General features: G+C 40.5%; 17 protein-coding genes, 1 long non-coding RNA gene and 1 other non-coding gene across 35 annotated transcripts; 10 read left to right on the forward strand and 9 right to left on the reverse strand.

The window, feature by feature from the left end:
- Window positions 1-9,327: 9,327 nt before the first annotated feature.
- LOC121761195 lies at window positions 9,328-11,051 on the forward strand. Its single transcript, XM_042156803.1, has 2 exons — window positions 9,328-9,880; window positions 10,689-11,051. The coding sequence occupies exons 1-2, from the start codon at window positions 9,377-9,379 to the stop codon at window positions 10,749-10,751; spliced, it is 567 nt and encodes a 188-aa protein (XP_042012737.1). The 5' UTR covers window positions 9,328-9,376; the 3' UTR covers window positions 10,752-11,051.
- Window positions 11,052-11,814: 763 nt separating this feature from the next.
- Window positions 11,815-16,153, forward strand: LOC121759967 (probable membrane-associated 30 kDa protein, chloroplastic). Its single transcript, XM_042155553.1, has 11 exons — window positions 11,815-12,144; window positions 13,176-13,300; window positions 13,383-13,493; window positions 14,389-14,453; window positions 14,523-14,604; window positions 14,711-14,785; window positions 14,963-15,033; window positions 15,124-15,206; window positions 15,520-15,584; window positions 15,658-15,732; window positions 15,815-16,153. Exons 1-11 carry the CDS (start codon window positions 12,018-12,020, stop codon window positions 15,920-15,922), a joined length of 987 nt encoding a protein of 328 aa, XP_042011487.1. The 5' UTR covers window positions 11,815-12,017; the 3' UTR covers window positions 15,923-16,153.
- A 6,937-nt stretch (window positions 16,154-23,090) lies between these two features.
- LOC121761077 (thioredoxin F, chloroplastic-like) lies at window positions 23,091-24,468 on the forward strand. Its single transcript, XM_042156670.1, has 3 exons — window positions 23,091-23,402; window positions 23,995-24,094; window positions 24,181-24,468. The coding sequence occupies exons 1-3, from the start codon at window positions 23,164-23,166 to the stop codon at window positions 24,313-24,315; spliced, it is 474 nt and encodes a 157-aa protein (XP_042012604.1). The 5' UTR covers window positions 23,091-23,163; the 3' UTR covers window positions 24,316-24,468.
- Window positions 24,469-27,719: 3,251 nt separating this feature from the next.
- On the forward strand, window positions 27,720-31,448 carry LOC121762584 (probable protein phosphatase 2C 33). Of its 5 annotated transcripts, none has more exons than XM_042158507.1 (7): window positions 27,720-27,917; window positions 28,005-28,314; window positions 28,784-29,085; window positions 29,798-30,094; window positions 30,182-30,299; window positions 30,629-30,852; window positions 30,947-31,448. In XM_042158507.1, exons 3-7 carry the CDS (start codon window positions 28,861-28,863, stop codon window positions 31,244-31,246), a joined length of 1,164 nt encoding a protein of 387 aa, XP_042014441.1. In that variant the 5' UTR covers window positions 27,720-27,917; window positions 28,005-28,314; window positions 28,784-28,860; the 3' UTR covers window positions 31,247-31,448. The 5 variants fall into 5 exon arrangements, with proteins under 5 accessions (XP_042014441.1, XP_042014443.1, XP_042014444.1 ...); XM_042158509.1 differs by having other exon boundaries at window positions 28,005-28,130; XM_042158510.1 differs by having other exon boundaries at window positions 28,005-28,083.
- A 982-nt stretch (window positions 31,449-32,430) lies between these two features.
- LOC121760059 (isopentenyl-diphosphate Delta-isomerase I-like) lies at window positions 32,431-35,402 on the reverse strand. Its single transcript, XM_042155663.1, has 6 exons — window positions 35,029-35,402; window positions 34,542-34,597; window positions 34,064-34,155; window positions 33,266-33,368; window positions 33,044-33,181; window positions 32,431-32,960 (listed from the first exon to the last, which is right to left on the reverse strand). The coding sequence occupies exons 1-6, from the start codon at window positions 35,241-35,243 to the stop codon at window positions 32,701-32,703; spliced, it is 864 nt and encodes a 287-aa protein (XP_042011597.1). The 5' UTR covers window positions 35,244-35,402; the 3' UTR covers window positions 32,431-32,700.
- A 3,034-nt stretch (window positions 35,403-38,436) lies between these two features.
- LOC121761906 (pentatricopeptide repeat-containing protein At5g40400-like) lies at window positions 38,437-41,752 on the forward strand. The gene is made up of 2 exons (XM_042157615.1): window positions 38,437-40,502; window positions 41,629-41,752. Exon 1 carries the CDS (start codon window positions 38,592-38,594, stop codon window positions 40,401-40,403), a length of 1,812 nt encoding a protein of 603 aa, XP_042013549.1. The 5' UTR covers window positions 38,437-38,591; the 3' UTR covers window positions 40,404-40,502; window positions 41,629-41,752.
- LOC121761908 (CRIB domain-containing protein RIC4-like) lies at window positions 41,311-42,385 on the reverse strand. 2 transcript variants are annotated; one of them, XM_042157622.1, is made up of 3 exons: window positions 42,252-42,385; window positions 42,024-42,167; window positions 41,311-41,829 (listed from the first exon to the last, which is right to left on the reverse strand). In XM_042157622.1, the coding sequence occupies exons 1-3, from the start codon at window positions 42,376-42,378 to the stop codon at window positions 41,588-41,590; spliced, it is 513 nt and encodes a 170-aa protein (XP_042013556.1). In that variant the 5' UTR covers window positions 42,379-42,385; the 3' UTR covers window positions 41,311-41,587. The 2 variants fall into 2 exon arrangements, with proteins under 2 accessions (XP_042013556.1, XP_042013555.1); XM_042157621.1 differs by having other exon boundaries at window positions 42,024-42,384.
- A 1,072-nt stretch (window positions 42,386-43,457) lies between these two features.
- LOC121761907 (zinc finger CCCH domain-containing protein ZFN-like) lies at window positions 43,458-50,368 on the forward strand. 4 transcript variants are annotated; one of them, XM_042157616.1, is made up of 9 exons: window positions 43,458-43,693; window positions 43,788-43,828; window positions 43,914-44,038; window positions 46,393-46,550; window positions 46,849-46,911; window positions 47,644-47,763; window positions 48,401-48,673; window positions 48,982-49,290; window positions 49,844-50,368. In XM_042157616.1, exons 1-9 carry the CDS (start codon window positions 43,466-43,468, stop codon window positions 50,123-50,125), a joined length of 1,599 nt encoding a protein of 532 aa, XP_042013550.1. In that variant the 5' UTR covers window positions 43,458-43,465; the 3' UTR covers window positions 50,126-50,368. The 4 variants fall into 4 exon arrangements, with proteins under 4 accessions (XP_042013550.1, XP_042013554.1, XP_042013552.1 ...); XM_042157620.1 differs by lacking the exon at window positions 48,401-48,673; XM_042157618.1 differs by lacking the exon at window positions 47,644-47,763.
- Window positions 50,369-51,893: 1,525 nt separating this feature from the next.
- On the reverse strand, window positions 51,894-52,854 carry LOC121761909. Its single transcript, XR_006042124.1, has 2 exons — window positions 52,309-52,854; window positions 51,894-52,133 (listed from the first exon to the last, which is right to left on the reverse strand). It is a non-coding gene; the product is annotated as an uncharacterized LOC121761909 (long non-coding RNA).
- Window positions 52,855-54,717: 1,863 nt separating this feature from the next.
- Window positions 54,718-55,805, forward strand: LOC121760269. Its single transcript, XM_042155917.1, has 2 exons — window positions 54,718-55,088; window positions 55,251-55,805. The coding sequence occupies exons 1-2, from the start codon at window positions 55,002-55,004 to the stop codon at window positions 55,494-55,496; spliced, it is 333 nt and encodes a 110-aa protein (XP_042011851.1). The 5' UTR covers window positions 54,718-55,001; the 3' UTR covers window positions 55,497-55,805.
- A 1,112-nt stretch (window positions 55,806-56,917) lies between these two features.
- Window positions 56,918-59,046, reverse strand: LOC121761295 (CBS domain-containing protein CBSX6-like). The gene is made up of 3 exons (XM_042156948.1): window positions 58,467-59,046; window positions 58,311-58,320; window positions 56,918-58,037 (listed from the first exon to the last, which is right to left on the reverse strand). Exons 1-3 carry the CDS (start codon window positions 58,811-58,813, stop codon window positions 57,120-57,122), a joined length of 1,275 nt encoding a protein of 424 aa, XP_042012882.1. The 5' UTR covers window positions 58,814-59,046; the 3' UTR covers window positions 56,918-57,119.
- Window positions 59,047-59,277: 231 nt separating this feature from the next.
- On the forward strand, window positions 59,278-61,611 carry LOC121761290 (receptor-like protein CLAVATA2). The gene has a single exon (XM_042156935.1). It carries the CDS (start codon window positions 59,421-59,423, stop codon window positions 61,563-61,565), a length of 2,145 nt encoding a protein of 714 aa, XP_042012869.1. The 5' UTR covers window positions 59,278-59,420; the 3' UTR covers window positions 61,566-61,611.
- Window positions 61,575-65,389, reverse strand: LOC121761293 (protein TRIGALACTOSYLDIACYLGLYCEROL 3, chloroplastic-like). Of its 2 annotated transcripts, none has more exons than XM_042156939.1 (10): window positions 64,932-65,389; window positions 64,421-64,549; window positions 63,966-64,061; window positions 63,758-63,835; window positions 63,616-63,677; window positions 63,445-63,520; window positions 62,998-63,105; window positions 62,560-62,735; window positions 62,402-62,486; window positions 61,575-61,911 (listed from the first exon to the last, which is right to left on the reverse strand). In XM_042156939.1, exons 1-10 carry the CDS (start codon window positions 65,139-65,141, stop codon window positions 61,837-61,839), a joined length of 1,095 nt encoding a protein of 364 aa, XP_042012873.1. In that variant the 5' UTR covers window positions 65,142-65,389; the 3' UTR covers window positions 61,575-61,836. The 2 variants fall into 2 exon arrangements, with proteins under 2 accessions (XP_042012873.1, XP_042012874.1); XM_042156940.1 differs by lacking the exon at window positions 61,575-61,911 and adding an exon at window positions 62,050-62,245 and having other exon boundaries at window positions 64,932-65,387.
- Window positions 65,390-65,456: 67 nt separating this feature from the next.
- On the forward strand, window positions 65,457-69,952 carry LOC121761294. 6 transcript variants are annotated; one of them, XM_042156942.1, is made up of 7 exons: window positions 65,457-65,629; window positions 66,533-66,633; window positions 67,074-67,151; window positions 67,267-67,338; window positions 67,975-68,069; window positions 69,005-69,567; window positions 69,652-69,952. In XM_042156942.1, exons 1-6 carry the CDS (start codon window positions 65,606-65,608, stop codon window positions 69,559-69,561), a joined length of 927 nt encoding a protein of 308 aa, XP_042012876.1. In that variant the 5' UTR covers window positions 65,457-65,605; the 3' UTR covers window positions 69,562-69,567; window positions 69,652-69,952. The 6 variants fall into 6 exon arrangements, with proteins under 6 accessions (XP_042012876.1, XP_042012875.1, XP_042012880.1 ...); XM_042156941.1 differs by having other exon boundaries at window positions 65,460-65,629; window positions 69,649-69,952; XM_042156946.1 differs by having other exon boundaries at window positions 65,528-65,629; window positions 66,523-66,633; window positions 69,649-69,952.
- LOC121761291 lies at window positions 69,940-74,179 on the reverse strand. Of its 3 annotated transcripts, none has more exons than XM_042156937.1 (8): window positions 73,536-74,179; window positions 72,757-73,457; window positions 72,368-72,438; window positions 72,107-72,196; window positions 71,488-71,658; window positions 71,291-71,401; window positions 70,686-70,728; window positions 69,940-70,226 (listed from the first exon to the last, which is right to left on the reverse strand). In XM_042156937.1, exons 1-8 carry the CDS (start codon window positions 74,000-74,002, stop codon window positions 70,105-70,107), a joined length of 1,776 nt encoding a protein of 591 aa, XP_042012871.1. In that variant the 5' UTR covers window positions 74,003-74,179; the 3' UTR covers window positions 69,940-70,104. The 3 variants fall into 3 exon arrangements, with proteins under 3 accessions (XP_042012871.1, XP_042012872.1, XP_042012870.1); XM_042156938.1 differs by having other exon boundaries at window positions 71,291-71,386; window positions 73,536-74,178; XM_042156936.1 differs by having other exon boundaries at window positions 71,291-71,386; window positions 71,467-71,658; window positions 73,536-74,178.
- Window positions 74,180-88,638: 14,459 nt separating this feature from the next.
- LOC121760977 lies at window positions 88,639-89,737 on the reverse strand. The gene is made up of 3 exons (XM_042156558.1): window positions 89,511-89,737; window positions 88,913-89,315; window positions 88,639-88,836 (listed from the first exon to the last, which is right to left on the reverse strand). Exons 1-3 carry the CDS (start codon window positions 89,735-89,737, stop codon window positions 88,639-88,641), a joined length of 828 nt encoding a protein of 275 aa, XP_042012492.1.
- Window positions 89,738-91,503: 1,766 nt separating this feature from the next.
- Window positions 91,504-92,549, forward strand: LOC121761009 (protein LURP-one-related 8-like). The gene is made up of 2 exons (XM_042156592.1): window positions 91,504-91,946; window positions 92,026-92,549. Exons 1-2 carry the CDS (start codon window positions 91,713-91,715, stop codon window positions 92,380-92,382), a joined length of 591 nt encoding a protein of 196 aa, XP_042012526.1. The 5' UTR covers window positions 91,504-91,712; the 3' UTR covers window positions 92,383-92,549.
- Window positions 92,550-102,184: 9,635 nt separating this feature from the next.
- LOC121759939 (cytochrome c1-2, heme protein, mitochondrial-like) lies at window positions 102,185-103,481 on the reverse strand. The gene has a single exon (XM_042155519.1). The coding sequence runs from the start codon at window positions 103,444-103,446 to the stop codon at window positions 102,514-102,516; it is 933 nt and encodes a 310-aa protein (XP_042011453.1). The 5' UTR covers window positions 103,447-103,481; the 3' UTR covers window positions 102,185-102,513.
- A 401-nt stretch (window positions 103,482-103,882) lies between these two features.
- Window positions 103,883-103,984, reverse strand: LOC121763132. Its single transcript, XR_006042377.1, has one exon. It is a non-coding gene; the product is annotated as a U6 spliceosomal RNA (small nuclear RNA).
- Window positions 103,985-110,063: the final 6,079 nt, after the last annotated feature.

Raw genomic sequence — 110,063 nt, forward strand, 5'->3', positions numbered from 1 at the left:
CTCCTGGGAACCCCCGGCGACCCCCCTCACCTCCCGTTGAGCCCGTCTGTGCCCAACCGGGCGAGTTCGGCGAGCGAACGAACGAGGGGTCGGGACCTCCTGGGCCGTCTCGGGGAGGTCGTGGGAACCACCGTTGCTGCCGCTGAAATCACCGGTATAGTTCAGTCGTTGCTTCTTCGGCCAGCCAGCGTCGACACCTACTCGGAACTTCTCGGAGTCGTTCAGCACAAGATAGCAGTTCCAGTAGGTGAAGTCCTTATACACCCCCCTTCAGGGGGAAGGCTTTCTCCGCTATCCTCCTGCAGTCTTCCTCCGTTTGGCCACTGCTCATCATGCGGAGGGCGTTGGTGTACAAGCCCGAAAATCGGGAGACCGCAGCCCTGATTCGGTCCCACCCCTTCCGGCAATCCTCCCCGGTGCATCGCCTCCCCTCCGGGCAAAACCTCTGGTAGGCTGCTGCTATCTTGCCCCACAAGTTGACGATCCTCTGGTTGTTCGAAACGAGAGGATCGTCGCAAACACTCACCCACGCCTTGGCCAGCGCGACGTTCTCCACGTCCGTCCACCTCCTCCGTACCGAGCTGTCGTCCTCACCCGGCTGCGAGGACTCGCCGACCCTCTTCCCCTTGTTTTTCTTCTTTGGGGCGCCACGACCCCGCCCTGCGCCCCCCGTTTGAACGGGAGCATCCGGAACACCGAGAAGATCTAACCCCAATTCATCGAAGGAGAAAGTGTCAAATTGGGGCAACGGCTGCGCCTCCGTTGGGGTCGATGTGTGCGACGAACCAGTCGAAAAATCAAAACTGGGGCGATAGACATCCCCCGGCGTCCCCTGTGTCGTCGGGGATCCCCCCGTCGCCGGTACCCCCCCGGCGTCCCTTGCGTCGCCTGTACCCCCCGGGCATCATCTGCATCCCGGGTGCCCACCCCGGCATCATCTGGGCACTGGGTGCCCACCCCGGCATCACCGGAAACCCCACCGGCGGACTCCCCCCAGCTGGCATCCCGGGCATCACCTGCTGCCACGGGTACATGTTGTAGTATGGTGGCATCTGACTCCATCCACTTCCCACGGGGACCGGGGGAGTTTGACCTTGAGACCCGCTACTCCCTGAAGTAGGCTCGTTGTTGAGATCCATTTACCGTTGTTGATCTTGTACAGAAATTTAGATAGAGAGTACTCGTTAAAACAAGTGGTGCGAATGAAAATGACGTGCAAGGTGCGTATATATAGTGTTTCGAAAAAAAAAATTCGCCCTAGGCGGTGCGCTAGGCGATCCGGACGCTGCAATAGCGCCGAGCGGATCGCCCAGCGCACCGCCTAGCGCCACGGAACCGCCGAGCGCTAGGCGGTTGCAATAGATCGCCTAGCGCACCGCCTAGCGTCGGCGCTCAGCTAAGCGGTGCGCTAGGCGCTATTGTGGATGCTCTAATTGGGCCATTAGTTGAGAAAATTGGAGTATTTTAAGTAGGAATACTCTATTTGTTCAATGTCATTTGACAATTAATGATGATGGTATATTTTAGTGCTTTGGTAGGCATATTAAATTAGTATAAGATATTAATTAAGATGGGTTTTAAGATAAGGATATAATTTGTTTCAGATCTCAATGGCCTGAGATGGACTTTGATGGCCTAACATGGACCTTATTTTATCTATCAAACAACCAAATAATTCATATATCTAGGCTACCAAACAAGCATTAGCCTTTATGTGCTGTTCAGTTGTTATATTTATCTTCTATTAAAGGATTATGTATATACTTCTTCCATCTTAAAAAAAATAGACAAAGTTGTGAATAACACGGGTTTTAATGCATAATTGGTAAAGTAAAAGAGATGGAGAAAAATGTGGTGGAAATAGTGTTAGACTGTTACCAGATTGTGAAATTCATATTTAGAATTATGTGTATAGTTAGTAATGGTTTAAAACTTTTCATTTTTTGAATTAGTCTAACTTTGGTGGACAACCCAAAATGAATAAACTTGTCTATATTTTGTGGACATATGGAATATTCATTTCTTTCTTCAACTACTTTATATTGAAAAAAGAAACTCATCCCGTGATGATGTATCTTAACTCACCCCCATACCATCAAATTACATTATAGTATTTCATGACTATTTATCTCATATCCACTCATAAGACTAAATTAATTCAAAATGATAAAATAGGTTTTGAAGAAGTATTTGGGGAATTGAATCATTCAATCTTATTCTCGGTGGAGCAAATGTACATGCCTTTTTATAGGCTTTCAAGAATGATACAATTAAGGTAAGATTCATTACCCTAAACCTAATTCATATACATGGTAAAAATCAATTGCTAATCTTCCCTATTAATTGTGATTGTAGGAAAATCCGCTTCTTGATTCTTCACGATCCTTTTCTTCCAACACTCCCCCTCAAGTTAAGTGATGGGATCACCAACGCCTAACTTGTTCAATACACCTCGAAAGGAGTTCGAGTTTACTGCCTTTGTCAAGATGTCCGCCAATTGATCCTCTGACTTGACATAGGGCAACTCCACTATCTTTGCATCAATTGTATCCTCTATGAAGTGTCGGTCCACCTCCACATGCTTAGTCCGGTCATGTTGGACTGGATTTTCTGAGATACTAATGGTGGCCTTGTTATCACACAACAATCGACACGGCTGCGTGGATTTGAGTTCAAGGTCAGTCATTAATTTTCTGAACCATAGTACTTCTGTCAATCCACTCTTAATTCCTCAGAATTCTGCCTCGACACTCAACAATGCTACCACCTTTTGCTTTTTACTTCTCCATGTCACCAAGTTACCTCCTACAAAGGTGAAGTATCTTGTTGTGGACTTTCTGTCATTAGGATTTCCTGCCCAACCTGCATCAGTATAGCCGTGTATTTCCAAATGCCCATGTTTCTTGAACAATACTCCATGACCCGGGGTACCCTTCAAGTATCGTACTATTCTCAATATTGTCTCCCAATGTTCTTCTTGTGGGGCATGCATAAACTGGCTCACTACTCCAACAGCATATGCAAGATCTGGCCTGGTGTGGGATAAATGGATGAGTTTCCCAACCAACCGTTGATACCTCCCTCGATCAGCTAGTTTGGCTCCTTCCCGAATTTGTAGTCCATGATTCTGGACCATTGGAGTGTCCACTGGTTTGCAATCAATCATTCCGGTCTCTGCCAAGATATCAAGTACATATTTCTTCTGGTTGATAAAGATCTCTTGCTTTGATCTAAGCACTTCTATTCCCAAAATGGCCAAGGTCTTTCATCTCAAATTCCTTGGACAGGTTCTTCCTTAGTTGCTCTATTTCTTCCTCATCATCACCAGTGATAATCATATCATCAACGTAAATAATGAGACATGTGATCTTACCATTTTTCTTCTTGAGGAACAAGGTGTGATCTGAGTTGCTTTGGCAGTACTCATACTTCTTCATTACTTCAGTGAACCTCCCGAACCATGCTATTGGAGATTGCTTAAGGCCATATAATGTCTTCTTGAGCTTGCAAACGTCCCCTTTTTGGAAGTCTCCCGTAAATCCAGCTGGGGGAACCATATAAACTAGTTTGGTCAATTCTCCATGTAAAAAGGCATTTTTCACATCGAACTGGTGTAAAGGCCAATCTCGGTTAGCTGCTATCGAAAACAACACCCTCACTGTATTGATCTTGGCAACTGGCGAGAAAGTTTCTACATAGTCGACACCATAGGTCTATGTGTACCCCTTTGCCACTAGTCTCGCTTTATATCGGTCAATAGATCCGCCGGGTCTCCTTTTGATTGTAAATACCCATCTACATCCCACTGTAGTAGCCCCTTTGGGTAGTTCACTACTTCCCAAGTCTTGTTCTTTAGCAAAGCATCCATCTCTACAAACATGGCATCTCTCCAATGTTTAACTTTCCATGCTTCCTCGGCTGTATAGGGGATTTCCTCTTCTTCGTAGAGTGCAGCTTCAAATGCCCTAGCCATTTTGGCCAAGCTCCCTTTCACAAAGTTAGCCACAGCATACTGGCCTTTTCTACCCGTTTTCTTCGGTGGAATTCCACGATTGCTTTGTGGTGGGAGGATGTATCGACCTGTACTCTCGTCGAGGGTCATGCTTTCATCAACAGATTCTGTGATAACGGGTCAGTAGTAGTGCTATTTTCTTGAGGTGGATCAGAAATTACCTCAGATACCTCGGATATCGATTGAGGCAAGATACTGGAACGCGGTTGAGAGTACTCTGTAGCGATCGAGACATGCTCGGCGACAGTGCTAACCGGTTCTGTTGAGTCCTCGTTGGAGTGATTTGACTCGGGCACAAACCAACTTAGGTAGTCTACTCTGTTGTATGACTCACTCTCCCCCTGACTACCAAGGTGAGTGTGATAATAGAACTCGGTTTCCAGGAAGTTGCAATTCATTGTGGTGACTACTCTTTTTGTAGTTGGGTCATAGCATCTATACCCCTTTTGATTAATCCCGTAGCCCACAAAAACACATTTGGTAGCACAAGGTGATAATTTTGTTCTCTCATGTATTGGAATATGGACATAAACGGTACATCCAAAAACTTTTGGTTGAAGGTTAAGGTGTAACATATCACATGTCTGGGGTTCAATTTGTAACTCATAAGAAGTTCGGGGTCTTGCATGTAAAGGATGGGGTTCTTGGCATAATTTCGGAAAGTATAGGGGGGATTTATGCGAATTGAAGGAACTTGGGGGTATATAACATAATTTAGGGTTAGGGTTATCAACCCCTAACCCATCACCTCCGAGAACGGCGTCGCCGTCCCCCTGTTTGCTTCGTGTTTTGCCGACGAAATTGCCGGCGCCGATCACTCCTCCGCCGTTCCCGCCTCCGCTGGGGGCTTCTGGTTCCTCCCTTTGTTTCCCCCATCCGATGTGAGAAAATTGTGTTCCTCCTTCTGGTTCCTCCCTCTGTTTCGGAAAATCCGCTTCTTGATTCTTCACGATCTTTTTCTTCCAACACAAAACAAACCTCATTTTATTCTATTGTTTCAACGTGAAGTTGGATCTATTGGTGCTCGTGGCTTTAAGCAAATAGTCATACAAAACATTCTCATCGAATGGGGCTCTTGGTTTGTCCCTTGCCTTTAGTCTTCACCGCATGCGTCCCGGTCGGATGAATGTCACCCCCTCATTTTGAGCGGGCATTGCAGAGTTGGCACTTCCCGTAGTCGGGTGGTTTAGAAGGCTGATATAAAATTGCTTCCAAAAATTGTGTTTCTCCGCTGGACGCTTTCGCAAATTTGCGAATGGAAAATTATTGAGAAAATTAAGTGAATATAGTCTTTTTTGTGTAAAAAAGTTATTGGATGAAGTGGTATTTATAGATTATTATTAATGAGTTGGAGGATGAAAAAAATAAAAAATTACTAAAACAGTGTAGAACAATGGTAGTAATATAATTGTTGTGTTTTTAATAACTTTTAAAGTTTGTGGCAATTAGAATAAAAATGGCATGTATGCCAATCATATATGACAATTGACCTGCCATGAGGCATAACACACTGATTGTAAAGTTTGTGATATTATAAACAACTTTTATAGTATGTGAAAAATACCATAATTGAATAAAAGTTTGTGGTTTTTACGTTAAGGATGGGGTTGGTATGGTTTACCGTACCGAGAACCTTATATCGTATATCATACCGAAAACTGCGGTGACAAAATATCATACAAATACCATACTAACTTATCGGTACACCGAATTCCAGTATACCAAAAATTCGATATGATAATTTTTTTCTTACTCGTTATCGTACCATAATTGCGGTATTCCGTACCATATTTCAGTATATTATACAAGTATACCGAAATACGGTACAATATATCATAATACCTTTATACATGGGTTATACCGAAAAAACTATTTTTTAGCCAAAATATTTAAAATAACAATTCAACCTTTTAGATAATGTCCAAAATAAAACTTCATCACAATGAAATGTTTTTCATAACATTCAAATCAATAAAAGTTCAATAGTCAAATACAAAACAATTTATATATCATGGTCAATATTGTCTTCATTTTCTTGAAATCACACTGTCGAGATGATGAGAGCGTTTGACTTTTTTTCTTTTCTTTTATGAAATTAGGGGTTTGAAGGTTTTTTTTCTTTTTATTATATTTTGTTTATAAATATATTTTTCAGTGTGTGCAGTATACCAATTTTCGTATATATTATATATACAATATACCACGGTAGGGGAGTGATCAATTGCTAACACATCATTTAATTGCTAGCTACAACTAATTTAAAATTATAGGATATTAGAAAAATTGTGGTCTACAATTTGCCACGTGTAATTTTCATTTTTATTAATTAAATTGAAAAAGATTAAAAAAAACTACCAAATTAGGGTTTTGGATGAAAATGTCAATATAATATTTCAAAAATATCAACACAATGCTTTGAGAATGTCAACACAATACTTTGAGAATGTTAACACATTGCTTATATTGACATTCTACATGTATTATATTGACATATTTTATATATCATGTTGACACTTGTTGATGTAAGAAAAAATTGAAAATCTTCGATTTTTTTTTCAAATTTTGACATCGGGACATATGCAAGTGAGATCTCGTTAGAATCTTTATGAAATTATCTTTAATTTGATATATGTTGTGCGAAAAAATAATTTAAATTGAGAAAGTTATATGCGTTTTAAAATTATGAGATATTTTTCAAAAGTTAGTTACAACTATTTTGCTGTAAATTGACCTTAATACCCTTATTGACTTTTTTTGTTGATCGTATTGACATTTCGGGACTGATGATCTAGGCCATTAATTTGAATATCTAATGGCTATTATTTAGTTGTAGTTAGCAATTAAGTATTGAGTTAGCAATATAACAATCCTATATATATATATATATATAGGTATGTAGAGTTGTGATCATATGATAACCCCTAAATCACGTAATAACCTTATAACCAAATCTGAACAACACATATTTTCTAATCTTGTGATTGAGATTCAAACTTAGATTTACTTCATAAAAAAGCGCGGGGGTAAATATGTCATTTCCCTCATTTAATTTCTGAATTTCGCCAAATATCACGTAAAAAGATAAAATGATATATGTTAGGTTTATTACATAGAATGATAGTTTTGCCGAATAGAATGATACTCTGAGTTGATAAAATGATAATATGTCATTTCCCTCATTTAATTTCTGAATTTCGCCAAATATCACGTAAAATGATAAAATGATATATGTTAGGTTTATTGCATAGAATGATAGTTTTGCCGGATAAAATGATACTCTGAGTTGATAAAATGATACTTTTTGACTGACTGATAAAATGATAAAATGATATATGTTAGGTTTATTGCATAGAATGATAGTTTTGCCGGATAGAATGATACTCTGAGTTGATAAAATGATACTTTTGCCTGATAAAATGATAAAATGATATATGTTAGGTTTATTGCATAGAATAATAGTTTTGCCGGATAGAATGATGCTCTGAGTTGATAAAATGATACTTTTGACTGACTGATAAAATGATAAAATGATATATGTTAGGTTTATTGCATAGAATGATAGTTTTGCCGGATAGAATGATACTCTGAGTTGATAAAATGATACTTTTGACTTATAAAATGATAAAATGATATATGTTAGGTTTATTGCATAGAATGGTAGTTTTGCCGGATAGAATGATACTCTGAGTTGATAAAAATGATACTTTTGACTAATAAAATGATAAAATGATACTTAAATAAAATTTTACGTATTTAAATGAGCGAAATTTGTATATCATGGGAAATAAGATTTTACGTATAACTGAACCTCATACATACGTGTAACTGAATCTCATACATCTGTATATCATGGGAAATAAGATTTTACGTATTTAAATGAGCGAAATTTGGATACGTAAATTTTATCATGAGCAAAATTCAGAAATTAAATAAGCAAAATGACATATTTACCCTCTGCGCATTTTTTATGAAGGAAAGCTAAGTTTGAATCTAGACCACGTGATTTTAAAAATGTGTGGTCCAGATTTAGTTATAGGGTTATTACGGAAATTGAGGTTGTCATTATAATGCACCCCTAGGGATGTATTTATTTCCTTTTTGTATCTTTTGTTCTATTGTTCTTTTTAATCTCAGCCCCACGATTTTGTCATCCGACGGTCAGATTGATGCCACGTGTCATTTAATAATGTAGAATTTTAGTTGAATAATGCACACCGACTAATAATGCACCATTATAGTGTAATAATGCAGATTTTCAGTTGAATAATGCACACCGACTAATAATGCACCATTATAGTGTAATAATGCAGATCATCACAACCATCCAATTCAAGGATCCAATGGTTGTGATTAAAAAGAAGCTTAGACTAAAAAACTGCGAATGATCTTAACACACCCCTATATATATATATATATATATATATGAATATATTGTATAAAAATTTATATATACTAAAAATAGATATTTTAAATATTTTTTTAATACAATAATGTATTTTGATATTTCAATATTTTTCTAATTTTCTTGTTTTAGAGACCAATTATCTTATTTAATTTTTGCAATGATGACAAAAGAGGATCAAACCTATTTAGAGCATCCACAATAGCGCCTAGCGCACCGCCTAGCCGAGCGCCGGCGCTAGGCGATCTATTGCAGCCGCCTAGCGGATTTCGCGAAAAAAAAACCGCCTAGCGCTCGGCGGTTCCGTGGCGCTAGGCGATCCGCTAGGCGCTATTGCAGCGTCCGGATCGCCTAGCGCGAATTTTTAATTTTTTTTTCCGAAACACTATATATACGCGACTTGCCCGTCATTTTCATTCGCACCTAACGTACGGAGTGGGGTACCCCACGATGAAGACGGCCGCCTCCAAGCACATGCCGACATGCGCCAAACAGAGGTTCATATTCGACTCCAAAAGGATTTAATTGAAGAGTTATGAGCGCGGAGGACTGCACGGCGTTAGTTTTTTTTTTATTATGTAATTTTTTTAAATTAATGTACTTTTTAAATTTTATTAATATTAGTGAATTTTCTCGTTTTTGTGTCGTAAATTTAATTCCGTATATTGTGTGATTGTTAATTAATTCATTTTGTACATATTTGTTAATAGTGATGTAGATAGTATGTAGCTAGGCTATGGCTGGGCTATTGCGGGGCTATTTGTTTGTTTTGATGATGTGGCAGGAGGATTGTTAGTGCTGATGATGTGGCAGTGGCTAGGCTATGGCTGGGCTATTGCTGGACTATTCCTATTGTGGATGGCCTTATAAGGATAGAGGGAGGGAAGATAGAGACGGGCTGACAATTGCATTTTCTAAACCCCAATTCCCAATCTCAGTTTCTATCTCATTTTCCTGCAACAATGGTGTTGCGCAATCCAACGACAATGGCGATGCTCCTCATCGCCGCAATGACCCTAGCAATGGCGGAAGACAATCCGCACCCTATATCAACGCGGGTGGTGACGTTCTATGACATCCTCAGCTCCCGCGGCCTCCCTATCGGCATATTCCCAAAAGGCATCTCCGAATTCTCCGTCGACCCCACATCTGGCGGCTTCCGCCTCCGCTTGCCGTCTCCTTCGCCGTGCGACACCGTGTTCGAGACGCGCCTACGGTACGAATGCGACATCACCGGCCGCATCAGCTACGGGAGGATTTCTAATTTGACAGGTGTTACGGCTCAGGAGTTGTTTCTATGGCTCCCGGTGAGGGGAATTCAGGTCGACATTCCTAGCTCTGGGTTGATTTACTTCGACGTGGAGGTGGTTTCGAAGCAGTTCTCCCTCTCGCTCTTCGAGACGCTCAAGGATTGTACATCTCCGGAGGAGATCGATGGTTACGCTGATATGCTCAAAATTCCTCAGGTTAATAACCGCTCATTTCGATATCTGAATTCGTGAAGGAAAAGAATCCTTTATCATCATATGATCTCAATTTTGCATGAAATGGGTCGTCCATGAATTATAGGTATACTTTTACTGTTTAGGAACATTAAGGTTTCGATTGGTGATGGATATTCGAATATATATTGGCTGATATTTGAATATCAGCATTATCAAAGTATACCATCAAATGCATAAATCTTGTTTGAGAAAAGCGAGACGAATGTGGTTGAGTTGAGCTGGATATTATCTCACGTGTCTTTAGCTAGGAGATCGAGTTATGGTGCAATGCGTGAGTAAGCAAATCCATGATGTTGCTTTGAGACAAATGATACGGATGTGCTTGAGAAGAGCTTGATATTGTTTATTAATGAATAATGTGTCTCTGCATTGAGAAGTGGTGGTTTGTGTTTGTGGCTTTTGAATGATGATTGATGGAGTATTTGAAGTGTCGCCTCAATTTCTCACACATACTAATCAAATGTAAAATGTTAAACTTTTGAGAAACATAAGATGAATGTGGTTGCTTAGAGCTGGAAAATAGACACGCCTTAGACTCTTAGATGTCGTTCCGTTGCTATAACTCATTATCATATGATTATCCATCTAGAATTTTGTTGTGAGATTCAATCTCATGAACCAAACAAATACATGGGATATATAATCTCTCAAACCGAACGGACCCTTAGGTTATTAGCTGTGCTTTGATGCATAATTAGGTTCGGTCATCTTTTAACTGAGGTGAGTTCCAATCTTGTGGTCCTAAATTCTCAGCATCACCTGATTGCAGAAGCCATCTGAAAACATCATGATGGCGCATTCCACGGAACAGGAAAACAGAGCTGTCTCATAAATGCACATTCAAGAGCCGCGGATGTTGGTGGTGCGTTAAGCTTGGTTGCTCGCCTTTAGGTTACAGGCTTGTTCCTCCAAACTATAGAGCAAGGCTGTATAGTTTGTAAAGGGCAGGGGCGAGAACATGTATATATTCCACTTTGTGTGTGTGAAAAGTGTAATAGTTTCTTGATAAGCAGTTCTTCCCCCTGTGAAAAAAGGTGTTTGTGTTGTTTGGAGTTGTGTAAATTAAGGAAATGTGTATTTTGTTAGTAATACTTTTTAAAGATGTGGAAGATTACCATATCTTGTGTTTTCATTCTCAGTGAAAATTAGGAATGCTCTCTAAAATAAGAAAAAATTTAAAAATAACCAAAATGAATTAGATCTAAAACACTATCATTCCTCAAAATAAAAAATTATTCTGAGATCACATCACATCTTTTGGTAAGATCTACAATAATGATATACTACTACAACTATTACTATAAAATTAAACTTGTACGAGCTGGTCTCAATGTGCTAAGGATGAACTGGCCAAACACAACTGACCCAACAATAATGCTCTTGAATATCGACTAAATTAAGATTCGTTTAACAAAACACATTATAGAATCCAAGCCTCCTAGCTCAACCGGTTGAGAAGGGAGGCAAGGATACCGCCCATCCAGGAGGTCATGAGTTCGAATCCTGGATTGCCCTTTGGGCTTGGCAAGCTTGCAGACCCCGACCCGCTTGATGGCGAGAATTTACGGTCCCGACCCCGGCTGCCCCGGACCCGTCGAACGGGGGCTAGAGAACGAGCCTGAGGAGGGGCTTGCTCACAGGCTGGTGCGCACAGGGCTAGTCTTCGAGCCATGAGGGGATGTGTGTCAGGGTTAGCTCGCTTGCCGAATGTATCGCGAACTCCGATGTGTGTACAAAAAAAAAGAACAAAACACGAAAAAATTTTGTTTTTCTCTATAAAAAACCTTTTGTATTAATCACTTTTGTTTTTGTTATTTCTTGAACCAAAAATAAAATAAAATAAAATAAAACACTAAAATAAAACCTAATCCTTTCAGCCTTTCTCGCTTTACAAACCACAAACAAAAAGCATAATTAAATCGGGGAAAAAAGAAAAACAAAAGCCACTGTGTTCCTGCAGAACTATTTGGTTCAATCTTCTTTCAATATTTGATTGATTCAGCTCTCCATAGGAGCTGCCTATTCATAATAGGAGATTGGGGATTCGTTTTGCAGAGAAAAATAAAATAAAATAAAATAAAGAAGACAACAATTATTGATGGCGATGGCCGTAAGAGCGCCGATAGCAGGGATAAGCATGACTTCCTCTACGGTTAGCTCCGCCTCTCCGTCGTGCAATCGAGGGGTCATTGTCCCGTTCAGGCAATCCTTTTTCGGCCGAGGAGGTAATTTCTCAGATTTCTTGTTGTTCGTGGTCTGTTGATTGAGCTGTCGGTGCAAACTCTTTTCGTTTTTGGCATCGCGTGATAATGGGTTTGTGTAAATTTGGATTTTGGTTATTGAGGAATTTGTAAATGATAATGTCAGAGGCAGGTGCAAGTTGGTGAGCATTGGGTACTGCTAGATTGTTTGCTCAATTTACTCTGCATATATCTCTTGGTGTGGGGGGTTTTGGGAGATTTATTCTGTTTGTATCTATAAACTGCTTCAGCGGAATGCAGTGGATGGTGACGCTTTTTGTATATTTTTGTTCAATTGATGCAAAATTAAGTATTTGTATAGAAATTAGGGCTAAAGGTTTTCATTTGTATGCTCCTTCACTTCCTGAATAATTGTTCAAAACCATCATAACTCGTATAGTATATACTTTATAGCAAGTAATTGGGCAATATTACTATTATTATTATTATTATTATTATTATTATTATTATTATTATTATTATTATTATTATTATTATTATTATTATTATTATTCATAGTTATTGCATTGGAAACTAACAAGGCAAATAAATTTCATTAAGGACAAGGATAAAATGGGAAGCTTGGATGAACGGGGACACCAATTTGGGGCTGGGTGGAGTATTTACTTGGAGATTTTATACTGAATCATGGAAAATCTGGAGAAAGTTATTTTAGTTATGTTCACTTCTGTGATCCTTTTTGCCTTGAGAGACAGATTTGAGGAGTTCTTGTTGGTTTATGATTTGTTCGTAGGTCTTGATTGTCACTTTTGCTTTTTGACTGATGCCAATTTTGCATGTTGTGTTTGAGGCTTATTTGGATGCATCTCGTCCTATCATGTTTGCATATTAAGTGCTGTCTGTTGCTGAAGTAGTTAAAAACTAACTCTGCATTGATGTCATCTTTTTTTCTCTTGTAATTTAATACTCCTATTTTGCTCTCTAAAAACAGATGAAATGTATTTTTCCCGGTATTTATGGTAGATCCCAATTTTTTCCTTCCTTTTTATGGGCAGTGGGTACTCCGATATATACAACTGTACGGGTTTCTTACTCCAGTAGATCCCGATGTAACAGCCTTGGAGGGGGTGGACTTGGTACTCAGATGAATCTTTTTGATCGTTTTGCTAGAGTTGTTAAGGTTGTATACATTCTTGCGATTCTTTTGAGTCTTACCGGCAACCAAATGTCACTGACTGTATTTGAACTCTTTTTAAGTGTAGTCATATGCAAATGCTGTAATAAGCTCCTTTGAGGACCCTGAGAAAATACTAGAACAAACCGTTATAGAGATGAATGACGATTTGATCAAGTTGCGTCAAGCTACAGCACAAGTATGCCATGTTTTCATTGCTTTTTTTTTACTCTGCATTTTCTTTCTTAAAGGCTATTATTCCTTTTGGAACTCATACATAGTACTCTTTTTTTAGAATTTTCTTCTTGGTGAGTGGTTGGGGGATATAATTTAGGATTTAGATTAAATCATAGCTATCAATCTTTTACAGCACAATAGATTGTTGTCTTGAAATCAAGTTCAATCAACTAAGAGCTTGATTAGAAATATATATTCGAAACTGAGTGCGAGTGGCTAAACTTTTACATAGTTTATAAGCATAGCAGCAGCATCACTAACGACACTATTAGTTTACAATGGAACTCAACAACGAAACATCTATCATTGAGGACATATTGTGCTATAATTAGATACAAGAAAGTTGAGGCATGATTCCTGTACAAAGACCATATACCTAGGCTAGGGTGAGTGGTTTCCGAATATTCTCAATTTTCACTGTTGTATAACACCCACACACATTGTTAGACACAGTTTTCTTCCTTTTTATTTTGATTTGGTGCGTCTGTATATATGCTATGGGGATGGATTTAGATGATGGTGTTTTCCATTGTTAATGTGGTTTTAGTTACATCTGGTATTAAGTTGGTTCTAGTGAATTTCGTTCTGCATATAGTATCTCGGAAGGAATCAAATTCATGGAGGTTTACTAGAAAAAGTTGGGGATGTAAGGGGGTTTGAACTTCGAGGTGGCTTTTTTTGTTCTTGGGTCGGGGGTTGCTTTGGAAGGCCAGAATAGCCCTACAAATGTTTGTTTCTTGACGCGTTACCTTCATTGCGAAATTGCAATATCATATAGTCAGTCAGTTAAAAGTTCACGAAGAAGAATATATTGTGTGAAGACAAGCTATGATCACCCTGTTTTATCTCTTGCTTAGGTCCTGGCTTCTCAGAAACAGATGGAAAATAGATATAAAGCTGCACAACAAGCTTCTCAAGATTGGTAAGATCCTCGAATCTGTCATATTTTTTTTTCCTTTCCTGCAGCACTCACGTTAGAGTCTAATCACAGGTACGGCAGAGCGCAACTTGCTCTAAGTAAGGGTGATGAGGACCTTGCTCGTGAGGCTCTCAAGCGTAGAAAATCTTACGCTGTAAGTACTTTCCTCTACTTGGTTTCACTGTTTCGTTGTACTGAAGTGATGCAAGTACATTGCAGTTTATTGTTCAGCTTGTTACATCACCATTTGTTATTTCCAGGATAATGCAAATTCTTTAAAGGCTCAGCTTGATCAGCAGAAAAGTGTAGTTGAGAACCTCGTCTCCAATACAAGGGTGGGTCTCTTCAGTTTTTATTTCGTGTTTCTTGATGCACTTGCTAGCATGTAATTGTCATGAAGCTACATAAATATAACTTGCACTCTCTTTAACCCTTTAAATAGATTAAAATTAATAGCTATCTATACACTTAATATGTATTTCATATTATTAGTTGACTATCTTGTCCTGCAGCTGCTGGAAAGCAAGATACAAGAGGCCAAGTCAAAAAAAGAAACTCTCAAAGCACGAGCTCAATCGGCCAAGTTTGTTCTCGCCTTGTGTTATTTTTTAGTATTTGCCATCTTCTTTCTTAGTTTACTTCAATTTGCAGCAATTCTCCATTTTATTTTCAGAACTGCAACGAAAGTGAGTGAGATGTTGGGGAATGTAAATACGAGTAATGCTCTTTCTGCATTTGAGAAGATGGAAGAAAAAGGTAAGCCAATCTAATCGATTACGTTTTATTTGCAAAGTGAGCTTATGCCTGACTATGCCAGTGACCATTCAATATTTATCAACACACAAGAATTCACCTTAATCACCTCGTTTAGTAGTTGAGACAGTAGAACATACTAGACGATTATGTAGGGATATTCGATCGTCAAATTTATTAGCCATGTTTAAATGTAATGCACCTGAGTTTCCTGGAACCTAGTACTCAGTGACGAACCAATGCATCTAGTGTGTGCTTCCTATTAACAATACAACCACGATCACTGATCAGTTGATTATGTTTTTTTCTTCGGCAGTTATGGCAATGGAGTCTCAAGCAGAAGCTCTTAATCAACTAACCAGCGACGAGCTTGAAGGAAAGGTAGTTATAACCGTTACATAGAGTTGTGCAGAATCTTTACATAGAGTTGTGACTGCATTTTCTCACTTTGCAGTTTGCTTTGCTTGAAACCTCATCAGTCGATGATGACCTTGCGGACTTGAAGAAAGAGCTCTCAGGAAGCACCAAGGTAACTAGCCCGATCCTCAGAAACACTTGTATCCAGTGTGTCAGCATCACGTCTATCGAGTTTCCCTATTTCTGTCTAACAGAAGGGAGAGCTTCCACCGGGGAGACCGGTTGCAGCAGCGTTGAAGTTTCAAGACCCTGATATCGAGAAGGAGTTGAATGAATTGAGGCAACAGACCAAGGAATACTAGTTGGAGGTATGAGGCCTTGGATTGTTGTGCTTTGCTGAAACTTGAATTCTTGAGCTGCAGACTAGCAAAAATAGGAATATCTGTACATTATGTCTTTGAAACATTTTTTCAGCTGTTCAAGTTATCTCAACTATTAAGTTATTTTAGGCTTCTTTTACTGCTGTAATTTCTTGTGATAATGGAACAATTACGTAATAATTTACGAATTTTGGGCTGAATATTTTGTTGCAATTTCAGTTGTTGATCTTAGTGATTTTGTTCATTTGATTCGTTTCTTTTTTATTTTTGTGTGGATACTATGGAACTGGTTAAGCCATATATTTACTTATAAAATCATGGGAAAATACGACGATTTATAATTCGATGATCTTTCTTCATTTATTTTTTGTATTGGCATAAAATTAGAGTCGATTAAAAATGAATAATAATGAATAAAGAGTAAAGGTCAAAATTGGTCATGAACATAGATTCATTTTATGATTTTGGTCTTAAATTTTATCTTTTGAATTTTTGCATCCTGAATATTTCAAATCGAATCACAATTGGTCATGGACTAACTGTTACATTAGTTTTTTAACGGTCAACGAATTTAATCCCGATTTTGACCAAATTAGATTGTTAATTATGATTTTAAATGGATATTTATTAAATGGATATTCTCCTCTTTTCCCTACGCCTCATCTCGCAGCCATAGCCACCCGACCCAACCCCTCTGCCATCAACCAGGCCGGCGGCCGCTCAAGTAACGGCTTTGGCATACCTGGCTACGGCAACTACGGTGGCGGCCCCAGCGGAGGCGGTTCCACGCATGGCATCGTACGCCCCACTGTTGTCTGCTCTGAAAAGGGACCCTGCTACAAGAAGAAGCTCACATGTCCGGCCAAGTGTTTCAGCTCCTACGGCAGCTCCTGGAAGGCCAAAAGGGACCAACACCCCCGAGCCCACCCCTCAAGGCTTCTCCTGGACCTTCTCCAAAGACATTAATTACCCGCTACTCTGCCCTCCTCCGCCTCTGCAACCTCACCCTCTCCGTCATGCTCGAGAGCATCGTCGACGACTTCTACATCAGTATCTTCCACATCAACATCCCTTCCTCTTCATCAATATCATAAAATCCCCAATCAAATTGAGCCCTAGAAAACACATACACAACAACCCAACTGTCATTCGCGCAAACGGCGTCACTCGAATTGGACGAAATCCTTGCCGATTTGATCATCCTGGTGTCCATCGCATGAGATGAAGGGTTCTAGTTCACAATCCAGAGCATTAACGACGCCGTTTACAGGGAGACTCAAATCCCTAGCAACATGTATAGAGCCGAGATCGAGGTCTATGTCTCCGCTCACGGTGATAGACGAATTCTGGTACTCAAACTTGCCCGAGCTCAGTGCCGGCGAGCCAAACAGCAGAGATGCAATCAGTCATATTGCAGGCCGTTGGAGGCGAGAATAGGAGCACGACATTGGACCAGCCGCAGTTGAGGAGGGAAGAGTAGTTAGCGGTGGTGGGGGGAGGTTGTAGGTGTTGCCAAAGCTGTGGTTGAAGAGGGAGAGGCTGCAAGTGGGGGTCAGGGAGTCGTAAGGGTATCCACAATAGGGCCGGCGCGCCGGCCACCCCCAATCCGCCGTTACCGCGCTGCGCTATAGTGTAGGAAGCGTCCGCCCCGAGGCGGACACATTTTTTTAGGGCGGATGGCCATTCGGCGAGAAGGGGGCGAGGACACGTCGGGCGTGCCTCGCCGCGCCTATAGGCGCGCCGGCAGCATCCGACCATTTTTAATTTTTTTTTTCAAAATTTTTATTATAAATACCACTCCTCCACCACCCATTTCACACTTTCTCCATTAATTCACTCTCTACTTTTTCACTCTTTAAAAATGCACGGTGGAGACGACGAATCACCCGAAACTGACGAATCGGGATATGGCGGCTATCTTTCCCAGCCTTAGGGTTCGAGTCCAACTCCTCCTCCATCTCAGCCGTGGAGGTCGAGTCCCGCGCTCCCTCCAGGCCACACGTGGTCGCCGACCTCCCCGCCGTGGCAACAGACCCAATTTCGAGGTTAGGCCTCTTTTCAGAGGAATTTGGGTCATTCGGCGTTTGGTGATTACAGACCCAACTTGGACGCGCTTAGCCATCCGTAGCCGGAGACCCCTTTCCAATCCAGCCAATCTCCTTTCACCGAAGTGGATCGGGACGCACTGGAGACGATGATGAGTCTGCTCAGTCCGGGTGTACCGGATACGCCCGTTCCGACGAGAGTCGGCGAGCTTGGTGGGGCGCGTGGAAGCAGAGGCGGCGGCGGTGGCGGAGGAGGTGGCAGCGAGGCAACGGGGGCCGGCGGTAAATGGGCCACGCACTACACCAAAGCGGAGTCCATTGTTGTGGCGAGGGCGTGGGATGCCGTCACATCGGACCCCATAGTGGACACCGATCAGACCGAGCCGAGCTTTTGGAAGCGCTTCCTGTTGGCATACAACGAGTTCAAGCCGAGAGAGGCCAAATCGCGTGACGGGGAACAGCTCCGCAAAAAGTGGTCTAGGATTCTGAGGGCCACCAAGAGGTTTGCTGGCATATACGAGAACAACCTGCTCACTACGGAGAGTGGCCGAAGAGAAGGCCGACGTCAAGGCGCTGTCGATGACCCAATTCAACACGGAAGGCTGGCCGAAGTTCACCATGTGGGAGGAGTATCTCGAGCACTGTCCAAAATTCAGGTCCATCTGTGCGCAAGAGTGGGGAAGAGCTCCTGGGGCGAAGCGTACTAGACACAACATAGCCGGGGACTACAGCAGCGGCAGCGGCTCGCAATCAATCGACGCCCAACGACGCCCAGCGGCAACGACATCAAGCGTACTACACACTCTAGGCGCCCACGCCTTCCGGGCCAAGCCTCTATCCGAAGCGCTAGAGGGGCTGCAGGTGCCTCCCGCCTCTCGTCGGCTGAGTCTGGATCGCGCATCTCACAGCCCGCCCCTATACCGCCATCCATGGCCACTGGTTCCCACGAGGTCTTGATGTGCAGTTGATGAAACAACTGCAAGACAACTGCCGTTTCTACGAGACCGCAACCGACCCGATCACCAAGGGTATATACTACAAGCTCATGTGTCGGATCCAGAATCAGCTGGGGTTGCCTGAGGATGCGGTGGGGGGGCGAGCGGCAGCGGGGGAGGCGTCGGAGAAGAGGATGAGGAATCCGATTCCGCCGTCGATTAGACGGTGGCAGTGTTTTTATTTGTATTTTTTTAATATGTTCGTTGTATAATTTTTTTCAGTTCCATAATACAACGAATATTTGGTCCCAATACTTTTTTTACATTTCAGTATTACCTCGGTTTCTAATTATTTACATTCCGATAATTTAAATTACAATTGATTTAAAATAAACGAAAAATGAAATAAAATGAAAAGTGGCTAAAACCGTGGCGGGGCTATTGGAAGTGTCCGGCTTATAGCTGCAGACACTTTTTTTTGTGGGCGCGGATAAATAAACTGGGGTTGTGGACAAAAAAAGTGGCGGGGCTATTGGAATTGTCTGCCTTATAGTGGACACCCTAAGGGAGGGCTGACTTCAATCAGTTTTTGGAGTTGGTACTCGGGAATGGCAATGCTGTAAAAGCATCCACTATAAGGCGGACACTTCCAATACATATACATAATACATCTACAAGACTACAACTACAAGTATACAAGTATACAACATACAACAATGTAATATAATTTACATTGAAAAAAACATGAAATGGGGGAAAAAAATTGAAAAGGGCTTGAGCTCAACTTAAACTTTCAAAGTTAAACTTTTCAAATTTAAGTTGAGTTGCCTACGTATCCACAATTTTATTGAGGAATCAAAATCCACGTAGTTCTCGGGATGATGACATATTGCTATGTAGAAATGTAGAAATATGGAATAATATATATTTTTTTGTTTTAGCAATTGAGAAAGAAAGACAACTTATAGAACTACGGGAACAAGTATAAGTGTATAACAATGCGTAATAAGAGTAGCACTTGCGTAATTAAATGGAAGCACGATAGCACAAATGAGAAATTGGAGACAAAGAGAGAGAATTGGGAGATTGAAGAGAGAAACTCTTATGGAAGAATTCGAATTTGAAAAAAAAAATTGAATATTCGGAAAACCGGCGGTTTTGGCGGAAAACCGCCGGTTTTCACGGTTAACCGCCGGTTAACCGCCAAAAAACCGCCGAAACCGGCCGGTTTTGCAGCTGAAAAGCTGTCACCGTCGGCCCCATCCCCGATGCCTTGATATACGTGCCCGAACCGGCGGTTCCGCCGGTTAACCGCTGGTTCCGAACCGTCCCGAACCGCCGGTTCGGTGACGGTTCCGGTTCAGAATATCTTGAACCTGAACCGGACCGCGACCCGAATTGCGACGGTTCCGGTTCGGGAAAATTGCGACGGTTCCGGTTCGGAACCGGAACCGGAACCGGTGGGCATCTCTACTTCCAATAGCCCCACCATTTTTTTTGTCCACAACCACTTCTTATTTGTCTGCGCCCACAAAAAAAAGTGTCCGCAGCTATAGAAGACACTTTTTTAGCCACTTTTCATTTTATTTTATTTTTTGTTTATTTTAGTTCAATTATAATTAAAATTACTGGAGTGTAAATAATTAGAAAAAACGGCTATAATTAAATAAATTAAAGTTGAATACTAAATTTTCGTCATATTAAAGTAATGGAAAAATTATTCAACGAAAATTTAATCTACAGAAAATCACACCACTTCTTCACGCTGCGCCCCCTCCCCTACGTGCCCATACCTCGTCAATCAAATCGGCCTGGAGTGTGGTATGTGCTGTGCTCCTGCGCATATCAGTGAAGCGTTGGAGCAAATATTCATTACTACGTGGTACACCCATCTGTATCGGCACGGAGGCAACACCGTGACTTGAACTTGCACCATCTTCCGGTGCCCAGCGCTCCGCAGCAAAGCCTTCATCTTCTATTATCATATTGTGCAATATGATACATGTTAACATAATATTCGCGACATCATCTTCGTGCCAAACTCGTGCCGGGCACCGTATAATGGCCCATCGCGCTTGGAGCACACCAAAAGCTCGCTCAACATCCTTCAGAGTAGCCTCTTGTTTTCGCGCAAAATATTGTTTCTTCGGTCCAACCGGTTGGCGAACTGTCTTGACGAATATGGGTCAACGAGGGTATATCCCATCTGCCAAATAGTACCCCATGTTGTACTGCGTTCCGTTGGCTACGAAGCTGATTTCTGGACCCTCCCCCCGGCACTCATCATTGAAGAGAGGCGATGACTGCAGAACGTTGATGTCGTTGTTTGAACCTGCAACACCGAAATACGCATGCCATATCCGCAAGCGGTAGTCAACAACGGCTTCCATAATCATCGATGGACCTTTGCTTTTGAAACCAGTAATGAACTGGCCTTTCCACGCTACCGGGCAGTTTTTCCACTCCCAATGCATGCAATCGATGCTCCCTAACATCCTTGGGAAACCGTGCACCGAACTGTGCATATCTAGCAGTCTCTGGCACTCATCAAAGGTTGGCTTTCGTAGGAACTCCGGACCAAAGATTTCCTGGATCCCCTTATAAAACTGCCTGAGCACCGTTAGGCTAGTCGTCTCACCCATCTGTAAGTATTCGTCGAACATATCAGCCGGTCCGGCATAGGCAAGCTGTCTAATTGCAGCGGTGCATTTATGAAAAGTAGACAGCCCGATCCGGCCAGTGCAATCACTCCGGAGGGTGAAGCACCTGTACCGCTCCGCCAAATTCATCGCTATATGGGTGAAGAGCCATTGTGACATTCTGAAACACCGATGGAAAATCTCGGGTGGATAACGGGGGTTATCCACAAAGTAGTCCACCATTAGCCGCTGGTGCGCTCCGCTATGGTCTCGTTGGATGGTCCGACGAACAATAATCTCACGAGTGATCGCGGCCTCCGCCAATTCCGCCGCGCGCCGCGTCCTCCTCGTCGGCTTGGTTTTGCGCCTCTTGAATCAGAGAATTCCACGCGTCATTCCACAAATCGTTCATTTTTAATACATATGGAATCCACAAATTTTAGTAAGAGAAAGTATGAGTGAAGAGTTGGAATGGTGTGAAAATAATGAGGGGAATGAGGTGTATTTATAGGTAAATTAAATTGAATTAAAAAAAAAAAACAAAAAAAATCGTCCGCCCCTAACCGGCGCGCCGCTCACCTCTGCACTATAGGCCGGCTCGCCGGCCGGCACGGCGCACCGCGGTAGGCGCGTCCTCGGCGCCTAGTCGCCGATCGCCCCGAAAATTTTGTCCGCTACGGGGCGGACACCCTTCCCACTATAGATAGCTGCGTCCTCGGCGGTCGGGGCGGCCGACGCGCCGCCCCTATATTGGATGCTCTAACGGCGGCGGAGGGGAGGCTCCCTAATGAATTAATCTTATATTCATTCCATTTTTTAAATAAATTTTTATTTTATTTAGAATAAATAATTTTATTTTTTAAATAATTAAGAATTATCTTTAAAATGATTAATTGGGTCAAAATCCGATTAAAAAATATTGACTGTTAAATGGGCTTAATTAAGAAATTTAAGAAATAATTAGGGAGTAAAAATTATAATTAATAGTCTAATTTGGTCAAAATCGGGATTAAACTCATTGACCGTTTAAAAACTAACGGAACAGTTAGTCCATGGCCAATTGTGATCCGATTTGAAATGTTCAGGGTGCAAAACCTCAAAAGATAAAGTTTATGACCAAAATCGTAAAATGAGCATATGTTCAAGACCAATTTTGACCTTACTCATGAATAAATATAAACAAGGAAAAAAATGAGCATATGTTCAAGATCAATTTTGACCAAACCCGCACGGGCTTAACTCAGTTGGTTCCTGGGTGGTAGATTGTCCCTAAGCAGACAGGATCGAATGCTGGCAGCCGCAGTGTGGGAGTTTCACCACTGTGGTGGCTCCTTGTGTGCTGGTTACCAGTGTAAGTTCCTCCCACCTAATGGGCCGCTGAGGTACCGTGTTTGAACCCCTCCATAGCGATGTCGGGCCGGGTTATGGGGGCGCCTGGGGTGAGCGAATCACCTTTTGTCCCTAAGGAAAAAAATTGAGGGTAATATCGTCATCTCTGGCCTCCATAAATCAACGGTCCAGTTTGCTCAGCAGCTTCATACATCTTTCTCTATACTCGAAAATACGGAGTACAATCTGAATCAATCACATAGCGATTAGCGACGATGGCTCTGCAGGTGTACAGTTTAGCTCCAAGGACCTCGATACCGTACAATTCTGTGTCTCCGGCGATTATCGCCGCTGCAAAGAGGGAGAGACGGCTGAGGACGAAGGCCAGTTCCGAACCAGAGGCGGCTCCGGCTGCGGCGGCGGGACAAGTTAAGGAGGTAAACAAGGATACATTCTGGCCGATTGTGAAAACCGCCGGCGATAAGATTGTCGTCCTTGATATGTACACTCAGTGGTGAGTTTCCCCATCGCTAATTTATTTAGATCAAAGGATCACATCGCTCGACCTTTCGATTGGATCTCGGAATTGTGTAGATTTGAGAGAAATGTGATCATCATCTTCGATTATGGAGTACTCAATCATTAAATATGGATTTTAATGCTTGCAAGTTGATTATGGAGTAGTATATTGACAAATTTAAACTAGTAATTTCAATTTCCGTTCAGCAGACATAGATCGAATAAGTTAAACGCTACAAATTTATACCATTTCATCAATGGAACGAAATATGATTAATCCGACGCTGTATTCTAAAATTCATTTAAGTTAAACTTCTGGACTTAGCCACAGTTATCGTTCTATTTGATTATCAATCACAGGGTAACTCAATTTAATTAGGTGACGAGTATTTGATTATCAATCACAGGAGTATGATTGAATATTTGAAGGATTAGGTGATGATATATGTTCCAAATTAAATGGCTCAAGCTCCACTCGTTTGATAAAGTCAAACATAAACCTTGATTTGTAAAATTCCAAACAAGTTTGTGCACGAGTGCCTGTTCAGTTCAGCTCGACTCATTTACAACCTTGATTGTACGTGCAGGTGCGGCCCGTGCAAGGTGATGGCTCCAAAGTTTGAAGAGTTGTCTGAAAAGCATGAGGACATTGTGTTCCTAAAATTAGACTGTAACCAAGAAAACAAGGTGCATTGCATATATAGATCAAAATCTTATGTGTTTGTATATGTTTTAACGTTTGTTTTGAATTTTGGTTTTAATTTGTGATGCAGCCATTGGCAAAGGAGCTTGGGATAAAGGTGGTTCCCACATTCAAAATATTGAAGGATGAAAAGGTGATTAAAGAAGTCACAGGAGCTAAATTTGATGATTTAGTTCATGCAATTGAAGTGGCTAGATCTACCTAAGTAGTAATTAATAGTAGTAAATTTCTACTTTTTCTATAGATTTAGGAGAGAGATATTGATGCAATGAAGTTGAATATTTTAAACCATTTAGCTTGTTGATATGAAAGTTTTATGTGTGATGATCTCTCCATTAAAAGATTAAAATGTACTCAATCAAATCATTTTTTTCTTATCTTAATAATTGTATTTATATTTAGAATGGTATATACGGTTTGATTTCTTAGCTAAACATACGCACTTTAATAAGTATTTCAACAATCGAAAAATACTACTCCTTGTACTAGTACTTTTAAAATAATAGTATATAGAATATTCATTATGGAATATGATTTTGAAATAAATATATTATTCGACTATTTAGGATCCAAATTCCTCCTCACAATATATTTAAATTATAAAGAAAATAGATTAAGGCAGAAACTAACGATAATAGCGTATCCTAAACTACGTCAATAACGCCGTCCAAATTTGAAGTTGTTGGCAATTGAAACATAAAAATGAATATAATAATATCTCACATCGGTGTACAGAAAGAACTTAATCCACTATATAAGTCTCATGTGCCTCTCCTCTTAATACCAATTGGTTTTAAGATGGAACCCATGGATTTCTATCATGGTATCAACCCGGGATCGGGTTTGAGGGAGGGTGTTGGCAATTGAAACATAAAAATGAATATAATAATATAAGTCTCATGGGTCTCTCCTCTTATCATCAGAGCTTCTTATCACTATACAAGTCTCAAGGGCGTCTCCTCTTAATCCACTATATAAGTCTCATGGACGGTATCACCAGAGCTTAATCCATTATATAAGTCTCATGAGTCTCTCCTCTTATCACCAAAGCTTAATCCACTATATAAGTTTCATGGGTCTCTCCTCTTATCATTATATAAGTCTCATGGGCCTCTTCTCTTATCATCAGAGCTTAATCCACTATATAAGTCTCATGTGCCTCTCCTCTTATCACCAGATCTTAATCCACTATATATCCACTATATAAGTCTCATCATTATATAAGTCTCACGGGCCTCTCCTCTTATCATCAGAGCTTAATCCACTATATAAGTCTCGTGGGCCTCTCCTCTTATCACTATATAAGTCTCATGGGCCATATCACCATAGCTAAATCCACTATATAAGTCTCATGGGCCTCTCCTCTTATCACCAGAGCTTAATCCACTATATAAGTCTCATGGGCCTCTCCTCTCATGGGCCTCTCCTCTTATCACCAGAGCTTAATCCACTATATAAGTCTCATCGGCCTTATCACCAGAGCTTAATCCACTATATATCCACTATATAAGTCTCATTGGCCTCTCCTCTTATCACTATATAAGTCTCATGGGTCTCTCCCCCTCTTATCATCAGAGCTTAATCCACTATATAAGTGTCATGGGCCTCTCCTCTTATCACCAGAGCTTAATCCACTATATAAGACTCATGTGCCTCTCCTCTCTCATGAGCCTCTCCTCTCATCACCAGAGCTTAATCTACTATATAAGTCTCATGGACTTCCCCTCTTATCAACAAGTATGGTGGGCATCATAGGGGAGAGGCCCCAATTGAAGTGCTGAAGGCTCATGATTCTAAGCGCCATGGCAGGGCTCTTAAGGGTATTGATTTTCACTTGGGTGATTTTCACTTACGGCGTATGCTTGAGTCTGTCTATGTATGTGTGTTGATTGTGATGTTGATTGATGTTTTTGTGCTTTTGTTCCTTTTTGGGATGTGTTTCTCCTAGCATTCGGATGAGCTAGATGAGAAAATCGATAATTGTGGCTTAATTGGTTGGAATGTTAGCTGATTTTGACTGGCTAAATACTAGGGAGAGAGAGAGTTTACATGCTAGTTGAGTCATATTCTTTTTTGGGTCGTCCCAAGATAGTTGACTCATTTTGGCAAGAACTTTACTCTCTCTCATTTTATTATCTTTCCTACTTTATAATCTCTCCACTTAACCTTTAAACACTCATTATTCAATCTCCGAGCTAAAAAGAAATGTCCTAACTAAGGTGGGACGGATGGAGTAGTTTAACTCTGTTTTGACTAAGGAAGTTTTTGTCACTCTGGAAAGAATATCCAAGCTCTTAAGATTTCCTATTCTAGATATATTTTCGCCTAAAAACTATGTTAATTCCGTATGTTGTTTTCAGACAAAAGTGCCACTGTAAGAGTCAGCTTATCTTTTATCCTAGGCGTCAAGAACATGCTATTGACAGGAAGAATACTTCCTGGAGAGTGTGTCTAAGACGACCAGTTGAAAACATTGGCAATCACACACGGGCTTCAGATTTAAGTAGATGTCAGATACCTCAAAGATGTGTGAGGATAATGGTTTCACAGCCATAAACTATTACCATGAACGTTTAATGTCAAAATGTAGAAATCAAACTAAAATATGACACTTCTTTGAAGGTTGAATCTCGGCCATGTTCGACATCAGATATTGTCACATAATTTAGACTCTAAATTTTAGAGCCAGGTTTAGCTACCAAATTGCTCCATTATGAATGGTTAAACATTGGTAAATATTGGTAGTTATTGAATATTGATTTTTCAATACTAATTTATATTGGTAAATATTGGTGGTTGGTGGATATTTGGAAATTTTAAATGGGGGTATTACATGTTGCACTCAGGGATGACGTGGTCCATATATTTTTCTATTGCAACTAGCATGTGTGTATGTGCCATTTTTTATTTTAATTTTTTTCTTGTTCACGTTTAGTAGTCCAAATCCGAAGACAATTCCATGCTTAGCATTGTAATTTCACACACAAAATTATGAAACAACATAACAAAAAAATAACAGTGTAACTTACCGAATAAAGTTTAGATTAATTCTACAATTTGTACTTTAGCCTTAATTAATGACGAGTTTTGTTTATTAATATTTCTTGAACTACTCACTACACGTTCCTCTTCAGTTATTCATCAATAATGCAATTATATAATTGCCAAACTAAGGAAAACAATGATTAAAGAAATACTATTAAACATAAAGTCAAAATACTAGCACTACCATATTTTGATGTGGAAAGCAACATTCCTCCATTTAATACCCACTTGTCAACCTAGTTGGTTTCCTATGTATATATTCGTAGCACTAATATTTTTATTTGCAGCGTCACATTTTACAGTATTAGATTTTTAATATTCATATTTAATGAGATTACTTGAATATGGTAATAAAATCTATTAAGTCAAAATTAAATAAATGTGTGTACAATTGGTGCACCATTTTTTTTGGTTACATGGTTAAAGAAAAATAAATCAATTAGTAAATTTGTTTTATTAGTTTCCATATATCCAAAATCTATTATTCCATAGCACGGTAAAATAACTTAGTTGGCACTAGCTCACGAACTGTAGTCTATATAGATAAGGATGGATTCTTGCTATATTAAACTACTTACGTTTTAAATAAGCTCGATATTTTTAGTGGAGTGAAAAATTGAATCTTCGAAGCCATCACATAAGATTCGATCGAGCTCGAGTAAAATGAATCAATGGAAGATATGATTTCCCGTTACGTGTGGGTGACAATCTGTGATTGACGAAGTGTGGCGTCGTTGTTCTCATCTTAAATCCTTCAGTAAGGTTCGATTACGCTACACACGATTAGATATTTATGTTGTACTACTATATAATAATATTGATATATACTCCTATGTTATGTATATGCAGCGACAACCGTTAACAATTTCAGATGGTGAAGTCGACAGGCGGCTTAGTAAATTACACACGCCGTGACCAAGCCCTCACGGTTTCTCTCTCCACCTCTATATGTGCTGCTTATTTAAGTTTTTAGAGGTAGGATTTGTGATTATGATCTTAGCAAATGCTGGTTTTGTATAAGAAGATGTGGTTGGAGCTGTGTTAAGTTGTTGAATATTTTTGGAGTGATCGAGCTAAAACCCTTGGGTTTGATTGCTGTTGGAGATTCGGCGTTTTTTCTACATTTATTGGATTTGGTTGAAGATTCTGGCTCTCAACTGTGAGTTGCTTGAGTTTTTGTTTTTCGATCGGTTTTCAATTTGATACGAGGTTCATAGATATGGAGGAATGATTTTTTCAACTGGAATTATGGTTTATGAATATTTTGTAAGGGGAAATATAGTTTTCTATATAGATCTGCTGTTTATAGATATTTACTGTTTCAATCATTTCGGATCTTAGCCTTTAGAAAAGCACCATTTCTTAGGAAATTAGGCTTTTGCGTGGCATATTATCTTGCTAGGTAGAATTAGAATTGCAGTCTCTTCGTTTTACAAGTTATATGAATATACACGTATCAGGATTTGCTCAGTTTTGCGTATATATGCTAATTTTGGTGTGATTGCTTCTTTTATTTTCAAATGATATTGAAAACCTGTATGTATTGGGGTGCGGGGAGGGAGGGGAGCTGTTTCTCTAGTGTTGGAGTTTAATGTAAAGAACTGAAGGGATTGTATCGTTTGTGACAGATTTAAACACGGAGAGCAGTGGGGCGAACTGTGTGGTTGGTCTGGAGTGTGTATTGAATATCATCAGGTTCCTAACGATGGGATCCTGCTTTTCCTGCGAAAGTAGGAGCCCTGTGCCCACTTTTCCCATGGTGGCTAAGAAGAAGAAGGTTTCGACAATGACATCCTTTGAGTACAGTAGGGAGAATAGGTTGCACAGGAATCATAACCGGATGTTCTTGAATGGGTCAAGTGAGATTGCCTCCCTCTTTACACAACAAGGCAAGAAAGGGGTCAATCAAGACGCCATGATTGTTTGGGAGGTTAGCACCTCTCCTATGCTCATTAATTATGATGGGAAACATATAACTACTCCTTTTAGCTTTTGACAGGTTTGAACTCTGTATGGTTGCTAACATGTTGCATTTGCTGCGTAGGATATAAGGATTGTTTTGGCGAAGCGTTCAGCAATCATGTTAGCATTTTTAAGATATTGATCTCATGAGTAGTCATTGTTTCATTTTGATGGCTAGAATGTACATAGTATTCAGTGTTTCTATATGGAACAATGGAACTTGTGCCACTTCTGTTTGTGTGTTATCATCTTGCCACCTTATGTAGAAATTGTCAACAATGCCTATAGCTAGTTTGACAGAAGCAATAAATTTGCATATTGGATTAAAGAATGAGAGGAATAGCTGATATTATGTTTCCATAATATTTATCCAATTTGTAGTTTCTCTATTGTTATTTCTATTACAGGAGCATAGCATCTTAAGAGAGGATAGGATTGACTCATGTCTTACATGTGGAACATTATAGTAGCTCGTCATAGGTTAATGCTAGAGAATGCCTAGCAAAACCAATAGTTTTATCTAATTTGGAACAACGTTTTCTGCATCTGAAAACAAGGTCAAATAATGATGCGTCATATTTCTGAGCAAAACCCTTGAAACACAATCTTTCTATTATATCATCTGCTTGAATTATTTGACGAGACCGATGTTTCTGATCCTCTGTAATAATGAATTGCAGAAATTTGGTTCAAGAACAGACACGATCTTCTGTGGGGTCTTTGACGGCCATGGCCCTTATGGTCACATGGTTGCTAAGTGTGTCCGAGATTCTCTTCCTCTGAAGCTGAGTGCACACTGGGAAGTCGACGTGCAAGACGATGAGATTCTTAGGGAAACTGGAAGCAAGTCTGAGATCTTTAACACATTGAAAGAAACTTTTCTCGATGCCTTTAAGGTCATGGACAAGGAGTTGAGAATGAACACAAATTTCGATTGCCTCTGTAGTGGAACTACAGCAGTGACCCTGGTGAAACAGGTAATATGATATACTTATCAATGGTTTTTGGTAATATCAGGTATTAGGATATATCATCGACACACTCAACAATACTTTTATTTATAGGGTCAGGATCTTATAATCGGAAATATTGGGGACTCAAGAGCTGTGTTAGGGATGAGAGATGCGAATAATGCATTCGTTCCAGTACAGTTGACTGTGGATCTCAAGCCTGATCTTCCTGGTAAGTCACTCCCCTGCCCCATCTCAACAACGGGATACTACGTTGTGTTAAACTTGGTATGGCAATTCTTTAGACAAATTTGAAAATTAACTTCCAACTAGATATTTTTGTGTAGTGATCAAATGATATATAGCAATCTTCAACGTTCTGCTGATGATCAGTACCACTGTTTATGTTAATTACTGTTTTTCATGTTCTGCCAAAACATTCTACTGTGATGTGTTGAGTATCGATTCTTGATTCTTGATTCTTGATTCTTGATTCATGGATGGGGACTTGAATCAAGTCTAGTTGAGTGTCATTTTTCATAAGCTGTTCTTGTTTCTCAGCGGAAGAAGAGAGGATCCGAAAATGTAGAGGTCGTATATTTGCCCTCCGGGACGAACCTAAGGTGGCTAGAGTGTGGCTGCCACACAATGACGCTCCTGGCCTTGCCATGGCACGTGCGTTTGGTGATTTCTGTCTCAAGGAGTTCGGCCTTATATCTGTGCCTGAAATCTCATATAGACGCATCATTGATGAAGACGAGTTTGTAGTCTTAGCAACAGACGGGGTGCGATGCCAGAGCTTTATCCCTCACCAGCTCTGTTCATACCATTCTTTCCTACATTTTGTTGAGGTTGGCATAAAGCATACATTTTTTGCAGGTTTGGGACGTGCTCTCGAACGAGGAGGTGGTAACTATCGTGGGCACTTGCCCTACACGCTCGTATGCAGCTCGAGCAGTAGTGGCTGCAGCAGTTAGAGCATGGAGGTATATGTATCCAACTTCAAATGTTGATGACTGTGCCGTGGTCTGCCTCTTCCTTGACTCAGACGAGTCTACCAGCTCGAGCGCCAATTCCACCGCGCCTGAAGAGGACGAATCCACAAACTATCATGATCCTTATGAACTCAACCGTAGTGGCACTATCAGAACAGGCAGTGGGGCAATTGAGGAAAAATAAAGGATAGGAGCTACTGAAGGAGGGATTTTGTGATGGTGAATGTACGACAGTGGTGGCGTAGCGAAGCATGTGGAAATGGTGCTTGTTCTTGCGGTGCAGTTTGTCGAGATTGTGAATGCTTATGTGTTTATATATGGTGTAAGTAGATAGAATCGGAATTTTGCATTCAGCCAATTGAGTCTATTGTTTTGGTTTTTATGAATCGGCTCTTTTTCCCTTGTTCAAAACCTTTTCATCAATAATATTCTCCCCCTCCCGGCTGCTTCCACCAGTGCCGCCTCCTCCCCTCTCCGGCAAACAATAGGAGCTCACTATGCACGTGTGTAGACCTCCTCTCAGTATTATTCATCTCACTATGCGCGCGCACAGTAGACCTCCTCTTTCTCTCAGAGTCTCGGTATCTTAGACCACCTCTCAGTATTATTCGTTACACCTTTGATATTGCAACTTGCACTATTGGGAAGATATAGCTCACGTAGTCATGTTGCTTTACAACTCATGAACCATAGATGCATCCTTAATCATATGATTATCCATTATGATTCAGTCGTGAGATTAAATCTCATGATCCAAATATAATAGTACATACTCAATCATGAGATATAATCTTTTAAACCGAACGAACGCACCCATAGTACAAACTATTGTTTCTCAGACCAAGTCACATATTCATTGCTAATACTCTCTGTCTCTCTCTCCCATGGTCATATGTCTTTCTTGTGTTAGGATCACTCTTAAATTCGATCATTTAATCGAACTTTTGCTTTCGAACAATTTTTAATGTTTTATGATTACAGGAGTTGGAGATTGATTTTGACTAGTTCGAGAGGGAGATTTTTGACATACAAATTGATATGCAATACTGACATGGGTCGCTTCTGACAAGTATCCAGCGTCCATTTAAATGTCAAAATGTTCATACCTTCGTACCTACCAAAGTCCAATATTTGAGTTGGACAACAATTTGCTTGAACAAGAAACTTCGGCAAATTCTCAATGTATGAAAGTGGTGTTATAATTGCAATATGGCCTAAAATCTCTCACATTTCAAATGCAATTAGTACTACTATGAGATATGTTTGCCCCTTTCTCTCCAACGTGGAGAGTGTGTTTGGTTGCCTCTCTATACCCATTACATAATTTCTCGACTACGACAGTAAAAAAATAAGTAAAACGCATCAAGATAAGCCAGCAATCCTTTGACATACGAAAATAAATTTATTTCAGTCGCAACAAATACGCACCAACAAAGACACAAGGAGATACCTAAACTTGGAACCTTGCCTAAATTCAAGAACAACACCAAATCAATTTTGCAATACACCAAAATCAACTCGATTTAAAGACTTATCAGCGTCAACAACACCCCTATGCGGCAACCAAGTTTGATCAGTTTCAAACAACTCAAAGATAAAGTAACACAAGTTCAAACCAAATCAGACAGTAGAAATACTTCATTTCTCAATCAGCCTGTGAATTGTCTTCATGTCAACTGCTTCATTTATCGTCCCTTTCTCGACGTGATCCCACCACTTGAACAAGAAGTTATCGACCACTAGCCTGAACCACGGTGACAGCTTCAAGCCCCCCTCTCCGGCATCTGCTTTCCGTAGAAGCTCCTTCAGCTCTTCCCGGTTCACATATTTCACATCCTGAACTTCGTCTGGATTTGGATGCACGCTCACATCCCGGACAATGAAAAGGAGATAATCCACTGCAAATATCAAGAAACGTCACCATGTACTCAAAACATAATCATGTAACAAGTGATTGATGCATATAAAGCAAGCTACTTACATTCATGCTCTCCCCATTTTCCATCGGATGGGGCTTTGTACAGCATACGCCCCAAAGGAACAAACTGGTCGACTGGGACATCTTCAGCAGGGATGCCAAGTTCATCCAATAGCTTCCTTTGAGCAGCATTCCTCACACCTTGAATTCAAGATTGGGTCAGAAAGAGGTGTTCGGGTTCAGACAAGAGGTGCTTGTAATTGAATTATGAGCATAATTAAATACCAAGAGCATTTTCTTCAATAAGCTCAGAATCCCGGTATAGTGGATGACTGCAGCAGGTGTTTGTCCACACCAACGGAAAAGTAACCTTAGTTGTAGATCGTTGCTGCACAAGATCAAAGAAGACAAAATATGTAACAGTGTAACTATGAGAATTAAGAAATAACCTAAGTTTGAGGACTAATGATATCATAAGCAAGAACAAGCATAGGAAACATTAGAAGAACTTTTAATTAGTGCTAGAAGGTAGCAGCCTCATCGCAGAGGTTATATGGGTACAGGAGAGTAACTGTGCAGCATGTGTGGGTTAGAGCACAACAACGAAGAGCTTTCAGGCAATGGGTGGCAATGGATAAATCCTTATCTTTTATCTCCAAGCAATAACACAGCAGCATATGCTTGGAGATACGGGCAAAGTTGTATAAGAGTGGGTACTGGGTAGTAACGGCAACAAAGGTGAGGGCATAAAACAACTATGGTGAGCAAAAGCCTCCAGCCTGTAGCTTGTGTATTGGCTACATACACTTTCGAGATATTGAAAAGGGAGGAAGTCCTATTTTTCAGAATCATCAAACACCATCTTCAGCATTTTGTGTATCTATATGTAGTATATACACAAAGAGCTGAAAGTAAGGTTTCCTATTTATATACACTCAAACATTTTGTACATTAATCAGCCAATCTTTCATGCATATACGAACACCGCAGTTTTCCAGATAATAACAAAATTCAACACCACAGATCGACATGGCATGAATGTATATGCGGTGAGTGCACAAATCACAATCTAGGTAGATATACCTGAAGCAATAGCTCGTATTTTGAGTTAAACAAGAAGACACTGAAAGCTCTGTGCAACAAATTTAGAGCCTCGATTTTTTCCATCAGATGACCTTGCATATTAGAGAGATATCCGGGTCAGTACTAACAGAGCACCAGAAATATTTCCACAAACACAAAAGTAGCATTAGGAATCGGGGGACCCAAAAGTCAAATTGTTAACAATCAAGCAGGAAACGACAAACTACTTAGAGCTTCCCATCTGTTGGTACACAACTTGAGCTAAATTTAACACCTTGAGCTCTACCAAAGAACATATAATAAACCAAAACACCCATACCTCATACCATCAGTGGATCTAATATTTCTCGAATAGCAAAAGCGTTAAATCAGCAACACTAACGGAGGCACAACACTCTACGAGTCAAACGTGCTAAATATCCCACTGAATTGCTATGATCGTAAAACTAAAGATGAGGATTAAGAAACTATGACTCACAATTGTACTTGGATTCATGGCCAACCACGTGATCATTCTCATCAACCAATATGCATCTACAGAGAATAATAACCAAAACCAATCAGGAAAATCCCTACTAACAGCACACCCCTGATTGTAAAAGAGAGATCTTTTTTTTCACTCAGGCAAAGAAATATTCATTTGATGAGTACAAACGAAACTTAAACATGAATCGGCCACCATTTTTCATGAAGAAAGTGAAATAGTAAAGGCAATTCATTTCAGTGAAAAAAATAAGAAAAGGACAAATTAAAATAAAAGAAAAAAGACAAAAAAAAGAGAGAGAGGAAATTGACCTGATCAAGCTCATTCCACAATCAATTCGACATCAATAATAGTTTCAAATCAGAAACTCAGCTAAACCCAGATAATCAAAATGTTAAAAAATCCACATCAATAACCCCAAGATCCAATAACACGTCAATGTATGCAACGAAAAATCAAAATCAAAAGATAGGGCACAAACTCGTCTTCAAACATGAGGCGCCTCTGCACGGCATCCATGGCGGCGACGTCACCCATAGTTGAGGTAGCGGAGGCGGTGAAACGTAGGCGGAAAGGGGTGGGTTTGGGATGGGAGAGAGGCCTACAGGAAGTGGGTTTAAAAAGGAGAGATTTGAAAGCAGCTGCAGCTGTGGAAGCAGCCACCAATTTTTGAATCGGGATGGTCAAGGACGACATTTTACTTTTTAATGGAAAAAATATGGCATTTTAGTTGATGGGCTTTCTTTTTAGGTAGAAAAAAAGGGATTAATTTTTCATTTAGCAAAGAGCAGATTACAGTTGCGGCGTCAGCGGCGGTGGAGTTTGACTGCTCAAATGTTTATGGGAACCTCCGCCAGGCGTAAGCATAAATCTATTCTATTTTTATTACTACTATTATTTTACTATTTCATTTAGGACTCAAATGAGACTGGAATAAATTGAGCTTCAGGATTATTTAAATTGTTTTTCAAAATAAATTATTTTATATATCAAATTTCGAATATTATAAAATTAACTCAAGCTTAATTTATACCTAAATTGAGGAGTTGTGTAAAATTTAAATAGTTTAGTTTGTCTCCTTTGTATTAAAAAAAATATTGTACTGGAATAGAGTGGTAGTGTAGAAAGAGAACATAGTATATCATAGAGTAGTCAATTACATTTATTTAACTAATTTATTTTTTATACCTCCCATGCTAAAAATGATTTAGCATTACAATGGTTAGTTAACTTTTCGGATAACTATTATTTAATATATACTTTTAGTTGATTTTGGATCTATACTTTTAAAATTGAAATAAAAAATTACCACTTTTCAACTTTTGTCGATTGTCCTCAAGTCAAAACTGAAATTAGTGTGACAAAATCAAATATACAACAATAAACAAAATTACGTTTTTTTTTTGACAAAAAACGAAGTTAAAGTTAAAAGGTTATAATTTTGGGATTGATCAAAAGTCAACTAAATATTACTGTATGATTTAATTAGTGATTATTGGTATACTACTCCATATGACAACAATCAGCAACAAAAAGTTGGTATACAATCTATTGTTTAGTTAATACTATAGTAGTATTCATCTAATGTCCCTAATTTTGCCAACTTTCATTTTCAGTTGCTATATATATTCCACATTTTGTCACACAAACGAAAAAGATAGGTAAACTATGTGATCTATTGGATGGGAGTGGGATAGATGACTAATCATAACAAGAAAATGAGACTATTAATTTTCATTTCATACACCAAACATATTATAATCACAAGATACAGGTGTTGCAGAATAACAGGGCAAGCATTAATTAGTGCACTAAACATTTATGATTATTTAATATATATATATATATATATATATATATATATATATATATATATATATATGGTTTTGATCAAAACCAAATTTAAATACAGAAACGCAAAACAGTGTCATGCCAAGCACATTTTTAGGTCATAGTTAGTTTATTTTTAGGTCATACTAACGAAGTATGACCTAAAATGATCTTAACATGACATTAAACTCAAATCTTATAATATGACATAAAACTTCTTAATTATGACCTTCCGTGTTTTGTGTTAATTATTGACCATTAGATCATCTAATCCTATGGCTGAGATTTGGGCTGCATTTCTGGATTTAAACACATACTTATTTTGATCATCTCCCTATATATATATATGTATATATATATATAGGAAAATGATCAATACAAAACTTGATCTCAATACAAAATCCAGACCAAATCCTGACCATGAGATTTGACAATCCAATGGTCAATAATTAAACAAAAACACGGAGGGTCATTGTAAAGCAGTTTTAGGTCATATTATAAACTTTGGATTTGAGGTCATGTTAAGATCATTTCATGTCATCCTTACTATAATGACGTAAAAATAAGCTTACAATGACCTAAAAATGACTTTTGTATGCTTAGTTCTGCATTTTTGTATTAAGAATGATTTTGTATGGATCAAAACCCTATATATATATATATATATATATAGGGAGATGATCAAAATAAGTATGTGTTTAAATCTAGAAATGCAGACCAAATCTTGGCCCTAGGATTAGATGATCTAATGGTCAATAATTAACCTAAAACACGGAAGGTCATAATTAAGCAATTTTAGGTCATATTATAATATTTGAGTTTAATGTCATGCTAAGATCGTTTTAGGTCATGCTTTGTTAGCATGACCTAAAAATTACCTAATTATGACCTAAAAGTGACCTAATTATGATATTGTTCTGCGTTTCTGTATTTAAATCTAGTTTTGCATAGATCAAAACCCTATATGTATATATATATATATATATATATATATCCCACTGATTGAGTATTCCTTTGTAACTTGTAAGTATGGTTATTTTTTGGACAAGTTTTCAATTTTCATGTCCAAATATTATATATGAGTATGAATTTCATATCAAAAAGTATCAATCAGAGTAATTTGTACATGGATAATATGGCTGAATTATTTAATGAGTGCGTGACAAACATGATCACAAATGTGAACAGGGAACATGTTTATTTTAATTAACTTAATGGGAACTCCACAATTGACTTTAAAGCTTTGAAAAAGAGAGAAATCTGAAATGGAGACATTAATTGGTTACAAGAATAAAGTCTATTCAAAGATGGCTGGCTGCATATATAGACAAATAAATTTATAAATAAATCACAAAAATAAATGAATGGACAACACAGTTGAATCTTATGAATGTGAAGTAAAGATTTTATATGTACTGTCATTAATAAAATGATACTCTTTACTAAGTTTGAAAATATAGTTTGATGTGTGTAAGATATCAAACACATTATACACTTTACAAGTCTATCAACACATCAAAGTTGTCTATTAATTAATCAATATTTATATCCAATCATACCCTACATATATGTCTCATTATAAATTTGTATATTAGTTAACAAGCAATATGATAAGATATAAATCGGCAACTTAACAAGATGGAATGTGTACATTTCTTGTGTTCTATTTGCTGATAGGCACTATTTCCATGAATCTTAAACCAACAGGAGATGTCCACGTGGAAATGAAGGATAAGTGGATAACCTAGAAATATAGTATTGGATAAAGTGGTTTTTAAAAAAGTTTTAGAATTCGATATTTGGAAATATCAAAATATGTGATATGGGCTTCATATATCATTATGCCCAATAATGTGAACTCTTTAATGAATGAGGGCCCATATGGGATAAGACTATTTTGATAGTGGGCCGAGAAACATTTTATCTAAAGTAAAATAATTAATCAAATTAAATATGGCCCATTTATTATACACATCTTCGAAAAGCCCAATTAAAGCTGACCCACTAAATAAATAAAAAAACTTTAAAAAAGAAAATAAATACTGTAAATAATTTCCTCTCTCGCTCTGGCCGACCTGTACGTCACACCCCTGCCGCCTTGGACTTGTGCTCGCCGCCGCCCTCTTCTGTGCGTCAGCTCAACAAATTTTGGGGGTCTCTCCCTATACATATACATCTCCCTCTCCAATCGTTCTCTTCCAATTTTCAGGAGCAATGTTGATGGGCTCAATTCGTAACTTTAAACATAGAAATTATTCGACCTCACTCTCTCCTCTCCAGTCTCTAAGCTCTCATAAGCCTATAAACAATCCACTTTACAATTTTCTACCCCAATCAAACAATCCAAACAACGTTGTTGCCCTCGTTTGCTCTTCCCTCAAGGAAAACGATCACGCCTCACTGGAGCATCTTAAAGAGCAAGGTTTGTTTAGCCGTTTCACCAGCCTTGAACTGTCAAGAGTATTGCTGAGATGCCAGTCCGATTCATCAGCCTCCCTCGGTTTCTTCAATTGGGTGAGAAATCGTTTGTGTCTCCTACCGAATGCGCATACTTACTGTATTATGATCCACATTTTGGTTTGGTCTAAGAATTTTAAGAAAGCTATGAAAATCATGTCAGAATTGGTGCAGTTGAATGCAAATGTAAGTGATTGTGAGAGGTCCAATCTGTATGATAGCTTGCTTTCGAGTGCTAATGACTGTAATTGGGATCCCGTTGTGTTTGATATGCTCATCAAGGCTTACCTCAGATACAATATGGTCACAGATGCTTTTCATGCTTTTAAGAAAATGGTGAAGCGTGGCTTTGTTCCGAGCATTGTTGCTACAAATTGTCTTTTGAATGGGTTGTCAAAGATGGACTGTTTGGGGAAATGTTGGGAAGTTCACCGAGAGATGTTGAGAATCCAGATACGTCCTAATGCATGCACAGTTAACATATTTGCCCACATCTTGTGCAATGAGGGTCATATGGATAAGGTGAATGAATTCTTGGAGAGGATGGAGGAAGAGGGATTTGACCTAGATATAGTAACATATAACATTCTAGTTGATGGGTATTGCAAGAATAGGAGGTTGAAGGATGCTATTTATTTGTATAATATCATGTGTACAAGAGGCATGGTTCCTGATTTGATCACATATACGACTTTGATTAATGGTCTATGTAAGGGCGGTAGTGTGAGAGAGGCTCATCGGTTTTTCAGTCTGATGGTTCAGAGAGGGTTGAGGCCTGATGCTGTTACATATAATACTCTAATATATGGGTACTGCAAAGAGGGGATGATGCAAGATGTGAGAGCGGTGTTGTTTGACATGATTCGAAACAAAGTTAGCCCTGATGACTTCACTTGCTGGTTGCTCATAAAAGGTTATCAAAATCTGGATAGGATGATATCTGCAGTGAATCTAGTGGTTGAGCTTGTGCGTTATGGCATCATGGTCTCACCAGATATTTATTGTTATTTGATACTTGCTTTATGTAATGACGACAGACCATTTGCAGCAAAGTCTCTGTTGGACCAGATGTCTCAAAATGGTTATGTGCCGAATGCAGAAGTATACAATGAGTTAATTTGTTCTCTTTCTAGAGGAAAATTTGTCGAGGAAGCACTGGAGTTGAAAATTGAGATGGTGTCAAAAGGTTTGAAGCCTAAAATGAGTGCATATGGAGCTATTATTGGAGGTATGTGTGAATTAAGAAGAAGCATGGAGGCTCTCTCGTTTATGCAGGAAATGATTGAATCTGGTTTGCCTCTAGATATCAAAATTTGCAGATCTTTGGTGTATGGGTTGTGCAAAGAGAAAAATATTTTTGAAGTTGAATCACTATTGGGTTTCTATGCCAAGGAGTTTCAAATCTTTGATGCAGAGTGTTATAATGCAATAGTTAGGGTACTCTCTGAGGCAGGTGTCCCCTCTGAGTTAATCAAATTGCAAGATAGGATGGCTAAACTGGGGTATGCACCAAATAGCTTAACTTGCAAGTGTGTAATTGATGGCATGTGGAAAGCAATGAAAGCATAGAGGCATGAGCTACTGGTGAAATGATGTTGCATCTCTTCTTGAACCTCTATTTCCATCCCCGAATTCAACCTCAAATTCCTTCACCTCTAAGAATCACAAGTAAGTTGATATTTTGTAGTCTGTAGTATGTGGAATGCAAGATAAATTTTGTATTTGCGTAGAATTATAATCTTTCTACATGATCTTTGTGCTATTATTACCCTATTAATATGTGCCTTAGACAGAATATCATCATAGGACCATATTGGGGATATAAGACAGCGACATGATGAAACCAATAGACAAGCATGATAGAAGTATTGCTGGCATTATTTTAGCTTTAGCTTATGATTATAATCTCACCAACTTGAAATTATTCATTTATTTTTACATTTGTATTCGGGTAGTTGACTAGGGTGGTAAAAGGACATTTTCACTGGTTGAAATGACATTACAACCTTTTACGAAGTTAAATGAGAATGATGTAGTTTGTACTTGGGTAGGAAGTCTGTCACTCTTGCTTGGTAGTGAAAACAATACCCAAACTAAAGAATCTTGTGCAACTGAAGACAAACCCCCAATCACAAACTACAGAAGCTTGATGTCTATACTGTGCAGTGATGTGCCAATGGAGCATAATCCAGTTTTCGCATAACTTGAAAGTTAATACTGAGTTTTAGCTTCTTGGGATAGTTACTTCTGAATCTTCTGATCGTGACACGTTGCATGGCCTCTTCAGTGGTACTTTGTTCAATCTAGGTCACCACTTGACAATCTTGTTGGAGCACAGTTTCTGCCTACCATTCTTTGATCTAATTCTCTCAAATTCTTTCTTAATTGATATGGCTGATAAATATTCTTAAAGAAGCAATGGAAGGCGTGGATGTTCAATTGATGAATGATGTAGAAATAAAGGCATAAAGGTTGATTACTGTGTTGAATTTCACTCATCTTTGCTAGAAAACATGCGTTTTCAAATTTTTTTGGCCTTGTCATCTTCTCTATTGAATTAGACAAATTAGACCAAAATCATTACTGCTAGAGATCGTATCGAGAGATCCCACATGCTTACACAAACCACTGTAACCACAAATAAGCCTTAGAGATACATGAGCAAGCAATTAATGGACAGTAATATAACTTTTAATTTTATACATCCAGATTCAGTTGCTGCTTCCATCTATTACTTGCATAATATATTTTCTTCATTTGGTTTCAAGCAAGCTCCTAATGGTTGGGTTTTCAGCATTCTTGGCCATGGCAAGCTGAAGGGGGGTCGAAGAAAATGAAGGGAGATTGGTCGTATCTGGATTGGTGAGATTGTTCCAGCCCTTTGAGAGAATCGAGCTTGCACAACCATCCAAACCTATGTGAGTCACATGCTTCACATCTGTTGGTAATCCAATTTCCATTCCCATTTCTGAGTCTTCCAACTCATCTTTGTAAACTGAACAGATATTAGAGGTTCTTAATAGGGGATTACAGACAGACATGTACGCATCAATGTATCCAGAAAACGAACATACATATAGAGAACAATAGAAACTTAAGCGATGCATAGCAATTCAGTTGTGTTAATATGCATCAGTGGTGTTTTTTTACTTGATGTTTTTTCTTGAAATTATTGGGCTGATCACTTACCAAATGACTGAGAAAAGTTCTTGAAATTCTTGAACAGCTTCTGGAATCTTGGAATCGCCAATAGGCTTGGAGGGCTCTTCAAATTTTCACCAGATAAGCTTTCTTCATCTTCCTCGTATTGCTCCTCATCTTTGTCCTTTTCTCCTTCATGGTCAAAACACGAGGTAAGCACTCGAGAAAGGTAAACACATACAGTATAGGAAGATGGCCTGTGAAAGGGAGTCTCACTTGTGGGAGTTGAACCCGTGTCCATCTTTGATCTCTTAGCTTGCTGCAGCCCTACCGCAATGCTTGATTCAGAGATGCATCCTGCAGCGAAAGGAAGTTGCACAAATCTTTCCATTCTATCCCTCATGTTTTGTTCACACACACTTGCACAAAGAGTGGGTGAGAGAGAGAGATTATTGACAAATTTATGAATTGGTTTGGGTGAATGGGGTTGTTATAATATAGGCCACGTACTTGCTGTTTTTTAACGTTAAGGATTAGAATACCTATAGTTTGTATAGTGAATGTCCACTTAGATTTGATGAGAGAGGGACGAATGGAGATCTAACGTTAAAGGTTTTGTTAAATAACATTCTATCTACGGTCTATTCTTGAATTGGAGGTGTATCTTTGTTACATGAAATATCTCTCTCTCTCTCTGTATGTGTGTGTGTGTGTTAGTTGTTGATGGTGGGACTTGCTGCTCTTTCACTGGCCTCTCTTGGAGCAGAAGCCTTCCACAATCTTGTACATAGTCGCTTCCATTTAGGTTGTTTTCATCTCTCTCTCCTTCTATTTAATCAGTCCTAACAAATACGCTTTCATTACAATCCACCAAACATGAGTACATCGTAAGCAAACTTCACAACTGTATAGATTTCAAGAAACCAAGTGCTTTTTTGTTTATTTAATAATCACCGAAGAACAATCTTCTTTATTATTTTCTCAAAACCAATAAATAAATATAGGCGTTTGAGTGGTTTGATTTTGGATTCGCCCTTCTTCTTGGGATGATGGAGGTTAGTTCTTTGAATTTGTAAAATCCAACAAGTATTTTTAAAAATATCAAATTGCTGTAATTCCAGATGATGGAGGGTGCTGATGACAACAATTAACCCAACTACTAGAAACATGGACAAAGATCAAACTACTAAAATTAAGTTTATGCTCTTTTTTCTCAGCAACATATCACTTGCCGGAGTTCGCCGACTTCTAGAGGAGGCTATTGGTCTTGATAAGAACACCCTTGATGCTATTAAGAACTTCGGAAGTCAACTACATCTGTAGATTTCACGAAATGTTTGCCGGCTGAATATGTTGTTATTTAGGTATTAAAAGGGGCTGGGGCTGGATCCGGGAAAGAAGTTAAGAAAAAAGTCGATGTGAAACAAAGAAAGCTAAGGAAGGTTAACAACGAAGAGGAATCTGATGCTACACAGACTGAAAGTGATGAAATGAACTATAAAGTGAAAACGAGGAAGGTCACTGCTCCCAGAAACGTTAAGAATTCAGAACAGCTAAAAAAACGTAAAATCACTGAAAATGCAGATATTGATGTCTCTCCCAAGAAGAAGCCAAACAAACTTGCAAAAAGTCAAAAAGAAGAGGATAATAATTTAGTTGAGGATGAAAGTTTATCTGAAGATGGTCAATGGCAATCATCTGTTGAAAGATCAGCCCTGGTTAGTTTTTATGCCAACCTTAATTACAGTACCCAATATAATATAAGCATTTTGACAGCAGAGGAAAGAAAAATTAACACCTGTGCATGGGTAGGTAGAGAATCTAAAATCAATAATCAAAGCTTGTGGAATGAGGTTTGTGCATCAGTTAGACCCTCTATTTTACTCAGTGTTTTTGCAATTTGTTAACATTGTCACATTTTTTGGTCTTAATTGTCAGTATTCTTCCTGTTATTTACAAGAAAGCTAAACAAGCGATTGATGACAAACGAGAAACCATTGTCGTGAAGGAGTTGGAAGGTATTCTCTCAAGAGAAGGGCTATCAAAAATTCCAGCCGAAAAAGGTAATTGGTGATTTGGTATGCCAGCTATTTAATGACATGTTATAGTGTCAAATGTGGAGACCAGTATGTTAAAAAGGTTAAGATGCATGTATGGATTTTCTAGTCTGTAATCAGAACCGTAGTTTGGAAATGTTCAAAATATAATTTCTAGAACTGAGAGCTCTCACGGTTGGAACTCTTACCAATTTATTAGGTTCAGTTTGTTTGATATGTGAGCGTGAAGTACATTTCTTTCTTTATACATGTCATCATTATGGAGTGAACCCCACAGGTGACGAAGATCAGTCTTGGTAATGGTGATTCCACAGTGGTGTTGAGATATTAATGTTGCTTTGAGTGAAGGGAGAAACTCATTAAGTTTACAACATGTTTTGGCTGATGAAAATCCATTTCCATTTCCATTTTTATAAATTTACTGCGCCTACATTATCCTCGGATCCAGTTTTCTCACCCCCAGCACATGCACTCACTCACCCCTCAGTAGATAGAATAATGTCGGAAGAGAAAATAAAGAGCCAAAGAACTTGAAGGTATCCACATGAGCAACATTATATCCAGTTCAAGAAGAAGATCAACGTTTGGTTTTGTGGCTCTGGATAAACCTCTAGTTCGTGGTAAGAAAGACAAGGTAGGTGGTAATGGTAAAGATCTCAATGATGACAATAAAGGGGAAGAGAAAGAGGCAGAAGATGATGAGGACGAAAGTGAAGAATTTGATGAAGGTAATATTTATTGATGCATTTAGGTCCCTAATCATTCTCACAGCTACTTGCCTTGATCAATGGAGGGAGTTGCAAATGTTGGGATGGTTGTGGTGTGATGGTGATATAGCATTTTTATCTTGAAAGTGGAAATGTTCACTTTTGGTTGGTGGAACTGGAATGTGACATTATATCTTGCAGCAGATAGATAAGAATTTGTTCCAGAGGCGTTGCTTTATTTTTGATAAGATCGCAGTTACATACAAAGGGTATGTAAAGGGTTAGTCTCATCTCATATACTTTTGTTGTCCCATGGCATTTCAAGCTTGACGATTTTCATGACTTTTATATGTAAAAAAGCTATACAAAATAAAATGCTAACATTAAAAATAAAAAGGTAAATGCCCTCTAAAAAAATCTAAAGCTAAAAGGGCATGGAATGTGATTACTTTGAAACAACAATGTTTACTAAATTTAAAATAAATTTACATGAAAGTATGAAACACTTCAAATGTAACGCCAAAGTATTTTTACAAGGGAATAGTGAATAGTGGTTTGGTTGGTGATTTTTTATTCACTCTACCTCTCATTTTCGCTGCTTTTTTTTTCTCGTCAAGCAGCACTATTCTCTCTTTCTGTGGAGGAGAGAGAGCGCCGTATTGCGCCATTCCTTTTGTTCGCTCTAAATCTCACTGTCTCGTCATCTGCTACTCTGGCAGCTCGTGATGTCATGTGGATGCGGGTGGTGAATTCCAATGTCGCGAGCTTCCGTCACAGCCGCTTCCTCCTCCATGCACCACCAAGGTCTCCGCCATTTCTAAAACTCCATTTCTTTTTTGTTCGATTTTATGTGCGTTGCTTGCGTGAGCATTCCGGGAATTGGTGGAGGTTTAGGGAGGATTTCCGTTGCGATCCTGTCGCTAGTCGTCATTGACTTTGTTATCTTATCGGTTTGTAGTTGTAGTAGTGTTTGTTTGATGATCGGCGTGGCGTTGACTGATTATTTTACCAAAGCTAGCTAGTAGTAGTAGTTTATTTTGAAGGGAGGACTAGGTTCTACTGTACTATTACATAAGCTTTGTTAACTGTACATATGCTTGTTTCTGCGTAGCTCGCCCGATCATTTGTAAAAATTCCTGCCACTGGCTTACTTTTGCTAATCCTTTCAACGTCTCTGTTTTTTGTTCCTTGTGGATTAGATTAGTTTAGCTTGGAAATTGTTGATTGCTTGTGCCTACATTTGTCAGGTCTTCATGTAAATGCTCTTATAACATAACCTTCCACTCATGTTAAATACCATTATTCATTGAGCCTTGAAATTTCTCCCAGTCATTTCAGCAATCTGTAACTCATTTTCTAGTTCTAAATCCTCCACCATTAGGTGGAGATTTCACTTATAATCTGCATCATTTGAATATGTAAGAGATTGTATGGAAGCATGGTTTCCAAGTGCATTAGTCGGCTCACAAAGATTGTAATATAATACTTATATACAACTAGAAAAGAGGCCTTGATATTTGTTTTCTGCTTTTCATGCAAAGGCTGAGAGTTCCAAATTGTGCACTATAGAACGGCGCCTTTGTCTAGAAGAGGGTCATTACATCATATAAAGTAGAAGATGAGTTTCTTAGTAATGGTGTCTTATCTTTTCAGATGTTTTGTGGCCAATTACCATGAGATCAAGGGAACAAATGGAGTCTGGACCTTATCCTGTTCGTGAAGGTGAACTGGATTGTTCATACTACATTAGAACAGGAGTGTGCCGATTTGGGCCTACATGTCGATTCAACCACCCCCCCAACAGAAAACTGGTATGTGATATGGAAGTTTAACATTTCAAACTTTCAATGGTACAAACTTAATATGACTTTGACTCTTATTTGGCCCGTGTTACTACTTTGACTGGGTTGCATCTTGAATTTGAAGCTAGTGTGTCCGAGATTGCTTGCTGCGTATATTATTGTAAAAATTTGACGGTCAAATAATCATCTAATTGCATTTGTCACCTGGTTACCCTGAATCCTGAATCAATAAACAACTGTACAGTCAGTTTACTATTTAATTTTTATCTTTTCACATTATTCTGAAATCTATCAATTTAAATTGTAGGCTATTGCAACAGCAATGATGAAAGGTGAATACCCTGAAAGGATAGGACAACCTGAATGTGAGGTATGCGTGTGTACAACTTTATCCTCATTTGTTGAATTGCATTTTCTCACCACTGCTCAACATATACCATGTAGGGTGACTCTTTTGATGATTCCATAAAGGTTTATAATGAACTTCTTTTTATGCATTACGAGTGTGAATTTATTTGTATTTAGTTTATCGATTTTCCTAGTAGGGGTGACATTTGTATATTTCCTCTGATTTCTTTGTAGTTTGTATACTTGTTGGCTCATATGGGTTTTTATTTGATATTGTCTAATACTCCCTCCGTCCACCAAAAATAGTCCCATGGGTGGGCAGCACGGGTTTTAATGAGAAAATGGTAAAGTAAGAGGGAGAGGAAGAAAAAATTGGGTAAATTAGAAGAGAGAAAGAGAAAAAGTGGGTAAAGGATGATAAAGCACTTTTAAATGAGACTATTTTTTGTGGACCCAAAATGAAAAGATGAGATTATTTTTCGTGGATGGAGGGAGTTTACAATGCTGGCACTACAAGATCTTTGAGATGTATGGCCTTCTTAGTTATCTATTATAGTGAGTGAGCGGATACACTTTAATGTAGGTGTTAGAAATTTGATGATAAAAGATTCATAGACTGCTTCTACTTAACCAACATCTCACTGGAAGAAGGTTGAGGTTTTTAGTGGATTTTTTTATAATACGAGTCTGTCTGTTGTCACTTTTAACATAAAATTTGTCTGAAGTTCTCTATTTGCTTCTAACTTGCTTCCAGTATTATTTAAAAACGGGAACATGCAAGTTTGGAGGCACATGCATATTTCACCATCCTCGAGACAAAGCTGGGATTACCGGACGAGTTGCCTTAAATGTTTTAGGATATCCACTTCGCCCGGTCTGCACACATAACCCCCTTTCATTGATTTTTCCTTGGCTTAATTTGTTAGTTGGTTTTTAAGTTTGATCAACTTATTGGCATTGCAAATTTGGAGTCCTGCATACGTTTTTTCATTGACCTAGTTGCTATAGTTTTGATATATGAAATAGTATTTTTACTATGACAAAGTGTGGTTATAATTACTGAGTGATGTTCATGGGCATTAGCTTCTCATTATTTTTTATAAAACGATCTCGATAAAAATCTGGTTGAGAACTTCACAGTCGTGAAGAAAAATTAGCTTTACTTTTCTAAACCAGATTATAAATATGGTCTAGTTTGAGAGGAAAAAGATGGATGAGTCCAAGGTGTGATGAAGAAAGCACTTTGAATCAAAGTACAATTGCTTTTGTGTTCGAGTTCATGAAAGGGCTGGGGCTAGCTAGGCTTCTGGATGATGTGCACCTTCATAAGAGGACACACACCATTGTTCCATACTGGAGAGTGGTTTTGAGTAAATAGTCTGTGCTCCAGAAATTTGTGTTTTTGTCACCAACTTTGCATAAGTGAAAGTTAATTCTTGAACAAAAGAATTTTTTTTATGGGTTTTCAAGCTTTTGTTTTGATTTAGTTTTTCTCATTATACGGTGTACAGAATGAGATAGAATGTGCATATTATATAAGAAATGGACAATGCAAATTCGGGAGCACTTGTAAATTCCATCATCCCCAGCCTTTAAATATGATGGTCTCTTTACGTGGTTCTGCTGTATATTCTGCAATTCATTCTCCTACAACCAATCCGCTGTCATATCCATTGTCAAGAGGTTCTTTTATTGCCAGTCCAAGGTGGCAAAGCCCTTCAAGTTATACACCACTTGTCATGCAACAGGGAGTGGTATCTATCCCTGGATGGAACATATACAGTGTAATATTTCTTATGAGCTTGTATTCTTTATGCTCAATTAATTTTCCACTGTGGCTTTGCTTTGTCTAAGCAAGACAGAATGGAGCATGTTCAGTACCCTAATCACCGTACTTACTAATTAACATGGAAAACCTAAATCACACTTTAGCCTCATGGTATGAAAAAAGCGCACGTATAAGTTGCTCATTCCCACACCTGTTTCTCACAGAGAATAATAAATAGAGAAGTTCCATCAGTTGGATGCAAGATCTGTTGAAGAATTATCTAGCTTCAAAATAAAATCTGAATTTTTCATGCATGGTTTTCAGGGTCAACCCAGTTCAGCTCTATCTTCTGAAAACCAACCCCCTTCAGCAGTAAACATCCAGAATGATGGAGCGTCACATCAGGGAGACTCTGGAAATATTGCATCTGAGGATGGTTCTGTACCAATGGGATATTATGCATTCCAAAAAGATAATGTATTTCCTGAGAGACCAGGTCAGTCGGAATGCCAGTTTTATATGAAGACTGGGGACTGCAAATTTGGTGCAGTTTGTAAGTTTCACCATCCTAAGGAAAGACTGATTCCTGTTCCTGACTGTCACTTGAGTCCAATTGGACTTCCTTTACGCCCGGTAGGTTTTTGCACCAACATTTATACATGGTTTTTTCTAGCACTCTCCTGGGATAATTAAACCAAGAATGGGGTCTCTGCCTTCACTTTCAGTTATTCTATATTCTAGGAATCAGCGTGTCTTTGAAGATTACTGTTGAATTATGCACGAAAGAATGAAAAGGGAATAAAGAGCTAGTTTGTCTTGCCTACGTCCACTAGAAAGTGTATGGAAGGGCTAGAAGAGACAATCATTGCTCTGTAATCACCACGATTGCAGTTTTCACAATCTGCTGTTGATTCGAAAAACAGTGATGACTGTAAAAAGTCATTTCATCAGAAACATAAACTCAGCCGAGTTATTATTTTATATTACTATATTCTATACCTTGTATTTTGTTGGTTATCTCCGATCTCCCAGTTGAACCATATTATGCTTCTCCCTCTATTCACTTCAGATCAATTAGTAAATTTTTTACGCAAACCTATACCTTTTGTGTTGGTTCTAACTTTTTGAGTATTTGCCTAACTCAGCATTTTACTTTTCACATGTATTTCTTTGTTGTTGGTTGTAGGGGGAACCTGTATGTGTATTCTACTCACGATATGGTATCTGCAAGTTTGGTCCGAGCTGCAAGTTTGACCACCCCATGAGAGTTTTTGCATACAATACACCTGCATCATCATCAACTGACTTCGCAGCCATTCACCGTTTTTTGGCCTCTTCACCGGGAACAGTTCCAGCAAATTTCTCCTCAGATGGACTCATGGATGGAAGCTACACAAACAATAGGCGGCTTTCCTTGTCAGAGGCTAGACAAAAACCCTCGGGTGACAATAACGCTGACTCAGAGTGAAAATGTTACTTCCAAAAGTAATCGAGTTATTGCCTTGTATAATCTTGGAAGATAAATAAATATCAGCTTCCTGTAAATTCATTTCCGTGGCTGGAGATGTACAGAATTCAATTCCAAGTCAATCGAAGATGCAGTTCAGTTGACTAGATTCACTTCTTAAACTTGCTGCTATGTAAAAATCTGCAAATGTTGTCACATTTGTTAAAGGCAGTAGTGGATGTCTCCATTTTTTGACAACAATAATTTTCATATGTTTGTATTACTTTGACAGTCTTCTGAGCATTTCTTTTTGCAGCAAGGTTTGCCTCTCTAGGCAATAGTCTTCCCAAAAGCATACAGGGTCATTCCTTGCGCTAATAGCTATTTCTGCTGATTATGGTTGATTTCCTACATGTTTAGAACGCTTGCAATGTCCCCTTCATTTCATGGTCAGTAGTAATGATTATCATTATTTGTGACATTACTTTGGTCTCGAGGTGTACTCAACTCACCATTAACTATTTTGACACCTGTTTCTACTGATTACTTTTCTGGAACTCATACTACATCCTTCATGTAATGGTCATTAGTGTGGATCATCAAAAACTGTGAGTATAAGTTTGATACACTAAGGTATTATTATCTCATTACTAAAACTGCAGTTTTAGTTTTTCTATCAGGAATTTAAAGAGTGCCTCTTCATTGACCGTGCTAGTGATAAAATGATTGGGTATTTAAGATATGTGCTATTAACTGTCAGTTAAGCTTTTAGGTTACTGGCTAGTTGTCAGGCTGTTTAACAGTATTGACGCAGGAGATTAAAGTACACTGCATCAATATCTAGACACATCAAACTAAGTAACCTTGTTTGTGTTTTATCTCATTTAAGTTTGCTTTCTGGGTCATATGTTCTATGGGAATGGGAGCTGGACTGGAACCTGTGTTTTTAATTCAACCTACATTGATTCAGGTTGTATGTGATTGAATTCTAATATAATCTGATCAGTCATAAAGATAAAACCATGAAAAAAAGATACTATATCTTGTTTCCCTATAAGGGGCAAGTGCCGAGATAGTTGTTCCATTTAAAAGCAATCCATTGAGAAAGCTAAAGATCAACGTTTGCTGTGCCAAAACTCAATCAGGTAAATTCTGGTATTTATTTGAATGCTCTATTAATTCTCTTGAATTTTGGTAACTTTTCAACTTCATTACTGTCTACCTTTGTAGGGGTTGACCTATGCTTGTTTAGGATCTGTGGTGAAACAGCCAAGGAAACAGTCGAAAGAAAGGGATGCCTCATTTAATTCTTCTAGAGGAGCAAATAGCAGGTATTCTACAAAACTAAGGCACACATGAGCTTTGCCTCATTTATAGTTTAGTCATGACTTGATTATTTCTATTCTTAAAGTACTCTCATAATATGAGTGATAGCAAGTGCCATCTTTGTCGGGGCATGGCGTTCTTTTGTTGTTCCATTACTCTTTCATTTATATTTAATTGGATTGAAACTACGCAGTTGATTTCATTGTTTAGTAGTATTAGATTTGTGTACAAGTTCGATGATACACCAGCTTGTTCTCATGGAACTTCTATCATAATCGACAAGGATCTCTATATCTTTACCTGAATACATGTTTTTTTTCCTTTTTTAGCAAAAATCCTGAATTTTGCCTAGCAGTATAGATGATTAAATTTATGTTCTGAGTAGGAGAAATTGGAGGTCTGGACTCGACAATCCAAACCGCAGAATCAGAAAATTTGCCTCCTATCTATGAGAGTGTGAGAGTATGATAAACAAGATTTTGGGAGTAGATAGTGAAATTATACCATATTGTAATGCAAATACATTTCACATGCCTTAAATCATCAATGAAAGAAAAAGAAAAGTAGTACTCCTACTAGTATTTATTTCAAAATCATAAGAGTAATATTCTCTGTGGGAAGAGGTATGTTGGAACTAGTAGGGCCACCAATCACGGCCACCGGGCTTCTTCACCATGATATCATTGTATTCAGGTCTTGAGGTCTGCAATTCCATTTTCCATCACAATATATATATGTTAGTAATTATACTAGTAATAGTACTTTTTTCCACTATCAATCCTATTCCTAACAACGCGGTCATATTCCTCTTTCCCAGTCAACAAACCTCTCATTCTAACGATCGAAGCAGAGTATAAAAAACAAGAGAAAAGTTTTACCAGATCTTTGAAAATGATGAAAGCCGCGAGGAAGAAGAGAACGAAGAGGATCTCGAATTCTGCGAACCGGACAAAGTTGAAAACCGAGCTGACACCGCGAGTCAACATCGATGGAGCCGCCGCCGGAGATTCCATCGCTCTTCTCCGCCGCACTCCGTCGAAACCTATCATCCCCGGACCACCCGTTCTCTTTGCCATCTCCTACCAATTGCTGATCTCTATGCTTGGAACTTAGAAATTTCGAGGAGAAGAGGGGTTCAATGGTAGCTGATGAGATCGAAAAAACAGTTGGATGGATTTGATAAAAGTAAGGAAACTTGGTCCGTGGGCCTCAGAGTTGGGCTTCAAATACTATCATTTAAGGCCTTCTTCCATTCCTTTCTACGGCCCACTTAATTAATTGATTAGCAAATTCCAACCATTAGTTGGTGCTGAGTCCTATGATATGATTATCCATAGTCAATTACGTTCTTTTAGTCCTAAAGTGATTCTGGATATTTCTATAATAAATTTCTATACATTTTGTTCCCTAGAAAAGACATTACTCTTGGGTATATACGCCGACCAAGATTTACTAGCGCTGCAGCACCACGTGACAATTTCCTACCTCACTTCACCGTACCACTACTCCCATGTTCCGCGGTAGAAGAGGTGTTTTTTCACTGTACCACTACTCCCTTGTATGAAGTAAGCTAAGAATAAATTCTTAGTACAAAATAAAAAAGATAGAAAGATAAAAAAAAGAGAATAAAGTAAGAATGAATAAAGCAAGTGAGAAAAAATATGTTAACTTTAAAGATAGTGCTACTAAGTAACTACCACTCCCTCTGTAGTAGAAACGTTTTTTTAGCACGAGATTTAAGAAATTGTGTTAAAAGCAATGTTTTAAAAACCGGACCGGTAAGCGAACCGGTGAAGCTACTGGTTCATGGTTCAACCGGACGGACCGGTTTAATCACTGGTCGAACCGTTTTACTGTTACAAATATGTATAATTCAATTTATAATGTAAAATATAGTGTCCAATATAATAAATAATAAAATATGATCAATAATGTATCACAAAAACATTCAATCTTACAAATAATTAGTATATATACAAATATAAAACATTAAAATTTAATGAATATAATAAAATATACAAATTGTTAGTTAGTGTGAATAAAAATTAAATATTTTACATATAAAAATAAACTAAATTTATATTAATTCAAAAAAAATGTATGTGGTGGAATAATCGAATACAAATTATTAGTTAGTTTAAACAAAAGAATACTTTAATATCAATAGTTAGGCTACATAAATTAAATATATGCTATAAAAAAATATATTTAGTAAATAATAAACTATAATAAATAAATATATTGAAAAAATCGAATCTTACTATAATATAACGATAGTAATAAGCGTTATAGTAATAATATAGTAACTAGGAAAGTATAGATAAAATTTAGAGGATGATAATTATATGTATCATAATAAATAATTACATAAAAAATATAAAATAAATAAATTATTAGTTGGTTTAAATAAAAATATTAATATTCTATGTATAACATTGTTTAATGTTTTTATTTTTCCATGTGGGGATTGTGGTGGAGTGGAGGTCATGAGTTCAAGCCCTTCCAACAACAAGTTTTTAAAATTTTGAACACAAAAAGCAAAAACGGGTTTCCGGTTTCCGGCCAGACCGGTCCAACCGGCCGGTTCAGACTGTTCTCGGTGGCTCAACCTCACACTGGTCTAAATAGGTAAACCGGGCCGGACTACCTACCGGTTCGCGGTCGGACCGGTCGAACCGGCCTGTTCAAACGGTTTTTAAAACACTGGTTAAAAGTGAGTTAAATAAATGGAGAATAAAGTATTCCCTTCGTGACCACATTCTTAAGTGATACAGAGTTTTAGGTGGAATAGTTGTTTGTGGAAAAAAATAATTGAATATTTTAATGAGAAGAGAGGAGAAAGAGATTTTATTCCAAATATAGAAAGTTGACATCTTGAATATGACAAACTAAAAAGAAAATGTGGATATCTTGAATGAGACGGATGAAGTAGGAAAGAAAAAAGATAGAGAAATAAAGAAAGAATAAATTAAAAGAGAGTAAAGGAAGAGAAAAAAAAGTTAATATTTTTATCAAAATAGAAAATGACTGTAATAATTAAAAAAGAATTCGGCTATAGAAAAAGCTGCATTTGAAAGGCAAAAAAGAAAAGGCTGGCCACACAATATTTTCCCGTAATTTTTTAATTTATCTTTTTTTTCTTGGGGTGGAGGAAGAAACACTACTACAAGGCTACTCATTCAGCTCTGGATTCTCCCCCACACTGTTTCTATCTTAACTTGTGAAATGTCCATTTGCAAAACTTACCATCTCCCCCAGAAAGAATGAAAAAGCTATAGGTGTGAAAATTTAACAATTCTTCTTTTTTGTTTATTTAATGCAATTAATCCCTTTATTCCATCTCACCTCTATAGACATTTAAAACCAAAACTACTAGTAGTAGTATTTATTAGCGAGCAATAGTTAGATATATAGATGCATGTTCATACCTAATCTCTGCCTCTTCCCTGAACAAAAAATATCTTACTCTCCTCCCTTATTCTAGTTCATCACCACCATCTCTTGATTCATTTTCCGACCGTTTTGCCTCTCCTTTCAATTTCTTTTGGAAGAACATCAAAGGCAGTAAGAAATGCGTGCAATAAGTAGTGGGGTTTTCTGGTCTGTGTTGATTCTTTTATTCACCTCTAGTCTCCATCAACAACTTAGATTGTTCATGGTAAGTTTCTATCTCCACGATTTTTGTCTTCTTCTTTGTATCAGAAGACGGATCCCACAGACATTCTTGTGTAAAACCCCATCTTTGTGGTTTCTTGAATTATCATCTGGAGCACCCTAAAAATGGAGTCTTGATAATAAAAATGGTTTCTTGATCTTACAGGTGTCGGCGGAAGATATGGTGCCGCTGGTGGAGCTGGGGAAGGAGGAGGTGATGGTGAATGATAGCAGAAGGAAATTGGGGAGCTTTCAGATTTGTTCACTGTGCACTTGCTGTGGAGGTGCAAGCAGAAGCTACTGTTTGCCATCTCCATGCTGCTATGCAATCAATTGCAACATTCCAAACAGGCCATTTGGATTCTGTTCTTTCACTCCCAAGACTTGTAATTGCTTTGGATGCCATATCTAATTCTTGATATTGTTTTTTTAGTTGAGTCTTGTTTGGAAGAGGGAGAAAGTCTATCTGCTCCTGTTTCCTGCTAGTTTATATAGTAAATGTTTATTACTCCTATTTGTTTGAGGGACAGCTAGCTATTTCCAGGTAATTGTTTTGCTCTTCCGAGCTCTTTCTAGGAAAATGTTAGCTAGATTTAGCTGAAGCAGCAAAAGCAGTAGTGCCGTATTGTGGTTCTAAGTTCTAAAGAATGATTGTTGATGGGTTGCAAATGCAATTTTTATCTTGTAAAATTAAGATTTAGTGAAGTGATGATTTGCATTATTGCTGTTTGTTGTGTGAGACTGGCAGAACATGATGGCGCATGTTGGATTTTGGGAGTGTGTTTCCTGATGAGTGGGATCAAGATTTGAGTAATTCTGGTGTTCATTGCTTTGATTAATTATTAGTTTTGTCAGCCTTTGTTTATTATACAGTCTGAGGGTGTCATTATGATTGGTGTGGCAATGTAGACTTCTCTTTATTATATGGAGTATTTGTTTTGTATCTCAAGTTTGCTGCTGATACAAGGCATGTAGTTGTTGATTGGTTTAGCTCTACTTATGCCTTATCATAGTGATTTGGTCGCTTCTCATCTCTTGGTTCTGAAGTCAATGCAATCCACTTACTAAGTTGTGGTAGGATAAATACTTAATTATACTATAGCCTAATCTATCATTTACTTTTATAGATTGGTTAAATTTTGAACTTGTTTGATCCCCTAATTCTTCAAATACTCAGTCAACGCTTTACCAAGTAAGCACCTCGCCCTCCTTGAGAAATGAATAACAGATCTTCAATGACAACGGGTTGAGGGTCTGATTGTTGAGGTCCTCTTGGGGTCAAAGTTCAAGATTGAATCAAAGAGGTGTTGCTTAGAGTGATGGTTGTAGTTGGGACTTGGGAGAGGAGGTAATGGTAGTGGTCCATTGAGCAGCTGCATTATTGTGGTGTAGCATTACTACAATGGAGATAGGTAGTTATTACAGTAAAATAGGATAATGGTGGATGATGGTCTGGGCTTTGTTTCTTGAATGAGAACTATACTAGTTTAGTAGTAGTAGTACTAGTAGTAGTAGATGAGATGCAAGTTGAAGAAAGTAGATGGGAGGTTGTTAGCAGTTACTAAAACTATTAAATACTTGGTGGGTGCATGTGCATATATAATACTAGTATGTAAAATATGGTTGAGGGGGACAGATTAATTTATGATCATTCCATAACAACTGGCCTTTGCTCCATCTTGCAATTCATTAGAATGCATTTCTTGATTTTTCCATTTTCTCCATCTCAGTGTTTATCATCATGCCTATATTTGTTTTGAGTTCTTGGCTTCACTAGAATAAGTGAAGTTGGATCAAAGGCTTCATCCAAAACTAAGGAAAAAAAAGAAATACTTGACAGTAAAGCTGTGCTTTTTTCTTATTTATGATAAACTTTTAACGGCAACGACCACAACTTATTTTATGGTCAAATATGGAAACCGCACAACATTTAATCATTCTATAAAGAGAATGGAACCAAACCAAAACCAGAATCACGGTATCTTACAAAATACAAACAAAAAAAACTTAAACACTGCAGCAGCAATATATTGGGTTATAAGTTGGAATCCAAAGTAGCTGGTGCAGCAGCTGCAGGTTGCCTTGTGACTGCAGCTAAGATATCAGTGTATCCCACCAAACCAACAAGAATGTCATCGTTGTCGATCTCTGTAACCCAGACGTGGGTGGCCCGGTGTGAGAGCATCTGCGCCATGACAGCAGCCAGTGAGCTCGTAGCCTTGCAGGTCAAGGGTGCAGTCCTACCGCGGTACATGCTCCTCCCGATGCTGAGCTTTGGATCAGACGAGGAGTTGCTGAAGAAACCGATGCTTCTGCTGCTGATCTTCCTTCTCAACCTATTGGAATGGGCTGCTGCTGCATTGGTTTCCTCTCCAGCTATTTCATCACTGTGGGTATCAATATCAGGTAGTGATCTTGAATTCATGTGATCTTCGACACCCATCACGAACTGGCCGGCTGATAATTTGGCGAGAGCCCACGCAGCAGACAGGTAATCACACTTCCAGAGCTTGGCCAGAGAGATCTCACCCAAGATCTTGTGTTGCCCCTCTGTTGTTGGTTCGACAACTGCTGCAGCGCAAGGATCATTGGGGAGCTTCTTGGTGGCATCAATGGCCGGAGAGGACACCTCAATCCAACAGTAGTTTGGGTTGATGGCTTCGAGAGAAGCAATCGAATAGAGAGGTAAAGGAGCCAAGGCGCCGAGGCAACCAATGAGGAATCGAAGGACATCTTCTCTTGAGAGGCAGCAGAACTTGTCTTGGATGGACGAGGTGGAAGAGGATGAAGGACGGGTAGCTAATGCGTTTGTGCTGCTACTGCCTCCGAACGAGTCTGCATTTTTGAGCCATTTGCCGTTGTAGAGAATGGAAAAGCGCTTGCTCATTCCTCTCCATACTAAGCTCTTAGGCACAAGGAGTCGCCTCGCTCCTTGTTTCATCATCTCAATAATCTTGAACAAGAATCAAGTAGTCAGATTCCAGTTCTTGAACACTGAAAAAATAATGGGATCTTCTAGTTCTTGATGATAGTATGCACAACCAACATAAATTCACAGAGTACTATATATACAGACAGAATGCGCAGTAGTAGTAAATGTAGCTCTCGTACCAAATCCAACACAATCAAGAAAGTTTCCAAAACAAGAATTGCAAGTGAAATTGATTCATTCACGTTTTCAACTAACATTAAATATTGTTTTTATCCAAATCCAATCAACAACAGCATCAACAATACTACTCCCAAATCACTTCCAAAAGGATTTTCAAATCCATTCCTATTCTTACCTGTAATCCCATCCAACTATTTTTACGTGTGATCCATCCATCACCAGATAGATGGCAATAGGAAACGATAATGAAGAGAGAGGAGAGAGTAGAACCTTGTGCCTGGATCAACAACTTTAAGAGCAGAATTATTAGCAGGAGCGACGATCTCAGAAACAGGGGTGTTGATGGCCTTCTCCTGATCAGCCAAGCAATCATCTCTCGCCAAGAATGCGACGATATCCAATGCGTTGAGAATGCCAATGAATCTCTGCTGCCTGCTCTGCGCGTTCTCAAACGGACTCTTCACCGATCTCTTTCGCCACACCGGAATCCCTCCCTCCGCCGAATCCCCAATCGCCCCTATCGCCGCCCCCACCGTCTCCGTCTCCGAGAACTCCGACAGCTCCGGCTTCCCCACCGTCAGATCGCCGACAACGTGGTACAAAAATACCGACGCCATGCGAGATTGCGGTATTTTTACAGATACTATAAAAGGGGATGGAGGAAGATGAGAAATGAGAGAGAGTCAATTTGGAGCCATAGATGATTGAAGAAATTCGGTTGAAAATGGCGATCATCAAGTAAGTAACTTTACAGTTTTCAGCTTTATTTTTTTTCCAATCAATGATTTTGGGATTCGCCGACTTCTCCTTCTCTTTCTCTTTGACTCGTCCAGCTCTATTTTTTTCTCCTCATCCTTATCATCATCTCTGAATAATTCATTTTAATATGAATCGAATTGCTACGCGACACAAAAAGACAGCGTGTGACAAGATATTCCAAAAATAATTACATGTAACTATGCATTTACCAGAGTTAAATGTGTTTTAGTCTTCAACAGTTATTTAGAAGTGTCGAGATTACTAGATTAACAAAGTGCAACTCCATTCGCTCTTTTATTTACACATGAAAAAAAAGTACTGTGCACAGTAATCGAGAATTTGCAGTGCGTGGCACTACTACTTTCTCTCTCTCCCCTCTTCTTTCCCAGGTGAGGTGAGTTGAGTAAAACGGCACTCCACTGTTACTGTTTAACTGTATTCTTCCATGAAACTGACGCAAAGAGAATGGCCTGCAGATTAGAAATGATTGAGAGAGGCAAAATCAAAGTCCCAATTTGTTTCGTCTTGTTATTGATATCTTTCTTGCTACTGATAATACCTTGTGGATTTTGCGCTTCTCTAAACCCTAACATTCTTGGCGTCGACCCACGAGACAAAGCTGCAATTTTGGAGCTCAAATCCAATTTTCACGGCTTCAACGATGGCTTCTCCATCTCCAACAGCTCCGGCCGGCTCACCACGCTCAACCTCTCCTCCCATAGTTTGACCGGTGAAATACACCCCTCTCTCTGCAACCTGACACTTCTTCAAACCCTCATTCTCTCACACAATTCTCTGCGTGGCCCCATTCCCTCCTGCTTCAATCTCTTGACGAACCTCAAGCTTTTGGATCTTAGCTACAATTCTTTCTATGGCTCCGCCCCTCAAGCTGTTGCCACGCTCAACCAGCTGGTGATTCTTGATCTCAGCCACAATGAGTATTCTGGCGAGATTCCTACGTGGATTGGGAATTTCTCTTCCAAACTCGAGAGACTTAATTTGGGATTTAACAATTTTAGTCGGCAAATGCCTACTACCTTGTATTCTGCAATGTCATTGCTCTATCTGGATTTGTCACACAATAATTTGAGCGGAGTTGTGGGTGATTTCCAGCAGGCTTTGGTGCAGCTCAACCTCGGCTCGAATTCGTTTTCGGGCACTCTGCCCTGCTTCTTGCCAGCTACTAAGTCCCTCTCATTGCTCAACTTAGCAAAAAACTCCATTTTAGGAGGGATCCCAGCTTGCATTTCTACTTGTCGTGAGCTGACACAGCTCAATCTCTCATTCAACCAACTAGAATATGGGATTTCTCCAAGATTGGTTTTTTCTGAGCAGTTAGTTGCTTTGGACTTGAGCTTCAACAAGCTGTCTGGAAATCTTCCATCTACTATTGTGGGGGCGCCTGACAAGTCGAGTCTCTTGCTCTTTGATGTGTCCAATAATCTGTTGACAGGGGAGATTCCATCATCTATCACAGAGCTGAAGAACTTGAAGGCCTTGTTTCTCTCCCATAATCTTCTCAGTGGTGAGATTCCGGAGAGAATTGGGAATTTGACCTACCTTCAAGTGATTGATCTGTCTCACAATGCGTTGTCTGGAAATATTCCTTTGAACATTGTTGGTTGCTTTCAGTTACTGGCACTGAAGCTGAACAACAACAATATCTCTGGTGAGATTCCTCCAGAGCTTGATGCACTGGATAGTTTGAGGATACTGGCACTGAGCAACAACAGAATCTCCGGGGAGATCCCTCTCACCTTGGCAGGGTGCAAGTCATTGGAAGTTGTCGATTTGAGCTCAAACAAGCTTTCTGGCTCTCTGAATGATGCTGTATCCAAATGGTCCAAGCTTAGGTTTTTATCCCTCTCACATAACATGCTGAATGGATCCCTACCGAATTGGTTGTTCACATTTGAAGCAATCAAGACGATTAATCTTCTGGGCAACAAGTTCTCTGGCTACATACCAGATGGTAGTTTCAACACTAGTTCAAATTTTAATCACATGGATTATGGTGGATCAGAGTTTAGAGATGTTGAAATGCAGGTCTCTGTAGTAATTTCTGCTAGAAATGAAGTGATGTTCGACTACGAGCTAACAAGCAGAAGTGGGATTGACATCTCAGATAATGCACTCAAAGGGGCAATCCCAGCAGGGATGTTTGGATTGCAAGGTTTGGAGTATCTAAACCTGTCGCATAACTTCCTCGCGGGTGAAATTCCAGCAGGGATGGGGAAGATGTTTAGTTTGGAGGTGCTAGACTTGTCTCATAACTCCTTTTCAGGGCCAGTTCAAGAAAACATATCTAGTCTTGGAAACTTAATGCTGTTGAATATATCGTATAACTGTCTCTCCGGCATTGTCCCCACGAGACAGGGCTACTGGAGGTTTCCTGGGGCGTTTGCAGGCAACCCAGGCCTCTGCCTCGAGGAATCATCATGCGATGGGAAGAGACGGCCTTCAATGCTACTGAGAGATGGGAGCGAGCAGGGACTGATTTCAGTGAAGATTTTGTGTGTAACTAGTTTTGTTAGTTTCTATGCAGGTGTTATTGTGCTTTGTTGTTATGGTCAAACCAGAAACTATATGTTGCAGACCAAGAACTACTGATTTTTATGGTAGAAAAGATTAAGTAGCACCTTGTGTTTGCTTCCAACATAAATGTCTCACAAGATTTAGTTTCTGTAAATAAAGCTATTCCTGCTTGTTCTATCTTGACCATTTTCAATTGAGAGAGAATTGGCATAGCACAAAAAACAATCTTCAAAAGCCAGCTTAATTCTTGATCCCTATAACCTAAAAGAACATTCTTACATCATCAATTAAGAGCATTAGATTCCTACTTGAGGCTTAATGCACTCTGCAATCCATATATTCGATGCTATTCTTCTTGGGTTGGTGCTTTCATTTCAAAATCATCTAGGTAAAGTGAGATTCTTTTAGTACCACGTGTTCTCTGCACACAAACACACAAAGAATAGCATCAAATTTTACTTCCATTTTGAAACATGGGATTGGATACTACACCAAATGGTACCATCACCGTGCAAAGTGAAAGAACAAGCTGGATTAAAAAATAAAATGGAAAACATCATTTGATACCACAAAAATGAAATTATGAAATTCCTTTGAACTCAACTTTCTAAATTCTACAAATGGGGTTGTAGGGCAAATACATGGAGATGGAAATTGTCAAATAGCCTAGCTAAGAAAACTCTGCCTGTCTGCCACGGATATGGGCCTTGTCGTACCTAATACCTAATTGGCCCATCCAAGCTCCCCGATGCGAACTGAAAGTACAATTCACGTATGAGAATCATTATTTAAACCATAAGTATTAGTTTTAGAGCAGCAACTTTCCCACGAGATATAATGTATACATCTACGATTCATGACATTGTGCCAACAGAACCTTTACACACAAATATGAAAGAGTTGGCGTTTACCTGTCGAACAATTGGATTCGTTGAGGAGGAGAATTCATGAGTCATTCCTTGCCAAACAACTGCTCCTTCATACAAAAACAACAGCCTAGATATGGTATTAGTATTAGGACGTGAAGAAGTAGCTGAAGTTGTGCAAAAGGCTAGAAAATAACCACTACCTATCAACAGCTCTTTTGATTGTGCTATGTTGATGAGTGACTATCACATAGGATGCAATCTTCCCAGGCTTCCCAAGTGCATCCTTACCTTTCATATGAACCGAGCGAATGAGATCTTCAACAACAGTTGATGCAATAGGATCCAGACCAGCTGTTGGCTCATCATATAGGAGCACCTATTCAAAACACGCATGATGTCAATAGAATATAAATACCATACGTAAGGACGCTTACACTGATCATCATGGTTGACTAAAAAAATGATGATATTTTTTACTTGGATAGTGCAAATGGAATTGTACTTCATGATAATACATTGCATATTATGACCTTGAAGCACCAAAAATGTACAAGCCAAAACATATAAAATCTTAACCAGTGTGTAAGAAGAGCACCTGAATTTTCTTTGGTAGACACGAAAAGGTGAACAAATAATACCTCAGGCTCAATCACATGCTTTGTTGGATCAAAAATGATGGAACGAGCAAGGGCAACTCTCTTTTTCATCCCACCGGACAATTCTGAAGGTAATCGATCTTCAACTCCCTGTACAAAGATTTCTCTTAAACTACCTCCACCTTAAGAAATGAATATGTCAATCCTCTATGTCTATCATGCAAATTACACAGTCTATGTCTACAATACAACATTAAACTATCTACAATGCAATCTGTCTATATCTATAATGCAATATGCGGAAATCCATCTTCAGCGTCCACTAATGTATATTGCATTGTATCATTTACAATTTTGAATGTTACGTGCCACATGGCAGCATGAGGTTGGAAGTATGTGTCAGAAGGATGCACACTAATGCTCCCCTATATATATGCTTTTCGATAAGCTTAGATAGTAGCTATATGGACATGGTCATTAACCACATACCTTTAGTCCAACAGCAGCTAGAGTCTCAGTGACGAGTTCGGCAATTTTATCCTCTGGCATAGTTGAATTTTCATATCTGTCACAGAAATTCGAGATATAATATAAAACATACCTAAAAAATGCAGTTGTTAACAATGAAGCAAAATCTAATTACAAAGATAAACATCTTACAACAAAAACCCGACATTTTCACAAACAGTGAGAGAATCAAACAGTGCCGCACTCTGAAAAACCTGTTACCATGGGCAACAGATTCAAGAACTGTCTGGAGTCACTGAATAATACAGGAGATGCAAACAATGTTATCTCTCACCAAGCCAATTCTTAGGCCTGAAATTTCCTCATCACTGATCAACCCGTGTCGTCTTCTGCTGCGAATCAATACCTCCCCCTAGTTGTTCATAATTAATGATTGACCACAAGAAGACAGTCAATACCCATCTAAAGTAGATTCTATCAATAATAGTAAAGTTAAACGTACGGCATTATACCAAAAGAAAGGAATAAACCTGAAGAATTACCTTGTCTGGAGCAAGAAGCCCAGCCATAATCTTCAAGATGGTTGACTTTCCTGTCCCAGATGGGCCAATAATTCCGACAGCCTCTCCATGCCTAATCTACAAAAGAAATTGACTCTGTCAATGTTAAGGTGGTATCCACTGAGAATGAATGACCTGGTTCTTGTGGCAACACAAGCTTATTCACTAAAGTTATTCTTACATTCATTAACAAAATATAGTTAGTTAGAAAACTATCAAATAACAACCAATAATGAGTAGCCCAAGATGGATTATCTCAAGTGACAACCCATTGATTAAACATTCCACTGGCCTAAAATTCACCACTTACAAAAGTTCCTGCCTTCCTAACATCATGATGGTAAAATCGTTATCTTTTGGTCAGTTGAAATAACAACAAATACATTGGATAATGTATTAACCATTTTACAGAATCAAAGCATAAATAAGAAAATCACCTTAAAGCTCACACCTTTTAGTATGTGCTTTTCCCCAAAGGATTTGTAGACATCTCGGCATTCAATGAGTACATCAGATACATCCTCATCCTCCTCGTTGATGCTCGAATTATATATCTTGTGAGCACCCTGGAGATAATGAACAGAAATGTATGTTTCCACATGAGTACATGATTACATTCCGAAAAAAGCACCTAAAAGTTGAAAATTTGTCATCACCTATCACACATCAAAACATTTTAAAAGTTTGTAATTCCAAAATTTACACTGCCTATCTAGAATAGAAGCAACAAACACAAACAAAAATGCAATGAAACAAGGATCTTGAAACGATGGATCATGCTGAAGTTAACTTATAGGTAGCTGAATAAAAGCAGTTACAAAACCAAATGAACCCAATACCATCAAAATATCCACTTCAGATCACATCAACAGCCATGGATTACTAAGTTCAGCTCATTCATTAAGAAAAAAAATATTAGAAATTGAATTGATGAAAGATAGAGCATACTTTAAAGTTATCAGGCTGGTAATTTTGAGGCGGAGCGACGCAAGCACAAGAAACCATTCTTCTATTTCTTGGAGCATATTCGGCACCAACAGAAGACGACAACGAAGAAACAGACGAAACCGGCGGAAAACAAGACAATACATTGGAGAGCTGATAAGTTTTGAATGCACTGAGAGGCCTGTGAGACATGAAAGCCGCCGCCGACATCATCCCAGACTTTCCCCTTTAGAGAGCCCTGAATCTTGATGATTTTTGACGATGAAGGATTTTGTGAAATGTGAGCAGTTCAATGGGAGTAGAATCACTGGGAAGAATTTGAAATCAGATAAAATGGATGCAGTGCCGTGGGGAGTTAACCATTACCGCGGCGGCGGCGGAAGGACCGTGATGGCTCCGGGGGCAATCGAGGACGGTTGCCAGCGCCTCTTTTCTTTTCTTTTATCTCAAGTGGCGGAGCGCTCCGTCTTCAATTTTACTCCCTATTTATTTACTCCCTATTTATTTTTCTTAAGTGGGGAGTATAATTTAATAATAAAAGTTTTAGCAATAAATAAATACAGATATTAAAGGGGTGGGAAATTGAATATGGCATAAGTTGGTATAGAGTCAGAAATTGAGAGGCAGCTCGCGAGCGGCGGAAGCGGAGGCTAATTGTAAGATTGAAGACGGCGGTGATGACTCTCGCTCAATTCTCCATGGTTTCTGCTTCTATTTCCCTCCTTTTCCATCTTTTTTTCTTTCATTTTTATGTTTCTCATCCGCATATTACTCTTACTTGCTCCTTTTTGCCGCTTTCTTTCTTCTCTTTCCGTCAATATCTATTTATTTGGGGGAGGGGGCTACGCTCATCAAGATATGTTGAAATTAATTGGAATTTTTTTTACGTTACAAAACATGAACCAAACGATTTGTTCTGTTTCAGAAAACAACCTTTTTTGGTCGATTATAGTCAACCTACGCTGCTGATAATACTAGCTCCGGAATTGTTATGATCCTGCAAGCTGCATTAGCAATAGCTGGGGCATAAATTCTATCCTCGTGATTTGGGGCTGCCCGACTCACATAATTCTGTTGATTTTTCTTTAACCTGTTAGACTTTCTTCCTTGCTCTAGCTTTCATTAGAATTGATGAAATGTTCATTCTCTTCAACTGGCTAGTAGTGAGCCAATAAACGATAAATTTTAAAGAGATTGTGCTAGTCGAATTGTTTGGAAATTAATGACAGATTGGTGTGAGTACTTTGTCACTATACTCAGTGAACGTTTGTACTGCTTTGGAATTCACAGAGAACAAAAAAAATTGATCATTTATTATGCACTTCTATTTGTGTGTCAACTGTCAAACTGCCAATACAATACTGCACTGGAAGTGTTAGTTTTTGTCTTCATGTGTGTTAGATGTGCATATGAGGTAGCATACTGAGACTTCTATGTTTTGACTCACCTTATAAAGATATCCTTTATTCAACAGAATTAATTTTTATACATGGACTTGATGATTTCTTCAGCTATTTCTCCAATGTTCTTCTCATTTTTGTGCATGTGCACTGAAATTTAATCTCCTTTTGGATTGGTGCTCAACTTTCACTAGTACTGTGCAGGTTGAAGAGTTGGCTTCTCTTGTTAAGGACAATTATCCTTGCAAGCATCTAATTTTGTCAGTGGAAGATCTGTTAGTCAATTATCTTCAGGATGATACAAGGTGATTGTTGTGGGTAGCTAACAGATGCTATGATACTATAAAGGCTGTTCTTAGTATTTGTGGTTGTGGCCCAATAGATACTTATAACAATATTCTAGAGGGGAAATGGATGCATCGATTCTGTGCATTATCCTTTTTAATTGGGCTCTGTCTTTGAATTTTATATTTCCAAGCTTTGTATCCCAACCAAGTATCTCATGAGCACCGCATTCTCCACAAGCACTGTAATAATCTCGCAATCGTCACTTCAATATTTTTCCCAACAATTATGATAAAATGCTCACAAGTGTATTCAAACTATTTTTTGTTCATGTAGTGCAATTTGGTTTTTTACATCACAGACATAATGTTTACTGATTACATTTCCATTACTTAATGTCTGAATGGAATTTTAAGCTCCATTCAGAAAATTAAAGGTGAAGAAAATGTTACATGTGCAGTTTAGATGGAGTGCTCGAGCTGGAACCTATGAATTCATATAACCGCCTGCTTGTACACCGTCTTGCAGAAATATTTGGGTATTTATGTTCATGCAATTTTTACTGACTCATTCTACTGCATTTCTTATCTGGACCTTGAGAAAAATGAGTTTTTGGCTCACTAAATATGACATGTAGCAATCATGTTACCTAGATTTTTTCATCACTCTGTTGGAGAAGGAGAAGACAGGCACTTAGTGTTGGAGAGAAGCCCAGAGACATCAATGTAGGTTAAGTTTAAAAATATTTTAGCATTTAGTTAGATTGATTCTGTTATCAATTTTTCCATTTGGAATTATATGCATTTTAGATCCATGTCAGGCTAAGTACAATTAGATTTTCAGAAGGTGGCCCATGTTTGATGAAGAGGAAAATGTTTGATATCCAAGCCTTATGCTTTTTGTGCTGCAATCCTCATAAGTTATTCAGTTCATATTCAACCGAGGCTAAAATAGATTCTCTTTTTATTTCTTTCTCTGCCCTATTTTGGTAGGATTAAATTATTCAGTTCATATTCAATCACAACTAAAGTTAAGAAACACATTTACCAAGTCCAATTCCTTAAGCCTTCAAAATTATTATTTTTTGTGACTAATCTCAAGTGGATCAGAAAGTTTTCCGAAAGAGGAACTAATGCGATAAATTACTTTATCAAAATTTCTGCTCATGGCGGTCTAACAAGTGGTCGCACTTCAGAATATATTACATGCAATTGTTACATCGTGATTTTTAATGTGGTTGTTATGATATGTTTTAAAAAGCACGTGTAATAGAAATTGTCTTCCCATGTGTTTTAATTTATAATCTAGAATTTGCGTCACACCTGCTGGTATTATGTAATTTGATGATATGACAATTGCAGTCCAGGCATCCTTGTGAGTGATTTGTTGTTGCAGTATGGTGAAATGCAGACACCAATGTCTTATGATGTATTGAGGCGTAAGGAAGTTTTGCCAGGTAAATTATTTCATTCTGACACGGAATGTTGACTAATTGCTTCATCGTGTTGCTTCAGTTTCTTGCTATTTCGAATTTTACTTTCTTCTACAGAATAACCGTTTTCATAGTATAATCTAAACTCTTGATTAGATTTGAAGTGAAAGGACACATTCCTGTGTGTGCAAATGACTAAAATATATATAAATTTATGGTTACATACTTACATTTGAACAAGTACTATCAATACAGTTAGTGCTTTATGGTGTTGCTTCTGTTTCTTGCTATTTCAAATTTATTTCTCTTGGAAAGCATATCCATAGGCTTTAGAAAAAGAAAAGAAAAAAGTAAACTTCCAGAATGTTATGGCATAAGTAAACTCAACTGTGACTTTACTAATCCTTATGGTTATGGAGAAGAGTTATATAACTTGACTTAATGATTCAGAAGCTGAGTGGTTTTGAAATACATGACTTGCTTTTTCCTGAAAGGATTAAGTAGCATTTCTAAGCTTTTTAGGACGAAAATAAAATATGTATTAAGTATTTATGGGGTGGGTGTTTGATTACAGACTTGATTATCCTTGTCAAATAGGAAAACATATAGACTGCATGTAGTGATATGAATAGAAGCAAATTAAGGTTTTCCAAAGAAGATATGTGGAAGGTTGACGTGGAACAGATGAATAGAGTCCACAAAGAAGAAAAATGGCTTCTGTTTGAACTTTGGAAATTTGAAGTTCTGTACTTTGTGTGATTCATGAGTATTGTTTCAGAAAGTTTGTCTTTCTTCTTCCTCATATTTTATGTGGGTAGTAAACAAATAATTGTACAAGATCGAGATATCACTTGAAGTTGTTAGTTATTTCTTTCAATTGTGATTTTATCATGTTAGCAGTGCATTATCCGGTTTGTTTAAATGGACTTGAAGTTGGAATATTTTTCTGGTTTTCCCAGGCCAGAAAGTTGATCCTGTGTGCGGACCTTCTCTGGATGAGAGAGAAACAGCTTATTTTGCTGCAAGACAGAGAATATTTTCAGAAGATGCATGTGATAGTAACCTGATAAAGGAGAGACCAAAAAAAGATCTTGTGGTTGCTCGCCGTATGATAACTCGTGCCCTTGGCCAAGCAGACAAGGGTGCAAAGCATGAGCTCACTAAGGAATGTGAAGAATTGGTGGTAGAGGATGTGAAGATCAAGCACACTGATAAGAGCGACATCATGTCTAGCAACAACATAAAAACAAATCCCCTCTCTGGGAAACACCCAAGGGCATATGCGATCTCAAAAATAGACAAATCTGGTGAATTTAAAGTGAATGATGGTTCAAGCAAAGAACCCCAGCAAAAGAACAACTCAAAAGGCGGGGACTCCTTGGAAGAGCTGAAGAGTAACTCACCAGACAACCATTTAAGACAGGAGCATATGGGAGCTGCAAAGAGGTTGTTTGCTAATGCCTTAAGAATGCAACGAAGGGATGTCAATCTATCAAACAAGGAAACTGGTTGCTGACCTCAGGTAATTCTACAACAAGAAACCGATGTTCTTCAAACATCTTGTGCACATAAGATTGACATATTCTGTTTTGTCGCATATCAGTAGTATGAAGCACTAGAAAATTAGTTGCTGGAAGATTTGACAGGACATTTGATGGCAAACCGGCTTGAGGGCAGCTTCACGATCCTTGGTCATGGAAAAAGCAACGCAACCATCAAAAGAAAACTGGTTGTTTGGTGGTATTGTATCACAGACTACATTATTGCATGTTTAAGAGTTACTATTTGGGTAGGTTTCTTCTATCTTAACTGGTGGAATCAGCATGGGACTTTGTTGTACAGAATAACATGGCATTGCTCTTGATATTGTTTTTCCTGAATATAGATCGTAGTATCATGATCTTAAATCAAAGGCTCTTGAGTAAATGCTTCTTTTTATCAGGTTACAAATTGAAGTTTCTCAACAAATATTGTACTATCAAGACAAGAAAGAACGAAAAAACGAGTTCTACTCTGCTTGCAATTCTAAACTTGAAATACAGTACTATCAAATGCAGGACTATTCAGAAACACTCTTTGCCCCATCGTCTACTGTAGAGGCCGACTCCATTTTGGCCAAGGCAGCTTTTAACTTATCCCTCACCATTACTCCATTATCTTTCTTCCACTTCCTGCTTGAACCTGCAAACACACCACATATTATCAGCAAAATAAATCAATCCATATAGTAACTTCCAAGTTCAAATACAGAAAACAGAAGTTCATAAAAAGGTATACTATTATATAGTCATCTTTATATCCAAATAAAACTTTATCCACATTTGATGGTAAAATATTGACTCAAAAATACCAAAAGATGTCCTTTATGGGTATAACATCTCTGTTTGTTAGGTGATGTGAATTCATAAAACATCCCTCTTTATTCCTTCATGCCCTATTTGTGCACTTAAATCTAGATCTAGAAGTTCCTAACACTATGTTTGGACTTCTAGCATGACACAAGAGTATACTGTTATTCCTCAAAACCTGTTCAAATGAAAGAGCAAAGAAACATATCCACACAAAATACTCGCACAGCTCAGATGTATTAGAGGCAATAATCACAAGAATATGATAAGAAGCTAGTTATCAAGAATTTACCTTCATAGCTCTTACAGTCTATGCTTCCATTGGACGGCTCTTCCTGAAGTTAGAAATAATAGAATTAATAAGCATTATCGAATAGGTTCAGACAATAGAAGCAATTTTTAGTCAGAAGGATATCATAATTACCAAAATAGACTTAAAAGTTCATGTCATACACATGAAACATTGAATATAACACCTTGATGCTAAGAGGATAGCTTTAACAAGAGATTATTTATATCAGCTAAGTTAGCACATAAATCATTGTTTTGGCATTAACAGCATATACAGAAAACAAAATAGGAGAAAAGGTCAGTGGCAAATGAAACAAAAATATCTAACATTATCTCACATTGGTGTAAAGAGAGAACTCTAACCACTATATATAAGTCTAATGGCCCCCTATGGATTTCTATAAAAGGTAAACCTCAGTTCCATATTATAATGTGCACCAATGTTTCTCTTGCTAATATGGAAAACTAGATGTTAAAGAACTAATATTAAGAACTGCACAAATAATAACAAAAGAAAACATGTTTTTCATGAGCCTAGTGCCATCCCATTTACACACCAAAACTAGTTCCCTGCACCAAAAAAAAACAGAAGTAATAGAAACTTACTGGTTTGCATATTGAGAAGGACGATTGCCCAACTAGGTTTTTTGGATCTACAGTTGAGCATGAACCGACATCTTGAGTATTATGTGCCTCCACTTTCTGCAGCCATTCATCCTTGAATTACAGATTTGTCACTCATATGAGAAGAAATGATATGTCAAATTAGAATCACGTGTTACCTTCTCATTCAGGAAGGTTACCTTATTGCTAAGACTGGCTGCATTAGATCTATCCTGCACTCTTTGCTTGTGTGACGATTCACGGTGATGTAATGATTTCGTCATAATGCCAGTGCAACTTGTTTGGTTTAGCTCACTTTTGCAGTCATCCAGTGAGCAAGCTCCCCAAGTGTATCTAACATATTTTCTCAACTATGTGAAGACAAAAAAGTCTAAACTTAGTTCGAGAAAAGAATATTAACTTGGAACTTAGCTAAAACACTCGGATCAATAAAAATAACCGACCACATAAATTTTTTTTTTGCTTTGAGTTACATGCAAAAGAACTAGTCAACTTTAACCAATTTTGTTGTTATTAATTTTTAGCAATGTCAATAGTGAATTTTCAAATCTTGCAATATAATGTACATCCGGAAAATAAAACTACATTAAACCCAACTCTATTTGAGTTTGGCATTTGTAACATGAAAAATGGCATCGCACTAACTCATTCAGATTAGTTCATTTCAGTTTCATTTATCCAAATTTAGGGAATGTGCAATCAGTTGCAACAAATAGAACGTTTGCCACTGATATCGTTATTAACTTGGCAATTAACCCTTCATATTCCTAATGCTTTTATAGGAGTTAGAAAGCTCACCTTTTCCCAATGATCTTGGGCTTTTCCGCGATTCCTAATGTTCTTCATTATAGTATCCTCGTAGCGGAGCCGTTGGATTCTGTATTCACACTGTAAATGAGACAGAAAAAGAAAAAAAGAAGAAAGCTATAAGAGGAAAGCAAAAAAATTTAACCTTCAAATTCAAACTCTCAAGTTGTTGAGATTGTAGAACTAGAAAGCCTATAAAGAAAACAAAAATAGAAGTACTAAAGCAGCAAATATAGGGTAAATGTAACATACTTGGACCAAGAAGCAGAAAAAAATACCAAGGCTTATGCAATAAAGGCCACCAAGATTAGCGAGAAAGCTCACTGCAGATTTGGACAAAGAAAGTGTAGTCAAATTATTGACGGAAGAGAGAATTTGTCAAATCGGAGAAGCAATAACCAGAGAATTATCTCTCTCTTTCTTTAAAGATGGTGGCTAGTTACTGTAATCCAATTGCTTTAGTTTAACCCACGCTTATAATCACAGATAGATATTGAAACCTAACACGCTTATACCTTATATCTCAAGAACCATACCAGTACAAGTTAAAAAGTGGAAGCTACAAACACAAAGAAGAACCTAACAGTGCAGGCTCCAATGAAATTAAGTGTAAGACGAGAACATATGATGAAACCACTCACCGGGTCCTAAAATATTTTGATTGTCAACCTCAACAATATACGAAGATAGGAAATTGACAACCAACGTAGTGTTGATGAGTCCATCTCTAGAGTTCTGGAGCGATGCTTGAAGCTGACTTACCTCACTAAAAGACGAACCAGGAAGAAAATCATGAAACAGGGGCTGGATGAGCTTTAAGTCGTGCAAATTGCGGTAAAGTCTAGGAAATAAATTAAATTTGAGAATGTTTGGCACAGCCCCTCTATATGTAACCGGTTTGTCATCAAAGTCGGTGGCATTCTTCACAATTCCACTGACAAAACTCAAATGCTTCTTCCTCTCATTTTTCTTTGCAGTGAGGTTAAACTGAAAGCCAACCGCAGTGGCCGGATTGTTGGGAAGATCAACAAAATGCCACGAGATATAGGCGAAGTCCCTGATAAGGCGACAGTTACTGCAGCGAATGGATATGGTAGGGCCTGAGCTGGTGTTGAGACAAGAGTAGTTTGCAAAGGTGGAAAGGCGAAAAGATCTCTGATCAATGAAGAAAGGATTCCCCGTTACAACAGTGTCCAAACCGCGCAATTGAGCACAGCTCATACTTGAAATAGTAGTAATGTTGAATTCCAAATCGTTCAAAAATGACTCCAACTCAGGCGCATTGGCAGCTCTGACACTGTGCACCTCAACACTTCGCTTTGATATCGTTTGATAGAGCAACCTAAAGCCTAAATTCCGTGATTAATTGTGCCATAAATTGATTGTCGAATTCAAGTAAAAAGCAAAGAGCAGAACTCACGCTGCAAACAAACCGATGAAGAGAATCCAGCTAGCAATGGAAAAGGAGCCTCCAAGCTCGGTCTTGCGCTTGACGACGGGTTGGTGATCGTGCAGCCAGTGGCGGGTGGCAAAAGCGACGTCGAGGCGGCTTATCCACCAGCGGATCTTGAAGGCGGCGGAGCGGCCGTCGGAGCCGAGGGGGAAAAGGCGGAGGAGGAGGCAGAAGGCGAGCCAGCAGAGGAGCATGACGAGCGTGGCTTCGAGAAATACGGCCTGCGATTGCGTGAACTTCTTAATAGAGTCGAAGGAGAATATGGCAGAGGGGAAGGTGAAGGCAGAGCCGTAGCTGACGCCGCTGCTAAGCTGGAGAAACGGTGGCTCCGCGGAAAAGAGTGCGCAGGCGTTGGAGGTGCGATTGAAGAGGTAGCCGGGGTTGCAGGAGCAAAGAGTGGCGTTGTACAGCAAGGAATTGGAAGGGCATGCCATTGCATATTCCAGCTACCAACAATTGAATGGAGCGATTTGGATTCCGTGTGGGGGAAAACGAAGAACAGGTTCGATTAGGAAATGGACAGCAAAGTAGCTCTGAGTCTACTCTTTCTTGCTTTTTTTAACTCTCTTTACCTTTTCTTTTTCCAACAGATGGCATGATCAGAAAAGAATTCACCGACTGTCGGAATTTATATAACTTCCATATGAATGCACTAGATAACTAGTACTCTCGCCGTCGTCCGGACTAAGATGACACATTTTTTAACCGGCACATGATTTTAAGAGTTATTGATTAATGTGTTTAGTTGGAGGGAGAAAATGTAGGTGTAAGTATTAAAATAAAGAGAGAAAGAAAGATGAATATTTTAATAGGAGTGAGAAAGAGTGGTTGAGTGTATTAATTGATGAGATAAAGTTTCCAAAAAAAGAAATGTGTCATCTTAGTTGGGACAAACTAAAAAGGAAAACGTGTTATCTTAAGTGAGACGGAGGGAGTAGTAGTAATCACTTTAGGCTTTTGGTTTAATTTTTTAGTGGATTTTAGAATTTAATTAATTTTTTTGTGTTAGCTAAATTTAATTTTTTATTTTTCCTAATTTATTTAGTATTAATTCAATGCAATATCAACTCAAGAATAATTGGAAAAATGGAGTTGATATTGCAACTGAATTAATTTAAAAATAAATAGAACAAATAAAAGTTTACTTAGAGCATCTCCAATGGCGGACGTCCGGTCGGACATCCGGTCGGACGTCGCGACGGGCGACCGGGACGTCCGCCATTGTGGCGTTTAGGGTCGGATACGGACGTCGGGTGTCCTCGGACGTCGGCGCGACGGGCGGACGTCCGCCATTGTGGCGTCCAGTCGGACGTCCCGTTTTTAATTTTTTTTTTTAAAACTCTATGGCTCGTTGAATTTTATTTCATTCGTCCCGTTCGTATTCTCGGTCAAATTTTATTTCCGTAAATGTAAATTGTTTTATTTGTAAATGTATGATTTTTTTTATTGCGGGATGTCCTAGTGGGAAGGGCGATGGGAAGGGCGGATTGTGCAGGGGATGTCCTAGTGACGTGGCAGTGGGATGAGAAGTCCTAGTGACGTGGCAAGAGGTATTTTTGGGATGTCCTAGTGGATGTCCTAGTGGGATGTCCGCCCACTGGAGATGCTCTTAAACATAAAAGAAGTTAACTAAATTCAGAATTCCATCAAATAAAGATCCAACTCGGTTGATACAAAATTTGCTGATGAAATTGATTCCCGAATTTTGCTATTGTCTCAGACGGTCACAGTGTCAACTGTCAATGCTGCAGAGGCAAAATTGATATTTGACAAAGTAAGAGATCTGATGATTGGTGAAGAAATCTGCCAATCTTCTGTTCCGAGGTCACCACTGAGTACGAAGCATAGAAGCATTTCTTAACCATTGTGTGTAAAATAAGACATGTGTCATTAATCAGATGCTACTTTGACTTATCAATATTTGCGAGATTTTCGTACCCATTAAATATGATATTTTGGGTAGTAATAATTAAATGGCTAGTGTATGACAACTATGTTATTAGTTATTACATTGATTCGTATGCCTGTGTGGTATTATCACCAAGAGGTGCTTGTGAAATATTATAAATCAAATGGAACCCATATTACTCGTAATTTTGGGATTGAACGAGAAGTCAATATTATTTAATGTAGTGACACAAAATACTTCATTGGATATATATATTAGATTATGAGTTAATTAATATAATTAGGACATATCCAATGCGTTGACTAAGTCCAACCTCTATGAATCTTTAACCTAGCCCACTACAATACTAACTATATAAGGTGATAGAATGAGACAAGAAAACCTAATCTTGCCCTATCCTCCTACACTAAAGGTTGCGCCTCCTCTCATGGGAGAGTAGAAGAGAATTTTGATCTCTTCTAATTCGTAGGAGTATATCCAGATCTAATTCTCAAGTTCTTCATGATGTAGGGTTCCTGTCTCTATATCTATCAAGTCCTTATCATTCTAGTTAGATTCATCATGAGTCATGTTTCGTGCAATGGATACTGGTCAGTTTGACGCGTTTTCAAGGTTATTATGTGCCCGAAAAGTTGCTAAGTGTGCAAGAAAGGGGAAGGAACGCAGACGAAGAAGTGTCGAGAGGGAGACAAGAGAAAATGGAGAAAATTGGACCAAAATGACCAGAAGGAGACACAAATAAGAGGACGAACAAGAGGAAGGACGAGCTTCTAGAAGACGTCCTTTTTGGAGGGCACAAATGTCAAAACAGAGAAGATCAACCATAGGGAATGAAGTGGAGCCGCACTATAGTAAGAAGAAATGAAGATGAAGAAAGGGTTCTCTCCATGCTTCCCATTCGGAGTAGAACTTGATGGAGGTCGAAAATACAAAAGAAATACAACATGCAGCAGTTACATGGTTTGGTACAAACGTACATCCACGGAAGGAGATGAATCACTCTATATTGGACTCGTGTTTACAAGATGAAGCTCACAGATTGGGCGCTCTTACTAATTCCAAGAAGAGCTAAGCTATCCCTCAATCTCTATGTGCGTTTTTGTTACAACTGCACGAGGCTTGTGTGTGTGAGTATATAATGTAACTACTTTAGCTAGAAGTTTAACTAACTGACATACCCTAGCCAACGGCTAGTTTTGTATCACCCCTCGCACAACATCCCAACGGCTCATTCCATGCACTTTGAAAGAGTTGTGACCACTCATTGCTCTGGCTCAACGTTTTGCATGGACATCTTCCAACAAACTCCACCTTGGACTTGGTAGCTGGCAGAGCTTTGGTTAACATATCAGCCGCATTGTCCTCAGTTGAAACTTTCACCACTTTCACTCTCCCACTTTGAATCTCATCTCTGATAAAATGCCTCCTCACATCAATGCCCATTCTAAATGGTCTGGGTTGGTCATGTCACTATGTGTGCATAATGGGCATATTACTTGGTCTGCTGAACATGACAGACTTAGGCAGGAAAGAGAAGATACATTCAGCAATATTATCCGGTCCCGGAAAGCGGAAAGGGAAGCCAAGAGGAAAATAACATATTTCTTGAAAAGTGAAGAGGAGAGACAGAGAAGGCTGCGTGAAGAAGAGTGTTGAAAAGTAAAATGCGGAAAATAAAACTAATGAACTCTTGAAGACTACATTGTGATTGATTTGTCTTGTTGTTGTTGATACAAAATACATAGGTATTTATAGGACTCTAGATATATTGGAACTCTACATTATAAATGATATTCTCTTCCCAATAGGTTGGGACTTCACACATTCTCTTCCCAACATACTTGGGACACCTCAAGTTATATTTCCAACACTTCCCCTCAAGTTAAGTATCGAGTTTTTCGACACTTAACTTGCATGATCTTCACTTTGATTAATAGTTTATACTCGTATTCAGGAGTCCTTCACTTTTCATTGACAGTTTATGCTCGTATCATAGAACTTCTTCAATTCATCATTGATAGTTTATACTCGTATCAAAGAGATTTTTTTCATTGAAAGTTTAGACTCGTTTCAAGGAGCTTCTTCATTTTTCTTCATTGAAAGTTTAGGCTCTTATCAAGGAGATTTTTATCATTGAAAGTTTAGACTCATTTCAAGGAGTTTCTTCAATATTCTGTTGACAGTTTTAACCCGTGTCATAGAACTTTTCAATTTTTGGTTGGCAGTTTTAACTCGTATCCAGGAGCCATCTTAGACAGTTTTAGCTCGTATCCAGGAGCCATTTTTAGACCATTCTCGGCCCATTCCAATGAGCTCATTATTTCCATTTCTTCTTTCCTGAGCCTAATAACCACTAGGCCCAAATTGACTTCTTTTTTGAAACCTAAAAAACGTCCGAACTTCGTGGAGCTTCTGCTCATTTTCTGACGATGAGATTTCTCCGATCACATCTCACTTCGGTTCCTCCTCGACATTCTTCAGGGCGGTCACCTCTCGGATCGCCGCCAAATCTCGTTGTTCCTCCAGTCAGCGGGATCTCTTCCGCTGCATCTTCACGACGATGTGCTATTCAGGACGTTGGCTGCTCCGCCTTCGTCCTCTGTAATTCTCTCATTGTAGTCACTCCAGGCTGCCCCCGGAAGTAGCTTCTCCTCTCTTGGTGGGGCTGGCCATCTCCGGCACGTCTACCTTTTTGAAGCAGTGATCGATGATCATATGGTTGTGTCTGGGAAAAGGCTTTCAACGAGATTCTCTCCACCGGTGGTTCTGTTTTGAAGACGAGTCATCTGGTTGGTCAATATCTCGCCCTCTCAGCCGGATAACTCGTCTTTTCCTTTGTTCTGATTGTCGTTCGTCGACTGTGGCCTTCTCGACCTTGATATAGGTGAGGCAACCAGTGCACTTCGACATCAAAGACTGCTTTCTCGGCTCCCTTTCTGGAAGTCTCGGCTTCTCCTTCCTCATCAGGGCTGGCCATCTTTTCTCCATCACCGACACGACATCCTTTGTAACTCCGGTCACCTGCTTCTTCGGCATTGTGTTCCCCTTTTCCGGGCAGCCTCTTATTCTCGGCTACTAGATCGGCAGCTCGTCGTCCTTTCACAAATTGCATCACCAATAGCCGGCAGTGAAACTTCTCTGATCACTCTTTCACTTCACTTTCTCCTCTTGCCGTCATCACGACAGATTTCCTCACCGATTCCTGCCAAGCCTCGACTCTATCGTCAATCGTGTACCGCGCCTCCTTCGCAATTGCTTTATTCTCCGGTTAACTGGCTGCACGCACCACTATGGCTGGTAGAATTGGGGACGAATCTTCCGGTAGTGTACTTTCTCCCCCCCTCTACCGGATAATTCTTCGACTGCTTCGACTCCTTTCCTGAATTTCTCTTCTTGGCAACAATCTGTTCATCGGTACCAATACACTTTTAGTTAGCACCTCCATTTGGAAACACTTTTCCGACACCCTAGTTTACAGCCTAGTTGAAGGCGTAAACTTCAGTCATGTCTCCTCCTTCCGACGAGCTGCCTCATTCTGGTTTCTCCGGCTGTGGTAGTCCTCTCCCCCTCGGCCGGACAAACCGAGGATTACTCCTCTGTTTTCTTCTCTTGATAGCGGTTGTGCGCGTTGCTGCTGTCAGGGACTTCATCTCCTTTTTTTCCAATTCGCCAGAACAAGGGCCTCGTGAGGTCACCACCTCTGATTTCCCCACCGATTTTCCCGGTGACACAACACCGTCATTCGCATTGTTCGCTTCGGCCGTCTAGCGCCACAGCTCTTTCACTCAGCGGGAAAACGCCGTTGCTGCCAGCGCTGTTCAGCCACCAACCTTGCTTCTCGCCGTTGCCATCTCCACCACGGTTGGTCACTAGTAGAGCAGCAACCTCATCCATCGGGTCTTGCTATGCCGTCACTTTGCTGGTGAAGAACTTCCCGTCGGGCAGAGTTCCAGCCATCAACTTCCGAAAGATCATTCTCGAGAGCCCTAGCCAGATTCTGAAAAACTTGGCAGTACTTTAGTGAGATTCACCAACTTGGATCTATACTTATAAATTCCTCCAATGCTTTCCCAGCAAAGTTGGCTGCCTCCTTCCTTTATTTTTTTTTCTGAGAGGGTTTTCATTTTTTTTTCTATAGAGACAGATCGATCCATGCAAGGATCGAGCCTGCTCTGATACCATGTTGAAAAGTAAAATGCGGAAAATAAAACTAATGAACTCTTGAAGACTACATTGTGATTGATTTGTCTTGTTGTTGTTGATACAAAATACATAGGTATTTATAGGACTCTAGATATAAATATACCTAGGAACTATACTTATTGGAACTCTATATTACAAATGGTATTCTCTTCCCAAAAGGTTGGGACTTCACACATTCTCTTCCCAACAAACTTGGGACACCTCAAGTTATATTTCCAAAAAGAGGTGGCTCGAAAGCTTGAATTAAGCTACTTCTCTATGCTTTGTGTTGTGTTGACAATCAGGCCATTTCCTGTTGCATCCATTCACTTTGTTGGTCAGAGTTATTTTCAAAGACTTAAATGCGCGAGTTGAGTGGATTTTGCAAATCCCGCCTGAGGGTGGTGGGCAGGTTACAGCCCCGCCTCTAGCTTCTATAGTTGACAAATGGTCCAGGACAGATGAGCGAATTGGTGATAGGTGGCGAGATGACCAGAGGCCTGCTGCTCCTGTAGCTGGAGCCAGGGCTTGGCAATCCACAAGGGACCAGGAACGAAGGCGTTGATGTTGGATAAGCATGATTTGTAGGTGGCTTTTTAGAGCATCCGCAACGCGTCTCGCCCCCGTCTCGGTCTCGTCTCGGAGAGACAAGATGGCAGCGAGACGCCGATGCAACCCTCCGTCTTGTCCCCTGTCTCATCCCGGAGGGTAGGTTCACGAGACAACTCGCCACGCGCCAGCGCCATGTGGCGCGCGTTGGCGCTAGGCGTGACGCCCACTCGCCGGCCAGCGAGTGGGCGTCGTCATGCTGACGCGATAAATCATTTTTTTAAAATTCGATTTTAATAAAAAAATAAAAAAATAAAAAATGGTAATATTACAGTTGAACGGTAATTTTTTTTTATTTTTCTTTTTTATTCTATAAATACTCCTCTTTCATTCTCATTATACACACAAACACACATATATTCTTCTCAAATTATCTCTCTTTCCTCTCAAATTTTCATCTCAAAACATTATTCTTTTCCCAAATTTAATCCATTCATGGATCCATTTGAGCAAATGCGTCAAATAATGGACGAATCGCTAGAAGAAGATCGACGTAGGGAGGAGGAGGAAGCCGCGGCGCCTCAAAGGTGATGCCGGATTTACATCCATCGTAACCGGGAGGAAGCCGCCGCAAGGTTGGTACGCGATTACTTCTGTGAGAACCCGGTATGGGGAGAAACCTACTTCCGTTGTCGTTTCCGCATGCGGAAATGGCTATTTCTGCATATCGCAAATACATTGGCAGCCCGGGAAGAGTACTTCCAAGAAGGGTTTGACGCCGTTGGCCGTTTGATACGTTTATTATTTGTATATCTTTTATATCTTGCATTATTATTTAGTTGCATTATTTAGCTAGATATTTAGAGAGTGCCTATCTTTTTCATATCTTTTGTCTTGCTCATTAAGTTAATATCCACTATTATAAATAGTGGGCATTGTTATTCATTTCATTCAATCAAGAAATATCATAATTTTCCTATTTTTATCGTCTTCTTTATTTTCTCGCAACCCTAGTTTGAAGCTGATCCCGGGGAAAGACCGAGACGTCCACTTTTATCCCTCCGTCGTCGACCTCTCGTCGTCGCCGGAATCTTGTTAAGGGAGTGCACCCTTAACAATTGGTGCTTTCATTGTTGAACTCATGTCAGATTGTCAATCATTTGGAGGTCGTACGAAACCCATGTGTTCCCTGTCGACGATAGCGGAGCTGGTACTGTCGCCAACTGTGGAGTCACCTCCCCTAGACCCAATTAGATCGATGTTCGAACAGATGATGGCCGGTATGGATAAATTACAGTCGCGCATGGATGAGTATGATCGCCGCCCGTCTTCGTTGCGACCACCTCCGTTGCCTAATCCGGACCCCCCATATGATCTCGTGGCACCCGATCAATTGGATGGGCAGTAGCACTCCTACAATCAGCCGCTGCACCTGCCCTACAACGAATCATACGGACAGTCGTGGTACCATCCCTACACCGACACTGATCCGTCATGGGGTAACTCGTTCAACTACGTACTTAACCCTTATCAGCAACCAGGCAATGCCGGACATCCATACCAACAGCTCCACAACCCTCATTGGTGTCCGTCGGCGTCGCCTCAACAACTATAGCTGTCTCACACCCGAAGCCCGACCTGCTGGGATCCACCACAGGTGCGACAGCCATACGGTTGGGAACCGCAAGCTCGTCCCCTCGAAACTTTTGAATGGCAGCGTTCCCAACATCCCTGCAACTAAGATTCTGAGCACTTCCGACAGCTGCAAACCTCACGCCCGAGTGCACATCCCTGGCAACTTGATTGCATGTTGTTTTCTCCACTGAGGGTGCACTCCCTTAACAAGATTCCGGCGAGGACGAGCGGTCGACGACGGAAGGATAAAAGTGGACGTCACGGGATCAGCTCCAAAACTAGTGTTTGCAGAAAATTAAAGAAGACGGTAAAATTGGGAAAATATGTTATTTCTTGATTGAATGTGAAGAATACAATGCCTCATATTTATAAGACTACCCTGACTTAGAGAACAAGAAAATAAAGATCCTAATAATATATGGGAAATATATGCTAAATCAATACTAAACTAAATAAGATAGATTTGGGGATATTCGTAGAGATATTCCCGTATCAACTAATTGTTAAGGGTGCACTCCCTTAACAAGATTCCGTCGACGACGAGAGGTCGACGACGGAGGGATAAAAGTGGACGTCTCGGGCTTTCCCCGGGATCAGCTCCAAACTAGGGTTGCGAAAAGAAGACGATAAAAATAGGAAAATTATGATATTTCTTGATTGAATGGGAAGAATAAAATGCCTCCTATTTATAAGACTACCATGACTTAGAGAACAAGAAAATAAAGATCCTAATAATATATGAGAAATATATGCTAAATCAATACTAAACTAAATAAGAGAGATTTGGGGATATTCGTAGAGATATTCCCGTATCAACTACCCCTCTGTTAAAATCCACCTTGTCCTCAAGGTGGAAACATGAAGAAGCACAGAAGAGAGTCGCTGATAACATAAGCTTGACGAGATCTATCTCCTCCTGGTTCAAACGCACACCTGAGCGTCTCCCTTCATTATCTCCATAAAAAATTACCAAGGCGGGCTCGTGATAATTCAATGCTAAAACGGGGATCTTGTCAATGCAACCACGAATGCTCAAACAACGCTTGTCCATCCGGGGAGGGATCAACCGTGCATCTGCGTCGAGCAATGCTGAACGATAATTCATACTTGTAACATTATGATATGCAAATCCACATTCCACATAGAAACCATCTCTGTCCTCTTTTAACAAAGAAGAGTTCATCATCTTCCTCAACTTCAAAATATCCCACCAGTCATGCACATTTCCTTGAAGCAAAACCTTGAAATCCCTTTCGATAACCGGCAAGAAAGCATCAGAGCCACACAATGGATATATTTTCTCAAAAGATGGAACTCGTCGGTGGTCAAGGCTTGCATCTCTATCCTCCTCAACTCCATGATTATCACAAAGCAGAGCAATTGAAGAAGGACGCGATACACCAGACGCATCATGATCAAGTGCATCCATTTCTGTCTCGAGGCGACGGTCCATGGTTTCCAACCGTGTCAAAATACGGCGGGGGCCGCTAACAGATAGTCAAGTATCGGCTGCGTAAGGGTGTAATCGGGTTGGGGCGGTTCATCTTCCAACAATTCCTCTTCCGCTCCACTAACATCGGGGCTGCCCAAGAGAGAAATAACAACTGGTGGAGGGACAGCCGCAGCAGAAGGCAACGGGGCTGTTGCTGAATGGTGGGGACTTGTTGGAGGCCCGCAGGATAGCTGACATGACTGTGGTGGTTGTGGGACAGCAGGGGGCAGCGGCGCTACTGACTTGTGGTTACTCAGTGGAGAAAACATCGTGCAATCAAGTTGCCAGGGATGTGCACTCGGGCGTGAGGTTTGCGGCTGTCGGAAGGGCTCAGAATCTTGGTTGCAGGAATGCTGGGGACGCTGCCATTCTAAAGTTTCGAGGGGACGAGCTTGCGGTTCCCAACCGTATGGCTGTCGAGCCTGTGGTGGATCCCAGCAGGTCGGGCTTCGGGTGTGAGACAGCTGTAGTTGTTCAGGCGATGCCGACGAACACCAATGAGGGTTGTGGGGATGTTGGTATGGCTGTCCGGCATTGCCTGGTTGCTGATAAGGGTTAAGTCCGTAGTTGAACGAGTTACCCCATGACGGATCAGTGTCGGTGTAGGGATGGTACCACGACTGTCCATATAATTCGTTGTAGGGCAGGTGCAGCGGCTGATGGTAGGAGTGCTGCTGCCCATCCAATTGATCGGGTGCCACGAGATCATATGGGGGTCCGGATCAGGCAACGGAGGTGGTCGCGACGAAGACGGACGAAGATCATACTCATCCATGCGCGACTGTAACTTAGCCATACCGGCCATCATCTGTTCGAACATCGATCTAATTGGGTCCAGGGGAGGTGACTCCACGGCTGGCGACAGTACCGGCTCCGTTATCGTTGGCAGGGAACACATGATTGACAATCTTGCATGAGTTCAACAATGAAAGCACCAATTGTTAAGGGTGCACTCCCTTAACAAGATTCTGGCGACGACGAGAGGTCGACGACGGAGGGATAAAAGTGGACGTCTCGGTCTTTCCCCGAGATCAGCTCCAAACTAGGGTTGCGAGAAAATAAAGAAGACGATAAAAATAGGAAAATTATGATATTTCTTGATTGAATGAAATGAATAACAATGCCCACTATTTATAATAGTGGATATTAACTTAATAAGCAAGACAAAAGATATGAAAAAGATATGCACTCTCTAAATATCTAGCTAAATAATGCAACTAAATAATAATGCAAGATATAAAAGATATACAAATAATAAACGTATCAACTCCCCCGCGGTTAAAATCCACCTTGTCCTCAAGGTGGGAACCACGACACAACGAAGAGCGACGCGAACATAAGCTTTGGCGAGCTCTCCCCTCCTGGATCAAAATCACACCCAGTAAATATGCATCTTCCTTCATCATATCCCTCCAAAATCACCAATGGAGGACCGTGTTGGATACGAGTCATGGCAGACTTCGAACCAATATTGTGGTTATGATATTCCAGGGCTACAATGGGGAGCATGTCAACGCATTCAAGAATACTCAAACAATGTGTGTCAATGCGCGGAGGGATCAACCGTGCATCAGCGTCGAGCAATGTTGATTGATGTTTCATACTTGCAACATCACCGACATGCAAATCCACATAGAGAACGACAATTTTTGTCAAACCTTTTGGAATGACATATGCAACTTCATCTCCAACAAATGCACCTAGTTCAGCACCTCCTGTCTGAACCAATTCTTCAGATTCTAATCCAAGCTCATCCGTAAACAACCTTCTCCTATCTTCTATTCCTACTTCAAGCTCATGCTTTTTTTTGTCCCTGATGCAGCCTTGTGCTCATCAACATGGACTTGAATATTCGTTCTCTCTTCACATTCATGCATATTTGTTTCTAACTCCTTTATTGAGCTCGGAACTGCAGCTTGTTGAGGCAGATCAGAGGCCAATGGTGGCGCTGTCACTGGCAGTGGCGGCAGCTCAAAAGGCGGTGCTAGACTAGGCTGTCATGGCGGGCAATTTTATCGCGATAGTGGTGGCGGCTGCTGGTAGTATTGGTGGGGCTGGTTTGCAGCGATGGTTGCTGTTAGTGGTGGTTCCCAACAATAAGTCTGTTGAGCCTGGGGCTGATCGTATAGCTTAAATCCGAGCTGTTCTTGCTGGATAGGCCGCGGATCCCACTTGTTGTTGTTGGATAGGCCGCGGATCCCAGCAAGTGGGTTGTCTGAGCGCGGTGTGGTGTGGCTGCTGAGGCGGTTGATAAGGCTGATCATATGGTGAGTATCCCTGCTGCGTGCACAACCTTGGCGGGTCCCAACAAGAGGGCGGTGGTGGCGAGTACAAATCTGGCCCATAGGACGATGGTTGCTGATACGCAGTTTCCCGGCGCAGCCATGGCGGGTCCCAGGAAGTGGGCTGACGGGCTTGGTAGGGAGGTGTTGTGGGTGGAGTCGCCCATCTTGTGGATATGAATATGATGGCTGTTGATATACGGGCAGCTCAAGTTCGTCCATCGCGTCCAATCTCATGTTTAATCTATTGCAGAAAGTCGTCATCCGGTCACATAGGGAAACGATATCCTCGGTGGTGTAACGAGCCATGAGTACGACAATGAAAGCACCAATTGTTAATGGTGCACTCCCTTAACAAGATTCCGGCGACGACGAGAGGTCGACGACGGAGGGATAAAAGTGTACGTCTCGGGCTTTCCCCGGGATCAGCTCCAGACTAGGGTTGCGAGAAAATAAAGAAGAATATAAAAATAGGAAAATTATGATATTTCTTGATTGAATGGGAAGAATACAATGCCTCCTATTTATAAGACTACCCTGACTTAGAGAACAAGAAAATAAAAATCATAATAATATATGAGAAATATATGCTAAATCAATACTAAACTAAATAAGAGAGATTTGGGGATATTCGTAGAGATATTCCCGTATCACCGTCCCAGTCACACGACGTTCCAGAAATGTACTGTAGCAATCCATCAGCTTGCTACTGGACAAATGGCGGATTTGTTCAATGAATACCTGCACATTGAGGAAAACACTTGGAGAATGTGTTTGATGAACTTCTGCAAAGGCGTCCGAGCAGCCTTCACCGACGAATTTCTCCGTAAGCCAAGCACCGCAGATTGTCAGTTTCTGCTCCGACTTCACGAACAAGTGCACGGATTCCCCGTGATGCTTGGCGGCGTCGATTGCATGCATTGGTAATGGAAGAATTGCCATGTGGCGTGGAGGGGTCATACACGAGCGGCCACAAAGGCACCCACCCCACCGTTATACTCGAGGCCGTTGCCGATTACCTGCTATGGATTTGGCAGGCGTATTTCGGGGTCCCCGGATCGAACAACGACGTCAACGTGCTCAACCAATCCGATCTCTTCACCAAAGTTTTGGATGGTAAAGCGCCGGCCATCAACTTTATCGCTAACAACCGACAGTATAAAATGGGGTACTATCTTGCCGACGACATCTATCCGAAGTGGCCAACCTTCGTGAAGACGTTCAACAGGCCGATGAACGAAAAACATGCTCTTTTTGCGCAGAAGCAAGAGGCTGCTCGCAAGGATGTGGAGAGAGCATTCGAGGTTCTCCAAGCTCGATTCAACATTATCAAAGCCCCGGCTCGTACGTGGTTTATGGAGAATATGGTCGACATCATGTATACGTGCATAATCTTGCACAACATGATTGTCGCCGACGAAGGACCTGAGGCGGGAAATTGGTTCGACCCTGAAACCCCGGGAAGCTCTACCGCAAGTAGTCCGCCTCGCAGTGGATTGCATCCGTCTATGCAAGAGCGGTTGTCTGTTTGGGCAAGGACACATGATTCTACCGCCTACGCCCAACTCCAGGAGGATCTAATGGAACACATTTAGGGGTGGCACGGTACGGTATACCGCACCGAAAATGTCATACCGCATACCGTACCGCAAATTGCGGTATGAGAAAATGTCATACCTATACCTTACCGAATTTTTCGGTATACCGCATTGCGGTATACCGAAAATTCGGTATGTCAATATTTGAAAACCTTTACCTTACCGACATTGCGGTATACCGTACCGTGTTGCGGTATACCGCAAATCATACTTGTTTGATTTATAAATAATAAATATATTAAATATTACTCCCTCCGTCCCCGAATAAGAGTTGCTAATTTTCTTTTTGGGCCGTCCCCCATTAAGAGTCACTCTTCATTTTTACCATAAATGGTAGTAGGTCCCACATTCCACTAACTCACTCCACTCACATTTTATTATAAAATCAATATAAAAAAGTGGGTCCCACATTCCACTAACTTTTTCAACCAACTTTTCTTTACATTTCTTAAAACTCGTGCCCGGTCAAACAACGACTCCTATTAGGGGACGGAGGGAGTATAATTTTATAAATAATAAATATATTAAATATATATAATTATTAACGGTATATACCGTAATTGCGGTATACCGTGGTATATGCAAAATTCATACCTTTGCCGTACCTTATTCTAACGGTAAGGTATCATACCGTACCGAAAAATGCGGTATTTTCAGTATTTTTTCGGTACGGTAAGTGCGGTATTTCAGTATTTCGATATATTTTGCCAGCCCTAAGCACATTTGGAAAAAATTTGGCAACCAGTAGACGCACATGATCGTTATTAGACAACTCTTTCTTCGGCTTATTTGAGTTTTGAGATTTTAAATTTAGAGAGGGTGAGCGGAAGATTTTAAATTATGCATTTTTTATTTTTTTAAAATTTTATTAATGTGATTTTTTATTTTTTTTAAATTTTAAGGTGTAATTTTATTTTATTTAATAAAATATTTTGTATTAATTGAATTTGTTGAAAATAAAAGGAAAAAAAATGAAATTGAATGAATAGTTAAGAGATGAGATGATTAAGAGATGGAAGGATGCAGATGCTGTTTCTTAATTAAGAGATGGAGTGAAAATTATAGTTGTCTTTTAGTTAAGAGATGGAGGGAAAAGTACAATTATCTCTTACTTAAGAGATTGAGTGAAAAGGACAGTTTAGTTAAGAGATAGAGGGAAAAGTACAATTATCTCTTACTTAAGAGATTGAGTGAAAAGGACAGTGAAGCCCATAAATAGTAAAGAGACGGTCATGAGAAGGCCAGAGGACTTGGTTATTTTGGAAGATTTTCTGATAAAGAATTGAATTCATCATATTAATGCGAGTATTTTGCTGTTGAACTTGGATAACAGTGAATTTTGTTTTCACCATTGACATGGTGTGATTTATGATTTAAGAAAGTGCGAAATAGGCAAAAGTAAATCAAGTTGAGATTGGAAAAGTCATTTCACTCCGATTACAGACATGAGGAAGTTAAGGTGTGCAAGATGAGACTGATCTTGTGTTGGTGGTTCGATGCCTGTGAAGAGATACAAGGCCTTAACTTCTTCCACATAGGAGGAACGCTTTGGAACCTTGAATCCTACAATAACTCTTATTGCGTCTATCTTCTCCCAAATTTTATCCTCACTAATCACTTCCTGCAACAAAATCAAATCACCTTGTTCACTAATAAATCATGCTAATACAAATAAAAGCACACAATTTGGCACTAACCCCACGAGAATGCAAACCACCACCATTTACTCCATTGCCCTCTTTCAAATTGTCACCATCTATCTTGGGATCAATAACTAGAGAAAACAAGAAGTTATATGCTAGTATAAAATACCTATTTATAAGTAAAGCAGTTTGATGAGCATTAACTCTACCATTGACAGCAGGTTTGTTGACGTGATACATTTCATTCCTCAAAACTAGCCCTGGTACAGCTAAAACCTCTATCTCATCTCCATCTTCCTCTTCCTTTTCTTGTTCCTGATTCTCTTTCCCTTCCTCTGCTTCCTCTTCTCGTTCCTGATTCTCCTCCTCTTCCTCTTCCTCTTCCACTAGAATATTTTTACTGTCAGTGGAAGAGGAGTTGCTGCTCATCTCTCCCCCCTCTCGTGATTCTGTAACTCTATCATGATTCAGCTCATCGTCCACCAATTCAATTCTCATTTCAATCTGATTCTTGATGTCCTCACTCATCTTGACCTCCGCAGCTGTTGTTGTTCCTTCACCTTCACCATCACCATCGTCATCGTCATCGTCATCGTCATCAACACCAAAATCATAATCAGAAAGAGGAGGAGGAGGAGGAGGAGGAGGAGGCAGCAGCTTGGTCATGAGCTTGTGAGTGCAGGCGTATGAGGCCAAAACGACGCCGGACGGCAGCGAGACAGCGAACCCGAGCGCAGAAACAACGAGTAAGGGCGGAAGTAGCACCGGAGCAGATGATATGATAACACCGGCCATTACCACCTTCTTTCCTGCATCCATCACCCAACCCCACTCCTTTTGCTTCTCCCATTCATATTCTTCATCATCCTGCTTCTCCATTTTCCAACACCTTCACTTCTCACAACCTCATCACCCATTTTTGTGCTTAGTTAATCAAATTAAAGCGGTGACACGCGTTGCCACGACACTTTGCATGCAATGTATTATATGTACACTTGCCAAATCTTATCTGCAATGCACTATATACAATCTAGTTATATCATTCAATTATATACTGCATAAAAATTTATATTTACAAGAATCGATTTTATAATCTTTTCTTGACTAATCATTGTCACATGTGTGGTGGCCTCAGCTCCTTTTGCGATTATAGGAAAAAAGTTTCACATGTGTGTTAGGAGCCAAAAATAATTTTTTGAATCTCTATGTTATAGCATACTACTCCATATTAGGCTTATTCGCTCTTGCATGCCTATTACTTGTCAAAGCCCACTCCAGTTTTTCGTCTATCGGACCAAGCGTACGATGCGGTATACCCTAGGATTACTAATACAAGACTCATTTTTTCAGATATTTTTGAATAGTTTGTAATGTCAAGGATATTTGTCCATGAATTTATATCTTATTTTTAATACTTATAATTCATATCAATCCATCAACAATTTAATAGTCCCTTTTTTTTTCATTTGGCCCATGGATAAAATTAGTACTCCATATTTTTCTTTTTTCAAATACGAACCATTATTTTTCTTCACTTTTTCTCTTTTTTTTTTAGTCTTTTCCTCTTATCTTTTGCATTCAACTAATAACATCTTAATATTTTTTATTTCTCTTACTACTTTAATAATTTTGCGGTAAAGTTTACGTTGTCCGTATATGTCGATTTCAATTTAATTATAACTTAAATTCTTACAATTTTCAGATTCACTCTTATAACTTAAGTGGGAAATCTTTTCAACTCTGTTGATATATAATAATAAACCCAATCACAAAAAGTCTATAATTGTGAGATAGTCTACCAACTCAAAATACATAATAAAATGACCAACCCAATATGTAATAAGTATTAAATTACCATAGTTGAGAACGAGAAAAATATCTGAGGTTTGATAAATTGTGTGGCGTGTCGTTATTCCCACCGCAAATTAGTCCTCAACCACATAAACTAATTAATTAAGATTAATTGGTTTGATAGCAGCTTAATACTTTGCCCTGCATTTAGGTGTATTTAATTATATGATAATATATGGCCAACGAGAAAATGGACGGCTATTTGTTACATATCTAACTTTTTTTCTGTCAACCATTCCCCACCACTCATAGCCCGCCCATTGCCATTTTATTCTCCTAAAAAATCATTATGCTACATTATTCGGATATTACTTCAACAATCACCATCACTAGCAAGTACCAATATACATACACCAAGTCTTGCTCACTTTTTAAATAGGAATTACACAGATAATATCGTATCATATGTCAACTACGTAATTAAGCAACATTATTATTTAGTATGGTTCATAATCAAGTAGATTGATAAGATTAATTTGAACCACTTCAGGGCATTTCTCATTACTAGAAAATAAAGTGTAGAAAATAGACTAACGTAATATGTAATTTTGTCAGCTTTGTAGCTAATTAAAGTCTTGTCATTTTATATCTAATTTGTAGAAAATTCCACCTATGGTAAGAAATGAATTTGTCCAAAGACCCTGAATGCGTGACACCTATTTAATACACTACAAGATTTCAAATTTATGTTATCCGAAAGGAATCTCTGTGCAAGAAATTCTCGTAGTGCATAAAAGACAACGCACTAGATAACTTATAGGAGTATTTTCTAATTACTTTTTTCTTTGAATGGCATAATGAAATTTCATTTCAATGGAAATAGTAGTAGGACGGAGGGGCCAAGGCGAAAATGGTCTTAATCTTTACTTTACTACTCCTTAGATTGGAGGTGTGGCCATAATAACCTTAATGAACTATATATACAATACAACTCCCCATTCAAGCAAATCCATCTCTAATTACACCATTGTTTATTCAATTGACTTGAGATCACGGAGAAAGCATGACCAAGATATATCCAAACGCCTCCTCCTCCGACGAGGGCAAAATCAGCGGTGATGATCCGGTGGTGCTGACCGTGTGGAAGAAATCTCTCCTTCTCAACTGCGAGGGTTTCACGGTGTTCGACCCCCACGGCAACCTCGTCTACCGCGTCGACAATTACATGGCCGCCACCAAGGGCCACATCATCCTCATGGACGCTTCCGGCGCCACTCTCCTCACCATCCGCCGCAAGGTATATAATTGAAAGTTGAAAACACCTAGCTAGCTAATTAGTATTGTACAATGAAATTAAATGTTGATTTGATTTGCAGAGACTGAGCCTAGGAGATACGTGGCTGATCTTCGACGGCGAGACGGTGGAGGATCCGAGGTTCACGGTGAGGAAGAACGTGAGCCTCCTCAATAGCCGGTGCCTGGCTCACGTGTTCCAGAAGAAGAGCTTGCCGCTGTACCAGATTGAGGGGTCGTACTCGCGACGGTGCTGCGCTGTGTACGACGAGAAGCGCCGGCGGGTGGCTGAGATCAGGCAGAAGGAGGCCGCCGTGACGGGGGTAGCTTTTGGCAAGGACGTTTTCCGGCTGGAGGTGCAGCCGGGATTCGACACGGAGGTGGCTATGGGGATGGTTATCCTTCTGGACCAGATGTACGCTTCTGGAAGATTCATTTGAGGTTAACATTAATTACTGTATGGTGAGATTGTTTTGGATCCGATTCCGATTCCTCTTGTGCTTTGGTTTATTGGTTTTTGATAAAAGACCAAGCTTGTGTAAGTATGATACTTTGTATGGGTGAATCGGTCAATATATATAATCTTCTTTTCTTTTTCACTTGTATATATACTTATTTAATAAACCTTTTAAGAATCAAATTTATTAGGGGTTCTGCCATTCTCAAGCTGCTAAAACTAAAATACGCATATACGTAATTATGATATTAAAAATATTTAATTTTATACAAATTGTCTTTTACCAATTTTAAAAGACAAATGGTTATAACTGTTTTTAAAGAATAGGACGACATCGTTAATTAGCAAAGTATATTTTGATGTCGGTAATTCCGCCAGTAAAAGCCGTGTTTTTTTTATAGTGAAGGATCATTGTTAACGCAATTAAACGATAAAAGTTTTATCTCTTACGATAGCCAACAAAATCTTTACTAGTTAAATTTATCGAAAAACTCAATTTTATCAAAAACTATCATTAAAATAAATTTTAAATTGATAAGCAGTCCACGAGAATTAACCGGATCATGTTTTTCGAGACAAACCAACCTGTTGACACTAAAACTAGCAAATTAGTTAATTGGATTTAAAAAATTTATGCAAGTAACCAGTTGAACCACTTGAAATGCCATTAAAAATAATATTTGATGGTCAACCATAGGCATGCTTATAATCTGATTATCTCTTCATCGACTTTTCTCGAACAGGTCCTAGGCAGCCCCCTACCATATTTTTTAGAATCTTCGAAAGCGTATAACTTCTTCGTTACTCGTCCTTATTGACTACTTGAAGTGGAATTACAAATCATATTTGATGGGCAACAATAGGGTATGCTCATAATATGATTATTTGTTCATCAAGTTTTCTCGAACAGACCCTAGGCAGCCCCTTACCGTATTCTTTGGAATCTTCGAAAGCCCATACCTTCTTCGTTACTCGTCCTTGTTGACTACTTGAAGTAGCATTAGAAATCATATTTGATGGGCAACAATTAGGTATGCTCATAATTTGATTATCTCTTCATCGAGTTTTCTCAAACAGGCCCTGGGCAGCCCCTACTGTATTTTTAGGAATCTTCGAAAGCCTATAACTTCTTCGTTACTCGTCCTTGCTGACTACTTGAAGTATAATTAGAAATCATATTTGATGGGAAACAATAGGGTATGCTCATAATCAGATTATCTCTTGGTCGAGTTTTCTCGAACAGGCCCTAGGCAGCCCCCTTACAGTATTTTTTGGAATCTTCAAAAGCCCGTAACTTCTTCGTTACTCGTCCTTGTTGACTACTTGAAGTAGCATTAGAAATCATATTTGATGGGCAACAATAGGGTATGCTCATAATCTGATTAACTCTTCATCGAGTTTTCTCGAACAGCCCCCTACCGTATTTTGTGGAATCTTCGGAAGCCCATAACTTCTTCGTTACTCGTCTTTGTTGATTACTTGAAGTAGCATTAGAAATCATATTTAATGGACAACAATAGGGCATGCTCAAAATCTGATAATCTCTTCGTCGAGTTTTCTCGAACAGGCCCTAGGCAACCCCCCCTACCGTATTTTTTGGAATCTTCGGAAGCCCATAACTTTTTCGTTACTCGTCCTTGTTGACTAGTTGAAGTAGAATTAGAAATCATATTTGATGGGCAACAATCAGGTATGCTCATAATCTGATTATCTTTTCGTGAGTTTTCTCGAACAGGCCCTAGACAACCCCCTACCATATTTTTTAGAATCTTCGAAAGCCCATAACTTCTACGTTACTCGTCCTTGTTGACTACTTGAAGTATCATTAGGAATCATAATTGATGGGAAACAATAGGTTATGCTCAGAATCTGATTATCTCTTCGTCGAGTTTTCTCGAACAGGCCATAGGCAGCCAGCCCCTTACCGTATTCTTCGGAATCTTCGAAAGCCCATAACTTCTTCGTTCCACGTCCTTATTGACTATTTGAAGTATAATTAGAAATCATATTTGATGGGCAACAATAGGGTATGCTCATAATCTGATTATCTCTTTGTCGGCTTTTCTCGTACAGGCCATAGGCAGCCCCCTACCGTATTTTTTGAAATCTTCGGAATCCCATAACTTCTTCGTTACTCATCCTTATTGGCTACTTGAAGTAGCATTAGAAATCATATTTGATGGGAAACTATAGGGCATGCTCATAATCTGATTATCTCTTCGTTGAATTTTCTCGAACAGGCCCTAGGCGAATTTTCTCGAACAGCACCTTACCGTATTCTTTGGAATCTTCGAAAGCCCATAACATCTTCGGTACTCGTCCTTTTTGACTACTTAAAGTAGCATTAGAAATCATAATTGATGGGAAACAATAGGGTATGCTCATAATCTGATTATCTCTTCGTCGAGTTTTCTCGAACAGGCCATAGGCAGCCCCTACCGTTTTTTTGGAATCTTCAGAATCCCATAACTTCTTCGTTACTCATCCTTATTGGCTACTTGAAGTAGCATTAGAAATAATATTTGATGGGAAACTACAGGGCATGCTCATAATCTAATTATCTATTCGTCGAGTTTTCTCGAACAGGCCCCAGACAGCCCCTCTACCGTATTTTTTGGAATCTTCGAAAGTCCATAACTTCTTCGTTACTCGTCCTTGTTGAATACTTAAAGTAGCATTAGAAATCATATTTGTTGGGCAACAATCAGGTATGCTCATAATTTGATTATCTCTTCGTCGAGTTTTCTCGAACAGACCCTAGGCAGCCCCTACCGTATTTTTAGGAATCTTCGAAAGCCCATAACTTCTTCGTTACTCGTCCTTGTTGACTACTTGAAGTATAATTAGAAATAATATTTGATGGGCAACAATAGGATATGCTCATAATCTGATTATCTCTTCGTCGAGTTTTCTCGAATAGATAATATTTGAAATATAACTTCGAAAGCCCATAACTTCGGAAGCCCATAACTTCGAAAGCCCATAACTTCTTCGTTACACGTCCTTATTGACTATTTGAAGTATAATTAGAAATCATATTTGATGGGAAATAATAGGGTATGCTCATAATCTGATTATCTCTTCGTCGAGTGTTCTCGAACAAGCCCTAGGCAGCCCCCCAACCGTATTTTTTGGAATATTCGGAAGCCTATAACTTCTTCGTTACTCGTCTTTGTTGATTACTTGAAGTAGCATTAGAAATCATATTTGATGGGAAACTATAGGGCATGCTCATAATCTGATAATCTCTTCTTCGAGTTTTCTCGAACAGGCCTTAGGCAGCCCCTTACCGTATTTTTTGGAATCTTCAAAACCCTATAACTTCTTCGGTACTCGTCCTTGTTGACTACTTGAAGTAGCATTAGAAATCATATTTGATGGATAACAATCAGGTATGCTCATAATTTGATTATCTCTTTGTCGAATTTTCTCAAACAGGCCTTGGGCAGCCCCTACCATATTTTTAGAAATCTTCGAAAGCCCATAACTTCTTCGTTACTCATCCTTGTTAACTACTTAAAGTATAATTAGAAATCATATTTGATGGGAAACAATAGGGTATGCTCATAATCTGATTATCTCTTCGTCGAGTTTTCTCAAACAGGCTCTAGGCAGTCAGTCCCCTATCGGATTTTTAGGAATCTTCGAAAGCCCATAACTTCTTCGTTACTCGTCCTTATTGACTACTTGAAGTAGCATTAGAAATCATATTTTATGGCCAACAATAGGGTATGCTCATAATCTGATTATCTCTTCATCGAGTTTTCTCGAACAGGCCGTAGGCAGCCCCCAACCGTATTTTTTGGAATATTCGGAAGCCCATAACTTCTTCGTTACTCGTCTTTGTTGATTACTTAAAGTAGCATTAGAAATCATATTTGATGGGAAACTATAGGGCATGCTCATAATCTGATTATCTCTTCGTCGAGTTTTCTCGAACAGGCCCTAGGTAGCCCCTTACCGTATTCTTTGGAATCTTCAAAACCCTATAACTTCTTCGGTACTCGTCCTTGTTGACTACTTGAAATAGCATTAGAAATCATATTTGATGGACAACAATCAGGTATGCTCATAATTTGATTCTCTTCATCGAGTTTTCTCGAACAGGCACTAGGCAGCCCCTACCGTATTTTTAGGAATCTTCGAAAGCCCATAACTTCTTCGGTACTCGTCCTTGTTAACTACTTGAAGTATAATTAGAAATCATATTTGATGGGAAACAATAGGGTGTGCTCATAATATGATTATCTCTTCGTCGAGTTTTCTCGAACAAGCCTTGGGCAGCCCTATCGTATTTTTAGGAATCTTCGAAAGCCCATAACTTCTTCGTTACTCGTCCTTGTTAACTACTTGAAGTAGCATTAGAAATCATATTTGATGGGAAACAATAGGGTGTGCTCATAATATGATTATCTCTTCGTCGAGTTTTCTCAAACAGGCTCTAGGCAGCCCCCTAACCTATTTTAGGAATCTTCGAAAGCCCATAACTTCTTCGTTACTCGTCCTTGTTGACTACTTGAAGTAGCATTAGAAATCATATTTTATAGGAAACTATAGGGCATTCTCATAATCTGATTATCTCTTCGTCGAGTTTTCTCGAACAGGCCCTAGGCAGCCCATTACCGTATTTTTTGGAATATTCGGAAGCCCATAACTTCTTCGTTACTCGTCCTTGTTGATTACTTGAAGTAGCATTAGAAATCATATTTGATAGGAAACTATCAGGAGGTACTTGGCTCACTAAGTTTTTCAGAAATTTTTGTTAATAATTTCTCTATCTTTGGGTTAAAAGTTACACTCTTATTTTTAAAAATATCATTACTCTTAAAAAAAGGTCTAGAAGTATCGTTCAGGATACTCTGTTTGACTGGTGAAGGACTCTTGGTGGAAATATTATCTAATTGGTTAGCAATAGTGTTAAGAATTTGGTTTGAATAATTATTTTGATGGATAATCCTCTGTAATTCTTCGTTTTCAGCAGGATCCTTTTCATTAGGCTTGTTAGTTTGTTTGAAAGGGTCTGCAATAATTTCTCCTTTATACGCTTGAATTTTTAAAGATTGAAGAGGAGGATGAACTGCCGAAATTACAGTATCATTACTTGACAAACACCATTTTTTTATAAGACTTGAATTAACTTCAATGGTAGGTTTTTTGAAACAATTTAGGGTTTAGGGTTTAGGGTTTTTTTTTTTTTTTTATTATTTTTTTTAATAGGAGGATCGACGATGGTTCCCCATCTACCCTCCGATGTGACTCGGACCCCCGACCTAACAGTTGGAGGTGAAGCGTCTTACCCCGTAGGTGCGCTTCGTTGTCATTCTGGGCCCACAGGCCCAAGGAGAAATTAATCCCCAAATCTGCACTTCCTAGGATTCGAACCTGCGACCTCCTAGGAAGTGAAAGCTCCCTGATATCAACTCCCAAGCCACTAGAGCAGCTTGGTTGGATGTTTAGGGTTTTTTTTTTTTTTTTTTTTTTTTTTTTTTTAAATTAACTTCATATATTTATATCATATATATGAAGGAGGAAATTACAAATCAACTCCTATAACAAGGAGGAAAGACAAATTACGCCACCCAGGGTTCGAACTCGAGACCTCTAGGATGGACGCGGTATCCAGCACCCTTTACCGCTAGGCCAAGGGGCTTGGATGGTTGGATGTTTAGGGTTTTTTTTTTTTTTTTTTTTTTTTTTAGGAGGATCGACGATGGTTCCCCATCTACCCTCCGATGTGACTCGGACCCCCGACCTAACAGTTAGAGGTGAAGCGTCTTACCCCGTAGGTGCGCTTCGTTGTCATTCTGGGCCCACAGGCCCAAGGAGAAATTAATCCCCAAAACTGCACTTCCTAGGATTCGAACCTGCGACCTCCTAGGAAGTGAAAGCTCCCTGATATCAACTCCCAAGCCACTAGAGCAGCTTGGTTGGATGTTTCAGGGTTTTTTTTTTTTTTTTTTTTTTTTTTTTTTGTTATTTAGGAGGATCGACGATGGTTCCCCATCTACCCTCCGATGTGACTCGGACCCCCGACCTAACAGTTGGAGGTGAAGCGTCTTACCCCGTAGGTGCGCTTCGTTGTCATTCTGGGCCCACAGGCCCAAGGAGAAATTAATCCCCAAATCTGCACTTCCTAGGATTCGAACCTGCGACCTCCTAGGAAGTGAAAGCTCCCTGATATCAACTCCCAAGCCACTAGAGCAACTTGGTTGGATAATTTTTTTTTTTTTTTTTTTTTTTTTTTTTTTTTTTTTTAAAAATTAACTTCATATATTTATATCATATATATGAAGGAGGAAATTACAAATCAACTCCTATAACAAGGAGGAAAGATAAATTACGCCACCCAGGATTCGAACTCGAGACCTCTAGGATGGACGCGGTATCCAGCACCCTTTACCGCTAGGCCAAGGGGCTTGGATAACTTGGTTGGATAATTTCAGGGTTTAGGGTTTAGGGTTTAGGGTTTAGGGTTTTTTTTTTTTTTTTAAAAATTAACTTCATATATTTATATCATATATATGAAGGAGGAAATTACAAATCAACTCCTATAACAAGGAGGAAAGACAAATTACGCCACCCAGGGTTCGAACTCGAGACCTCCAGGATGGACGCGGTATCCAGCACCCTTTACCGCTAGGCCAAGGGGCTTGGATGGTTTAGGGTTTAGGGTTCAGGGTTTTTTTTTTTTTTTTTTTTTTTTTTTTTTTTTTGAGAAATGAGAAATTATAAGTCTGTTGATAAAAAGAAAAGAGGCATGGTGTGACCACACTATTAGAATGTTTTAAGGCAAAAAAGAAAGCTAGAGGTAAAAGTCATAAACATACATAGTCCAAGCCCGAAAGTGACTTGAACTAGAAAATCAAGCTAAGACAGCCCCACAAGTCGGGCGCTATCTATCAATCAATCAAGCAAAAAAGCTATGTAACAAGGAACCAAAACATACGTACCCATGGCTGGCCCAAAAGTGACCAACCCATAAGGAAGAAAATAGTTATACAAATAAAAAAACTAAAAACCTAGTCGATCATCTATCTCGGTACCTGAATCTGAAGTTCGGATAGCCCAACTGGTCCATCCTCACAAGTGCCTTCAAGTACCGAGGTGTTGTATCCGCATCGAAGAATGTGAGGGCAGGGGTCTGGACCCCCCTACCTGCTAAAAAATCCGCTGCTCGATTGCCCTCCCGATGGATGTGAGAGAAGCGCGTCTGCAACTGTGAGAGCAAAAGACGAATGCTAACCATGTGGTGTCGCACGTCCGCTGCTCCCCTACGGTCTGAAGTGAACACCGCGACCACTGCTGCTGCATCCAACTCGACCCAGACCTGTGATGAGAACTCCAAAGCCATCCTCAGACCATGAAGAAGAGCAAGAAGCTCCGCCTCAAAGCCCGACGCGGCTACAAGGGGAGTGCAAAAGGCCCTCAGGAGAGAACCGTCTGAACCACGAACCACTCCCCCACCACCAGCCTGTCCAGTCGAGGTAGAAAAGGCCCCATCTGTGTTCAGCTTTACCCAATGAGCATCAGGTGGATGCCAAAGAACACTCAAGGACCTCAGAACTCGCCGGCGAGGAGGAGCCATGGGCATGAAATCGGCAGCCGGGGTGCAACCACGCCAATGAAGGGGGACTAGCACACCCGCCGCCACCAAAGTCCGCAACTGATGTACAACCTGCCAAATCACATGGGAAGCACGAAAAGAAATGCTGCGATGCTTGCAGCTATTTCTCTCCGTCCAAATGAACCAGTAGACCAAGCAAGGAATAATGAAGCTGATGTGCAAGGTGGGAGCCCTGTGAGAGGACCTCCACCAGAAACCTAATCTAAGTGCAATATCAGTGCACGTGTGAATGTGTGTGCGTATATCAGGAAACCAGCCATCAAAGTAGTCCCAAACAGACCTCGCCGACTGACTAGACACAAACAAATGCTGTAAAGACTCGACAGAAGAAGAAGAGACACAACACAGACACTTGGAAGCAAGGGAAATACCACGGGACTGCACATGACAATCAACAGGGATCTTCTGAAGGAGGAGGCGCCAGATGAACACGGAGGTAGTCGGGGTCAGCCCAACATTCCACACCATGCGAAGGCCGAAGTGTCTAGGGGACCGAGTCCGGATGAGCTCCCAAGCTGAGGCCGTCGAGAACTCGCCATCACCAGTCAGACTCCATCGCATCACATCCCTACCGCCCACCTCAATCGGCACAGCCCTAATAACATCCAAAACATGCGCAGGAAAAGCATACCGAACAAGCAATTCATGCAGTTTATCATCATGCCAAGTACCATCACGCAAGAAACAAGAAACCTCGTCGGGTGGGAGAGCAGTCCCAGGCTGACAATAGGTCCGAAGGGGACGATCCCCGACCCACACGTCATCCCAGAAGCTGATCTTCCCCTCGCCAAGGGACCACCTAATGAAACAATGCACATGCTGCCTAATGACAGTGAGACGACGCCAAATAGGACTATCATGCGAAGCACAAGGAGCAACAAAGGCACGTCCACGATGATTACAATACTTACTCAAAGTGTACTGCGCCCACAAGGAATACTGCGAGAGGAATCTCCACCAGAGCTTAATGCTGAAAGCGGTGACCAGCTCGGGGAGGCGACGGATGCCAAGGCCTCCCTCATCCAACGGCAAGCAGATCTTATTCTTCCAACTGACCCAGTGAATCTTCTTCTGCTGTCCAACGGTGCCCCAAAAGAATCTGGCCATTATCTGCTCCAGCTCCCTCAACCAGTACCCATAGGGCTCCATGACCTGAAGGATGTGGAGCGGGATAGTCATCAGGGTGCTCTTGATCAGAGCAAGACGACCCCCAAGAGAGAGGTGTCTGTGGGACCAGCTGTGGATCCGGTCAACCATCTTCTGTCGGATGTCGAGGAGGTAGTCAGCCTTCAGGTTACCTTTATAGATAGGCACCCCGAGGTATGTGAAAGGGAACGCGCCCATCTGGAAGCCTCCGACCTCCGCCACCGTATCTGCCCATGATTCAAACCTCAGGTGCAAGAAGAAGTGACTCTTTCCCCGGTTCACCATCTGACCAGACACTGCCGAATAGTGGTCAAGGCAGTGCGCGAGTCTCTCAACCGCCTCCCTATGCGCCCTGGTGAAGATGATGATGTCGTCGGCATAGGAGAGGTGGGAGATGGTGGGCGATGATCTAACAGCTCTGTACGCCATGTCCGGATGGGAATCAACCAGCCTGTCCAAGCTCCTAGACAGGTAGTCTGCTGCGAGGACGAAGAGAGATGGGGAGAGAGGATCTCCCTGGCGAAGGCCCCGCGTCGACTGGAAGAAGCCCGCAGGGGAACCATTCACCAGAACCGAGAACCAGCACGAGGAGATGCACCGTCTGATCATACTCACCCATCCCGGTGGGAATCCCATCCTCTCAAGCACCATGAGGAGAAAAGGCCACTGCACTCTATCATAAGCCTTTGCCATGTCCAGCTTAAGTGCTAGATTAGGCGATGGGGCCCTCTTGAGGATCTTCCTGCCGATGTCATGAATCATCTCCTTAGCCAAAAGAACATTATCACAAAGCAAGCGACCCTTCACGAAACCACTCTGGTTCGGCGCCAGCACAAGAGGCAACAGCGGCGCCAAACGCGCGGTCAAGATCTTGGTGATGATCTTGTTGGTCACATAGCAAAGGCTAATAGGCCTGTACTCCGCCCAAGTTTTAGGGTTTTTTTTTTTTTTTTTTTTTTTTTTTTTGGAAGGAGTGATTACTTTATAAAAAATGGATCACGGGAAAGAAAATTCATGCCTTCAAAACATATCAATCATACTAATGATTGAATGTGAACTGAGAAAAATAGTACACTAGTATTCGGTTATTACATGGAGTTTCACTTTCAGGGAATCTCGCTCTCTAAATCTCATTTTTCATACAGAAATCCAAACATTACCAGTTTCCATTGGCAGCGGGAAAAAAAAACAAGAAATCTTTTCGCTAGTGAGATTACATTAGTCGCCACCAAAATCGAAAGAGCTACAAATCTGCCCGTAGCCTGGAAAAAAACTGTCAGTTCATGAATAAACTAGCGCAAAGACAAGCAGATAGTTGTTCCTCAAGCACGGAAGTTGAGGAATCTAGTTCACAACATCAAGCACCAGCTTTCGAGACTTGAGAACAGACCACCTCATGCGCCTGTAATAACCAGCTTGAAGAAGCGCGAGTGATAGAACGAATATCCATTTGAATCCCATCAGTTTTCTCTCTTCCATTTCTGGCTCTGCAGCCCATGTTAAAAATGTGACAACATCTTTCCCCATCTGAGCTTCTGTTGCAGGTGTACCATCTTCATACTCAACAGCACCATCATTAAGCATTTTTGGCATAGCAATAGCTCCACCAGGGAAGTAAGGGTTATAATGCAATCCTTCACGAATTGTGACACCAGCAGGAGGGTCATGATATCCAGTCAATAGGGCAAAAACATAATTTTGTCCATTGTGACGAGCTTTGGTTATAAGACTTAAATCGGGAGGATAAGCGCCGCCATTAGCGAACCTAGCTGCTTGTTCATTTGCATATGGCTGAGGAAACCGGTCACTGAGCTTGCCAGGACGAGTAAACATCTCCCCCTCATCATTAGGCCCATCAACTACCTCAATCTCAGCGGCCATAGCTTTAGTTTCCTCTTCTGTATACGCAACACCTACCAAGTCGCGGAATGAAATTAAGGACATTGAATGGCAGGAGGCACAAACTTGTTGATACACCTGGTGACCACGGCGAATCGAAGCATGGTCGTATGAATTTAGAATGCCACTGTGTGGCCAAGGATAGGTGGCAGCTTCCAAACCATGTTCAGCCTCATCACAAGATGCTATTGTTGCATAACTTAACAACCCTGAGACACCTGCCCCACATAGAGCCAATACCCTCCAGGACTTGGTGGTGGCAGATCCAACTGCTTCCTGCTCTTTCTTAGAAATAAGAGATGACAAAACTGGAGAAACGGTGTTTTGCGACTGAAGTCTCTCTCTTAGCAACCGACGGAGAGCTCTGCCCCCAAACATCTTATCTCTCTACAAAAACGATAATCACCACGGCGGCGAATATCGCCCAAGTTTTAGGGTTCAGGGTTTAGGGTTTAGGGTTTAGGGTTCAGGGTTCAGGGTTCAGGGTTTTTTTTTTTTTTTTTTTTTTTTTTTAGGAGGATCGATGATGGTTCCCCATCTACCCTCCGATGTGACTCGGACCCCCGACCTAACAGTTGGAGGTGAAGCGTCTTACCCCGTAGGTGCGCTTCGTTGTCATTCTGGGCCCACAGGCTCAAGGAGAAATTAATCCCCAAATCTGCACTTCCTAGGATTCGAACCTGCGACCTCCTAGGAAGTGAAAGCTCCCTGATATCAACTCCCAAGCCACTAGAGCAGCTTGGATGGATGGTTCAGGGTTCAGGGTTTAGGGTTTAGGGTTTAGGGTTTAGGGTTCAGGGTTTAGGGTTTATGGTTCAGGGTTTAGGGTTTAGGGTTTAGGGTTGTCATCCTTGCGTAGGGGCCATGCTAATCTTCTCTGTATCGTTCCAATTTTATCGGATGTCCCCAAAGGGACGGTTTAGGGTTTAGGGTTTTTTTTTTTTTTTTTTTCCTCAAACACCATCACGGCGGGGGGTTAAGGCGGACCCCCAACCTGTATATATCAAAAATCACCAAAAGAACATACATCAGACGAGCCCAAAAGTGACTCGGTCCGCACGAGAGATACAAAACACAAGAGCTAACAAAGCTACTATGGTATCCCCACAGACCGGGTACTAACCATCTAACTAAAGAGAGAATAAACATAACAAAGCTATACATCATAAAAAGGACAAGGATGATGGCCAAAAGCGGGCCAAATCCAAAGGAAATAAAAAAACCATAAATCAAAACCACGAACCAAGTGAAGTAGTCATCCATCTCGATATCTGAATCTGAAGTTCGGATAGCCCAACTGGTCCATCCTGACGAGCGACTTCAAATACCGAGGCGCTGAATCCGCATCGAAGAAGGTGATGGCAGGGGTCTGGACCCCCCTACCTGCCAAAAAGTCTGCTGGTCGGTTGCCCTCTCGAAAGATGTGAGAGAACATGAACTGTATCTGTGCGAGCAAAGTACGAATGCGAGCCATGTGATGTCTCACATCCGCTGCTCCTCTGCGTCCTGAAGTGAACACCGCGACCACTGCTGCCGCATCCATCTCGACCCAGACATGCGAGGAGAACTGCATAGCCAGTGTCAGCCCGTGAAGAAGAGCTAAAAGCTCCGCCTCGAAGGCCGACCTAGCTACGAGAGGCGTACAAAAGGCTCCCAAGAGAGAACCGTCTGAGCCACGAACCACTCCCCCACCGCCTGCCTGTCCCGTCGAGCTAGTAAAGGCCCCGTCGGTGTTCAGCTTCACCCAAGGATCGTCGGGTGGATGCCAAAGCACTTGCAGGGACCTCAGAACTCGCCGGCGAGGAGGAGCCAAAGGCATGAAGTCAACGGCCGGGGTGCAACCGCGCCAATGAAGGGGGACTAGCACACCCGCCGCCACCAAGATCCGCAGGTGCCGAACAACCTGCCAAATAACATGTGAAGAACGAAAAGAAATGCCGCGATGCTTGCAGCTATTCCTCTCCGTCCAGATAAACCAGTATACCAAACAGGGAATGATGAAACTAATGTGCAAGGCGGTGGCCCTGTGAGAGGACCTCCACCAAAAACCTAATCTAAGTGCAATGTCAGTGCACGTGTGAATGTGTGTGCTGATGTAAGGGAACCAGCCATCAAAGTAATCCCAAACCGATCTCGCCAGAGGACTCGACACAAACAAATGCTGAAACGACTCGACTGAAATAGAAGAGACACAACAGAGACACTTGGATGCAAGAGAGATACCACGGGCCTGAACATAACACTCAACAGGGAGCCTCTGGAGGAGGAGGCGCCAGATGAAGACAGAGATGGTAGGGGTCAGCCCAGCATTCCAAACCATGCGAAGTCCGAAATGTCTAGGGGACCGTGTCCGGATGAGCTCCCAAGCTGAGGCCGTCGAGAACTCGCCATCGCCAGTGAGGCTCCATCGCATCACATCCCGCCTGCCCACCTCAATCGGAACAGCCCTGATAAGATCCAACACATGCAAAGGCACACCATACAAAGCCAGATAATCATGCAGTTTTTCAACATGCCAAGTATGATCATGCCAAAATCTAGAGACCTCAGCGGCAGGAAGATCAGTCCCGGGCGGACAATAGGTCCTAAGGGGGAGATCCCCGACCCACACGTCGTCCCAGAAACTAATCCGCCCTTCGCCTAGGGACCACCTAATGAGACCATGAACCTGACCCCTAATGTCCGTGAGACGATGCCAAATAGGACTATCATGCACAGAGTAAGGAGAAATGAAAGCACGACCAGCATGGAAACAATACTTGCGCATGGTGAACTGCGCCCAAAGTGAATCCTGCGCGAGAAATCTCCACCAGAGCTTGATGCTGAAAGCTTTGACGACCTCGCGGAAACGACGGATGCCGAGGCCTCCCTCATCCAACGGCAGACAAATCTTCTTCTTCCAGCTAACCCAGTGAATCTTCCTCTGCTCCCCAACTGTGCCCCAAAAGAACCGGGCCAAGATCTGCTCCAACTCCCTCATCCAATACTGATACGGCTTCAGGACCTGGAAGATGTGAAGAGGGATGGTTACAAGGGTGCTCTTGATCAGAGCGAGGCGCCCTCCAAGAGAAAGATGTCTGTGAGACCAGCTGTGAATCCGGTCCACCATCTTCTGTCGGATATCTAAAAGGTAGCCGGCCTTCAGCCCCCCCTTATAGATAGGGACACCGAGGTAGGTGAAAGGGAGGAATCCCTGCTGGAATCCACTCGCCTCTGCCACCTCAGCCGCCCAAGCATCGAACTTCTCAAAGAGGTAGAAATGACTCTTTCCCCTGTTCACCATCTGACCCGACACGGCAGAATAGTGCTCGAGACAATGAACCAGCCTCTCCACGGACTGTCTGTGCGCCCTGACAAAGATGATAACGTCATCGGCATAAGACAAATGGGATATGGCCGGCGCGCGCCTAGCACATCTATACTCCATATCGGGATGTGTGTCCACAAGCCTGTTCAAGCTCCTCGAAAGATAATCTGCAGCAAGCACGAACAGCGACGGCGATAACGGATCTCCCTGGCGAAGTCCCCTCGTAGACTGAAAGAAACCTGCCGGAGCCCCGTTCACGAGCACTGAGAACCAGCAAGAAGAGATGCATCGATCCACCATACTCACCCACCCCGGCGGGAATCCCATCCTCTCAAGCACCAGGAGGAGGAAAGGCCACTGCACTCGATCATAGGCCTTAGCCATATCTAGCTTGAGGGCCAGATTAGGCGACTTTGCCTTCTGAATGAGCGACCTGCCGATATCGTGAATCAATTCCTGAGCCAAGAGCACATTATCACTAAGCAAGCGACCCTTTACAAAACCGCTCTGGTTCGGCGCCACAACCTGAGGAAGCAGCGGCGCCAAACGCGATGTCAAGATCTTGGAGATGATCTTGTTGGTCACGTTGCAAAGGCTGATCGGCCTGTACTCTGCCCAGGTCGCCGGGCTTGCCTTCTTCGGCAAGAGAATGATGGTCGTGGCCGTGAAGCTGCGGGGCATGGGAGCTCCTGAGAAGAAGTCCGCCACCGCTGCCACCACCTCTGCTCCTACGATGTCCCAACAGTGCTGGAAGAAAAGAGACGAGAAGCCATCCGGTCCCGAGGCGCTGTCCCCACTGATGCCAAAGACCGCCGCCCTCACCTCATCATAGTCAGGAACTGCACAGAGGCCCTCGCGGTCGATGGAGTCTGGGAGACCGCGCAAGAGATCAAGGTCCGGCTGCTCCAAGTGCTCAACGTCTGATGTGAGAAGCCGCTGGAAGTAGTCAACCGCCGACTGTCTGATGTCCTCCTCCGACGTGAGTGTCTGTCCTCCTGCCTGAATGGCGTGAATCCGGGACTTCACCCGCTTCTGTCGCACCCACCCATGGAAGAATTTGGAGTTCCTTTCGCCTTCTGCCGCCCACCGAATGGCAGCCTTCTGCTTCCAGAAATCCTCCTCCATCCTAGAGCGGAGTACGTAGAGGGCGGTGCAACGGCTAAGCTCACTCCTGTGGGCTCCTGTCGGGTCCCCGTCGTAAGCCGCCTGCGCAGCGGCAACCGCCTCCTCTGCCTCCCTCAGCTTTTCAAAGATGTTCCCAAAGACCTCCCTGTTCCAACCCTTGAGAAAACCCTTAACTCTGCTGAGTTTGAACTGAAGATTAAGCATGCCGAAGAAGCCCGTCTCCGCCGTCCACACTCTGGCAATCTCATCCCTGAAAGTGTGATGCCTAACCCACATGTTCTGAAACCTAAACGAAGGCCTCGGAATCTGAGCAGTGAGCTGGCACCGCACAAGCAAAGGGGCATGATCTGAAGAGATCCTAGGCAAATGAGTCACCCTGGTAGCCGCAAAGGCGGTCGTCCAGTGCTCCCCGAGAAGAACTCTGTCCAATCTCTCCCAGAGCCCACTCCTCGTCCATGTGAACGGTGGGCCATCAAAGCCTGGGTCCAGAAGCTGGCAGTCTGCTACGGCGTCGGCGAAGTCCATCATCTCTCCGTGCCTGTCTGTCGTGCTGCCCTGTCTCTCTTCCTCCAACAAGAAGATGTTGAAGTCACCACCAACAAGCCAGGGGGCCCCGTCAGTAGCTAGAGAGATGTCCCTGAGCTTATTCCACAGATCGTATCTCCCCTCCCTCGAGCACTTAGCGTACACTACGGAGAGATAGATTGAAAAAGGGAATATCGCAGCAGAAACTCGGACGTGAAGGACCTGCTCAGAGTCACCAATGACCTCGACCTGCCAGTCCCTGTGGGAGAAGATCCAAATCTTGCCGTTTGTGTTCGAACACCTAAACTGCAACCCAAATCGCCTACTAAAGAAAGAAGGCTGGGGATCCGTCTGGGGCTCAAGCACCGCGGCAAACAAAACACTGTACATATCGATAATATTCTTGAAAGTGCCCTGGGTAGCAGTGTTTGCTATTCCCTGGGCATTCCAGATCATGAAGTGAGAAGACATGGGAAACTCAGTAGGCTCCCGAGGCCGAAAGCCTCGCCTTCTTCGATGAACCCTCTGCGGGAGGGGAAGTGGGTCCAATGTACAGCAGCACCGGATCGTCGGGTTCGAGCCTCGTGTTCGGTACCTCACAAATCATATGATCCTGGTGGTCATCGCAATCTACCTCAACCTCAGCATCATCCGAGGGAAAATCCTCCAAGGCCCCGAACATGTTATCACCATGCAAAACCATAGCTAGAGGTCCGTACCCGAAGCCGCGTGTAATAGATGGCGATCTGGACCTAGAGACCCGCTCTCTCCCTGACGAGGAATCATCCCCCTCCATACCCTGATATCCCTCACCGTCCGACACTGTCCTCGCCGAGGTGGCTTTCGCCTGTTTCTTCTTGCCCTTATACTTCTTCTTGCCCTTATTCTTCTTCTTAGGCATGACAAAGTCGTCGTCCCCTGCAGCCTGTGAACCCTCTGCGGCTGCTGAAGAAGGCCCATGGTGTGAGACGGGGCCAGGGGCCGGGTCTCTGATCACCACGCCCAGGTTGCGCCTCTCCTGACTCCGTGGCTGTCCAACCTCCGGGGGTGGCCTCTCTGTAGGTTGGAACCTCGGGCCCTGAGGCTGTCTACTAGGGCCCGCCTGATGCGACTCTCCCTCTCTGTTAGGAGGAGGCCGGTTCTGTGGGGTCGGCCTTTGGGAGTAGTCCCTCTTGGGAGGCATAGGCCGCCTCCCCGATGCATAGCATGTCGACGCCGAGTGACCTACATGCTTGCATTCAGAGCAATATAGAGGGATCTTGTCCCATTTCACCTTCAACGTGACATGTTTCCCGGCAATGTTGACATCTATCTCCTCAGGGATGGGACGTGACAGATCGACCTCGACACAAATGCGAGCAAAAGAAACGCGAGATCTAGATATTGTGGCCCTATCTACTTGCACGGGTTTACCGAGCATCTCACCAATAGCAATTAGGGATGACTCTTCAAATAGATGCACAGGCAACGCAAGTATGTTACACCAAATAGCAACAATGGGGATTTCAAAGAAAGGGTCAAAGTCAGGGGTCCATTTAAACACACGCATCGGATGGTGTTCGACATACCAAACAGGAGAGTTATTCGGTCCATTAATTATTTTAACATAATCACGCATATCAGATAATTGGATGAAAATATGCTTCGCATTTAGAAAATTCCAAGACATAGCGCCAACAAGTTTTAAATTACCTAATGCCTTCTGAATTTGGTGGGCAGGGGGGATGGAGTGGGAAAATTTGCCGACGATGGCGGGACCTAAACGGCCTGCAAGGAGAGAAGTCTCATTAGCCGAAAAAAATAAACAAGGTTTACCTTCGACAATGCGGACTTCGCCTCGTTTATCCGCCTTTTCCCGGTCCAAAAGGATTGGACCTTCTGTTGGCTGCCCTTTCTTTAACAAATCAGCCATAGACTTCCCAAAAAAAATATTTGATTGGTGTTCAATAGTTTCAGCCGACGAAGGCAGTCCCCCCTTTGAGTTTTCCCCATGCATTTCTTTCTCCAAGTAAGCTTTTTTACCCATCAAATCAGCCCA

This window comes from Salvia splendens, chromosome 13, assembly GCF_004379255.2.
Source record: "Salvia splendens isolate huo1 chromosome 13, SspV2, whole genome shotgun sequence".
NCBI lineage: Eukaryota > Viridiplantae > Streptophyta > Magnoliopsida > Lamiales > Lamiaceae > Salvia > Salvia splendens.

Coding starts and splice junctions, on each gene's coding strand:
- LOC121761293 (XM_042156939.1), bottom strand. CDS start 65,141: ATGATGTCGGCGGCGGCTTTCATGTCTCACAGGCCTCTCAGTGCATTC. Junction 63,836..63,965: donor GGCTTCTTGCTCCAGACAAG/GTAATTCTTCAG, acceptor ATGAACAACTAG/GGGGAGGTATTGATTCGCAG. Junction 62,487..62,559: donor ATCAAAAGAGCTGTTGATAG/GTAGTGGTTATT, acceptor TACCATATCTAG/GCTGTTGTTTTTGTATGAAG.
- LOC121761195 (XM_042156803.1), top strand. CDS start 9,377: ATGGTGTTGCGCAATCCAACGACAATGGCGATGCTCCTCATCGCCGCA. Junction 9,881..10,688: donor ATATGCTCAAAATTCCTCAG/GTTAATAACCGC, acceptor ACCTGATTGCAG/AAGCCATCTGAAAACATCAT.
- LOC121761907 (XM_042157616.1), top strand. CDS start 43,466: ATGAACTATAAAGTGAAAACGAGGAAGGTCACTGCTCCCAGAAACGTT. Junction 43,829..43,913: donor ATCAAAGCTTGTGGAATGAG/GTTTGTGCATCA, acceptor CTTAATTGTCAG/TATTCTTCCTGTTATTTACA. Junction 44,039..46,392: donor AAAAATTCCAGCCGAAAAAG/GTAATTGGTGAT, acceptor TTATCTTTTCAG/ATGTTTTGTGGCCAATTACC.
- LOC121760269 (XM_042155917.1), top strand. CDS start 55,002: ATGCGTGCAATAAGTAGTGGGGTTTTCTGGTCTGTGTTGATTCTTTTA. Junction 55,089..55,250: donor AACAACTTAGATTGTTCATG/GTAAGTTTCTAT, acceptor TTGATCTTACAG/GTGTCGGCGGAAGATATGGT.
- LOC121759967 (XM_042155553.1), top strand. CDS start 12,018: ATGGCGATGGCCGTAAGAGCGCCGATAGCAGGGATAAGCATGACTTCC. Junction 13,494..14,388: donor TGCGTCAAGCTACAGCACAA/GTATGCCATGTT, acceptor TCTCTTGCTTAG/GTCCTGGCTTCTCAGAAACA. Junction 15,733..15,814: donor AGCTCTCAGGAAGCACCAAG/GTAACTAGCCCG, acceptor TCTGTCTAACAG/AAGGGAGAGCTTCCACCGGG.
- LOC121761294 (XM_042156942.1), top strand. CDS start 65,606: ATGACTCTCGCTCAATTCTCCATG. Junction 65,630..66,532: donor CTCTCGCTCAATTCTCCATG/GTTTCTGCTTCT, acceptor AGTACTGTGCAG/GTTGAAGAGTTGGCTTCTCT. Junction 68,070..69,004: donor GCGTAAGGAAGTTTTGCCAG/GTAAATTATTTC, acceptor TGGTTTTCCCAG/GCCAGAAAGTTGATCCTGTG.
- LOC121761295 (XM_042156948.1), bottom strand. CDS start 58,813: ATGGCGTCGGTATTTTTGTACCACGTTGTCGGCGATCTGACGGTGGGG.
- LOC121762584 (XM_042158507.1), top strand. CDS start 28,861: ATGGGATCCTGCTTTTCCTGCGAAAGTAGGAGCCCTGTGCCCACTTTT. Junction 30,300..30,628: donor TCTCAAGCCTGATCTTCCTG/GTAAGTCACTCC, acceptor CTTGTTTCTCAG/CGGAAGAAGAGAGGATCCGA. Junction 30,853..30,946: donor TAGTCTTAGCAACAGACGGG/GTGCGATGCCAG, acceptor CATTTTTTGCAG/GTTTGGGACGTGCTCTCGAA.
- LOC121759939 (XM_042155519.1), bottom strand. CDS start 103,446: ATGTTTGGGGGCAGAGCTCTCCGTCGGTTGCTAAGAGAGAGACTTCAG.
- LOC121761906 (XM_042157615.1), top strand. CDS start 38,592: ATGTTGATGGGCTCAATTCGTAACTTTAAACATAGAAATTATTCGACC.
- LOC121761908 (XM_042157621.1), bottom strand. CDS start 42,378: ATGAGGGATAGAATGGAAAGATTTGTGCAACTTCCTTTCGCTGCAGGA. Junction 41,830..42,023: donor GAACTTTTCTCAGTCATTTG/GTAAGTGATCAG, acceptor ATATCTGTTCAG/TTTACAAAGATGAGTTGGAA.
- LOC121761077 (XM_042156670.1), top strand. CDS start 23,164: ATGGCTCTGCAGGTGTACAGTTTAGCTCCAAGGACCTCGATACCGTAC. Junction 23,403..23,994: donor CTTGATATGTACACTCAGTG/GTGAGTTTCCCC, acceptor TTGTACGTGCAG/GTGCGGCCCGTGCAAGGTGA. Junction 24,095..24,180: donor ACTGTAACCAAGAAAACAAG/GTGCATTGCATA, acceptor TTTGTGATGCAG/CCATTGGCAAAGGAGCTTGG.
- LOC121761291 (XM_042156936.1), bottom strand. CDS start 74,002: ATGGCATGCCCTTCCAATTCCTTGCTGTACAACGCCACTCTTTGCTCC. Junction 72,439..72,756: donor TCAAAATATTTTAGGACCCG/GTGAGTGGTTTC, acceptor CCAAATCTGCAG/TGAGCTTTCTCGCTAATCTT. Junction 71,659..72,106: donor CCCAAGATCATTGGGAAAAG/GTGAGCTTTCTA, acceptor GTCTTCACATAG/TTGAGAAAATATGTTAGATA.
- LOC121761009 (XM_042156592.1), top strand. CDS start 91,713: ATGACCAAGATATATCCAAACGCCTCCTCCTCCGACGAGGGCAAAATC. Junction 91,947..92,025: donor TCCTCACCATCCGCCGCAAG/GTATATAATTGA, acceptor TTTGATTTGCAG/AGACTGAGCCTAGGAGATAC.
- LOC121761290 (XM_042156935.1), top strand. CDS start 59,421: ATGGCCTGCAGATTAGAAATGATTGAGAGAGGCAAAATCAAAGTCCCA.
- LOC121760977 (XM_042156558.1), bottom strand. CDS start 89,737: ATGGAGAAGCAGGATGATGAAGAATATGAATGGGAGAAGCAAAAGGAG. Junction 89,316..89,510: donor AAGCTCATGACCAAGCTGCT/GCCTCCTCCTCC, acceptor GAATCATGATAG/AGTTACAGAATCACGAGAGG. Junction 88,837..88,912: donor GTGGTTTGCATTCTCGTGGG/GTTAGTGCCAAA, acceptor ATTTTGTTGCAG/GAAGTGATTAGTGAGGATAA.
- LOC121760059 (XM_042155663.1), bottom strand. CDS start 35,243: ATGTCGTCCTTGACCATCCCGATTCAAAAATTGGTGGCTGCTTCCACA. Junction 34,598..35,028: donor CGCCTCATGTTTGAAGACGA/GTTTGTGCCCTA, acceptor TATTCTCTGTAG/ATGCATATTGGTTGATGAGA. Junction 32,961..33,043: donor AAAATGGGGAGAGCATGAAT/GTAAGTAGCTTG, acceptor TGATATTTGCAG/TGGATTATCTCCTTTTCATT.